This window comes from Chelon labrosus (genome assembly GCF_963514085.1).
Source record: "Chelon labrosus genome assembly, chromosome: 6".
NCBI classification, from domain to species: Eukaryota; Metazoa; Chordata; class Actinopteri; order Mugiliformes; family Mugilidae; genus Chelon; species Chelon labrosus.
The window spans coordinates 6,768,617-6,908,064 of NC_140342.1; the positions used below are offsets into that span (position 1 = coordinate 6,768,617).

The following is a 139,448-nucleotide window of genomic DNA, read 5'->3' on the forward strand; positions in this document are numbered from 1 at the left end:
ACGCAAGAGCCGCCTGGTGAGTAGGCACTCTTTAATGTCTCCCAGGACACATTGTGTGTTCACACTACCAAAGGAACGTGGACAAATGTGTCCCGGACCAACTCCAAATGTGGTCAGATATTGGATCGCTCAAATGCGTCCTTAATGTGTCCTGGACGTGTACACACCTGCATTTTAACCTGGCCACTTGCAGTTAGATACCCTGGGACAGATGTTAATGCAAGATCTGAACAGGGCCTTTAGCTCTTAAAAACTTTACCAACTAGCTACTAAATTTGTCCTCTGGTTGTTTTGTGGTTAGCATGGAGCATAGAGTTTGTCACTCAGAATATTGTCTGCTTCTACTGGACTGGACAATCAATGGTGAAGTGGAACCAAAACAATCACTAATTATATAAAGTAATCATAAAAGTAGATTTAAGGAATTTGAAAACTGAAAGACACCTGTAGTTTGTTGTGCCAAACACTGATAAAAAAGACGCTGCTGGTCTTGTTTGTGCAGTGACTAAAGACATGTAAGAATAGGCCTGTGTGGCTGAACTCAATGACTTATTTTTTCTCACCATCTTCCATTTCTGCTTTTCCCGTGTCTTCAATCCCCACCTACCTGCATGCAGCTGTAAGTAAATTCTAGTACAGGAGAATCAGGATGAAAAGATGGCAGCCATGCTGTTACCAACGGGTCCTGATGGCTTGCGGCGGTTCACTCGCGAATCCTTGGCTGCCCTGGAGCAGCGGATTGCGGAGGAGCAGGCCAAGAACGCCAAGGATTGCCACGAGACTTACAGGAACGCGGAGCCACCCAAACCCAGGATCGACCTGGAGGCAGGCAAGCAGCTGCCACGCATCTACGGCGAGGTCCCTCCCGAACTTATCGGAGTGCCACTGGAAGACATTGATCCGTTTTACTACAAGAACCAGAGGGTGAGTGTGAGAGTGAGAGGGCTTTCTGGGGTGGTAGTCAGAAGTAACTTGAGTTACTTGAAGTTACTCATCGTTATGAATGTAACTAACACATTAAATAACATTCAAATGCAGCGTGTCCTCACAGATAGGAGCTCCATCTGGAGAATACTGAGCTTGAAATATGGCTAGAAAAAAAATAATGCTTTCAAAGAGCAGGATTAAGAACATTATTAACACAGTTAATATGAGTATGATACTGGAATGATCTTTAATATATAAATCTTAACAAATATACTATTTTCTGTATTTTAATCAACCTGTGGTGTATTTAATTAAGATAATCACTGTAGAGACAGAAACTGAATGTTCATTATATGATAATATGATTGGGTCATGGACAAAATGGTCAAATGTAGATATTAATAACAAAGAAAACTGTAATTTATTGCAAAATAATGGATATATTTGACTTTTTTTTCGTTTGTTTTAAGATTATTATTCCATGCCCACATGAACATTGAAACAGATTTTACTCGCTGTCCACACTGGCCACTAAAAATCGTTACTTATACACTTATAGTGGAAGTGATGGGAGACAAATTCGAGTTGTTCTGAAGGCTTCACATGATTGAGCTAACATTTTATTAAGTGATCAGGGGAAGACGTAAAACAAAGTGAGACTTCGGTCCTAAAACGAGCAAAATATTAACTTAATCTGACTAACACAACCTGCAGAAGCCTCACAATAGTTTCAGATGAATGCTGGAGCACAAGGTGACACATTTCTTTACACAAAAGTTATATTAATGCGTTTAAATTACTGATTATTGACCAGAGGCGTGTTGACGTTCTGAATGAGGTCTGAGTGCGTATGTTTGAACCTGCCCTTCATTTTGATCTGAACTACACACAGGTTAGGTTTTGCACCTTTTTGACTGCATAGCTGTCCACAAACAGACAGATGTGTCTCTTTGACCACATTTTGCCATAGTCACACACGCAATATCTTCATCTGGGCTTGTGAATATGATATGATAGAGATCCTCAAAATCACCTGTTGTTTTTACTGAATTTACCAAGAGCAGCTAACGGAGACATGGCCAGTGTGTGTGTGTGTGTGTGTGTGTGTCTCTTTAGCTCTCTTGTGGATGCACGCAAATAGGATTAGCAAGTTTTGATTTGCAGAGTCGGTAGATCAGGCCGCTGCCCATTAATGGGCCGCTTATGGTGAGATGAAAAAAAAAGGACGTGGCAGCCATTCTCAGGGTCTCTTTGTTTTGGCATGTGATGCCCTGCTGGATGGGAGGATTATCCAAAGACGAAAAATATTTAAATAAATGCCACATCTGTTGGGGAAAGGTTCAGCCCGCTTTGGAGTGTGCTTATTGTGGAAGTTAACACAGATGGTAGACTAAAGAGGGACTAAACACAGCAGCTACATTGCCATGCTTGCTCAGTAAAGGATACAGCTGAACTGCTGCTCAGAGCTGCTGCTGAGTTTATTTGCAGAACTGAAACAAGCGTGGATGTACGTGACTGTATTGGCATTGTGGCAACTTTTTAGAATTCCTTTTATTACAGATTATGAAGAATGATATTTGAAAATGTGATTTTTCTGATCTATTTTTTTTTTTTGTTTTGCTTTGTTTTCTTTGCAGACTTTTATAGTACTTAACAAAGGGAAGGCCATCTTCAGATTCAGTGCCACATCTGCAGTTTACATATTTAGTCCATTTCACTTCATCAGAACAATCGCCATAAAGATTTTAGTCCATGCATATCCTTTTTGATTTCCCATGTGTCTGTGTCTCTTGGTGGAATTCATTAAATAGTAAAAATTCAAAGGCAATCCATCGCTGCTCACCTAAAAGTAAACGTATCAATATCAGGGTTACTCTGGTGTCCTGCTGTGAACAAACTACTGTGCACCATCATCATATTAATTTTGCACCAGATTCCACTCCTTGCGTGTCACCCTGGCAGATAAGCCAATTTCCAGTATTTACCGATTTCCCCCCCCCCGTAGCTTTGTATTGGATTTTTCCATAGTCCCATTTTTGAAACAGCTTTGTAATGGTCCTCTCTGGCATCGCAAACCAAATCCCCTCATATCCCTCTTTTAATCTCTGAAATGAAATAAGAGCAAGGAGATTTCATAACATGTGAAGGCTGCCTATTAGTTCTCAGACAGATGATTTGTAATTTGCATTCGGTGGTGGGGTGGGGTTCTCTGGATCTCTTCTGTGTCATCGACTAAAAAACATAAAACGATTAAAATATATATTAATTACTGTACCGTCCATCTTCTGGTATTTCCTCTCTAAGGCAGAATCATCACATCAAAAACTGTAACTGATGTTTTTATGCAGCGAACTGCAAGTTAAAGGAATTCTAATACCAATATGTTCTTTTTACATTCAAATGAAGAGGAAACGTCTGGATGTTTAATCCAACTGTCTAATCCTGAATTGCTTTAATATTTTTAAACATTTCATCTGTCAAACTTGATTTGCTACATCTTTTGTAATATTTTCATTCATTCATACGAGAGATGATATCACTCATAATCTGATTTAATGTTAAATGGAATTTACTTACATTTTCTATAATCTGCATTTACTGTAGTTGTAATGCTGTTGGTACACGCAGTGACAGTTTATCCTAATGGATATATTTCACAGGATTATATTAAATCGTGTCTGCTTTACTTTGTATACATTGTCTGCTCTTCAGAGAAACTTATTTCACTCTAACACGGCACATTACCATGTCAAAATACACTTTCCTTAACCCCTTCCTCACATTGTTTAGCTTATTCATCATGTTCACTATATTGACCAACTGCTGCTTCATGGCCATGTCTGATCCGGCGCCATGGACTAAATACTTGGAGTAAGTAAATCCCATATTTAAGCTGTTGTTTAATTCTAAACTGTGCTGCTTGTGTTCTAATGGGGAATTCTGCTGGGGTTTGTTGCTTTATCAGAGATAATTGAAGAATCGATTGCCATGTAAGTAAATGATGCATGTGAAATTCACAGCCGTCAGAACACCACGTTTGCATGCTGGAGAAAGCACCGCTGTGGAATGAGAGTGGCCATCGAAAAGCCCATAGGAACAACTGTGCCATGCTTGATGTGAAAGACGTGGCTATGCTGTTCATCGTCCATGGCATTTTTAGCATGCTACAGGCTGTCTTTCTATTTCCTTTGTTAATTTACTTTTTGCAACATCAGAAATTCATTTTCTAAAAGAAGTCAAAAGAGGATCAGAAGAGGACAAGAAGAAATAGGCCATTCTATGACTTAGCGTAGCTTAAAGACTGTAAACAAGAAAGCGACACAGCTGGGCTGTTTCCACTCTATATGCTTAACAATATTTCATATCCTAGATCTGAGCAGATCTTGAGTACACTGTGAAACAATTAAGCTGATTAATTCTTTTTTTTATTATTGCTGTTTTTCCGTACATAGGGCATATATTTATTAGTGTAGACCATAATGTCATATATGCTCAGCATGTTTTTATTTCTCCATAATTATGTTAATACAGATGCTGTTTTAATTATAAGTCTAATTTCTGTTCAGCATTCAGTGCTAACGTTGCATTTTCGTTCCTCCCCCATGAATATTTTCCAGGTATACATTCACTGGCATTTACACTTTCGAGTCAGCAATAAAGATATTAGCGAGAGGATTCTGCGTGGTGCCATTCACCTTCCTGAGAGACCCATGGAACTGGCTGGACTTCACTGTCATCATCATGGCGTAAGTTTTCCATATCAGTTCTGATAATCTGCCTCTTTATACATTCATGTCGAATGTGGCTACATTTTGCAGACGATATCAGTGCAACAACTAATTAAATTGTTCATTTGGTGTTTGCACAGATTTTGTTCTTTACAGTAAATCCAAAAATATACATTAAACATTCTTCTATGATTCTTCTTTAAATATTTTTAATCAATGTCAGTGCGGCTGTTCTCAATCGACACTGGGGATTTCAAACACCGTGAACGATAAGCCTATTGCAGAGGTCAGAGATCTATACGTGAAATGACTTTGCAGCCGCAACCCAGGTGACAGATTAGACAGTGACCTCTCGATGGTGCTGCATTGTTAGAGCCCAGTCATCCTGATAGGACATTAGCTTTGTTTGAAAACAGAGAGACAAAATCACCTTGACTGGATGTAGACACGCTCAAATCTGTCATTACCCTCAGGGATTAATTCGTTTTTTTTTTTTTTAATAATTATGGTTGAGGCGGGTAATTCAGGGGTCATTCTTTCTTGCACGCACCACATTTTTTATATTACCATGAATTACATGAGTGAGCTTTTGTGAAAGGCCTGATCTACCGACTCTGCAAATCAAAACTTGCTAATCCTATTTGAATGCATCCGCGAGAGATCCAAAGAGATGCACACACACACTAGTCATTTTTTTGGCTAGTTGCTCTAAAGCACATGGTAAATTAAGTAAAAACATCAGCTAATTTGGAGGATCTCTATCATATACTCTATCACTCTATCATTATAAATTAACACTGACATATATTTAATCATCATTTAATGAAATCAAGCTAATAAGTAAGCTTTACATACAAACATACTTATAATATTATTTGATTAAAGACATGATATCACACTGTTCCTCTAGGTATGCCTCAAACAGATTATTATTCTCTGTGATTGTACAGAAAAACTACTTGGTTTAATCTCCTTGCCCTTTACATGAAATTACAGATATGTGACAGAATTTATCGACCTGGGAAATGTCTCTGCGCTTAGAACCTTTAGAGTACTGCGAGCCCTGAAAACCATCTCAGTTATCCCAGGTAAGATCCACAGGCAAGCGCTCCATGTTTCCCCCCTTGTCTCTGACTTTGCAATGTTACCAGACAAACATGTTCTCCACCCCCATAAGGTCTAAAGACCATCGTCGGTGCCCTGATCCAGTCTGTGAGGAAGCTGGCGGACGTGATGATCCTGACCGTGTTCTGTCTCAGCGTTTTTGCCCTTATCGGCCTGCAGCTCTTCATGGGGCTCCTGCGTCAAAAGTGCATCCGCAGCCTCGGGCACTGCATCAACTCCTCCTATAGCGCCAACTCGTCCTTCTTCTGCAACAACAGAACCTGGAGCTCCATGGCGGACTTCCTCACCAATGAAGGTCAGCCAAAAATAAAAGAGAGATGTACAGTATCAGAATTTTGAAATAAAGTTCAGAGGAGAATATATTGTGCGTCTAACTTGTTGTTCTGCTTTCCGTAGATAATTTTTACAAGGTTGAAGGAGCAAAGGATGCCTTAATATGTGGATATGGAAATGATGCAGGGTAAGTGAGTGTTTCCTCTGCGTGCTGCTTGTTAATCATCTGCTCTTATGTGATATCAATATATTGCACGTCTAATGACTTTCATGTGTATAACTGGATACACAGTGCCCCTAAAAGTATTTGCGCGCCTCAGAATTTTCTACATTTCTGCTTAAGAATTACTCAAAACTTCTGTGGATTTTCACAAAAGTTCCAAAAGTAGACAAATAGATCCCAATCAAACATAGCTTTCTAGGAGCTCAGAAAAGAGTTGGCCTGAACAAAGATCACTCCAAAGGCAAGGCACATAATAGCCCGAGAGGTTATAGGTTATAAAGGAACTAAAGACCTCTCTCACAATGGCTAATGTTCATGAGTCCACCATCAGGAGAACTCTGACCAACCACGGTGTGCATGGTGGTAAGAACAGCGCCACTGCTTTCCAAAAAAGAACATTTCTGCACTTGCTTGGGCCTGTTTTGTTGCATCTGGATCAAGACGGCTTGCCACCATTGATGGACCAATGAATTCTGAGTTGTATCAACAACCACATCTGTCTGTGAGCTGAATCTTATGAGCAACCGGATCATGCAGCAAGACAACAAACACAACGAGTTGTTCTAGTAAAGAATGGTTTCACTTTTAATGTGAGGAAACCCACCGACATCTCTGAAGCTACTGCATACAAGGGTTCACTTACTTTTGCAGGTACTCTCACATATATATTAGTATATTTCAGTTTTGTGTGTTATATTGGGTTCTCTTTGTCTACTTTCAGGACTTGTGTCAAAATCCGCTGATGTTTTTAGTAACATTTAAGCAGAAATGTGAGGGGTACAAATACTTTTAAGCTGCACTGTGTTTGCTCGATCACCAAGCTCAGCACAGAAAAATACAACAATAGAGAACGTGCTTTGAGCACTGTATGTCCAGTCTGTGTCTAAGAGGTATAATGCATAGAGGAAGGATTCTATCTGAGGGAGGGTTGTAGCGTGAGAGAGGCTGTACATAAGACGACATGTGATGTAGATAATCACCTCGGCTCCACTGGAACCCTCTACTCAGAAACACGGAGCTGCCAGCTGGAGAGGCGGGGAGGGTCTTTGGAGATTTCATCTTCTCAAAAGCTCTATGACATGATTAGGTTAACTGGAGCAGACCGGGTCACTTCAGATTGATACGCTGTCATTGTTGTGACTAGTGCTGATGACTTCATGCGGTACCTCAAATGAACCTGTTTTGTCAAAGCGGAAATAACGAGTCAGATGGAATAAGAAACCAAATCAAGTCAAGTAAATACCAAGAGCTGTTTGCCAGCAGCCTCACATGAGGTGTCAGTTAATTTAGATGTACTGTAAATGCACAGATGATATTATCCCTGTGAAATGATGGACTTTGTTCCCAATCAAAGGCAGAGTGTGAAACCATCCAAATATTGCTACTCCGCCTACGTACGGAATAATCCTTTAAATCCGAATGCTTCTGAAACAAGCACAACAGCATGCCTCTACCCATGCCAGGCCCGGTTCAAGGGTTATAGTGAACTAAATACCCATATGGGTGAATCTGAAATCCTGCCTCTTCAACAAATGGCTTCCATTAGGTGCTCTTGTTAATAACACAAGATAATGGATGACAGCAAATAAAAAAATGGCGACAGCATTAAGCTTTCTCAGGGAAGTTCGGTGCAGTTTGGTTTTCCTGTTGACTTTTAAATCAGCTGTCTCCTACAGCGTGAGGATTCGCTGCTTGTTCGATATAGATTATATCATGAAAATGGCTTATGGTGTCGGTAAGAAGGGGTGGTAGCAGAAGGAGTGCAAGGTTTCTTTGATGATACAAGAAAACACTGAAAAACAAATAGCAGGAAAAGCTAGGCTAACCTGAACCCCATTAAAAGTGCAAAGGGTGCAGCTTGTCTTTTATTTTAACATTAAAATACACATGTACTTATTAGAATTGTGGGAGCTGTAGTGACTACTGGTTCCAAAAGTGCAGCCACCAGTTTTAAAGACTCAGGTCTTAATTTTAAATATCCATTACCCAACTTTTTATTCGTGACGAAGCTGGTCAAATGCACCTTGATCATAGCCATTGAACTGCCTAACCCAGAATTCAAAAGCGAACTCTCCCCAGTGCTTTTAGTTCTCTCAACACTTCTAGTCATTTTTGTCAGGTTCTCTTGGGAGAAAAATCCCAGCAACTTCTGATGAGTGTTGTCAACCTTCGGTCAACGGTGGCCACTTCATTCATTGTTGCCAATGGCTCCCATCTCCATTATAGCCTTTAGGTTTAGCATTCTGTTAGCAGCTCATGTGAAGAATTTTAAGCGCAATGATTTTTTTCTTACCAACGTGTACCTTAGGAATCGGAATTCTTCTTCTCCCTTGATATTTCATCCACTCTAGCCTGGCACCTTTGACTTTTTGTTAAAGAGACAATGCAAATTTAGGAAATACAAAGGCATAGAGTCACTGTTTGCAGATGATGAGTCAATATTTGAAGGTACATTTTTATTCTAGTTAATTGTTAGACACTGTATAAGCCAATAGATATAACATATATTTGAATTTATAAATGTATTTTAAAGCCACTTTATTGAACCGTTTTTTGGGACTTTTCTATTGAGATTAAACTCATCTTTATGTCAACGCAGAAATTGAATGGGTTAACAGAAAAAGTACAGACACGATGGACGTAGTCACGCATGTTTATCAACATCAGAATGTAGCCACCCTTTAGTTTTCTAATCTCACTTGCTACGCTCCCCTCCAAAGACACAGGGACTTAATCTCCCAAGAAGTAAAATCTCAGTAATTTGTGTTCAAGTCAGTGAAAACAGCATACATCTGAGGACATTCAGGGGGGAAATGATGTCATTCAACTCCTTTAAATAGTAGGTCAGTAAGATCAGACTAGTGACGATATGATCTACCCAGCTGTCCCACCTACGAGTCGTAGCAGTTGAACTTATTTAGATTTGTTGTCTGTTGTTTGTTTTTCTGCCATTTGGTGAGTTCTTACAGGGCGCTGTGCTTGACATCACTCAGCTGGAAGCTTTTTTTTTTTCTATGTTTAATGTACAATAATGCAGCCAGCCATTTTGTCTTGCTTTCATTTTAATGTCACAAAGAATATGGTGCTTATAAATGTTAATGTAGTGCACATATATTATTTCTTTGTGGTTGGACTGATGTCAGATGAAGAGTGGCGCAGATTTGTGACATAGTTGACAGGTTGTAGGTTAAAGCAAACAGGGCGAGTTATGTTTTTGTTGGCAAATGACGGTGATAGCCCTTCTGTGACATTTTAGATGGAAGTTTCTGAGGCTGGCTTTGGAGACGGGGCAAGATATTAAGCAGGTCAGGATGGAGGACGTAAAACATAGAGGATGCTTAATCTTTTGAGTGTATTCCAACAAGTAATCCCTGAGTAGATTTCCAAATTAAAGCTTTGGATACGTTATGATGACACACACGGACACACACGCACAAGAGCACACACAGACACAACTGGGCACACACGCACGCACATATTTGAATGATATTTTCAGACTAGATGGTTAACAAGTTTGTGATAAATGATTTGCTCAAAGGTCCAGGCTGTTTCTCATTGCGCCTACTGTAGGGTTCAGGGAAATGCTTATCCCTTTACATCTTAAAGCCACTGTGCATTAAGGATTATGACTGATTGTATAGACGTTTCAACTTTTGCCCTTGACTGGACCAATGTGTGCGTGTGCAGCCACCACCTTAGTCCCACCCAGGGCAGTCGCTGGACAGATGTTCCTTTGCGCCTCTGCTGCACAGACTGCAGGAAATCGATGCCACACTCTCTCAAAGATAATACTAATAAAAAATGTAAACATGTGGCAAAGAGATTTAATGGAGCTTTACATGCACAGACCGAGTTTCTTAGGTTATCTAAGGTGACTTGTGTACTTGTAAATTATTTCCGTATTCTACACATTTTGACTATTTTCAAATGTTTGCTGTCAGTATTGGATTTTTATTTTTTTGATTTCTTTTGTGTCATTCATTTTTATCCAGTAAGTGGAAATGCTGTGACAACTTTTTTAAATCAAATTGTCCTTAACCTACTTTAGAGGCAAATGTTACACAATGTTATGTATAAAACCACATTTCAAGAGTCTGCTTAATGCTTGTGCTGCGCGGAAACACCTTAGAAAGCAATGTTTGGTTGGTTTAGGTTGTAGCAAAAACACATCCAAACACTTTACAGATGGCGTGATGTAAAGAACATGTCATATGCATGTGTGTGCATCACAGCAGCTCTCCTTGAGGAGCACTAAGTCGGGATAAATCCATGCAAAGTCAGTCTCCAGGGAGGTTACTACAGCAACCTCTGGGACAATTTGCTCCACAGGTGCTTTGTTTTTACAGTAGCATCTAATTAGAAATCCCAGTTTCTCGGACCAGTTATTATTGAGTAAATTAACTTGACATACTGGAACAATGATTAATGATAGAAATCACTGCACTGTACAGCAGAAGTGGCTCATCAGAGTAATTGCTGTTTCCATGCATCCATTGTTTCCCATGTTGCAGAAGCTTAAGGATTATATAGGTTATTAGGAAACTTCCATTGCATCCATTAGTTATACCGCAGCATGACTGAAAATAGTGTTACAATAGTTCTTCAACCAATAGTCTTTCAACCAATACAGAGAAAAGAATATCCAAAAAACGTTTAAGAAAAGGAAACTGTCCAGTATACCATGGATGACTGAGAACCTTTACAGTCAGAGAAAAGAATACCTCTGCACACAGTTGGATAGTCCAACAAACAGTCAGAGCCTGCTCAAGTGATTTGATTGGCTTGGCCAGTCTTTGCTGCAGCATAATCAGTTCCCAATGGAGCCACTCCACACCAACTTTCCACCGCAATCATTTTTTGGGCTAGGGGAAGTCGGGCTGGCTTCCATGCTAGATGGGTAAGAAATGTATCAAGTTTAAGCCTGAGAAGTTATGTAAATGAAACCAGTGTTTACACATTAAAAAGGGTAAAGACAGCGACCCTATTTGAAACTAATTAATTGGTCTGAGTAATATTTTGAAAAAGCCTTCTAGAATTAAAGGCAGATGGTCACTGGGCAACACATTTAATGGACTAACCGAAATGTTCAAACCTTGGTGTATCTGTGTTCATATTGATTAAAAGAGGTGAACAGATTGGTGACAGGTTAAGCTGTGTAGCGGAGCCTGACAGGAAGATGTCGCTGCCCTCACGCAGCCTCCTCTGTCATTACCACTGGATATTTGCGAGAATTCCTGCCTAGCTGGCTGCTTGGTGAGACCTACAGATGTCCTCACAGCAGTGCTCTCCCGCCCAGCTGTTTGCCAGCCATTATGAAATTATTCCGCTCTCAGATTGACATGGCAGTCCAGCTTGTTCTCAGCTGCTGGACTTAAATATTTGCTGTAATGCCACTATGCTGACAATGAACATCAGAGATGAAGGCATCGAGCTGAAAATGTTTGCAATTTGAAATCCATCTGGCTTCGTGTAATCCCTTTTGCTCCGGTGCATTTTAGTGCTCCTGCCCGAAACATATTTCAAGTGTCCTCTTTAGTTGAAATAACGGTGATGATAGCAGTGTATGTACTTACCGACTCATCTGCTTCTCTCCACTGTGGAGTCAAAGGCCGCAGGGCTGCATGTAGATACTGGACATGTTTTTAACTCTGCTGAAGCAGCCTGCACGTTAGCACAGCTATATCTGTCCAAGCTGTTTTTGATTTAATTGTGCTCAGCCTTTGTTTATCAGTCTTGTACTTTTCCTAATCATCTGTCTTCTGCCCCTCGATTGTTTGTGTGTCGCAGGAAGTGTCCGGACGGATTTGACTGTCTGAAAGTAGGGAGGAATCCAAACTATGGCTACACCAGCTTCGATACCTTCGGCTGGGCTTTTCTAGCACTTTTCCGACTCATGACACAAGATTACTGGGAAAAACTGTTTCACCAGGTGCAGTACTTATTCAGCAATATTCAGTAATGACAACCTAAGTAGTAGTCCACATTTCTACTCATAAAGTTTGTTTGGTCCTCAAACATAATTTCAAATAAGTTAGAATCAAGAAATCTGTTCACAACTTGGGTAGGTATGAATTACAATAATACTTTTCTTACATGGCCACTTGGCCTCAAATAGCTTCACGATATTGGACATAAAGACAAATATCATGAACAGTTAGCCAGGACATATACAACTCTATTTTAACAATATCACTAAAGCTCTCATAATCTCACATATCAGTTCTTTCACCTTCACACTGCATTCACAAACTACATTTAATGTGAAGAGGTTCACGTTGAAGAACACACAGAGGCTCATATTTTAACTATGCAGCTCACCTCAGCAATACCAAGAATTTTTGTGTCTTTTGCAGCCTATTGTTTTTGAGTTTCAGAAATTTACAGTTAACTGATAAACTGATAAACTGACCAGGATCCTGCCTGATCGGCACCGAATGAGAGTCTGTGACTGGCTGTTTAACGTAGTGGAGACTTTAGCAGCTGTAGAGCCACATGGTTGAGACAAAGGCAGAGCTAAAAGGAGAGATTCAATATAAGATTTCATTTCATGACATGGCCACAAGCACGGTTGAAAATGAAAACTAATCTTGATCTAAATAAGCAACAGTGTGCTAACATGATTGCATTGTTTGCTTTACTCCTCTAAAGCAACTAAAGGGAGATAGGAGGACACAGTGTAATTGTACAGTTTACTTAGTAGTTAAACGGTGATCACAACTCTCTCTTAAACTGCAGTTGTAAATTACGTTTTACCCATGAATGAATGGAGTGGTTATTTCAGGTACCAATTTTTATATCAAATGAGGAATTAAGATAGACATGGTTGTACAGGGGACTGTTTCTTGTGAACACCTGGAAAAAACATACACAAAACTGGCAATGTCTGACTTTGCTATTACTTGCTTCATGTCATGATTCCCACAGACATTGCGCTCAGCTGGAAAGACCTACATGGTTTTCTTTGTGCTGGTAATCTTCTTGGGCTCCTTCTACCTGGTCAACCTGATCCTGGCTGTAGTGGCCATGGCTTATGAGGAGCAGAATCAGGCAACCATCGCCGAGGCCTGGCAGAAGGAGAGGGAGTTTCAGCTGGCTATGGAGCATCTCAGAAGAGAGCAAAGAGTAGGTCCACTGTCCACAGGGTTTCAGGTTTCTGTGCTTTCGATTTAAGACCAACAAAACTAAAATAACAATAAATCTGTTATGTCATTTTTTGGCAGTTGGCAGTAAAAAGACAAGCACAGGAGACGGACTCAGTCCTTTCCCCAGAGCTTTCTCCATTCTGTCTCAAAGCTGGAAGTATAAGACGAAACAGCAGCAGAAGAAGAAGATCTCACAGAACGTTGTCAGAGGAAACAGAGGAAGTTGCTGAAGACAAGTTGGAACCCCTGGATGAACCAATGGTACAGCACTCAACAAAGACTCCCTAGATAGTCTTTGATGTTCTAGGCTCTAAGATCTAATCTATCAATCCTCTGTGTCTCTTTGTAGCCTCCTCTGTCTCCCCTGCCAGCCCACCCTCTGCTGGCCACACTCTCTTCTCACCCCCTCAGCACCAGGAGGGGAAGCCAGAACAGCATCTTTAGCTCTTTCCGGGTTCGCAACAACTCAGAGGCTGACTTTGGGGACGATGAGTACAGCATTCACGGGGACGTCTTCAGGAGTCGCACCAGTTCAACAGCAACACACTGGAAGAGGAGGACGGGGAGTGTGAGGAGCCACTGCTCACAGGTCTTCACCCCCAGCCACAATGTCAACGGTCGGCTGAACATCTCCCTAGACCAGAATGGAGTCACGTCACTGGGTCTGCTCACCCCTACATCTATGCCAGCTTACAGCATGGAGAGAGTCAGGGAAGATGCAGTGAGTAATGGAAGCCTGTGTTGGCAGACTATCATGAAAAACTGAAATACATGTATTAGTAAGGATGTAGCTGCCTACAATATAAAAGAAACAATGAAGGCTGTTTAATTTGTTTTTAGGTCTTTTCTGTTCAGAGGCCCACAAGTGCAGAGGACACGGGTCCCAGAGCTCTTCAGCCTTCGCCGACAGTGACAGAGCCTCCTCCGGTACAAAGGAAAAGAGGCCTGAGCTCTGTCAGCTTCCTTAGTGATGCCATGGATGGTGCGTTCATTTGAATATTTAAGGAATATTGGCAAATGACATTACGTTTTAGGAACTGCACATTCTCAGCGAAATATAACTAGAACCAGCAGCCAGGTATCTTAGCTTAGTTTGAAGACTGAAAATCATGTCACATCTGAAAGTTGAGCCTACCTGTCTCCAAGGCTCTGAAATAATATGCTAAAACTCACATATTTAGTGGAAAAGTTTTGTTTCTGGTCTTGAAGCTAAGCTAAGCTAAGCTAAGCCAGTTTTTTGGGGGGTAGCTTAATTTTTAGCATAACCTGCAGTATAAGTCTTCTTATCTAACGCTCACTAAGAAAGCAAATAAGTATTAAAGCCAAATGTCAAACTAATCCTTTCACTTATGATTATACTTTGAAGCATACATCTCTTGAGTTGAAAGTAGTTTAGTTCCAAATGAATAGTTCACCCTGGTGTCTTTTTTTTTTTTTTTTGTGCAGAGCTGCAGGAGTCGAGGCAAAAGTGCCATCCCTGCTGGTACAAGTTCGCCAAGCGGTATCTGATATGGGACTGCTGTCCCTGGTGGCTGAAGCTGAAAGAGTGGGTCAAGTTCATGGTGATGGATCCCTTCCTGGATCTTTTTATCACCATATGCATAGTGCTGAACACTCTCTTCATGGCCCTGGAGCACTACCCCATGACTGATGAGTTCAACACCATGCTCTCTGTGGGCAATCTGGTGAGAAGGTTTTCTCTGATACCAGCGGGCAGGTTTCCAGCATTTAACACACTTTCTCTTAAGTGGTTTTAGGTGGCAGAAAGTAAAGAGGAAACAGGAATGGCAGTCATTTAGATAATATATTTCTATATCAGACAGGTGTTTTTTTTTTTATAGCACTTTATGCGGCACCGGACAGCAGGTCAAATGTGGCTATTTTGATCCTTCTCAATGGCTCTGCTTCTGTTTGCGATTATCCTTGATAAGACGTTGCAAGACTTTGGGCTGAATTTCTGTAATTGTATTTTGATATCTCCCTCTACTGGTGAATTAGAGACCCTTCAACCTTACCTGTGGCTTGTGGTTTTCGCGCGACACTTAAGTCTTAAGTGTGAATTCCACACGTTCATCTTTTTGCTTTCAGTAAGAACAAATATAGGAGAAACACAGAACAATATTCATGCATGAGGTTCAATAAGTGTCTGGTGTGAATCCACTATTTATCTGAAATGTCTATTGATACAAACTACTAGGATGATTTGTTACTTCAACTGGGAAATAGCAATATCCATTCTAATATTTCTTCATTTTTATTATATTTTCATTTTTTTCACCTCTGTGTTTGTTTTTCCAGGTGTTCACGGGTATCTTTACAGCAGAGATGGTTCTAAAGCTAATTGCCATGGACCCGTACTACTACTTCCAGCAGGGCTGGAACATCTTTGACGGCGTCATCGTTTGCCTCAGTCTGATGGAGTTGGGCCTCTCAAATGTAGAGGGACTGTCTGTCCTGCGATCTTTCAGACTGGTAACAGAGATCTTTAACTCTCACAGCGTAATTTAATATGTATAGTATGAAAACACTGCAATTGTACAGCAATTTTTAGCAGGCATGCTTCTGAAACTCCCTCACATATGGTTTAAAAACAGAAAACTAGAACAGCTTATAAAGTATGAGATATTAGCGCATAAAACCAAGCCTTCTTCGCGTTTCCCCCATCACCAGTTACGAGTCTTCAAGCTGGCGAAGTCCTGGCCCACTCTCAACACTCTCATCAAGATCATCGGCAACTCAGTGGGCGCCCTGGGAAACCTGACGCTGGTGTTGGCCATCATCGTCTTCATCTTCGCTGTGGTGGGCATGCAGCTGTTTGGCAAGAACTACCAGGACTGCGTGTGTAAGATCTCCATCGACTGTCAGCTGCCTCGCTGGCACATGAAGGACTTCTTCCACTCCTTCCTGATTGTGTTCAGGGTGTTGTGTGGCGAGTGGATAGAGACCATGTGGGACTGTATGGAAGTGGCTGGACAGCCCCTCTGCATCCTGATGTTCATGTTGGTCATGGTCATTGGGAACTTGGTGGTGAGTTTTTATGTATAATTTATTACATCTAATTGGTAAGTTAGGTGAAATTCTATATTTTTATACCAAAAAAAAGTCTTTCTTTTCTGTATAATCATTTCGTATTCATTTGTGCCAAGGGGCTCATCTAATGTTTAAAAACTCTTTAAAATCACAAGTCATAAATCTTCCAGTTAATAGATTATTGACCGTTTTTAAAGGGTACATATTTCAGAAAGTACTGAGTGATGTGTTACAGTATTTTGAAATATTGCTAAAGTTACCCTGTTACAGTACACGATAACTAAGGACAAAATCAGTCTCGCTTCAGTGCAACCAACTGCTATTAAATCCAAATAATGATGTCACAAGTAATCAGGGATTACGTTGTAGCAGTGAGGACTGATTGCATATGAGGATGGGACATCCTTGAAGTTAGTCATGATAATTTTTTCAAGCTCCGACGCTTTGGTTTTCATCACAGAAAACATGCTTCTGTCACAGAATCATGCTATATGTCTTCCAGATTGGCATTAGCAGCCTTCAAAACATCATGTCTGCACAACATATAAACCATCTGTTGTCCCTCCCGAGGGCATGTATGCATTACGTGCTCATGTTTCCAAACTGTAGTCACAAGGGTAAACTAAACTCAGCCTACCGCAGCCTCATGTCCAGGGTTGGATGTTTTATCCACTTCAGCTAAACCATATGGGTGAAATTGTGACCTAAGTACGGTACAAAGGTTCATCCCAGGCCAGTGTTCTCTCAGTTGTTCCGGCCTTTGTAGTGGGTATTGATTTCCACACAGCTTGCACATCATTTATGGCAGCTGTTTCTGAAAAATGTTTAATCTATCTGACAGTTCTATTTGTACACAACTGCTGGGCCATAGCAAGCATACATATATTTGTTAGTCCACCCATATGGTGATTTGTTGTCCAGCTGTTTCCTGTAAGCTAACGGTAATGAGAACAGAAAAAAACAAAAAACAACTGAACTCCCAGAGGCTCGAACAGCCAAAAGGATTAATTTCTAGTCTTATTGTTTTATTTTAAATGTGACATCTTTCCAGTGACATGTTTATCTGACCTCATTACTCTTTTTCTGTTTTCAGTAGCAAAAGCAAAAATTAGCGAGACATATGTGTCATGTAAGTCCAACCAAGACAAACATATGCACGGCCAGCTAGTGGTTTTAAGCACATATTTTACTGGACTTATGAGCACAATCAGAGTTGTTCTGTTGGCAAATTATTATATAACGCGGTCGGCCTTTTAAAAAAATGGAGCAAGACCATGAGCGTGTAGTTCCTGTTGGATTTGTTTCAAACACCTGCTCCCAGCATGCCCTCTGTTCCCCCTCCCATTAAATGTTAGTTGGTCCCACACTTAATCCTATACTCTGAAATATATCGGTCTCTCGGAAATGTTTTTAAATCCTTTTGATTAACGCTGAAACTCTTTGCCCGTGATGATGACTCACACTGTCTTTTCATGCAGACTAAAATACAAAGTAAAACATATATATTTACATATGCACCAACTAATCATCATACTTAAGCATCAAGAACCATAAAAATGTTATTGTTACACCTGAGAAAGCCCTTATTTACAGCATTAGGTGATCTAATTGGATTATGGAGCACCTTTCTGCTTAAAGTTTTATATTAATAATCAGTTTCCAAGGAGTTCAAATTAGTACCAGATATGTAGAGGGACAAATGTGGTGGTATGAAAGATGAATTAATAAAATAACTGGAGTAATTGGGAGGAAAAGGATTTTTGTTTTGTACATTACTATTGAAGAACAAAACTATCTGAATAGATATGGTGTTGCCCAGTTGCACACATTTGCATAATAATGAGTTAAAATTGCCATTTTGAGTATTTGGCATTGTTGATGACAATCTACTGGCACGACAACCATACAAGTTTTTTACTGTAAACACTATGGCAAGGAAATGTACTTTTTATATATATAGATAAATAATACTGTAATAGTGTACAAACAATGCTGCTCCTTCATTTAAATCATCAAGATGCTGACTTTTTGCCTAGGACATAGTTTTAGCCTCTTAGCTTTAAGACTTGTATTCTTCGCGTGTGCTCCTTATGAAATTCCATGGACAGAAACTCTCTGTGCACATGAATCGTGGGAAAGCTGTTTATCCACGGGATTATTCAGGATGCTTAGGGGCGAGAAGGTCGGAGGGCATTCATCACTAATCATCTGCTCATGCTCACCATCTCTGACTGGCTCAGTGGCTAAAGATGATCCTTACCAAGTGTGCACATCGCGCATGCACGCGGTGTGTGCAAACACACACGCATGAAAAAATGTGCCTGGGTCCGCTGCTCTCTAAGCTAGCAGACAGATTACTTGGGAGACGGATGCTTTGAACCTCGACTTCAGGGTAACTGAATCATCAGAAGCCATATGTGTCTGAGCATATCTTTGTAGAATATCCTCCTGAATTACAATGCAGGATTTGCCACTGTTGACAAAATAAATAAGGCATCATATCAGGCATTAGGTGACATGATCCCTTAGCTTACAAGATAAACTATGCAGTGCTTTGTACGAAAAAAGAAAGATACGTGTTGAAACAAGCATAATCTAGATCTGCTTTATTGTGGCCTAATGGTTGTAAAAAATGACACCAGGGTCTTGAGCATCTCTCCAGTTCTTAATGTAACATAATGTCTGTCTATCAACAGGTGCTGAATCTCTTCCTGGCCCTGCTCCTCAGCTCCTTCAGCTCTGACAATCTCTCTGCTCCAGAGGAAGACGGTGATTTGAATAACATTCAGATCGCCATCGCCCGCATAAATTCCGGCGTCTCCTGGCTAGTCTCGAACGTCGTCACCCTCTTCAATCGCAGCTTTAAGCGTCGGAAGCAGAAGGCCAAAGAAGCCAGTCAGGCCGTCAAGCTGGCGGGAAATCACGTGGAAAGCAACGGGGGAATTTGCGGACGTTATGGAGAGAAGTACACGATACCGGAGGAGGACAGCTACATGACTAACCCAAACCTGACCGTGATTGTTCCCATCGCACCTGGGGAGTCAGACGTGGAGTTTCTTGAGGAGGAGGAGATTTCAGAGTCATCAGAGGATGAAGACGAGAAAGTGAGTTTGAGACTAGGACTTCACTTCATACTTCCCTATTTAGATGCACCCATATCTTTTAGGAATGACTTTCTGCCAATATAGATGTTGATAAGAACCTAACCCTCACTCATTTCATTATAAATATAAATTCACCCTCATTCACAAGCTGTTCTGGTTACTTTTGACTGCTTATGGGAACTGTGTGCTATGACCTTACTGTGTTTGCTGATGCCTGATGACATGCTTTCACACACCACCACAACATGAAACACTTTTAAGATCGGCCACTGTAAAGAAAAAATAATAATAAAGACCAGAAAAGTTTTTTACAGTGGCCCTAATCCTCTTCTGTAGACTCTACTTAAATAGCTTTATCAACATGCAGCTTACAACTGTACTGTGAGAGTAGACACGTTAAAATAGGTAGCATGTTTAGATACAGGAAGTACTAGCACTCTCCTGTTTCAGGATGTGTCAAGTTATTAGAACTCTGCATGTTTTGACTCCTACTTTCCAGTGAGTTAACATCTGTCAGTCAGTTTTCTCCCAACGTGATTTGCTGCTGCCCATGTCATTCAGAAGTAAGCGCACAGTTGATGGGATGATGGGGAGGCGGCAATAGCGGCGGGGGCGGGCTGCGAAAGGGACACGGATGTGGAGGCTTTCCGGACACATAAGAGGTTAATCTGTCGAGCAGATGATGTGAACTCAGACGGAGACTAGTACCCTGGTGCGACGAATATAACTTGGTAATCCAGATGTTTTATTTCAGTTTGAACAAGTTACGTGTCACGTCATGCAGTGAACATCTGGCCAAAGCGAAAAAAAGAAAAAAAGAAAGATGAGATATACGAGGAAGGCATGATCTTCACAGGAAATGATCATTATCACATTATTACATCACGTGTTATCACTGATAAAATGCAGCTATTAGCCACTTTTCTGTATGCCACAATCGGTTCCTGCCTCACTCTCTCAGCCACTTACTGTAAATCCTAATCTCAGTCAGGACATGCAGATCAGAGGCTTTTTTTAAGCATTTGCACTTGACCTGTCAAAGGTTTCATAATAGGCCAGTTTCACAGAAGTCGTTTTTAGCATATTACAGAGGGGAAAGCACAGGTGTCGATAGCAAAATGACATATGAAGCATCTTAATTCCATTTAAATGCTTTGGTTTCAGGGCCCTGTTATTGTCCACTCTGACTCTGTCATGCTGCCATGGCTTACTGGAGCACAGAGCTCAGATGTGTTTTTCCGAACATTTAAAAAAAGGTCTGTAATTGTGGGCACTGTACCGCTGCTGCTCACATGGGTGCACCTGTTTTATTTGACCTCTAGTGGAGATGAAAGTGGGCACACGTGGTAAGTAAATATGTTAAAGGTACATTTTGTACTGACCTTACAGGAACAAAATGTATAAAATCAGTCATGTGTGCCAAATATTATTTGTACAGGATCAGATGGTTATGTTAAAGGCCACTATGCTGAAATATTTCCTGTCTTGTCACAAGAAGAGATAGATAACTCTTCACAATTGTCATGTCTCTATGGTATATATGAAATTAGCTTATTTTAGCAAAACGGTTAAAATGATAGCGCTCAGTTGAGGAAGGAAATGTAACTGGCCCACATCTGCAACTTTGCAGTTGTAATAAAGACATTACATCTTCTTTGTTTAATTGGAAAAAGAAGAATATTGGTTTTATGACTGAATGACTGTATATGCTGGGCTAATATCTTTGGCATGGGCGATAACCATTGCTGTTACTGTGAGGTGGCGCATCAGTTTCTTGTATAGACATCAGCTGTTGTCCTGCAGGTCGAGTGTTTGTCGAGGTGGAGGGTGTGTTGCTCTTGTCCTGTCTGGCAGACAGACAGGAGCGGGCCAGATGTGGAGCCAGGCCTCGGCGAGCAGATTAAACTGACACAGCTGAGCAGGGCCAGGCTGGGCTGAGCGGCCTGCAGTCTGGCGCTCTCTCTTCCTGTTTCCATCCCGTGCTCCTCTGCCGCACCACACTACAGATAGGCATCAGGGAAAATGGAAATGAAAAAAAATAAAAATAAAAAAATAAATAAAGACTCCTCCATCAGCTTAACTGGACACCAGCAGCTGCTCTGTGTTAAATCAAAATACATTTTATATGGGTAAAGCTTTAAACACACACACACACACAAAAACAAGAATGAAGAAACTGCTCTTCAGTTTAGCTGAAGTTCACTGTGTGCACACACTCTACATTAGCCATGTTTATATTTGGTAATAATTAAAGCTGATCATGCAGTTACATATAATGTTGACTCATCTAACTGATGTCACTGCACATTCTTTATGTCTTTAAAGAGTGAAGCCGGTAATGCTGGTAATCTTGTCTCCAGGTCCTGGGCATGCTCTTTAATACTGGATTAGATTTACAATCCATTTTATAGGATTGACGCTGCACCTTTGTATTACAAATCATGGGAAATATGTTGCTGTTGTAACAAACACAAATCCCATCACAACTGTTTTAAGGCTGAGACGACTGAAAGGCAAGGCGGTGTATCTAGGTGAGCTAGCTTTGATGGGATGAGTCCACACCAGCTCGTACCTATAAGCCTATAAGCAGGCTGCAAGTAGCAACACTCTCAGTTAGCAATTCCAAAGCCATCAAAAAGAACAACTGTTTTTTATTTAATGCAGGTCCATATGTTGTGCTGGTTGTGCTTGTGAAACATTTTTCTTGCACAGTTTCCATGTGCAGGAGACAGGTCCAGATATGAGGGGAGTTCATAAGGGATTTTAGATCTGATTACTCTAAGTGGGAAACAGATTATTAACAATGAGATATGACTCCGCAGGAGAAGGTCAGCCTGTCAGAGGGCAGCACGGTGGATCTGAGGAAGCCTGGAGAGGAGGAAGACAACTTTTCTGAGCTGGCTGAAGAGAGTATGGATCCAGATGAATGCTTCCCAGAATGTGCGTATAAAATTTCATCGTAACTCAGAGTTATAATCCAATTAAAATTATTAACATGCTGTATGTTTTAAGGAAAGGCTGGTTTCATTTTAAATGCCATATGCTTTTCCTTCCTTGTATGCCATGCGTGATGTTATCACATGGTCATCAGTCTGCACGAGGCACTGTCACTGCTGCGACATCGACACCAGCCGCGGTCTGGGCCAGTTCTGGTGGAGACTGAGGAAGACCTGTTACCAGATTGTGGAACACAGCTGGTTTGAGACATTCATCATCTTCATGATCCTGCTCAGCAGTGGAGCGCTGGTGAGTCTGCTGTGTGCAGAGAGATGACCTTCCACCAGCAGCAGCTTCATAAACCTCTGACAGTGAAAAGCGAGGGTGACATCAGTGGAATAGAATTACAAACTAATGCTGGATTACCTTCTGCACTGTTTCATGCAAATCCCTTATGTGCATGGGGACAGTTTGAACCCAGATTGTTTGTTAATGTCTCACCACGAAGAGTGTCAAAATGATTATTTTTAATTAGATTTTATAAAACTGTGGAGATTATTGTATTTACTTTGTCAAGTTCAGAGAAATGAAATGAAATAAAATAAACATTCCCTTAAAAGACTGATTGGTCTCAGACTACAAAAAAGTACTCTTAAAGGCATAATAATCTCTTTGGAGTGATTGTTCAGGTTAACGAGTCATGTTCAGAACATTTCAGACAGGTCTTTTTCACGGTGGCTCGATGCTGTGTTTTCTTTCACTGCAGGCATTTGAAGACATCTACATTGAAAAGAGAAAAGTCATAAAGGTAATGCTTGAGTATGCCGACAAAGTCTTCTCCTACATCTTCGTGCTGGAGATGTTCCTCAAGTGGATCGCGTATGGCTTCAAGACATATTTCACCAACTACTGGTGCTGGCTCGACTTTCTTATAGTGGATGTAAGTGAATATTTTCCCTCATGCGTTTTCATGGCGCTACATGACAGGATGCTGTTACTTAAACATAACATGCTGGGATTTCAGGCTGAAGTGTAATTCCTCTCATTGTATCTGAGTGTAGTTCGTATTTGTGGGATTTACAGCTTGGTAAGTGTCCTGTTACACGTAGGAAAGCACTCATACTTTGCTAAAACTGCCATGTGGTACGTGTTGTTACGTTGGCCAGCTTCGCAGTCGCAGGGTTTGGCCAGATAAATTAGTAGAAGTTCTCCACAGACAGGAGTTATGTCACAGTTTCTTCTCATCAAACATTGTTCGGGGGAAAATGGACGCAGCTCTGTAGTGTGTAGTCTTCCAAAATGCCCGAGTCGTGCTGCCCAAGGCCTGACTTGATTCCTATGATTTCACCTGCTGTTACACAGATTTCCACAGACCGCTCTATTGCTAGGGTAAGTTGTAGTTAGCAGGTCCCAGGTGAGTATGGCCTCTGAGTTTGGAAACGTGCATCTGCATCACAAATGCTTCTGTGTTTCTTCACTCCTAAGTGCTTTCTGTTGTGATATCAAAAGCCACCGTCTTGTTTTGAAAACCATTGTTTTTAATATGAATTTAGTACATGCTGAAAAAATATGAATCAGTTACTACAAGGCCTTGGCTTTTATATCCATAACAAATGCAGTGCCATGTGCTCTGAGGTTTATCTACAGAAGATCTAGTGTACTGTGTAAAGAGTTTTAACCCTTAAATGTGTTGCGGAACAGACATTTTAGTCTTATATTCACTTTAGAAATGCACCATGTGAATTCCTGTCTAATCTGTTGTGTCTAATTCAAATGATGACTGTTCTTTTGTTATGTCTGTTTGAAGATTACTGCAACGATCTATCATTTCTTTTCTCTTTATAAAAAAATACCACCTTCTCTTCTTTGACTTGGTTTTTGTATTTTATTTTTTTTATTTATTTTTTTTTGTCTGTCCTCTTGTGGAGCCAAAGACTTCTGTAGCCCTCAAAATTTATTTCAAGTATCTTCTTTAGATATATTGGACAAACACATCTATAAATAGACTTTTATAAAGAAATACAGACCATTGGGACCTTATTAGCCCTAAATTGTTTTAATGAACGTATTGGGCCAATTGGACACAAATTGGAAAACAAATTGGCAAAGACGGATGTTAAATTCTTTATAAAACTCACTCTATTTGATATATATACATATTTATATGCATATATAGCTGAGTATGCATGCATGGAAACTCTTTGTCCATATGTGCATACTTGTCTGTGTTTTGTCATCATCAGTCATGACATGACTTTCTTCTTTCTTTCATTGATATCACATCATTTTCATTCATAGCTGTCATCCAAGGGTCATTCAACAGCGGAATACCATTTTGTCTGTTTTGGATGTAGAATAGAGTGGATGTCTAAATTTGCCGAAAGATGATAAAAACTAAACTTCCAAAAATTAACACTTGTGTTCCTAACTGTGGAATGTCCCAAACTACACAAAAACTCTAAATATGGCTCTTTAAATGTTTTTCATTTGTCTTCTATAATTTCTTTATTAGTTATAATTACTATAATTACTAAGGAAATATTTTTAAATACTTGACTAAATTGGATATGATTTTGATTATGTATGTGTGGCTTTATTCTGTAATTTTCACAGTGGTTTTGTACTTCCTCCCAAAGGTTTAAATATGAGCAAGAACTCACGTTTGAATCTGAAATGATTTTCTGATCCTCACAGTTTGTATGTTTTTCTGCGCTCCATATAGGTGTCCTTGATAAGCCTGGTGGCAAATTCTCTAGGGTACTCTGACTTTGCTGCGATCAAGTCCCTGAGGACCCTCCGGGCTTTGAGGCCTCTCAGAGCTCTGTCCAGATTTGAGGGAATGAGGGTGAGGACTATGTTTTGTATACGCCTTCTCTCACTGTATCTTCTTTGCAACACTGATCCTGTCGACCACCAGTGTGTTGATTAAACACAGGGGTATTAACTCCATTGAAGAGGTTATGCTGTCTAGTTTTTTTATTTGCTGTCTGAAAACTGGATGATGCCCTAGTTATGAAAACATTCCCTTGACATTTGTTAAATTGTTCAGTTCATTTTCAGGCCAAAGGTGGGGTGTTTCTACTGTTTAATCATGAGAAATGTTGACAGTCAAACAACTGTTTGATTGATTGGCCCACCATTTTGGTCCAGCCCTATATGCTCAGGTTGATGTCTCTTGGCTTTATTTCAAGCTACTAGCGGGTCCAAGTCTTTACTTGATGGCTCGGTACTAAACGTCTCCAATACTACTGAATGGATTATCTTTTTTTTTTTCATTAGTTGGTCCAACCTTTGACATTAGGTCTAAATCCATTGCTTCAATAGCAACTGTTTGTCTTTGTTAGCATGTTAGCATGCTAAAGTTAGCATTTAGCTCAAGTACAGCATCACAGATTTGTCATCATGCCAGACTTCTTGTTTAATCCTAGTTATGAAACCTACAGTCAGCTCTCAAGATCACAGTCTACATAGCTGACATAGTACTATACACTGAATCAATAAAGAAAACCAGGATTGGATGATTTAGAAGAACTTTGACGTCTCTGAGAATGACCTGATTCTTGTTTGTTGCATCATCAGGTGGTAGTAAATGCTCTCATAGGAGCCATCCCCTCCATCATGAACGTGCTGCTCGTGTGTCTTATCTTCTGGCTCATATTCAGCATCATGGGAGTCAACCTGTTTGCGGGCAAGTTCGGGAAATGTGTGAACAGGACGGGCTTTATCCACAATGTCTCCATAGTCAACAACAAGTCTGATTGCCTATCCATGAATGACACCCAGTTCTACTGGACGAAAGTCAAGGTCAACTTTGACAACGTGGGACTTGGCTACCTTTCCCTTCTCCAAGTGGTGAGTTATTTCTGCTCCACTGATTTTATTCTTGAGTATCAAACATGAACATCCATTAGCCAGTTTGCTGTTGCCAGGAAACACTTCTTCCATCACAACAGCTTGATATCTTATGAGACGGCACACAAGAGATGATTGTGTTCCTCTCTTGACTTATGTATGTTCACAGCTTTTATTTGTATTCAAGGATGAAAATAATCTAGAAACTTTTATAGGTTTCTAGATACTCATAAAGGTTGGTCATTTAACTTGATGAAAGCAGTAAATATTGGCTGCATACTGTATTTCCTCAATAGAACCCCTACTGTCTGTCAAATGAGCAGAAAGAACTGATGTGATATTTGCGATTGTCAATTATTCACTTAATAAAGTGCGGTTCCCACACAGTAATGCCGCCTTACATTATGTTGTGTTATAGGCTACATTTAAAGGATGGATGGAAATAATGCACGCGGCTGTTGACTCAAGAGGAGTAAGTATTTCCTATCTACTTCCAGGGCCTGTTGTATGAATGTCCTTCAGTAACCAGCTGACAAATAAAACTGTCTGTTTTCAGGTGGAGGAACAGCCGGTCAGAGAAATCAACCTCTACATGTACCTCTACTTTGTCATCTTCATCATCTTTGGCTCCTTCTTCACCCTCAATCTCTTCATTGGTGTCATCATTGACAATTTCAATCAGCAGAAAAGAAAGATGAGTATTTAAAACACAGATATTTTAATAATCTAATAATATTTTTATATTTATGGGCGGCACAGTGGCGTGGTGGTTAGCACTGATGCCTCACGGCAAGAAGATTTCAAATCCGTCGGCCAACTGGGGCCTCTATGTGGAGTTTGCATGTTCTCCCTGTGTATGCGTGGGTTCTCTCCGGGTACTCCGGCTTCCTCCCACCATCCAAAGACATGCTCATTAGGGTAATTGGTGATTCTAAATTGGCTGTGAGTGTGAATGGTTGTCCGTCTCAGTGTTAGCCCTGTGATAGACTGGCGACCTGTCCAGGGTGTACCCTGCCTTTTGCCCAATGACAGCTGGGATAGGCTCCAGCCCTCCTGCGACCGTTCACAGGACAAACAGTTACAGAAAATGAATGACTGAATGAATGAATATTTATCTGAACCCGCGCAATACAGATATAGCACTAACCCAGGTTGAACTACAAAAAGCTCTGTCCCTTTTAAATATTTGACAAACCACATTTTTTGCTAGTAATAAGTGAGCTAACTAAAATAGAATAGAAAAAGGAAATAATGTGAAATGTTTTTTCTGCTATACTTAGGTGGACAGGATATCTTCATGACTGAAGAACAGAAGAAGTACTATAGTGCTATGAAGAAATTAGGATCTAAAAAACCTCAAAAGCCAATACCAAGGCCTGCGGTAATGTAACACAAGTCATAAATGGAATTCATTCTAAAGTAACAGATACATTCTCTTTACATACTGCAAATATTGTGTACACAGATTTAACATGCATAAAAAAGGTCAAACATTTACCCGTTGACTGAATTGCTGTTTGCATTTCCCAATCCCAGAACATTATCCAGGCCTTCTTCTTTGATCTGGTGTCCAAGCAAGCCTTCGACATTATGATCATGATGCTCATCATCATCAACATGGTGACCATGATGGTGGAAACCGATGAGCAGTCGGAGCGAATGGAGTACATCCTCAACAAGATCAACCTGGTCTTCATTGTTATCTTCACCACTGAATGCCTGATCAAGATCTTTGCTCTCCGTTGTTATTTCTTCACAGTTGCATGGAACATTTTTGATTTCGTGGTGGTAATTCTCTCTATTGTGGGTAAGAAAAAAGAGATAATAATAATAATACTTTGTTTATTTCGAAACCTTCCTTTAATTCAGGTTGCTGTATTCTACAGTGAATTTATGTAATATCAGGTCAATTTCTAAACTAAATCATATTACATAAGTATGAAATTTTAAAGCTGCATTTAAAACACAAGGTTGTTTTCGTATGGTGTTCCTTGTGGTCAAGGGAGCCATTTGCAAAATCCTAGTGAAGGCCATCATCTATATATATTTAAAAGCAGTCAGTTTCTCAGTTAGGTATCATTGCAATGCATGTAATCTTTCATTGTGATATATAAAATAATCACCAGTTCACCATGAGTCCTCCAACCTGGGGTCAGGGTTAGGGTCACTCCCAGCACCTGTCCCATTAAGTAGACATGCATCAAAATCCAAAATCCTGCATTTAAATATATTCAAAAAGGAGGGATTTGACTGGTACTCACTTGACCGGAGTAATCAAACAACAGGGAGATCATACCAGGACGACTTTCATAAAGAGACAGTAAGACGACACAATAGCACGGCATGCAAAATAAAACAGTCGGATGGGAGGGAGTGCAACAAGTCAACAAAGAGAGAGCAAATGAGGACATAACTTTGGTACAAATGAATCCTCATACCAGATATTTCTTTGGATCATTGTCAAGAGCGGACCCTGACATTAAATATGGACATTTGGTGATGAAAAGGAATAAATGAGTGTAGCTTTATGTACATCTAAGTGTATCTTTGCGCAATGAGACAACCTATTTTTTTTTCTGTCTGATTTCAGGGATCGTTCTCGCTGACATCATTGAGAAGTACTTTGTATCTCCAACCTTGTTTCGAGTCATCAGACTAGCAAGGATAGGACGTGTGCTTCGACTCATACGCGCAGCCAAAGGAATAAGGACTTTACTGTTTGCCTTAATGATGTCCATGCCGGCCCTATTCAATATTGGCCTCCTGCTTTTCCTCGTCATGTTCATCTACGCTATCTTCGGTATGGCAAACTTTGCCTATGTGAAAAAGCAAGATGGAATAGACGACATGTTTAACTTTGAAACCTTTGGGAATAGTATAATCTGCCTTTTTCAGATCAGCACCTCGGCAGGCTGGGACAACCTCCTGAGCCCAATAATGGCCAGTTCCCCAGATGAGTGTGACGCTCACTATGTCAATACTGGCACAAACACCAAGGGTAACTGTGGCAGCCCCTCAGTAGGCATAGCTTTCTTTGTCAGTTACATTATCATTTCTTTCCTCATTGTGGTAAATATGTATATAGCTATCATTCTGGAGAACTTCAGCGTTGCCACAGAGGAGAGCACAGAGCCACTGAGCGAGGATGACTTTGAAATGTTTTACGAGGTTTGGGAGAAGTTTGACTCGGAGGCCACACAGTTTATTGAGTTTTCCATGCTCTCAAGTTTTGCTGACACTCTGTCGGAGCCGCTGCGTATCGCAAAGCCCAATATGATCAAGTTGATCTCCATGGACCTCCCCATGGTGAGTGGAGACAGGATCCACTGCCTGGACATCTTGTTTGCCTTCACAAAGCGGGTCCTGGGAGAGTCAGGCGAAATGGACGCCCTTAAACAGCAAATGGAGGAGAAGTTCATGATGACCAACCCCTCTAAAGTTTCCCACGAGCCCATCACCTCCACGCTGCGCCGCAAACTGGAGGAGGTGTCCGCCATCATCATCCAGAGGTGTTATCGGAGGCACCTGATGCGCCGACAGATGAAGCAGGCGTCCTACCTCTACAGGCAAATAAACTACGAGACTGTAGTGGATGTGGAGAACGCTCCAGAAACAGAGGGGCTCATAGCCTCCATGATGCAGCACTATGGGCTGGTTGAGGTGGAGGTTGGCCAGACAAGAGAGGACACTCTAACGTCCTCACCACCATCATATGACAGTGTGACCAGGGCGGCCTGTCTGAGCCCCTCTGAAGTGGTCAGAACAATATCCAGAGAATCTGAACTTGGGGAGCCTGGTGAGAAATATGAGGAAACTTTTCTTTGAGACTTGATCGCGTGGAGAGTGATTGTATTGTTTGTCTGTTTTGTTTACAGGAGAGAATTTAGATCAAAACAACTCAAGAGATTTTATATGTACTTATAAATTTTAGCAGACACCGGGCAATATTTTTAAATAACTTGCAGCCACTGTGGAACAGGACGGAATGGAATAACCTTGATTTCAGTCATTATTCAAAACTGTGCACTCTATTTTAATGTGTATGTATACAGAACACTTTGTGTTGATTCATTCATTCAAATGCCACATCATTTGCAGTTTATAGCATATCAGACTAAACGTCAGCTTTACAACAAGAACCTTTTGCGAATGACCTATGATTAAAATCTATTGCGCAATATTAATGAATGATTTCTCCTCCAGTGCATATACATGTAAGTCTTCTTGGAAATGTGCTATTTTGTCCAAGTTCAGCCACACAAAATGTTGATTGTAGCTTGTAAGCTATGAAATGTGTTTCTAGAACAAAGTATACATCATAAATGAATAATTAGTTAACAAAGAGCTAATTAAGCTAAACGTGTGCGACAAGCATTTCATCAAAATAGGTCCAAACACATAAATTAATACCATGGGATATTAATGTACACTGCCGCATAAAGGTTTTTGCACCCCTCAAGACTTTCTACATTTCTGCTTGAAAATGATTGAAATCATCAGTGGATTTTCACACCTGATAGTCCTGATAGTAGACAAAGAAAAACTAACGAAGCAGAAATACATACTATAAACATTATTCTTGTGCATTTATTTATTCAAGAAAATGAATAATCCCTGCACATGTATCTCTGACTATGTGAACTCTGTTCTGTGCAGCAATAACAGCAACTAAATGTTTCCAGCTGATCAGTCCTCTACAGCAGCTTGGAGGAACTGCAGCCCATTCCTGAGTAGAGAATTGTTTCAGTTCTGAGATGTTGGTGAGCTTCCTCTCATGAACTGTTTGCTTCAGGTCAGGACTTTGACTCAGCCATTCCCAAACGTTCATTTTGTTCTTGTTTACCCACTCTTTTGTAGAACAACTTGTGTTCTTGGGGTTGTTGTCTGGCTTTGGTCTCATACATCCACCCGTTCAGTAGTCTTCTGGCTTGTCCACATGATGTCGATCAAACTGCAGACGGGATGCAGATGTTCTTTTTTGCAGAGCAGTGCCACTCTGCCATGCACACCATGGTTGCTCAGAGTTCTCCTGAGTTAATTTTCCTGAATCAACTGATGCACAAGTATAATATTTTTGTTTCATTTCTTTAATTGGGTTGAGCAGTCCGCCAATGTTTTGAATAATTTTTATTTCATTTCATTTTTAAACTTTTAATAATTCTGTAATATGAATATATTCATTTGTGCAAATGTCCAGATGTTTTGATGCTTATTATCGTTGCGAGCAGGCTATATATTGCTCGCTAATATTGAATGCGACAGGTGTGATGCTTTTATTTTGGTGTTGCTAATATGATTTAAACCAAAGCCAACCGATATTTGCTCATGAAATTTTCTAATTTAAATATGAAAATTTTAAGATAAACATACGGCCAATTGTAAGCCAATTATAGCTCATTTTAGTCATTTTAATGCACATTAAAGTCATTTTTATTTAATGGAATCCATGACAATATGCTTTCATATAGGCTTAGACTGAACAAGGCTCTTTAGTCTACATGAAGTGTATTTAATTCATACCAAAAATATGCACAATTTTGGTTAGGCTTTCTGCACATATTACTATTATTATGAAAAATATATTTTCTCATGATGAAATGTGATTTTCTGTTATTTTGTCACAGCAATTCTAACGTGTGTGTCAATTACAAAGTAGGACTGTGTGCACTAATAATCCCTGAATCATGTGCCTGATTTTGATTGTCGTCCGCACACCTCTCTGAATCTCTTTAGACCATTTAATTTGATCTGATGGATGTGGACTGGAAACGCATGAATGCGCTGCAAGCTCATTTTGTAATTAGGTGCGTAGAGAGCTTGGAGGCTGTATAATGTGTGTAGAGCTCATTTCTACCTATTTTTTTGTAATGTATTTATATCAAAAGACCTTTTCGGTGACTCTCATGATGGCCAACAAGATGTGATCAAATTATATGCTTATAATGTGTTCATTTTTATATAAAAGACTTCCCTTGAGAACCTGATTGTCTGTATTGCATTTAGGTTAACTATTTCATGGAATCTTTTTTCATTGAGTGGTAATAAAACCCTTTTTCATATTTGTGGGTTTTCCAGCTATAAGTGCACTTGAACTAAAAGGGAAAAAAAGTCTTGCTTGTATTTCAATTTAGAGATATTGTTTCCTACATACCGGGCTAAAAGCGAATCAAGACTAAATTCAAAACTGCGCAGTCCCCATGTTTCCATGAGGATCCAGTTAGCAGGTTTGACCTCATTACAAGTCAGTGCGCTGTTAAATCTCTCTCTCTGTCTCTCTCCCTCGCTCTGTCTCTCTGAGTTCATGTGCATAAAAAAAAAAACAGGCCAGATGTGCACAAACCTCTGCATTGCCATGGCAGCCTGTCCTTGTGAGTGTATTGCCCTTTAAAGCTTAAACGCCTCCACAAATGTAGTACAATCATATAAAACCCCTCCATGACATAGCCTAAATGATCTCTGCTGATTAATAATTTCTATTCATTGAGTTAGAGCCATGGAGGCTCACGCACAATAACACACACAGATCTCGCTACATGATTAACCACTGAAATAATCGACTGCAGTCACAGAATATTTGATAATATAATGTGCAGCCATAAAAATAACAAAATTAGACATTTTGCATTTGTGCATATTTACTACCTCTGTGACTCTTCATTCCTAAAGATGTCAGTGAGCTATACTACAGAAAATTATTTTTAGCTGTTAGTACCAGTATCAAGTTTGTGGCTGAGCACTCCCACAATTTCAGTTTTGAAAAAAAAAAAAAAAAAAAAAAAATCATCAAGGGTGCCAATTTGGATTTAGCCCCAAAGAGATTTCCTCTCTCTGGTTGCTGGGGTGGTCAAATCCAACTCTGACCAGCTGGGATAGAGGGATAATCTGTATGTAAAAAAAAAAAAAAATCACTTGTTTTAATTACACACTCACAGACACACAACTGCACGCACACTGTCTCTTACTCTCTCTCACACACACTCATACATACAGTACACATGTGCACATACATGCAATGACACATCTACCAAACACACACACCGCACTTTTGCCATCCACCCTCATAATAGACAGATGCTTACTTTGATTTTAATTTGTTTTTGTGCGCGAAGTGCCAGGAAAAATGTGACTTGACTGAATGTGACTTGGTAATTGATCTGATTTTTAAGCGTTTGGACATGTGGCAGAGATTAAAGCTTCATCAGAGAGAGAAAACATTTTTAAAAAGATTAAACAGGCACTATGTCTAATTACAAAATGCACCGGCACACTGTGCAACGCAGAAATGTCAACTTAATGCATTACAAATATCATATATATACATCATGAACATGCAAAACACTAATACTAAAGACATTTGATGAATTGCATGCTAAATGTGGGCCATACATTTAAAAGACATTATAGTAAATGAAGGTCATGAGTCACATGGTGTCTGGTCATCATCACAATATGAGGTCAGTGGCAATGCAATTGATTGTATGTTTTAATGTGTCCACTGCTGGAGTGAATGTATTCATAGGGAATAGGAGCGAACTGCAAAAAGTCAGCTTTAAAGGTTCAGACTAAGTTTGGTTTTACTGAAAATGTTAATACTTGAAGAAATGATCTGGACTTATGTTTGTGGGGAATCATACTTTTGCATTAATGTCTTATCATTTAAATTAAAATATGCTTTGCAGTTTATGGCCAGTTTGGTAAATAATTACCATATTAGAGGCTAAACGCTAAATGTGATGTTACAGTCACATGCAAACATATACAGTATCTATCTCTAAGTTTTGATCAGAAAATGATGACAGCACACTGAAAGGTTCCTTAAAGCTCCACAGAGTGGAAGAGCACTGTAGTGTTAAGAGAAAATGATCAGATCAATAACCCTTTTTTACATACACATGTAACCTTGTGGGGCGGAACAGTGGAGTGGTGGTTAGCACTGATGCCTCACAGCAACAAGATTCTGGGTTTGAATCCATGGGCTGACTGGGGCCTTTCTGTGTGGCCTTCACAGGACAAGCGGTTACAGAAGATGAATGAATGAATGAATGAATGTAAACTTGTGATTTGATTGGTAGTCAGGAGAAAACACTGGATGCAGACAATTTAAGCTAGAATTTTACTGATTTATTTATTAAATTTCTGGCGGAAAAGGGCTTTGAAATATTTGCTTTGGTAGTGTGTAATGTTCCAAAGCAACAAATTGTAGACTTTTTTCATCACCCATACGGTATATCCAAGATTTTATGAACACCAAGGTTATGAGACCAAGTGCAACACCTCCACAGGAAGAAAATCATTTTGACAAGTTAGCAAGACGAATTGTTGTTTTGAAATTTTATCATCATTATTTTATCTTAGTCTTACAAACTCTGAGGACTTTAAAATGTGCAAAACTGCAAACTCAATATTTTCAGTTAAAAAAATAGACCATGACATTATTCTGCATCTCTGTGCATCAACTTTCTTCTTATGTGACTCTTAAAGAAACTCAGTTAATTCAAAGTTACGGTCCAGTTGCTACTTTTACTGACACTGAAATTCAAAGTTCCAGACAGCCTACTGTATGCACTAGCAACAATTGTCATTGTCTTAAGCTGCTGGTCAGCTGTTGTTGATAATAATAAGTAAAACACCTAAAACCAAAAGGGCAGGGGGAAGGGGGAGAGAGAAAAAGAGTGAGAGAGAGAGAGAGAGAGAGAGAGAGAGAGAGAGAGAGAGAGAGAAGAGGAAATAGCCTTTTAGGTACATGGGCCCTTCTGTCAGTCAACATGCACTGAAGGGATTTACTTAGTCATGGTAGCTAACACTGCCCAGATGGCCTGATGAAGCACTATCTAATTACTTCACCCATGGATCCTCTGTTTCTGATAAATCCTGGGCCATCATTGTTTCAAATCCTTCACTGCCACCAACAGGAGGTAGATGAATCTACAGCTCGGTTGGAAGAATGAGTGAGTAGTTTTAGCTCATGGGAACCTGAGTTCTAGGTGGTTATTGGAAAGAGTGTGTGCTTGTTGTTTGACCTCCTATGCCCTCTGAATGGGCCAGAGAACATAGTGGATCCACATAAAGTTGGCCATGTATTGCCGATTACATGGCAAAATTTTATAGTTTTTTAAATCAAGGCTTTGTTAAGACTTTACTAATAGTTATTTAGTCCAGCAAAGAGAATTTTTGAAAGCACCGATGCCTCACAGAAAGCATGATCCGGGGTTCGAATCCAGGCCTACTGGAGCCTTTCTGTGTGGAGTTTGCATGTTCTACCTCTGTCTGTGTGGGTTCTCTCCGGGTACTCAGGCTTCCTCCTACTGTAAATTGGCCGTAGGTGTGAATGTGAGTGTGAATGGTTGTCTGTCTTTCTGTGTTAGCCCTGCGATAGACTGGAGACCTGTCCAGGGTGTACCCCGTCTCTCGCCCAATGACAGCTGGGATAGGCTCCAGCCCCCCCCCCCCCCCCCCCCCCCCACACACACACACACACTCTTCACAGGACAAGCGGTTACAGAAGACAAATGAATGAATGACAACTATTAATTATAGCAGTATTATTAGCATGGTATTATTATTATTGTAGTTCTGGATCATTGCCTATGTAACATTACAGTTGCATTAAAATATTAATCCTTTGTTGCACCTTATATCTCTGTTTTTGTCTTTTTGCACATTGTGGTTGTTTTACTTTTATGTGATAAAAAGTACTTAAACTAAGTCAGATTTGTCAAAATATCACAGCTGCGCTTGTTGCTGGGAGTGAACAGTTTTTACGACAGGGGGCGAGAAGTGAGGATGTCAACCTAAATATTAGAACGAAGAAGAAGAGACAGGAAGTGTTGCTCAGCTGTGGTTTGACAGCTACCAGAGAACGTCTGCAGCTACCAACCATATGACTACCAACAAGCAGCAAGCAAGTGTTGAAATGATATCTCGAGCTCACAGCTAGTCACAACAAAGGGGGCATATTTTTACCTAGGGAACATTTCTCAGTGTCCATTCAACTATCACTGTCCTTCGGGAGAATAAAATGGGTAACGTTTGACTTTTTGCTGGGGTTATCTCAGTTTGTTTTGATGCGGTTAGCTTACGTGCTAACGTTCACTTTCTCGCTAAATTCTTAAAAGACATGAAAATTCTTGCTTATATTATATAGCTGTAACGCTTGGAAAGAAAAGGCATTGCAGTTTGTATAATATTTGCAAAAACTATTTGAAATAATGCTCAGCAGAGTTAAGTTGTTCACGTATTTGGAATTGGTCAGCAACAGGTGTCATGCATGGCTAGTCCTAATAGTTTTAAAGATATCACATAAGAGGGAAAAACAAATGTCACACTCAAATGAAACACGAAAAGAATCAACTGAAATGACACTTTCTCATTTACAAATAGTATCGAAAGGAAAAATATTTCAACAGCCTAAGATAAACAACATAGCTATACATTTTTGTCCACTGTATGTATGTGTGTACACTTTAATATAGATGTGTCATCATCCTTGTGTTTAAAAATGGGGTGACTAAAACCGTATTTTGATCAACTGTTTGCAGAGGGTCCCCTGACCCTGACATCACTGAGGTTCCTAGTTCCACCTCTGCGGCTAATGTCAGCTGTGATGTGGAAGGTGGTCCATCTGAGGAAAACAAAGCATTATGGGAAAGTGGAGGAGTTTGTGTCCTTGGTAACTGAAGCAGTTCCTGACATCTTGACAGACAGACAGATGAGACTGCTCACGCTGGGCTTAAGACTAAAGGTAAGATGCACCATATATTAATGGATGGTAACTGATGGATGGATGGTTTGTTGCATCATGTTGACATTTTCTAATGAAGTTTTGTCTAGTAGCAGAATCAAGTTTGTGTTTATGTTTCTAATGCAGCTGTTAAAGTAGCAGCAAAACAAGAGCTAGCATATGTATTTTATTGTTTACATGTCTTCACTGTGGTGCTTGGAGGTAACACGAAGGGATTCTTTGGTTTGATTAACTGTCTGTGCTTAATGACTGTTCCAGATGACATTACAGATGTTAAATTCCGGTCATTCAGATCATCTCAGAGGTGTTACAACACAATTGGACAGCCTGCTGCAAGCTAGGTCAAAACAGGTGTGTGAAAATGAACTTTCAGGGGTACTATGTTTTGGCTGGTTTTCAAGTGATCTGCTGTTCACAGGTTCACCCAGAAACTGAGCCTCTTGAAGCCAACTTTGTCGGGTTTGTTCAAAGACTCCTGGAAGACTCCAAAGAGAGAGAACACTTCCTTAAGGTATGTTTCTGGGTATGTCTCACACTTACAAATGCATAGTTTGTTCAGTAATCAAACAAAACTGTAAAATAAGACTTTCCTTCTTGTTTCGATTTCTTTTTACCTGACAGAATGTGTTTCCTGTGGAGTACGGGCCTGACTTCGATGCAGCACTGGAAACACTACTTTGCGAGTTCTTCACCAAACTGGAAGAGCTGCTGCTTGTACCAGACTTTAAGCAGGTAGAGAGAGAGAGAGCACATTTTGTTCCATAAAAATAACTGTTTAGAAAGATTGGGGCTCTGGTTCTAGTCCATTAAAATAATTGTATTTGTTTGATAAAGGCTGCAGTGTGGATCAGTGATACACCCTCTGTGGTAGAAGAATGCATACAATGTGTAACCGAAGCAGATCACCTCAAATTGTTACTCAAAAGTAAGGTGTGCCATGATAAAATGGCCAAGATGGATTCCAGTGGTAAGTCTGTCTGTCCGGTTTTTATGTGTATGTTAATGCTGAAACAATCTGTTAGTTAAAGGGATTGTTTGATTTCTTTGAAGTGAGGTTGTGTGAGGTTCTTGTCTATAGTGTATTATCTGCAGTAGATGGTAGTCAGCATGCCCCAACTTTGGAGAACCAGCACCTCCATGTTCTGTGAAATTATAATATTCCAAATATAAAATTATTTATTATTATATTCTTGTAAATGCCTTGACTACCATGCTGGTTCTCCTCTGTACACTTCTCCAAACTGGGGGCGTGATCACCATCTACTGTAGGCAATACACTGACTATGGATACGTACTTAATACAACCCCTCTTCAAAGAAACTGAATTATCATTTTAAGTGGGTTATGTATAAAAAAAAAAAAAAAAAAACATTATTTGCTAAACGGTATGATGGAGATATTTAACAACCTATTTGAAAAGCAACACCCTCAAATAAACAAAATGCAAACTATACCTCACTTGTTAAATTTCTCTTTCCAAACAGTGCCATCTCCCTCAGAGCAGCGGCTCTTCTCATCATTATCACTCCTTTCTTCATTGAGAGATACCAGTGCCAAAGATGTGGAATCTACAACATTTGAAAACCAAAGAGAATATGTCGCAAGTGTTCTTCAAGAAGCTGAAGATTTTGATATGCAGGATACAACTTGGCCGTACGGGGGGTCAAACAGCAGCAATGCAGAACAAACAACAAGAGGCAAGTGCACTGACAGTGTCCTCAATGATGACCAAGAAACAGCCGCCTCCCAAGATCCCTCAACGTCTGCTGGCAATCCTGAAACGTCCAGCTCTAAGATCGGACCCCCAAAGCAGAGAGTTGCACACAAATGCACTCAGTGTGGAAAGTGCTACATTTACCGTTATGAACTCCTGGAGCATCAGCGGCTGCACACTGGAGAAAACCCTTATAAGTGCTCTCAGTGTGGAAAAGCCTTTAGGAGGACCTCTGATCTGTCGAGTCACAGGCGAACACAGTGCACAAAAGCTGCTTATATTTGCATCAAATGTGGGAAAAGCTTTCAGTCTATACAGGAAAAATTTCGACACCAGTGCCTTCATAGTGTCCAGACGTTTGATTGTTCTCAGTGTGGGAAAAGTTTCAAAAGAATGTACCTGCTGGGTAAGCATGAGCTGTCTCACAACCAGAACCGTGTTTTCACATGCAAACAGTGCAGGGAGGTGTTCTCCAGTATGAGTGACCTGAGGTCCCACCAAAAGATTCATCCTCCCGAGCTGTCCAATCAGTGCCAGCAGTGCGGGAAGTTTTTCAGCTCTAATGCGTGTTTGACAGCTCACGAGCTGCGCCACAGACAGCAGAGGACACAGATTTGTGTGCGCTGTAGTAAAGCTTTCAAGAGCAAGCACGACCTGAGCCTTCACATGCGCAGTCACACGGGGGAGAGGCCATTTCAGTGTACGTACTGTGGGAAACGCTTCTCTGTGTCAGGAAATTTGAACATACACGTAAGAACTCACACAGGAGAGAAACCATATCTGTGCTCCGACTGCGGCAAGGCTTTCATCTCAGCCGGCGAGCTGCAGATACACAGACGCACGCACACTGGTGAAAAGCCGTACAAGTGCACCGTGTGTGGCAGAGGATTCACCATGGCCAGCAAAGTGACGCTTCACATGCGCGTTCACACCGGAGAACGTCCATACGTGTGCTCTGAATGTGGGAAGGGTTTTTCACGTGGGAGTGAACTGAAAAAACACACCATGAACCATACTGGGGTTCGACCCTACGCTTGTCAGCTGTGTGCAAAGACTTACACATGTCTTAATCACCTGAAAAGACACTTAAAAACTCACAGTGAGGTCCAAACCCAGTCTCTCTGATTGATTGTTATATATTTACATTATATTTATGTTTTAAAATGAATATTGTCCTTATGCTATGAGCCTGCACCAGTTGTGGTGTTCAATTTATGCACTTTGTAAGAGGTTTCACACTCACCCTCTCCTGTTAGGTCTTTGTTGCTGACAGACAGACTACTTTTTACTTACTCAGTGTTCATCCTCCTCTGTCTGATCGGTTTTGATTGTAGATTCTAAAATATAAACTTTGAGTGCAGCCTTTGGGCCTGACATAACTGTGTTATTTTTGTTCTCTGAGTTCCTAAAATGTCTAACACAATCAAAGTCATTTCCTTCTGTATTATTTAGTGCCTATTTCTGTTTTCATTTAACAATTAATATCTTACTGATCTTAGTATTATTTACCAGTGTCAGTATATCAAATTCCAAAACTCTTAATAAATCCCAACAGTGCCAAAGTACAAAGGGAACGGTTCTCTTTGTGTGTTCCCAATGGGAACAAAATGTATACATTATAAAAGCACAATTGCAGTGCACACTATCAGTGTTCTATGTTTGAAATAAAAATGAATATTGACAGTGGAAATAAATACAGTGAACACTGAAGACTTTAATGGTTTTAAGACTGTTATTTTTAAATATATTTTTTGCAGATAAGCAATCATTTTAAACATTTTATCTCCCAATAAGCATCCAAAAATATTCTGGGTTTAAGAAAATAGTTGATGAAGTTTGAGCGTTGCTTTTAACATTTCTGTTGTCCGGATAGGCGGTGCATCTGATTCTGACAGTAGAATGAGTAGGAAGCGTATAATACGGGCTGCCCCGTCACACAAAACGAACCTCCGTTTCCAAACAGACACTGACTGGGCCAACGCTCTCCATAATGAACACCGTGTTTCAGGAAGAAGTTGGCGCCTAAAGCCCCGTATACTGTTAGCTAGCGCGCTAACCGAAAGTATGGAAGATATCGGATTGTATTGAGTTTTCTGTCTATCGCTATTAAAGGATACCAAAATGAACGACATGGGTATGTATTACCTTGTGTAGTGTGAGCACATTGTGTATTTTCGCTTGTTGTGCGGCTAGCCATATAGCTAAAGCGAAAGGATTACCCGAGGCTCAGCAGGCCTCGACTAATCCCTGGAACAAGAATTGTTTTGCCCACTAATGAGCCGGTTTTCACCAGGCAGCATCAGCGGCCTTGTAGCTAGTACGGTAGCGTTAGCTAGCCCTGTACACTGCCTACAAATATGTACAATACTGAGTATTTTCTGTGGTCAAATGGTTTTTATATTTTTATCAAACTCAATCCAATTTGGGTAATTTTACGGACGGTCAGGAGGAGCCACATTCACTTTAAATAAAATGACTAACGTTATGCTAGCAGTTAGCAACTTGCGTATGCAAACTATCACATCTCATCAGTAAATTTGCAGCTCAAATGTGTTTGCTTTAACATTTAAGGAGTATCCCAACTATGCCACCCACAGTAGAAACATTACACAAACGTGGTGCTTGAAGCCACATTTCTGCAGCTAGTGCATCATAGGGATGAATAGTGGAGAAAGTAAACAGATGACACTAACTCCAGTGTTCTGTCAAAATAGTGAAATGCTGTATTGTCAAGACGAAGCATTTCCAGTCTTCTATTACTACCGAAGTTCACACGGCTTCTTCACAGTATATTTATTAACGATCTTGCATTAAATCCAACCTTTCAAACATCTCTGAGGACCTTTCCAGTGTCAGTATGAAGTGTGTTTACTATTACAAGGGAACTCTGTGGCCACAGGAGTGTCTACAGTTCACATTCTGCTTTTAAGTTTGTTTGACCCGGTCTACTTTCTCTTGGAAGAGTTCAACGTTCCCCTGTCCTCACTGGCACTCCTGGTCCCACCACTGAGACTGATGTCGGCTGTGATGTGGGAAGTGGTTCGCCAGAGGAACATAAAGCACTATGGGAAACTGGAGGAGTTTGTGTCCATGGTAACAGATGCAGTTCCTGAACTGATGAGTAAAAGAGAAGGGAGACTGCTGTCATTGGGCCTGAGAGCAAGGGTAAGTGAAATGTGTATAAGGAGATCTACTTAAATAAGAGGCCCAAGGTGAGGGTGTCATTAAAGGAAAACATTAAAATCACAAATTACATTTCTTTTAGACAACTCTTGAGCTGTTGCGTTCTGAACACCCTGAAGACCTTAAGGCTGTCGAGACCCACCTTAACCGAATCCGATCTTCTTGCATTGAGGAGGTGAGTGATACAGTTAACATATTTTAATTGCCTTTTTTGGGGGGCAATTCAAATATATTGGGACCCTGTGTGGGTCTGGTTCAAACTTCTTAAATGTAAGATTTTGAATTTGTTTGTCTTAGGCGACAATAAATTAGCTTTTACTGTTTGTTAGGGGCATTTTTGCTATCTTCTTAAATTTTATTAAAAAAAATGCAATTAGCAGATTAATCCGTGATTAAAGTAACTATTAGTTGAAAACCTAAATGGCTGTTTAATATTTGATTGCCCTAAAGTCTGCTGAAGACTGGTGTCTTGTTTTGTAATCCAGACAAATGATCCTGTAATTGAAGCACCAGAGGCAAACTTCATGAAGCTGGTGCAAGGCCTTATTGAAGACACGGATGGCAGAGAACACTTTCTCAAGGTAAAAATAATATTAAACTTGATTTTATTTGGTGCAATTTAAGTGTGCGAAATGCATTTCTCTATCACGATTGATCTTCCAAAATGTGGAAATTACACTGCTCAAAAAATTAAAGGAACAGAGTTTAATCAGAGTAAAGCATCAAGTCACTTCAGTTTCTGGGATATTAATCTGGTCACTAGTTTTGCATTTGGCTAGGGTCAGTGTCACTAGTGGTAAAACCAGGCGATACCTGGACCCTACAGAGGTTGCACAGGCAGTCCAACTCCTCCAGGATGGCACATCAATATTTGGGCCATTGCCAGAAGGTTGTGTCTCCCAGCAAACTCGCAGAAGCATGGAGGAGATTTCAGGAGACAGGCAGTTACTCTAGGAGAGCTGGGCAACGCTGTAGAAGGTCCTCAACCCATCCCCAGGACTCATATCTGTGCCTTTGTACAAGGAGGAACAGGGTGATCACTGCCAGAGCCCTACAAAATGACCTCCAGTAGGAAACTGGTGTGAATGTCTCTGACCAAACAAGCAGAAACATACTTCATGAGGTTGGTTTTTGGGAGGGAGGTTTCGGTCCATCCAGTGCCGTCAGGTTACACCTCAGACTGTCCAGGAGCTCACTGATGCCCTGGTTCAGATCGTGGTGCTTGGAGATTCACCAGGACACCATCCGTCGTTTCATTTGGAGCATGCTCTGAAATTGCCAGCCATGCATACAAGCATGTGGGGGCCATACAAACTACTATTACCATTCTGAGTTCCTTTAATTTTTTTGAGTAGTGTATAATGGATAAGGATGACAACTGTTGTGTGCTGATGGTGTTGAGTTGTCCTTTCTTTGACCTGACAGAATGTGTTTCCTGTTGAGTACGGCCCTGACTTCGACACGGCTCTTGAGACTCTAGTTTGTGAATTCTTCACAAGACTGGAGGAGCTGCTGCCAATACCAGACTTTAAGCAGGTATTGAGAGGCTCAATAAAACATAATTAAACCAAGAAATTGAATGCTAACTCTTTGAACTTGAAATGTATTTATTTTTGTTTTGTGCACCTATTTCATAGACTGCATCCTGGATCAGTGCTGCCCCCTCTGTACTAGAGGAATACATGCAGTGTGTCTCAAATGGAGATGACCTGAAATTTCTTCTCCAGAGCAAACAGTGTCATGGCAAACTGGCAAAGAGCAGCGTTGGTATGTTTATAGTCTGTATTGTACAAGCATCATGCACAGTGTTTTCTTTTTTTGACCTGGAACACTGTATTAATACTTTTGTTTTCATTTTGCCCTTAGCCCCGTTTCAGTCAGATGATCTTCTGATTCCGTCTCTGTCTCTCCCTCCATCTCTGGAAGTGGCCATTGCTTCCCACCCAAGTGCTTGTGATGATGAAAACAATGACGTCCCTCAGATTGTCATGTTCGACGAAGAACTGTCCACAAACCCTTCCACCTCGACAGACTTTCCTGAATCACCAAAAAGAACTGACATCTCTTCATCTCCCCGCAGGAGGCAGCAGTCAGGAATCCATAAATGCCCCGAGTGTGACAAATGTTTCAGGCATCACTCTGTCCTCATCGAACATCAGAGAGTCCACAGCGGGCTGCAGCCCTACAACTGCTCTGAGTGTGGGAGGGCTTTCAGAACAGCCACTCTGCTGGCTGGTCACAGGTTACGGAAATGCAAAAATGCTGCATATTTGTGCATTAAATGTGGCAACAGTTTTCCAACCTCACTGGACAAATTTAGACACCGTTGTCCAAAACGAGGGCGAAACTATGACTGTGTGCACTGCGGAAAGAGTTTCCCAAAGTCTAGCAGCCTGAAGGAACACTTGCTAACTCACGTTCAAAGCCGCCTTTTCAAGTGCAGCCATTGCGGAGTAGGTTTTTCAGGAATCGGTGACCTGAAGTATCATCAGCAAGTAGATCATGATAAGCCTTATCAGTGTAAGCAGTGTGGAAAGAGTTTTATCTCTTCAAAGAGTCTGACCAAACATCAACAACGGCATGAAGAGGTGGGTGAAATGGAGACTGCCAAATTAATGAGTGGAGGAAAACATAGGAAAAGTAGCTCAGGACACCGGACTTCCTCATCTTCCTTGTCCTCCAGGAAAACATCTGTCAAATCAGTCTACCAACGAGGAAGAGTCACCCATAACTGTCCGCTGTGTGGAAGAAGCTTCAAGTATCGCTTTGAGTTTCTGGAGCACCAGAGGTTCCACACTGCCGTGAAGCCTTACAAGTGTTCCCAGTGTGGTAAGGCCTTCCGCACAGAGGCTCACCTGTCTGGACACAGGAAGAGAAAGTGTAAAAATGCTGCCCACATCTGCACGAAGTGTGGATGTCAGTTCAGGTCTCTGCACGAACGCGTCAGACACCAGTGTGTGCAGCTGCTAACAAAATATGAGTGTTCTCATTGTGGAAAGACCTTCAAGATGGCCCATCTGCTGAGGAACCATCAGCTGAGTGAGCATCAGCTTCCCTACAGCCCCAACCATCGCTTCAGGTGCAGGTACTGTGATGAGACCTTCCCTGGCATCAGTGAGCTCAAGTACCATCAGAGGGTTGACCATGAAAAGCCCTATCAGTGTCAGGAATGTGGCAAGTGTTTCCTGTCTGAGAAGTGTTTGGCCAACCACGAGCTGCGCCACAATGATGACAGACCGGAAAGCTGCCTGGTCTGTGGCCGTGGCTTCAGGAACCGCTACGACTTGAAGCAGCACATGCGCACTCATACAGGAGAGCGGCCTTACCAGTGCACTCACTGTTCACAGTGTTTCTCCACAGCAGGAGGCCTAAGGAGTCATACCAGGGTTCACACAGGCGAGAAGCCCCACATTTGCCCAGACTGTGGGAAGGCTTTCTCCCAGATGGGTGCAATGCGCACGCACAGGCTCACCCACACAGGAGAGAGACCATTCAAGTGCACGGTGTGCGGCAAAGGTTTTACAATGGCGCACAAAGTGACAGTTCATATGCGCGTGCATACGGGAGAGCGACCATATGTGTGCTCTCAGTGTGGGAAAGCCTTCTCAGACGGAAGTGTGCTGAAGCAGCACATGCTGAACCACTCAGGGGTGAGACCATACCACTGCCAGATCTGTCCCAAGACTTACACCTGTCTGAACCACCTGAGGAGGCACCTGAAGAGCCACTCCAACATGAACTGAATCGCACATGAAGGCAAACCGGAGCAGAAGCTAGTAACATGTAGGCATGTAGTGAAACTGCACTTGACTCAGTCGCTACTAAAATTTCAATGGACCAACTAAACCTAGCAATACCGAATGTTGTACGATGCTTCAGGGTTACTGTCGAAACTGAGGTGAAGAGATCCATTTCTTCTTCACTGAGAAGTTAATTTCATCACAGCAGCTATTCATTAAGGACAATGACAGCCAGCACAAACAAACAGCTTTCCTCCCTCAGTTCCCACCAGGCTTTGAGTGTTATTTTTCAGTTTCTTATGCATGAGCACATTTGGCTGTTAAAGTGGACATTATTATACAAAGCATCCTTTAAGTCACAGAGTGAAATATTCTTATAAAATACTTACTAAACATGGTTTATAAGTTTTGTATTACCTTGCAATATTTCCTGCTTTTCCTTAGCCCCATAATGAAAGGTTGAACTGTACTGTTACATATTAGAGCGCTGCTGATCACAGCCATTGAACCTCAACTGTAGTTGCTCACACGCATGTACCATCGGAGTTGGGTAACCAGAGGAGCTAGATTTAAACCGACTGTAGCTGAGACTATAATAATTGCAACGGCTGTGTTTTGTTTGTTTATATTCCACATGCACAAGTTGTGTGAGTTGTATTAAAGCTAGATTACAACTGAAGCACAGCAGATTAAAATTCAGTGTGGCTTACTGACTGTTTCTTGGTTAATGTTAGCAGGAGCCGTAGATTGCAGCTACGTGTAGCCATAGCAACATAGATTTGACAGTTGAAGCTCAGTTATCCATGTCAAGGCACAGCTTCAGCCTTCACAGCCAGGCAAACCACACAACAGGTTGTTGTATGGTGTAGAAGTCACGAGGAGTAATGCATCACTGTAAAGTGTTGCATCTTTTCACATTTTTGTATCACGAGATAAACTAGCAGTGTATTTAACTGAACCAAACCACCTGCTCTTCATTTGGACCAGGGAAATGCAAAAATATTTCAAGGGAATGGAAAAGTAGTTGAGAAAATAATTTTCCACTTTGACCTTTAGGGGGACTCTGTTTTATCTGAGTGACGCGTTTGTTCAGAAGCGGTAATATTGGTGAAAATATATTTTTGGAAAAGGCCTGAGAAAGAACCAGAAGTGAAAGCTGTGGCCCTTTGTAAATATGCTGGGTGACAAATACTGTGAGTGCTGATCCCATTTATTTCATCATGACATTACTCATTTCCTTTGGGGCTTTTATATCCCACCAGTGGTTCGTGAGTTTCAAATTAAACTACCTTGGTTACTCTTTGTGCACGTTGACTGTTTTCTTTTTTCTTTTTTTTTTTTTCCCCCTCAGTAACAGTGTTGGACTTTAAATCTGCTAAAAGAATAAAACAAAGGTATCACTAGATGGCAGTAAGTGACCATTAACCACTGTCCTGCTTCATCTCTGTGCTCTCAGGAGGATTTAAGTACTGCTTCTTTTCATCCATCTTTGAACGAAGTAATCAGACATTTGCTCTGCTGCAGAAGAGGGCCCTGGAGAGCATTTGAAGAAATCTGAGCAGACTAGAGATTGAGGAGTGTCTAATTTTTTTGAAGGTTCATCCGGCCCTTTTCCTGTCATTAACTTTCTTAGCGTGGCTTGGAGTCTTGATTAACTTGCCATTTCCTCATGTTTTGACTGGTTCGGAAGTGCTGCAACTATACGATAAAGAGCGTTCAGTGCATTTCTGTTTGTTCTTTGCGCGTTATCAACTGCCCAGTTAAGCAAATTACCAAAGGGTTTAGTTTTCCACGTCTTTTCCCAGCGGCCTCGCGTGTTCGCTTGGACGTGGCCAAATGAGATCGTGAATCATGTAGTAACAAGCACATTGTGGTTAATCTCTTCCATCTGTGCTGACTTTCATGTTTTCACTGCAGAAGAGAGGTTCTGTTTTTTCCCCCTCAGCTTCTCCCTTGTTCCATGTTTGTGTTTCATCTCATCCACAATCAATTATACATAGCAGCCTTTCAATCATTTCTCTTAAACTAACACATCTCTGCCTTTCTCAGGGCCGTGCCGCCGCCAAAGATGCATGTGGTGGTGCATTAAGTGTTGCAAGATGTTAGTGTCTAGTTGCACCCAGCAGATTCAGAGTTAGCAGTAGTAGAAATGCTACTAATCTGCAGTGAACATCAGGGTCCTGGGATCTCGGCAGTGACTGTACCCATGACATTATCCAGAGCCTCTCAGTATTAGAAACATGTCTCTTTACATTTATAGCTTAATCATGACCTTGTAATGACTTCCTAGTGTTATAATTCAACATCTTTACTCCCACCTGCCAGCTTCAGGACTGTAAAAGGACAAAAAAGGTGCTTTCCTTTAAACAAAATAGCCCAAGTAACTGAAAAGTGAAAACTAAACTGTGTTGCTGAAGCAGTCCTCGTGGAGTTTATTGAATAATGTATTCCTGATGAAGGCTGGTATTGAGACATTGCAAAATGCATGCATCACAATTCAAATGGAGCCCCGCAGCTGCCAGAAATCCAGCAGATTTACAGTGAGAGCTTGCTAATAAATACAGATCATTACCAGATGTCCCACTTCTCTCCTCCCCATCCCTCCTTTTCTCCCTCTCTTTCCTTTCCTCCCTGACACAGTGATCTCAGTGGAAAATCTGAGTCCAGGCCAGACCTTCCCCTGCAGTCCCACAGTTTGAGAGAGCGCGCGCGCACACACATGTCCAACAGTGACCATGCAACATCCACCCACATCAACACTTTGCCAAATGACCCCCCCCCCCCCCCCCCACACACACACACACCTACTCTTTTGCTTCGCTGCCACCCCCCCCCCCCAATAACTCTTTCCAAAGTCGTTTCCAAGATCAGCCCACAAGGAGCACTAGATGGCACTGTGTCTCTTCCAGCGTCCAAGGAAAGGGGAGTAAAATAACTTCCCATCAGCTCACCTCCTACTCCCTTTCCATCTCGCTTTTATGTTCAGGTCAGGTCTGGACGCAAAAGTGAACCAGATGTACTGAAACTCCACCCACCCCATCTTCCACAGAAATCAGAGACTTGTACTGAAAGAGAACGCAACAAATACTTCCAAGATGTGTCTCAGCTGCTTTTCATTAAGCCTGACAAAATTATTTCAATGTGCATCTACTCAGAGTTGCATTTCTGGATTTTCTGCATGCGAAAAAAGGGCTGCAGGAGTGAAAAGGAAGCAACAACCCTATGTCTAGTTTCTTTTTGTACATGTTGTGAAATCATTAAAACAAGCGCAGGTTTTACATGCAAACCCTTTCTTATAAATAAAAATATAAAATGATCAGAGTCAGCAGTTTATTGTTTATTTCTGGGTATACACGGCCCTGCGGATCCTTTTAAGGAAGCGTGCATCCAGGGTTTTGTGTAAACCTTTTTGGCCCGTGCGCGCTCTCGTGTGTCCCTGCTCATCATCCTCCTCGGAGAAACCATAGGGAGAAACCGTGTGAACTCCTCCTCCTTCTCCTTGTCCTCCTCCCTCGCCGTGCGCTCTGGTCCTCCTCTGCGCGCTCTGGGTCTCTCCTCGGACAAACTACGGCGGACTGCTGGATCGCCTAAAGTTCGCCCAATTGGTTTAGAAGTACCGGGATCGGGTCCGGAGAGGTTCGGTGGTTGTTGTTTTTTCTTTCCAGGGGATACTGGGGTCTCGTATCTTTGTTGGTTTTTAGTTTTTTTGCAGCTTAATCATGGAGACTCTCAGAGTTCTCCTTGCGCTGCTGTGCGTTTTCCTGGCTGGAGCACAAACGCAGATCCAAGGACCCAAGTTTGCGGGTAAGTTTGCTGAAAATATGCATTGTTTTCCAAGAAAATGATCTGTTTAATGATGTTTAATTCACCAGCATGTAAAGCTTGTGAAGGTCTTTCTGTGGTTGTGTGTGCTATAGTTTGCTGCAAGCGCAGAAATTCACTGCCCTTGGGGTTAAGTATTTAGTTCTCCGATCAACTTTACAAATCAGCAGCAGAGATGCAATGACAGCTCAAAGTAAGAGGATGACAGAATACTAGCCCACCTTGAGCAGGGCCTGGTGTGGACCTGTGATTTTCTTCGTGAGACTGTAGGTTCAGGGTGTGAAGTAGACTAACTTGTGTGATACCAAAGTTATAACTGTGGCCAAAACTCAAAGCAGATGAAAGCAGCCCAGGCCTGCACCCACTCATCAGAGCCATGCACCAGCTGTAGTACAGGTGTATCTGCAGTCAGCCATGTCAAAGGTGTGGTTCCACACCTGTCATACTGTAAGTCTACCAGTGTGACATCCAGATAGATGCTGCAGACTTGTTTTAAATGGATGCATAGTTCATCGTAAATGCTTGGATTTGCTGGTTCTTGTACCAATAGAGATCACACTGGGCGGATGATTGGGTGTGTGGGGTTATTGTTTGTTTCTGAATAATGACAATAATCACTGATTGCAATATTTATTTGTTTGCTTCGAGAGCAGAGTGCCCCGTTGACCTTTTCTTCGTACTGGATACATCTGAGAGTGTCGCCCTCAGACAGAAACCTCCAGACTTTTACATCGACCAGATCAAAGAATTCACCAAGCTCTTCATAGATGAACTCAAGGACATGTAAGACACAAACGCACACCCGCGTACATTTACACATCTACACGGATGGGAGAAGTATTCAGGTGTAAGATGCTCCATTACCAGTAATAGAGCATCTTACCTTGTTGATGTGCAGGTGTATTCTGGGACTCTGTGACATCACATTTGGGTGTGCTTACAAGTGTAACATGTTACACATCTGACCACACCCACCGCTGATTCTGGCTGTAGCCTGGTGAAATATAACAAAGGTGGAAGTACTCACTGTTTCGGAGATGTTTTATTATTACATTGGCAACGTAAGGTTTGTTTGAACAATTGTCAACAATTCCATATGCTACATCTCAACATGCAAAATAAATGTATATAAACTGCCTCTGAAATGTAGACGCATGAGTGGAAATTAACTGGGTACAATTTTGAGGTATTTCTACTTTACCTAAGCATTTTTTCATACTTCCACCCATTATAATTTGGAACGGAAATATTCTATTCAATTTCCCCATTGCGGGACTAATAAAGGTTTTCTTATTCTTATTCTTACTACATTTATTTGAGAGTTTTAGTTACAAGTTACTTTTAGAATGAAGGTTTTACACAATGGATGATATGACCTACTTTTCCAGATGTTAAAGAGTAATTCAGAGGTTTCCAGCTCTTTTGGCTTTTGGTATCTTTCAAACAGCAGTGTCTAGTCAGATAACAGCTCCATCAAATAGTGATCTTTCCCTAACAGCCACATATGTGTTACTTCATCTATGTTCAAATGATCCAACTTCTCACCAGAAATAAATAAATTAAAAAAAAAATGGTGTCAAAGTCCAAAAACTGCAATGAGATTTTTCCAAACTTCCACTCTCCTGTGAATCATCTCATGACCTCTCAAGTATCTACTGTCTCTGTCTATAAAACTGTATACAAAGTGGTTCAAATTAGCTCCACCTCCAGCAGCAATGACAGTAGCATGCTGCAAGCATACTGATGCTTTAGTGATAGTATCTTACCTAGTATTCTACTTTAATGCTAAAGCTAATGTATGTTTTTCATGCTGGAGTTTTACTTTCACTTAACCCTTTGTAGGGCACTCATTGAAATACTTATTGAGTGTTGGGGCATAAGAAGACTTTTTAACTTTTGTGACATTTTTCAAACTTTCTCATTTTTAATTTTTTGAGAAAATCAAGGTCAATGAAATAACCATATATGGTTCCTTACCCTTAAATGGTAAACAAATGTAAACATGTATTTAGACCATTACAACATAAGTGCTGATTCAGGCACTAGCTAACATTATCACATTAGACAACATTGGGCCACTTCTTCCTGGTACCTAATAAAGCAGTTATGCTCAGCGTTCATGCAGAGGTGGACCTTATAGACCACATTCGACCCTGTTGTGACCTGAGAATGTTGCCCTGATCTTCTCAGATTGGCTGGGTGAAAACCACGTTTGAGGTGGTTGCCTCTCTGAGAGGCACCACAATGCTAATTTAAAATTTGTGTTGAAGTTACAAAATATGGTTCATCGCCCATAAAGGGTCAAGGACAAATAATACTAAATACTAAATTCTTCTTCCTCCACTATTTAAAGCGCAATGAAAGACAAATAAGTGCTGCCTATCTGCAAGTTCTGTTATTTAAACACCTGTGGTTATCCAGGCGCCACCAGTGTGATCGCATCTTGACCTGGAACTCAGGAGCGCTGCACTACAGTGACGACGTCATCCTCGTGCGAGAGCTAAGTGACATGAACACTGAACGCCAGGAGCTGAAGAACGACATCGACGGCATCAAGTACATCGGCAAGGGCACCTACACCGACTGTGCCATCAAGAGGGGTCTCGCTGAGCTGCTCGTCGGGTAATGGCAACGCACACGTACACGCACTCCGAGCTGATTACAACAGCGGCGTCGTTTGTGACCGTGTGTTTGTGCGTCTGCAGGGGTTCCCACTACCATGAGAACAAGTACATTGTGGTAGTGACTGACGGCCATCCTATTACTGGTTACAAGGAGCCATGTGGAGGCGTGCAGGAGGCTGCTAATGAAGCCAGGCAGCATGGAGTCAAAGTGTTTGCTGTCGCCATCTCACCTGACCAGGAGGTACAAAGCACATTTACACATTTTTACCTATGTATTGATGAGGACCCACCCATCTTATAATATTGTTGAAGGGGTTGGCATTTAAAAATGTGTTTTTAAGCATTTTAAGATGTTCATTTTAATATTTTGTTTACACTTTTTTTGTGTACATACTGACTGGCAAGAAATTCTTTGTGTGTCTCAAGTTTAAAAACACTTTAGCCTTAGTTTAAGTTTACAGTACATAAGACGTCCTATTTATTATCTTTAAATAGTACCCACAATATCTCGGCAACTCAGTGTTCTAGTGCCACATTAGCTTCTGCTAAACTAAATGAATTTTAAGGACAAAACTTATCCCCATATATACACCCAACATTTAAACCAGTTGTTAGTAATGACCACTGTCTGCGTACAATTCTGCTGCAAATCCAAAACCTGTTCCTTTATGTACAAACACATCTGTACAGTGTGTGCACAGTCACACACAGATAGAAAGACAGAATATACAAGGCACTAAAACACATCAAAGAGTCATTTTCATAGTATTTCTGGCATGTACTGTCTGAACTAAGACAAAAAAGGACAAGTAATCTAAACGTTCTGCCATGCCAAGAGGTTGACTGTGAACTGAATACCTGCTGATGGATTTAACAAGTGTTTGGAAGATGCTACTTTGCATTCTACAACAACAGCAACAACAACAAAAAAAAGAAAGAAAATGCAATTTTCGATCATACTTCTTTGGTCAGGAAGGAACTTTCTTTCTTGGGTGCTCCCTTCAGGCTAGTATTAAACAATGTTTGTGCTGGATTGTCTCAACAGGACACCAGGCTGTTACTCCTGGCCACAGACCAGAATTACAGACAGAACTTCACTGCTGCACCTAATTCCAGACCCGAGAAGCTCAAGACCATTCGAAGCATCATCGATATAATCGTATGTATCCTTCTCTTCTCTTCTCTTCTCTTCTCTATAAACACAAGTAAACATTTGGATTTGAGACTAACCTGCATTTTCATCATATCTTTTCAGACCAACGAGACAAAGGATGTGGTATGTATTTTTCAAGATTCAAGTCTTCTAGTGATAGTGTGAGCATTACTGTATTACAGAGCAAGATTCGGTTCCCTCATATTTAGGACTGGGCAGTGTGGCTAAAAAATGTCATCACTGATTCTAAGCCTTTTTTTGGCAGTTTGTCTCTTGGCATTTCCAATTCACCCTGAAATGTTTTAACTGAGGGAACACTGTTTGTTTTAATGGAAACAACACATTTGTTCAAGATGAGCTTTGCTGATACAGCTTGAATGAAGACACACTGTTGTACAGCTGAATGTCACATCTTATAAATGTTTATAAACCACATTTATCTCCTTAACATTTAATTTGTGACTACCATAGATAGGTATTTGATTTTATAAATCAAAGTCAAATATACAGTCATTATGATTTTTGTAGCATCTGTTTTCTTTTCTTTTTTCTTTTTTTTAATTTGAGCTCCTTACCTTCCTCATGCTCTTTCTCAGATGCTGGCTTGGTCTTGTTACTGGTATCTCCCATTGATATGTAAACTCTGCTAAACTCTCACAAACTCAGGAAACAGGGAGGGGTCACTAAGAAGACTCACAAGAAGCTGATAAGCAAATTAAGATAGCTAGATAATGGATAATCACAGTCATGGCTGATATTGTTATTCCACCAAAGCAACATCTGACAGCCCCACTGTAATGTTGGAATCCAGAAATCACCACCTAAGACCATGTTGGTGTTGAACAAATATGTCCAAATGCATGTATAGACACTTTTCCTGCTTTATGATGTGTCTCGTCTTTTTTTCAGTGCTGCTCCTTCGACTGCAATGTAAGTATACTGTTTTTATCTCACAGCAAACACAAATTTTTCTGTCGTCTTTTTTTTTTTCTTTTTTTTCTTAAGCAATAACATTGTTTTGTCATATGGTCTACAGGCTCCTGGAGGGCCCAAAGGACCGGAGGGAGACGTTGGCGCTAAGGTGGGATATCTGGCAGGAAAATTACCAAAATGCAAAGATATGCAAAACTTGCATTAAATTCACCTGAACTCATTTATGCTTTTTTTTTTTTTTTTTTTTTTTCATCTCTACAGGGAGAAACAGGTCGACCAGGGATGCCAGGAGAGAAAGGAGATCAGGGTGCCACGGTATGAGCCTTCCACCTTCTATAGTGACACTCTGCTCACCCCGCTAACGTGCATGCAGTGGGATACACTTCTCCTTTGATTTGTCATTCGGGCGATCTAATATTTCTGTCTCTTTGTTACAGGGCAATGTTGGTGATCCTGGTCCCGTTGGTTACAGCGGAATGAAGGTAGAGCGACCTCCAGTCCTAACTAAACATCAGCAGTACTGATTAGAAAAGAGCCTAGAGTTGTATATGAATCAGTGGGTGCTAAAGAGAATTAGCCCGATAAACCTGAAGCCTACTGACATTAGTGGATCTTAAACAGCCCTATACCAAGTTCATCCACCTTTTTATAACTTTATTTTATCGATATTTTTAATCTAAATTATTTTGCTTGAGTAATGCAGTTGTGAATCTTTGGAGGTAATGCCTGCAACTGTTAATGTGCAAGAAGCCCAAGGTATTGCACAGTCCTGTACAGTGTAGAGTTATCATGTTGATGAAATCTAGATGAGTGTGCTGTCTGGTAAGTCTGAGTATATTTAAGTTGAGTCAGACCCCATCAGTGACCGCCATGCTGCTTGCTACTGTAATAATAATGATGTGTGTGTTTCTGTTACCAGGGAGACCGCGGCTCCAGAGGAGAGAAGGTACCATCAGATTCAAAAAGCAATATTTTTTTTAACTTGTTGTTCGCTGTGACACTCTGGACTGACCACTGATGTATGTGTGTGTTTTTTCTACAGGGTGAAAGAGGACACAAAGGCTTCAAGGTGAGCTGCTCTTCACTGTCTAATCTTCACGGGGATGCTGTCGCACTAGTGGCTGTTCCGAAATCGTATGGTTAATTTCTTCTCTTATTCTCTACTTCTTTCTATCCTTTCGTCTTTCTCAGGGCGACAAAGGCCAAAGGGGAAATGATGGAATCGACGGACGCAAGGTGAGCGTAGTACACTCGGCACAGCTCTGTCTTTCTGTCTTTAGCTGATTTGATGAATGCGTTTGAAGATACGTTTCTGTGGTTCTTCTCATTAGGGTGAAGCTGGTTTCGCTGGGCTTCCTGGCTGTAAAGGTTCTCCAGGACCTGACGTGAGTTGTGTATCTCTACTTCCGAATTATCCCACTGTTAGGGTTTTGCCTCTAGCGCCGCTCACACTGATTTTCACACATTGCAGACAGTTTCAATCACAACCAGATGAACACTTACCACTTGACGTTAACACACTGTGTCATTGACATCAGATTTAAATACAGTCAATCAGATGTGTCGATGTCAGGAGACACATATTTTCTGTTCTGGGGTCCTTAATTTCTCCCTTGGACACATAAACAAACCCAGACAAGCCACTTCCGTATCCGCCTTAGGCTCAGCTTCTTTGTTTACAGATTAGCCATTAACCACAGTTTCATGTTTAGGAATGTCGCTCTGGCTGCGGCCCTGACCAACATCACGCCCTGCTTCTGCGGGCCCCCTGGGGCAGCCAGACCGAGGCCTTTGGCTCTTTAATCACGTTATCGTTTACATTCTCTGCTGTCAGACTGTTTAAATGAAGCCATATAGTCATAGTGTAAACAAACACACACAGGCATACATGAGCTTACAAGTACAGCGGCCTCCAAGATTGAGTGTTACGGCCTCAGCTGCTTACAGTCATGTACTGAAACGATCTCTGCTGTATATCTCCAGGGCCTGCAGGGAGAGCCTGGACCAAAGGGAGACCCTGGTCCATTTGGACAGAAAGGAGCAAAAGTAAGCTATAAAGACTTTTATTCACAAAGATCTCAGGTTGCCTTTTGGTGGTCCGCATTAAGGTGCTGTGTGCCTATTCCAGGGAGACACTGGAAGAGATGGTGAACCAGGACGGCCTGGAAACTATGGACCTCTGGGACCTAAGGTAAGTCTGAGCAGAGAGAAACACAGAAGGATGACAAAAGACAGAGCAGGACACATGTTAATGTTTGTGCTGTGACAGGGTGATCGGGGCCCTCGCGGAGCCAATGGGGACAAAGGAGAGCGCGGTGATGACGTAAGAGATAAAGCTGCACCACAACATGTGAAATATCAAGTTCACGACTCTTACTGGACCTTCTAACTCCCTGCTCTTTGCGTTTCAGGGGCCACCTGGAGCAGATGGAACTCGCGGCGAGAGAGTAAACAGGATAAATATTGCCTTTAAGTCAACGTGTTGGTGTGTGAGGGCATTTTAACATTTTTAAATTCTCTTATAGGGACAAGTTGGAGAGAAGGGGGAGCAAGGTTCCCGTGGAAACAGAGGTCCAAGAGGAGACCTGGTGAGTGATAAAAAAAAAAAGATGAAGAGGAGGGATAAAAAACTAGACTCCCTCATGGTGTGTTGGATTTCAGAGTATATTCCTTAGAAATTCTTGAGAAATGTAGTTTGGCACACGCACTGAGTCAACTGCAACTGCTCTGACCTGAAAGAAACTCATTTTTGTAGCGTCATTCCCTGTATACCCATACAGATTAAACTTTAACTTGGCTGTCTTGACTGTTCTTGTCTATTGTTACTGTGCTGAATGCCTTTGGGTCATTTGGTACATTTGTTCTTTGCTTTTGTTAGGGGGAGCCAGGACCCCGTGGAGAGCAGGGAAGGGAGGGCTCAGCTGGACCCAACGGAGACCCTGTAAGTCAGTCACACACACACAAATCCAGTCACTTTCAAACAGGAGCTACGTGCACTGCTTGTGAGTCTGCTGTGATTATTATCCTATTTTTTTGTTTGTTTGTTTTCCCCGTAAAGTGGGAACTTCCTAATGTGCGTGCATGTGTGTGTGCTTGTGCATGTGCATCCTTAGATCTTGTTGACAGGAAGGCAGGAGCCTAAACGGAGGCAATCCTGGCGGTTGCGCCAGAGTGCTGCCCACTCCTCCCCGCTCCATCTCCCCTCACTCGTTTTCAGTTTTTACTCCTCCCGGGAACTTCAACACTCACTCTTTCCCCTCTGACTCAGTTCTTCTCTCCGTCAGCTCGTGCCAAAGCCTCAGTATGGTTTTTCTTAATAAGGCACCAGGCAGTGTAATAATAATAATACGTTACAAGCCTTAGCTGTGGTAACCTCCGTGATGTCAGAATTTCAATGGCTCTTTTGTGCCTTCTTTCTTCATCAGAGCTCCTTGAATACTGAGGAACTGAATAGTACAGAAAACATGGAATAACTGACACGCAAGGCCTACCTCATGCACTACTCATGCAAAAAAAAAAAATAACATCAGTTCATCATTTGCACTCATTAAACACTGTCAAGCTTTACTGTACATGGTCATGTACAAACTTCATTTTAATAAAGTGTTTTTTTTTTCTTTTTTCTCAGTGTTAACCTGAATCAAAAATTCGTTGCGATGTTTGGGACTTATCCAGAGTCACATGTGGATCCACAGATTCACTACAACTTTCCTTCTGACATAACTATCAACACATTAAAGTCCTTTGTTCCATATTAACAGTCTGTAAAGCGCATAACTTTACTGCCAGGACAGGACTGGGGTGATAAATGTAGCAGCTGCACCCAGCTGTTGTTTGTTCAGAAAAGGGCTTGTTCAAAAGCCAACGCATCTTGTGCTACAGCGTTTTGTTTTTTAATGCGTCTATAAGTGATCTGTCAAATGCACAGGAAGTGTAGTGTGGAAATCAGCATCATGGACTTGACACTTTGACCCTGGCATGAATGCACAGTGATGCACCAAAATGAAAGAAATCTTTCTGTGTTGTATGTTCAGAAGTTCATCTTGAAAGCCTGCTGGCTTCTTTAGCGATGCACGTTGTGTGGCTGTTTTGCTGTTTTGTTGGGTAAGTGTTTTAACAGTGTCTCATTAACGGTGTTGTTTTTTTACAGGGCGAGACTGGCAAGCCCGGATCTCCCGGCTACAGAGGAGATGAAGGCGCACCTGGACAAGAAGTGAGACCAACTGGGCACGCTCACAGCTTTCTGATCAGAGCACAAATGCTTAAAGGCCCTTTAAACATACTGTCTCAATCATCTTCTCACTGAGTGATAGGATCCTACTTGAGCACACTATTATCTAAAACTATTTTGCATGAATTTGTGTTTTAGTTTTTAAATAGGGGCGGCACAGTGGCGTGGTGGTTAGCACTGACGCCTCACAGTAAGAAGGTTCCGGGTTCGAGCCTTTCTGTGTGGAGTTTGCATGTTCTCCCTGTGTCTGTGTGGGTTCTCACCGGGTACTCCGGCTTCCTCCCACCGTCCAAAGACATACTGGTTAGGTTAACTGGTGATTCTAAATTGGCCGTAGGTATGCATGTGAGTGTGAATGGATGTCCCTGTGATAGACTGGCGACCTGTCCAAGTTGTACCCCGCCTCTCACCTAATGACAGACTGGGATAGGCTCCAGCCCCCCTGCGGCCCTTCACTGGACAAGTGGTTACAGAAGATGAAGTTTTTAAACAGAAGTGTGCAAACAAAGCCTAGCTCCAAAAACATGATGTCATAAACATTTCTTTGGAAATTTGTAAAAGATTTGCAGTTGTGCTTGAATCCTGAACGAATGCAACTTGGTACTAGATCCTGATTTAGATCCTTAATCCATACAATGGGTAATTAACTATATCAACTGCTATCAAAAAGCAGTTATCATTAACTATGTGTGTAGGAACTGTTACCATCCCTTCAAGCCATAAAGATACTGGACACTCATTATCACACAATCTAGGGAATCAGTCTGCCCCGACGTGTAATGGATTGCAGTCACTTATTGTTCATTGTACTTAACCATTTTCAGCCTTGAGGCCTCTGAAGCAGGACCAGGCCAAATCTGTTTAAACAAAACCAGACTCGGTGAAGAGGCCGCCAAGTACTAGTAGGATTAAAATAGTTGTACCATGTTGTGCATCCTTTGTGATGGAGTTGTACTTGAGAATTTTTAGAACATGTTCATAACATTAGCGCTCACTGACTCATAGTTATAAAGCTGTTATTCATGCAGCTGTAAACAGGTCAGTTTTCAGTTTACAGGTCTTTGTCCAGCCCGGTCAGGCAGACACAGACGTACTCTGTCTCAAAGTGTCTTTGGGGAGTTTGGAGTTGTTCATTTTGGCCTCACAGTTGCGGAGCTGTGACTGACTGTGGAAATCTTAAAATCTAATCTTGGGCTTAAGGGGTTAAAAATCTTCATTTCAGAGTTTGTCTTCACACACACACACACACACACACACACACACACACACACACACACACACACACAGGCACACAAGCACGCAGCCACACACAGCGCCTGTCGACAAAGGCTTTTAAAGAGCCTTTTTTTTTTTTTTTTTACATTTCATATGTTTCTAATCTTATCGTTCCCTTCGTCTCCCAGGGACCCAAAGGGCCGAGAGGAATCAAAGGAGCTCCAGGAGACAGGGGCCAGATGGGAGAGAGGGTGAGTGAGGGAGACGGGGGGCGGGGGGGGGGGACATGTGTGTGCCATCCATCATAAGCCCTGCCATGGGGTTTGGGAGTGTATGCGCATCTGTAAATGTCTCTCAACAATCTCTTAATTTCAGGGAGAGGATGGTGTCCCAGGAAATGGCACGGCAGGTTGTCATGGTTTCCAGGTATGGGTTCCGGTAATTAATACACGGCACAGCTCGCTCCATGTAAATGTGTATATCTAAACTTTTCTGTCTTTTAGGGTTACCCTGGCCTCCGTGGAGACACTGGTGAGCCGGTAGGTTATCTTTCTAGTTTAAATTTTAACTTGAGAATCGAACAGCAGTGGGACGTATCATTTTTACACATGTTGGGATCCAAGGAGCTGAAACTCTTTATGTAATAATGTTCTTAGTGAAGTTGTGCAGTGTGTTCTATGAAGAAGAACTGGTTGTCTTTGACTGAATTTGTTGGACTTCATTATTTTATGTCTTACTCCTAAACATCACCACTGTATGTGGATAACCTTGTTTGAAGTGCCAGCTGGGTTAAATCATTCGTCACGCTAATGTTCTGCTGCGACCCCTAACATTTGCTGTGTGACCTCCAGGGTGGCAAGGGAACTCCTGGACCCAAAGGAGATGACGGAGAGCCCGGAGACCCAGGCGCAGACGTGAGTCTTCTTTCCTTTTTGCTGTTGCTACTTTACTCTTGATCTCATTTTATCTTTCCTCAGTTCCTTCTTGGCAGAGAGTGCTGACAGGATGTGAGTCACATGGCTCGTATCATGGGCACATTTACATATTTCTTTTTTATGGGTGTCTTTCAACACATGTAATAATACTTTTCATCTATTCATTTCTGTCTTTTGTTTTGTTTTTCGGCTACTTTGGAAATAATTTACTACCCTTGTTGTTCTGTGTCCATCTTGCTCCCATGCTCTCCTCCTGTTCTGCAGCTGGAAATACTTTCTTAAGTACATTTGAATGCATTTTGTATGTGTGTGAGTGTGTGTCGTTGGGGAAGAGGGCTTTTGAGCTGGTGCAGCTGTGTATATGTCGTTGTCAAGGATACCAGGAAATGAGCAGATAGGATGAAGGGACTGCATTACTTCTTTTGGCGTGTGCGTGAGTGAATGTGCATGCGTGTGATCATCCACGTCTGTAGAGCGTGCCGGTTTTAACACTTTAACTCCCGGTTCAGCCCGGCCGTGTTTACATTAAAATGATTGCGTTCCCGAGGTTCGCTTTTTGGGAAATAAGCACATCTGCGCGTTTGTATGTTTCTTTCATCCATACATCCTTGCACCATGACCCCTTCTCAAAAACAATCCCATTTCTTAAGCTTGCGATTTATAATGCCAGATCAGTTTACGACTCTTCAAGACTCTGGGGTTCTGCAGCACAGGACAGGATTAGATGCAGCACACAGTCATTCACTCAGTTACACCAACTTTAGCTAATCCTTGAGAACAGCTTACAGGAAATATTTTGTAACATCTGTAACTGATTTTACATCTGTTTTTAAAGACAAAAAAAGAAAGCGTAATTGAATAAATTAAAATCAGCTCAAAACTCTGGAGGATAAAAAAAAAGCCACATTTATTTCCACATTGTCTTGTGTAGTTGAGCACATCTTCCTACAGTTTTATGCAGGTTTACTACACAAAGCAAACTAGTCAGTGAAGAAGAAACTCCAAATTCGTACATCCTGAAAGGTTAATTATCAACACCGTGCCTCGGTCAGTGTGTCAACTCGCAGTAAGCTTTGGAAAACGGTTGTAAATTGTAATTGTAAAGTAAATGATGTTTGTAGCAATTGGCTTAAACATACATTACGATCCTGTAAGGAGCTCCACGTCTACAGACCAGTGATTCCAAATCAAGGTAATCCCAGGGGGTAGTGTTGGGCTGTGAAAGTAGCTTTATATGAGTGACTTTTTTTATTTGATTTCAGTATAACAATATAGCTCAATTAACGGGTCTGAATGTGTGACACAGTAAAGGGAAAGCAAACAGAAGCAAAGATAAAACGCAAAGTACAAGAAACGGATGAATGGTTGAGTTAAACAGCTATTTATTAACAGCTGTAATGGCTGCTAAAAGTAATGGATAAAATGTGAAATAGTTGGCTCATGTATAACGTTTGGAACTGTTAGCTAAGTAATAGAGTCTAGGGTTGGCTCTACATACTGTATGTACTTATGGTGTAACCGCGCAACTTATGATTAGATTTTTAGTCAATTACTTCCTCAGTCACTCACTAATCACTTTTTTTTCTTGATGATTTGATTAATGTTCATCACTAATCAGCTATTTTCTAGTCAATTAACGCTTTGGTTAACATGCCTCTTAATCACCACCATATTTACCATCAACATAACAATCTATGAAGCTTTTACTCAATATTGTATACATATTCGAAATCCATGAATGAAGAAATCATTTCGAACTTTTTTATGTTCTATATAAAATGTATGATTTATGCAGTGCTTACCTAATTAGGAAGGATGTTTTTGCATGTTCTGCTTTTAATTAGGGTACGATTGAGTATGATTTAACTTGGAAATGCAGCTGTTATCAATTGGCGTAAGGCTGCACACGCAGACGTAGAGCGTAGCAGTCATGCATATCTACATCATTTAGCTTAATAGGTCTATATGTGCATAAACAAACTGTTTACAACTAGCATATGCACTTGCACGCTGTGTTGCCATACTAGGTTTTAACAGCTGTTCTCTCCGTTAAGCTCTTGTATGAAAAATGACAGCTAAGGACGCAATGACCCTATCTATCAACCAGGAATCAGGCAGAACTCACTTTAATATAGCCAAAATACTGACACTGCTGTCTCGGCAGGATGTTCTCTGTTCAGGTGCTTGTGCATAGCAGTTGCGCAGCTGTCTTTGGCCACCTTATTTTTACAAAATGTCACACAATCGGGGCTTTTTCAGATGTAGTCTCAATTTTGACATGCCTGGCAGCTGTGATAATATATATATATATATATATATATATAGATGTATTCCAGAAAACTTGGATTATTATAAATGAAGTCATCGACATACATTGATGCCTTGTTGTGGCCCTTGTGAAATGTAACATAAATATGTGTCTACCTTTGCTTTTCCATTTTCTTGCAGTCAGTTAGATGACAAGATTTATACCGATGTTAAAGTAAATATGTGACCACAGCCAATAACCAGTTAGCTTAACTTATAGCATAAACAGTGGAACAGAGAGTAAACAAAATGACACCTGCTAACCAGTACCCCCAAAGATCAATAATTATTATGTCTTATTGAACCAATAATTCAGTTCTTAGAAATAATCGATATACCTTTTAGTTGACCAGGCTGACTGTGGGGCCGGGCTAGCCTATTACTGCCTGTAGCCTTGTATTTGACAAACATGACAGTGGTGTTAATGCTCTCATCTAGTTCGTTACCAAGAAACCAGCTATCTTTCCCAAAATGACTAACAGTTTCCTTAAACAACAAATGCTAATCTATCAACTGCTACTGCTCCACTGGTCAGTCCATGACTAAGCCCTTTATGAAAAACACATAATTATATGCCATTTTGGATATCTCAGTGGAAACAAGAAATGAACTTCATTACATTCCACTCATCTTCAGAGACATTCATTCCTTTCTTTTTTTCCCTTTGTATCTTTCTATCTAGACAGTCACTTTTTTGTTTCCACAAATGCTCGCCTTTTCTCTGAATTGGACCCTGAGATGAAGAAACATTCACTAGACTGAGCTGAAGTCATGAGACAACATATTAGCTAAAAAGCATTTTCAAAGATTACTCTGACCTCAGTGTGACTTGGGCCGCTGCAATTTAAATTGTTAAAATATTTTCACATTGTACAGGCACGTAGTCCCTCTGGCCAGAGGGGACACAGGAGGTTACAGACAAGGGTCTTTAAGAAAAGATAAAGGTCTAGACAGACCTTTTGACTTTCTCACCTATCGAAGAGTAAATGGAATGATAATATAAACATATTCAACGAGGTACAACAAACAGCCAGATGTGGCTATGAGTCATCTAATATGACGCCATAAAATCGAGGTCAAGATGTGTGTATAACTGTGAACGATACAGCCCGTGCTCTTTACATCACTGTTTGAAGTTGAGGATCTGCAGTAATTGAAACCGCATGTGTTATGTGTGTAATTATTTATATGTGAGTGTGTGTGTGTTAAAAACCAGGTGGTTGGCATTACCTTTTCTGGTCCGCCTCCCTCCCTCTCCTCCATATCCGTCCACTGTAGGTGGACGTTTGTGCTGTTCAGATCTGACGGTCTGAGCCGGTTTCAACTCAGATCAAAGAGTAGCGAAGACTTATTGGGAGGATTTGTGACTTTACAGTGACAGCTTGACCCTTTGCCCTCGCTGCGTCTCATGTCTGTCATGTTCATAATCAAGTTGACAATTATGTCACTGCCAATCAGAATTTATTTCAAACACAACTGATTTAAGACTGTCCAAACACACTAAGAGAGGAACTACAGATCAGAGTTATTGCACACAAGTAAAAGCCTACTTTAAAAGAGCTGCGACTTAGAATCTGCACATGTGTTTGCGAGCCATTTCTGGGTTGTATCGTCATTTAGTCTGCTCTCAATTTGCAATTTTGCATTAATGTGAAATCCGCTGCAGCTGCTTGCTTTCTTTCTCAAACAAAGATGGCCACTCTTTGAAGTGTTGAAAAGTGTCTGTGGGAACTTGGAATTTAAAGATGGGATGATTTTTCTAAATTGATTTACAGTGTGAAGCTCCTTATTCTCCACATTTGTGCAGTCTGGACTCACAGCGATCACCAGTTGGTCCAACTGCAGCAGCTGTGGGGGCTTTGGCTTCTCTTTTCCCCTGCAGCTGCACAGGAGTGACGGATAGCTGGTCAGAGAGGACCAGATGTGGCCTCAGTTCAGATTTGAAATGAAGTTACTGGCTTCAGAATGACATGACACATTGAAAAAGTTTTGATGTGTTACACTTCTAAAAGAAAATATCTTTATGGAGCAGAGTGCAGTGGCATATACTGTAGCAGCATATACTGTAGAGCTTTCATGTGGAAGAAAGGACCTTTCTCAACCAGTTAAAAAAATAAAATAAAAATGTGGTCCAGTTATGCAAAGAAAATGGTACAGCAATCATAAAGGTGTAGCTAATTCTACTGTTAGGATCACTCAAAGTGTCGCTGATGATACACAGCCCATTAAAACCCTTTTTTCAATGTCGCATTCTTTCCTTTGAGAGCACCACAAAGCTCCATATTAGGACCGGTACCGTTCATGCGCCCATATTTGGTAACATCCTATAAACAATTTAATGTAAATTTATGCTGATGAGACGCTAACACGTATAATGCACACACGTAACTCTGACATGTAGAGGTATAGCACCTACAAACTCAGAACTCAAAGATTATTGGTATTTATGTTCTTGTTCCCTCCTGGCATGCCCAATCTCTATGAGATAAACTACACTTATTTATAGACAAAACTTTATTTAGTTTTTTTATTATTATTTATTACAGTTGTCAAGTTGGCCTTGAGAATAAACACACACTCTAGTCAAGCAGTACTCCAGTCTAAAAATGCCTTTTACTCTATTTGATGTCAGTGAAAACATTTCAGTTGATCCCTGCATGTAACATGTGAAATTTAGATGTACAAGAGACAAGAAGAGAGGCAGCATGTGTGTGTGCTATGCACGGATCAGCCACAACTTTAAAACAAACCACCGACAGGAGAAGTAAATAACATTGACCATCTTGTGACAGTTCAGTGTTCTGCTGGACCTGGCATTGATGTGGATGTTACTTAGACATGTACCACCCACCTAGATCAGACCAGGCACCCCCACCCCATAGCAAAGACAGTCCTTGATGGCAGCAGCCATCCCCAACAGGATGCAGCCTGACACAGACACACACACACACACACACACACACCATCACACACACACACACACACACACACACACACACACACACTCACACACAAACAGTTTAGGAACAACTAAAAAAAACATGAAGAACAGCACAAGGTGTTGACCTGGCCTCCAAATTCACTAGATCCCAAACTGATCAAGTATCTGTGGGATGATCCACAGAGGCCCCTCCACGGAGGCAGGTGGTCATAATAATATGCCTGATATAAACTGTGTGTGCTGTTTAGCGGTTCATAGCAGTGCTGCAGACTATTCCATCTGAGTAATGTTTGTCAACATATAAAACATCCTGTTGCATGTGATTTATAGACATTACTAAAAGAAACAGGTGTGGACCTTGCTTTTTATCTTGACTCATTTTCTCCTTTCACAGAACAACGAACCAGGGCCTCCAGGACCTAAAGGGGCCAAAGGTCACAGAGGACCTGAGGGCAAACCGGTAAGAATGCCATGGTGTATGAGCATGAAGCTGATTTAATGCTGTGTGTTGTAGGTTTGTCCGCATGTGTATGCAAGTTGAGGTATTGGAGAGACTGCTGTCCACGCATGCGAGGTGGACCCCATCCTCAAAACTAGAACAGGCTCTCACATGTTATTGGTTGATTTATTTTAGTGGACTTGGTGTGAAGTTCTTAACTATAATTACATTTTAATTCAAGTACATATAATTGTGCATAAACATTTGGAACTCTTAATGCTGAAATGCATGTGATGTTGTGCATTTTTGGTTATTTTTGTAATGTAATGTAATGAAACCCCTAAAATCAGCAATGTTTTCGACCAGTCTGCCAAACCCATTTGTAGTCAATTTGTGCTGCCTCCACAGACATCCGGAGTTACAGACAGATAATCGCACCACTCAACATAACACAAAGCCACATGTTAAGATATAAAAAATGGGGCATCTCTGAGTTTGGCTCTTTATGTTGGAAGCTCTATCCATACTTGGATGACCTAAAAAAAGAAAACAAAGCAACGCTTTATCTAAATATAATGCTCCATATGAAGGAATGTTCTCTAGGAAAAACCTTCAGTGCGACCTCTACCCTTTCATACTTTACAGACTTTATATCTCTGCTCCTCCTTTTCCTCTCCGCTTCTGTCTGCTTCCACTTTGGCTTGTGTCTGTCCTGCATATTTTTGGAAGATGATTTTGCGTCATGTGTTCTTAGGAGTTTCTCTTCTCTAGAATTAACGGCTGTTTCTCTTTCTCACTCTCACTGTCTGTCTGTGTGTGTGTGTTTGCTCGTGTTCGCACATGCAATCTACGCTGGCGTCTTTGTCTCCAAAAAGAATTCTCTTAAACTGAGTTTAATGTCTGTTAAAACAAAACAGATGGTTTTCGTGCAGCCACGCAAAAAAACAAAATGCTGCGGCAGTGAACTTGTGGTGCGATTTAAAATGTTGTTGCAGAAAGACACCAGTGCGCGCAAATTTGCGGGCGCCGATGTGGGTTCAGTTATTGTGGGAATCGGGTTTTCACTCAAAGGAGTAAAGGTTTTCAGACAAATCCCCCATTTTATAATTCCAATACAAATACAAAGGCAGACCCGGACCAGCTCTGTCATCTTGAAGTCAGACCAGACAAACATAGACATCTATCATAGGATGAATCACTCGGTCTCCCTGTCTTCTTTTCTTGCGTTCATACTCTCTTTCTCTTCAGGGACCTGATGGGCCTCCTGGACCACCAGGAAGTGATGTGAGTATTAAGAATTAAATGGAAGGAGTCCATTTCACCTGAACCCTCGTCCTCATTTTAGCCCCAGGACGAGCCTGTAAAGCATCACATATTTGATTCCCCCTTGGGGCTGCACTAGTTTAGAATCTGTAACTGATATTGTATGTTCAGTCCAAAGCCGCTCATCCAATTTCCTGAACACAAAAACCCATAGCCGTCCACTGACTACTAAGTAAAATATCATTATCGTCATGTTTTCTTTTTCTTTTGGAGCGGCTTGAACACTTTGTTGTTGTGGGCTGGGTTTGAATGTTATGTAAGGTGATGTAACTGTTAACGTACACTCCACCTCTCTCTTCAGGAATGTGAAATTCTGGATATCATTATGAAGCTCTGCTGTAAGTTAAACCCTCCAAATTTACTTTTACTTACACACACCCTTGCAGTAATCAAGCCACATGTTCTCAGCCCTATACGCTTTGCCCTTTTCAACTCAGTGTGTGGTTAACCGCATATGCAATACACACAGGTTATGCTGCATTACATTTTTGTGAATTAACTTTGATTTATGTTTTATGTTGGTTTTTTTTCCCTCATCACTTCCCAGCTTGCTGCGGTAAGTTTGTGGTCATTATCTCAGCTATTCTGCACACTCTGTGGTTACTGTCCTTTCTAAATGTGTTTACGGGTGTTTTCTTCAGAGTGTAAATGTGCACCTTTGGACCTGGCCTTCATTGTGGACAGCTCAGAGAGTATCGGTGCCTCAAACTTTGCTCTCGCCAAGGACTTTATCATCACAGTCATTGACAGACTGATTAAAGACCAGCAAGTCAAGGTAACGTCCACCTCTGCCCATACTCTGTGGGAAGACATGTGTTTGACCTTTGCGGCTTGTGTTGTTTGTTTAAAACCATACCGAGAGCGGTGCTTAAACTGTTCTTCAGAAATCTTGCGAAACACTCGCCTTGAGAATGGACCTCAAAATAGAAACTGTGAATGAAAGATTTTGTTTTGGGGTTTGGAGCGTCCTTTAATGTCTCTCCAATGATCCTCCTCTTCCAGTTTGGATGTAATTAGTCAGGATGGGTGGGACGCAGGAATGCTGACAGAAGAAAACATATGCCCGTAGACATGACACACACAGACCAAAACACACAGTCACCATGCAGCGTTTTTCTTTCCAGTTTGCAAGGAACGAGTCCACCCTGAGTGTTGTCCAGTACAGTGGATCGCGAGCGCAAGAGAGCATCAAGCTCACCACTGACCTCACCAGTTTCAAGCAGTGAGTTCACACACATGCTACAAGAAGGTTTCCTGACTCATTTCCTGACCTGAATTTGTATAGTCCTATGTAGTACTTTGTATAGTATGTGGATATGAGAATAAGCAGTGCAAATTACTGTAACAATTAATGTATTATTGACTTTTTTTGTTCAGCTTTTTGTTTCTAGTTTTTGTCTTACTGGGTGTGAGGGGATAAATTAGGACATACAGACAAGACATGTTCTTCCTAGCTTAGCACAAAGACGGTGATTGCATTCCACAATACTTCAAGTCACATCATATTTGTCAACTGAAAATGAGACGAGATAGTTTCTGAACGTGGGTATCCTAAATGCATCAAGCAGAGTCTAAACAGGCTGTCTGCTTCCCCATTTGCTATGGGTGCAGGTCTAAAATGTGTGACTGCTATGAGCACACATAGAACCAAACATCTGTCAAACACAGCTAAATATTTTCACTGGTTCTTTTGACATTTGGCAGGTCTGTCTCTATGCGGATTGTGTTGTTTGTAGCACAATTTCTTTTCCATTCATTCTCCTGAATGTGTGTGATGAAAGTTCAGGCCACACCCTGCATACCTCCCCAAGCAAAATTGCAACCTTAGAGTGTGCCAGTAATTCGAAATGAAGAGATAAATTGATGCATAATCCAGACCCAATATCTTTGATGAAGATCGAGCCAGAGCCTGAATCTGAGCCTAACACATATAAAAATCCCCAAAATATATGCCTTGTCATATCTAAAAAACAAGCTAAATTGGACTTGTAGAGTTTCTTATTTTCATCCAAGTAGCTTCTTCAGTTGTTAATGACTAGTGAGGCCTTAAATAGGAACATATGTGGGTGTTGCCCATCAGAAACTCAGACGACTAGGATCTGTTAATGACCGGATATTTACCTATAATTGGAGGAATAGGAGTTAACTTCTTGTGCACAGATGTTAAGACTGTGTTATAAATTGAAGGCACGTTATATTTCAGTCCACCTTCCCTGACCAGAGATTATTCTACAAGCCCAGTAACCTTTGTTTCCCTCAATATCTGGTGTTTCTTTTATTTTTTCTAAAAATGGGATTTTGATCATGCAATTTCTGTGTGTACACAGGGCTGTGAGAGACTTGAGCTGGTTGGCTGAGGCCACATACACAGGCGAGGCCCTTGAGTTTGCTCTGAATACCACCATCAGTGATATGAGGCAAAAGAGCAAAGTCGTGCTGGTTCTCACTGATGGTCGCTCAGATACTTCTAGGGATGGGGTTCCCCTCACCACACTCTGTGGCAAAGGCCTCCAGGTGAGGGCGATTCAGCTAGATAGCCCCTGTAAATGTTCATACCATCCCGCTAACCTTAAAATATCTTGCATCATCTCCAGGTGGGTGGTTTGGGAGTGAAGGACTACTCAGGACGTGAGCCCAACCAGGAGCAGCTTCAAGAAGTGGTGTGTAGTACTGACCCCAAACCAGGCTTTTCCTTCGTCTTAGAGAACTTTGCTGAGCTTCTAGATGACAACTTCCTACAGAACCTCACAGCCAAAATCTGTCAAGGTACCACCCAGCGCCACATATGCAGACATAGAGTATACTGAGTGACACCACTTTGGTTATTCTGTCAACTCAATGTTTTACATAATCTCTTAATAAACTCATTCCCTGTTCTTTTCTCATCCAGAGAAGAAATGTCCAGACTACAAATGTCCCAGTAAGTCATTACTTTGTTCAATATATTGTTCTGTTGACATAGACTATAAAGAGGTAGTGAATTCTTGATTGATGATTACATGTAAACCTTGCTCTAAAATGTCCGAGTGAATGAACAAACTCTTCTCCAGCAGTGTTGGACCCCGCTGTCTGTCTAGTCTAGTCTGAGCATTTGATCAGATCTTTTGTGTTGCAGTGTCTTTCTCTGAAAACACCGACATTCTGGTGATGATGGACAGCTCAGCTAGTGTGGGCCAGAAGAACTTCGAGACCAGTAAGACCTTTGTCAAGCGCTTGGCTGAGCGTTTCTTGACAGCAGAGAAGAAGAACCGTGCCACTGTCAGAGTGGGTCTGGGTCAGTATAGCCGGAATGCCCGCATGGAGCAAGTGCTGACTGAAGACTTGACCTCGCTGTCGAAACAAATCGATGAAGCAAGCTTCCAAAACGATGGCACCAACGTGTTAGAGGCCATGGAACTTGCCATTGCTAATTTACCCAGCCGTGGGGACGCATCGGGAGGCAAGAGGAAGCTGGTGCTGTTCTCTGACGGCAGGTCTCAGGGTGTCACAGCGGCCGTCCTGCAGAAACGTGTTCGTCAGTTGGCGGATGCCAGGATTGAGCTCTTCGTCATCTCGGCCGGCAACCAGGTCAATGAGGCAAACCTGCGCACGCTGGTGAGCAAGGGGCGGGATGACAGCATGTTCTATGACCAGCGTCACCTGTTCCGTGCCCCAGACTACCCCTCTCTGCTCAGCGGGGTCTTCTACCAAACCGTCTCCCGCAGGGTGTCCTTGCCCTAAATGTAGGGCTCTGAACAACAGGACCAACACGCTTTAGATTTTTAGTCCCATTATGAATATTCAGTCTCACTCATTTACCATACACTGTTCTTTTTAAAAAGAAAGATGAAATGTCACAAACGACAAATGATTGTGTGGCAGGCAAATGTAAATATCTTCACATAATACTCTTTTACCCTGAGCTGAGCCTCCAAGGCCTACCATCTCAAGCTGTGTACAAAGTCCAACCCCTTTCCTGGAACATGAAGGTGCTGACCAAAAACATCAAGTTTTAGATCTTGTGTAATGTGCACCATAAGGATGAATTGTTGCCTTGGAGGCAAAGGTCAGAGTAAAACAATCCAAAGTCATATTGGTTCACTTTGGTCCTGGAGAGCTTTCAGTAATGGCCATATCAAAACTATTCTAGCTTTCATGTGCATTGGGCTGGTTTGTACTCAGGTATGCTGCACCCCTGACCATCTTAAGGCTCCCGTCTATTGTCTCTCCAGGACTGGAGTTCCCGCTGTTTGAAGGATTCTCTCTGGACTCATTTTTGTAGCTTGTACCACTCTTTCAAGTGGTTTCTGAGGTGCTGTGTCACAGTAATAAGAATGCACGTGAAGAACCAAAGCTGTGAACTGAAAACACATTCATTGGTGATTTCATGCTGCAACAAAATTGCGTTTAACCTGGAAGACTGGTCCCTAAGTGTTCTTTAACTTTTTTAACATTTGTCCCCATTAAATATATTGAAAAAGTTCATTGGAAAAGTGATAACATATTCCGAACTTGAAGAAACACTTACCCAACCTCACTTGAACTCTCTGATAGATCACCTAAACGACAGGAAAAACAGGATTTTCAAACAGAAACCCATCAGTACTTCACCAGGTACTAATGGGGACACAACAGCTGGACTCAACATGTGTGCTTCACTGTGTGTGTGTATGTGTGTCTGTATGGGTGAGACCCTCTGTGTGTACATCATTTACAAGTACATCTGCCTGGATTTATAAGTAGCCTTGGGCGATTGTTCCATAAACAGTTGGGGTCACTGGTTCAAATTACAGAATAACAAGTGACAGAAACCTGTTCTTTATTGTCTGTGCAGCAGAGAAGCCTCAGTCAAACACACACACACATGTACACACACACATTTTTGCACCTCGTCAGTGAGGTAGGAAAACATCTGTCATGGTTGAAGGCTGGAAAAAAAAACCTAATGGGACTCGTGCGCCCCTGACACCCACAGAAAAAACACACACACACACACCTTTTAGATCCCTACAACTGTAAGTTCCACACTTTTTGTTGTCAATGAAGTGTCATTATTACCTGTGGTGCTATTAGTCTCAGTGTAACAGCCTCTACCCATGATGTAAAGAAGATATTTTTACCTGAGGACACAGCCTCAGTAGTGCTGTAAGAGCTCCTACAATAAAGGTTGCTACACCAAAGTGTCTCAGCTCACTTTTGTCCATGTGTACACAGACTTCTGTATCTCGAAGGCCAGTTTATAAAGATGCATTCAGCAGTATAGTTATGTGGACATGTATGATTTAAGACTGACATTTAAACACTAGAACAGACTGAGTACTAAAGACATGAACATAGCCACAACAAGCCTCTCAAACTTCTGCGATGGTCAGTCTTCTCATTCGCGACCATTATCCTACAGTGTGGGTCTAGGAATAGCGATGTCATCGTAAGATTCGGCTCAGTACAGCCCCAAAGAGCTGCTAGTGTGGATGTAGCTGTCGTCTTGGACAAATATGGTTGCAAGAGTAGTAGTATTTGTAGTGAATAAAATATTGGAATAATAACAAATGTCAACTTCAGGTAGGCACTATTTATGTACCTAATGAATCCCCACCAGTCTTTTAGAACTGAAGAACCTGCCTGGATGAGTGACAATATGTCTTCAGGAAACGTCTACAAGTCCAGTTTCCTTGGTTTCAGCTTTGTTTTTGGGATACGTTATGACCTGGATGACTGAGAACCTTCACAGTTATAATAACCACAAGTAAAAAACGCTGAAAATATCACTGGAATAGAATAGAAGGTCTTAATTGTCATTGCATTGAGAGCATTCATTCATTCATTCATCTTCTGTAACCGCTTATTCCTGTGAAGGGTCGTGGGGTCTGCTGGAGCCTATCCCAGCTGTCATCGGGCGAGAGGCAGGGTACACCCTGGATAGGTCGCCAGTCTATCGCAGGGCTAACACAGGGCTAACAACCATTCACACTCACACTCACACCTACGGCCAATTTAGAATCACCAGTGAATCTAACAAGCATGGTGGGAGGAAGACGGAGTACCCAGAGAGAACCCATGCAGACACAGGGAGAACATGCAAACAGAAAGGCCCAGTCGAACCCGGGACCTTCTCACTGTGAGGCATCAGTGCTAACCACTGTTCCACCCACATTGAGAACAATAACATTGAGAGCAATACAAGGAAATTTAAAACAGCTCTCCTAGAGATACTTTCACTCGCACACATATCCTCACACATGCACAGAAAAAGTTAATTTGGTACAGAAATATAAAAACCTAATTTCATTTTATTGCTATTTAATTGTGTATTCATAGATTGTTTTCAGCCGGCCATGACAACTTCCATGGACAATTCCTGGCTGCTGCCCCCCTTCCAAGTCGGAACTATCAATTTTGTCTGTTGTGTCTGAGTTGTGTACACATTCTGACTTGAAGGCACACGAACACAACAACACTGGAAAAAACAAGTTTCTAACTAAAGGTATCAGCCAAGCAACAAGTCCCACTCCATGACCCAGGTTGTAAAATTAAAACTATATAAAAATGTAAAAACCTGTTTAATGAATTATCATTAAACACATTTTATGTACAATTATCTACAATTTTTACAGCAGCAGGCTAACAGTGTACACCCAAGTCAAACCCACAATTGTTTCTCCACCAACAAACCAGGTGCCAGTTTAGGGTGGTGGACATTGTTAAACTTGTTTTCCTTTTCCGTGGACTGGGAAACCACGATGGAGCCACCTTATCATATGAAGTGAAGTGTCTCCAGTTCTCTAGTAATATTCTGAACTTCTGTCAAGGACCACAGTGCTAGAGACAGTTTGTTTCTCCTATGCACCACTGCTGCTTCAATGTCCCATCCATACTTAATGGTTGTTGGTAACAGACAGGCTGGTCTGAATAACCACCTGTATTGTTAGCAGAGAATGGCCTGAAAAAGTTAAAATACCAACTGAGTTCTGGATCATTAAACTGGGTGAAAATGCCCTGCTGATGCCTGAAGTCAGGGGACAATGACTGGACTGAGAAGAGCATCTCTGAATGCACAACATGAGGACGATTGGCTACAGCAGCGTTAATGGTTCAGGCTGGTGGTGGTGTAATGATGTGGGGGATGTGTTTTTGGAACACTCTGGGTCCCTTAGTACCAACTGAGTATTGTTTAAAAGCAGCAGTCTGCCTGAGTATTGTTGGTGACCATGTCCATCTCTTTATGACCACAGTGGGCCCATCTAATTCCTGCAGTATAATTTCCCATCTTACAAAGTTTAAATCATCTCAAGCTGGTTTCTTGAACATGACAATCAGTTCACTGTGCTCAGATGATGTCCACAGTCATTAGATCTCAGTTCAGTAGATCGCCTTTGGGATGTGGTGGAACTGGACATTTGTATCATGGATGTGCAGCTGACAAATCTGCAGCAACTATGTGATGCTATCACGTAAATATGGATCAGACTCTGAAATAAATGTTTCTAATACGTTACTAAATCTATGTCGCAAAGAATTAAGGCAGTTCTGAAGACAAAAAGGGGTCAAACTCTAGCGGGTGTAACTGATAAGTGAGTGTATGTCTGCAAGTATCTGCCCGTCAAGATGCCCTTGAGCAACACACTGAAACTGTACCAGCTCCAGGGCTACTGTGCATGCAGCACAGCCTGACCTCTGACCTTTTGTAATAGGATAAGAAAAGAAAGAATTCTCCATACAAAGATGAACGCTGCAGCGGTTGAATTTTTAAAAAAATTGCTTTTCTCTTCACCACACAATGTGCAGAAAATATACATGCAAATGTTAATTTATTTTAAATTCTATTGCTCAACAAGAGAAACATGTTTAAGAGTGAATCTTCACTCTTAAACATGTGTCTGCAGCTGAATTTCTGACTCACTCTCAGTAACTGTCCAGCTTTTTTTCCCTGTGATCCAGATTTTTAAGCCACTGTTTTGATCTTGACTCTGTGCATTTCTGTGTGTTTCTGTGTGTGTCCATGCATGCATGCGCTCTGTGTGTCTGCACTGTGTGACACATCTCTTCCTGTGTTAAAGTCGGTCCTGAAGGTCTGGAGCCAAAACAACATTTATCAGATCATTCCACAGAGGCTCTGCATGTGTGTTTGTGTGTGCCCATACGTCTACATGGGTGTGGCCACTTGCATGCTTGCATATATTTACGTGCATAGTATACAGCCTGCATTAATGTGTATCTGTGATTTTTTTGTGAGTGGCTGCGTGTTTGTGTGCGGGTAGGGACTGATCGTTAGAAATTTGTCTTGGCTGTACTGCAGCTCTGCAATTCCCCCCCCCCCCACACACACACACTTTTTTTGGAGCTGTATCAGCAGGACCTCTCTCTGCCATTTTACTCTCTGACCTAAACAATATTTCCAGCTAATTTCACCGAAATTAACATGGGTTTTTCTCATGAAATTCACTGTAAATTTGCATGAGGTTTTCACAATCTGGTGTGTGTGTGTGTGTGTGTGTGTGTGTGTGTGTGTAGTGCACTGAGGTAAGGACTCCAAGCTGCCTGTCTGAACAGAAAACACATCTGGAGAAAAGAAGGAGAAGGGTTTTAAAAAACTTTGGTAAAAACATGTCCCACTAAGAAAAGTGCTAATTCTGCTGGAAATTAATAACATTTTCATGAATAAAAAGAATCAAGGTTATAACCAGAGGGTCCTTTGTACAAACGTAAGGTAATTAAATTGTAATAATTGAATTGTTTTTCTTTACCACATGAAAGAAAACATTGTAATGTGGGTTAAAAACTACAAACAGTGAGTTTTGAACAATATTTACTGTTATTTTATGGCTGTGCAAAATGTGTCCCATGTATTCGTCACCACCGTCAGATAATTATAAAAAGTAATAAAATCGGGCAACTTAAAGGTCAACTACATTCCTGAGGACCGCATTTTCGAACCTTCAGCTCTACTGCATGCTTCAAGATCCCTCAAGCTCCTGTATTTTCTCTTAAACTTGTTCATATTTGTGGACACTGCTACTGTCGCAAAAATAACATGTCACCGTCTCTCTTGTATAAAAAATATTAGATTAGATTATGACATAAATGCATACTTTTTAAGAAGAGGTCTGAAATAGCTTGCAACAGAGGGGAAACAAGATGGCTAATGTGAACAACTCTTGCATATCATGTGAAAGTACAGTGCTGACAAAACCTCCAAATGGTCCTCAATGGAGGCTAGAATATAATTGCTGATCACAACAGTGGACAGTGGCTTCCTCCCACTGTCCAAAGACATGCTGATTTGGTTGGCCATAGGTGTGAATGTGAGTGGGTTGTCTGTCTCCCTGTGTTAGCCCTGTGATAGACTGGAGACCTGTCCAGGGTGTACCCCGCCTCTCGCCCGATGACCCTTCACAGGAACAGGAACAAGCGGTTACAGAAGAATGTAATGAATGAAAATGTACCAATATGACCTGTAATATTTCATTAGCCTCTTTTATATTTTTATTTATGTAATTCCCCCTATATTTCTTCCATATCGTCCAATGAGGCGTGCCTTCCCTCTCTCTCAATTCACTTTTATGCCATGTTCATTTGACTTACGTCATTTGGGATGTGCACCTACTACATACCTACAGAGCACATAGTATACAATATCCTTTGTAGGCTATGTATCTCCAATGACTACAGCCAAATGAAAATGGCATGACAACATTAAACCAAACCTAACATTCACTGTAATTCCCCCCAGTTTCATAGTCATCACACTCAAGTTTGACTTTTTAGGAAGTTATGGCTAGGCAGCAGCTATCTGTGGAGGAGAGTGCCACAATGCTCACAACTGTTATTTGTTATCTGTTCTTTGTCAAATATACAGTTTGCAGAAGAATATTATGTATATTATTATGTATAACGTATTATTTTATGAGTAGGAGGCACTAGATGACAGTTTAAGATGGTGTCAGTGATGCGTTGTACATTATTCCTACTGGTAAAATGGGGAGATTGCACCGGTACATTGCTGAACCGCCAAGACCTTGGTCTATAATAATATACTTTCAGAATTTGTAATTCAACTAACTTTTTATTTTTTTAAATTAAAACCTGTTTTATCCTGATTCCCAAGAATCAGTACACATTGCATTTATCAAAACTTTTCAAACTGAGGGGGAAAGTATTTTGAAGAAGTATGTCACTTTTATGCATACTTAGACAATCACAGAGATTAGGGAAGAGTGATAAATAACCTGCTGTGCTTTCACTTTGTGTGTCTGCGCCAGCTACACACGGCTTGAAAGTGGATCTTGTGTTCGACTCTGTGGATGAATGCATTCATATTTTTACTTTGAATATTTTGCTCTGTGGCGGCACAGTGGCGTGGTGGTTAGCACCGATGCCTCACAGTAAGAATGTTCTGGGTTCGGATCCAATCAGACTGGGGCCTTTCTGTGTGGAGTTTGCATGTTCTCCCCGTGTCTGCGTGGGTTCTCTCCGGGTACTCCAGCTTCCTCCCACCGTCCAAAAACATGCTCCTTAGGTTAACTGGTGATTCTAAAGTGGCCGTAGGTGTGCATGTGAGTGTGAATGGTTGTCTGTCTGACTTTTTTTGCTTTGTTTTGCTTTTCTGTTGTTCCTCTCTTGTGTTTTTTTGCACATGTGCGTATTTTGTGAAAGATCGAGAAAGAAGCTGCTGCAGAGTAGATCTGTTTATAATTCTGGCACTCGTTATGTAGAAATCCCCCCGGACTGAAATGCTCCTTTTGTTCGTGTGAAAGAAATAAGGAAAAAAATAAAATAAAATGTGTGTGTGTGTGTGAGAAAGAGGGAAACATGCACAGAAAGGGAGCAAAGAAAGACAGGGAGAGAGAGAGAGAGAGAGAGAGAGAGAGAGAGAGAGAGAGAGAGACTAGTTTACTCTATTTGGGAGGAAGATCATTCCTATTCTATGAGTCACAATTTTAAGAGAGAGAACAGCCCTCCGTCTCCCTCCACCTCCACATCTCTCCATCACACACACATACACACACACACGCACGCACACACACACTCCTCCACTCCCCTCTTCTTCTCTTTTTAAGGGAAAAACCCTTCCCTGGCCAAGACAGAAAGAAGAGCTTCACAGTAATAACTCTGGTCAGCAGCTGGCCTACTCCTCCTCCTCCTCCTCCTCCTCCTCCTCATCCTCTTTTCTATCTCAGCACTTCTATTCGCGTACGCAAAATTTTGACTGCTATATCACCTTCAACCCCCTCTAAAATGGTCATAGCCTGCAAATGCAAGCGCGCTGATTTTCCATAAGTGCAACAGTGTTGGACAACAAGGTGTTTTTCTGGGAAACATCCCAGGCTTACAAACAGCTCTCTGGTTATTTTATGGTTATTCACATCAGCATCTTCACACTCATTTATTCCAAATGTCTTCCTTAAGTCTCCAGAGTGGAGACCAGCGGCTGATGTGAACATGGTTGTAGAAGCCTTTTTCCTGACATGCCTCCTGTGTTCTGGGCTGGAAAACATATTAGTGGTATTGTTACTGGTTACTGCATATGGCAGCCATGGCCGGTTCTATACGCCACATCTAACATGGCGTAATCAGCGATGATGAAATGAAATAAAACATGCTTTACATCCACATGTGTTTGCGCAGATGTGTGCATTCATGGGAAATCCTCTAAAAGCTGAGACCTCCCACTTTGCACTTGTAACTTTTACACATGTAAATAGGCAAAGGGTTAAGTGAAGCACCTACATACGTATAAACATGGTGAGCAGACTCAATGGACAGCCTGCCAGTGTTTACACCTGGTATAAACTCCTCTTGCTGGCCCTACTAATTGCAAACAGACCACCAGACACAAGCAAGGGGAGGTTGTGAGTGTGTGTGTTTATGGGTATGGGCGTGTGGGGGGGTTAAGTCTGCTCTTTATCCTGTTCTATTTCACTCTGGAACACCACATGTGTGAGATTAACAGTGAAAACCTTCTGAATGCTCTATCTCCGGGACATAAAAAGATCAGTGCATCCCCAGGGCAATGCCATGTGTTCGACAGAGGGCCACCTCCATGAGACGGTCACATCTCTCCATACTAAACTGACATCTGTGGCAGATAGAGTCCAGCTACCCCTGGACCTCTCTTTTGCATTGTAGTATGCTAGTGGTGCAACAGGCTAAGGGCACACGCACGCGCGCACTCACGTGTTCCAGCGGAGCCACGGCGCCCCCAAGCGGACGGCTGTATGCGCTGAGGTTGCGCCGTGCGTTTAGAGGAGGAGGGATCACTGCTTGTGGCTGGGGCTGGACCGGGACAGGAGTGCGGACGGACGGCTCTTCTGCGCGAAGGAAACGCGCATCCAGGACTTTATTTCCCATTTTCTTCTCCCACATCCCCCCTTTCTGTCTCGGGTTTCCCTCCAGATGAGATGAGGACATAATCAACAGGGGATCAGCTACTTAAGAAGTTTTGAAGTTGCAAAGAGTTCGGGTAAGATGTACTTTTACGCACAAGCAATGTGCCAACAACTTTATGTCTGTCTCCACTTTTTCCCTTGTGCATCTGTCCCTCTTCTTAGCTGTTGCTCTTCTGTCTTAAAAGTCTTACTGAAATTATTTGTTTTCTTATCTAAACCAAACTGTTGTGCGAACCAACTTGGATAGGCTACAAAGTTACTTTGAAACTCCACAAACTGTTTGCAAAAACAAACAAAAGAAGTTGGGCTCTGCCTGTCGTGCTGATATTTCCGTGTGTTCCCCGTGATACTTACCTTTGCACTGATGAAATGCTATGAGGATTTCCACCAACTCTGGTGGACCGGACTGTGGGAGAGAAGTGGTCTTATCTGCAGGAGCGACTGCTCCGCAGCTCGCAGCCGTCTGTCCGCTAGAGGGAGCCACAGCAAAGCGTGTGCCTGCCAAAGTGTTGGGTGGCGTTCAAATTTTAAACTGTCCATCAAAAAAGGAAGCCTAAAATCAAGCGCCTGAAAACGTCCTTAGTGGTAAAGCTGAAGAAAAAGACGATGCTGTTTGGGTTGTGCCTCCATTAAGCTGTCACGTGTTTTGTTGTGCAGCTGTGTGTTCGGCTGGTTGAAAATGATTTGATCGTGTGATTTCATATGGAAATTCTATTAAAGTAATGCAACGGTATGTTGCAGTGTTCAACAGTTAGTTGGCAGTGGATGACCTTTGGTAGATGGCAGTTGCTCAGGCTGGTGTAGAGTGGTGGATACCATGGACAGAGGACCATCTTGGGGCTTTTTTTGTTCATATTATGTGTCCCAGAGAATCAACCCCCCGACAGTTGTGCGTCAACTGGTTTGTGTGTCATTTGATTGACTGTAAATGTATATTGCAATGTACACACCTGAAATGATAAGGAGGCTGGAAGATGGGCCATGGACATCTGTGTTAAAAGGTACTGCGTGGTTTTGGTTAGTGTGTCAAGGTCCCCCTGATGAGTCAATGTGTCCGTGAAGATTCTCAGTCATCCAGGTGATGGTGCATCTAAGACAAACCATCTCAATCTGGCCATGAAAGCCCGTAAGCCCAGGTTTGATGTGAGGGCGGGGAAATCCTCTTGAGAGCAGAATGGCTGGAGTCTTGTGAAACAAAAATATTTAATGAATCCCTGCTCCCCAGATGCCTCTGGAGTAATTTTCATGTCATCACCAGAATAAACAATTTTTTTATTTATTTTTTTTTCAATTACATCACATGACAGAATAACATGTGATGTTATAATAAGTTAACCAATTCCCATTTCCTAGACTTGGACTCATCTAGTCAAACTGGGAATGTGTCAGACTCAGGCCTGCATAAGTTTAGTGACTTTCTCTGAATATCCTCAGTTGTTTTGGTCAGTAACATATAAAGCTTTGTGTCCAGTTTTATGTAACAATTGTCAACGATGTGACAAATGTTAGTTAATGTTCGGTCACTTACTCTAGTTTTAGCTGTTTCCTTTAATGTCTTCAGAAAAACCATGAACCATGTCCAACTCATGTGACGCTTTCAAATTTATTGCATAACTGTGCGGCAGCCATTTTGTTTCCTGGGCAACAGTCCGATTTGTTTGTGGGCCCGTTAAACTGATACCAGAGGCAGAACAGACATGAAGAAAATTGGTAATTTTGAGAATTTATTTGACAAAGAAATAGCTCTGCTCGACAGCAATAATACACCAGGTGAAATACTATATATTTGACTGTATTGTTTTAAAAGGTCCGGTTTCTTTTACCACTCTCCTAGGCTCTTTGTTTGCGTTCTTTAAAATCTTTGAATAAGCCCATGTGTGTTTATATTATCTGGATTTCCTTTTCTTTTCTTAATGTGCTAGATTTTTTTGTCATCAGTCACTTGTTTAATTAATTTTCAGAGGAAATCAAACATGTTTTTTTTTTTTTTGGTTTGTTTTTTTTTTACTCAGGAGTGTGGTGTCTTTCTGTGTCAGACAGGAGAAGAGGAAGATGATGGGGTTAGAGGTCATCGTGCTCTGTCTTCTTTTTGGAGCCCTGGCTCTTGGCCAGACACCAGGGTGCAACGATGGTGGGTTCCATGAAACTCAAGTCTTCAGAGCCACAATAACACCTGACACAACATGGCACATTTTTTTATGTAAATACAAATTAACGTTCCATCGAGGTATAAGTATGCTTTGTATGTGTGTTTTCTTCAGGTCCGAAACCGTGCCCTATAGACGTGTACTTCACCATCGACACATCTGAGACCATTGCCCTGCAGGAGTCACCTCCTGGATCACTGGTGTCAAGTGTCAAGGTCCCTCAGTTTTTAGTATTCTGTTACTTAAGTCTTAGAAACATAAATCAGTTTATCTCGACAGTGTTACCATTTCTAAACAGCACACTGCATGTGTCTCGTTGCTATAGGAATTCACTAAAGAGTTTGTAGACCGTTTGGTGGATGAGGAAATCAGGGGGGTGGTGCAGATCAGCTGGAACATAGGTGGACTGCACTACTCCCAGACACAAGACTTTTTCTGCGAAATCACCACATCCAGGACTGAATTCAAAAATGTGAGTGACACACACACACACACTTTAAAAATGTTAAAAAGTTTAGATAAATGTTTAGTTTTAACTGCTTACCTCTGTCCGTGAAATATGAAGCAATAGTGTTTTAGCTTAGCTTGGCATAATGACTGTAAACTAGGGGAAACTCTTGGGTCACTTCTGTTTAGCAGAAACTTTATCCACCTAGGAGCACCTCTAAAGCTGGTTGGTTAAGTTGCACGCAACAACTAAGTGTAAAATTAACAACTAACTGCTTAACTGCTAAATATTACCTGTTGGCTGGCAGTGGTAACCTTATGGCAACTTCACAAGTTGACAACTACTCCCCACCAAGAAAACCAGAGGTGGATTGTTGCTTCTGCACTACAATATTTTGTGCAAATATGTGAGCTTTAGAGGTGCCATAAATCTGATTTTGGTTCCTTTTGGATTAGGTATGACAGAGGTATCTGCTCTTCTGACTCCTCATCACTATGATACAAAAGTAATATGTCATATACCAAGTCTTCATGTCAACATGTCCATGCTTCCAGAATCTGGCGGCAATCCGATATCTGGGAAAGGGCACCTATACTGATTGCGCCATCAAAGCCATGACGGAGAAGATGCTGCGCTCACCCACAAAGCCCCCAGTCCACAGATTTGCTGTGGTCATCACTGATGGCCATGTGACTGGAAACCCATGTGGGGGCATCAAGGTGGCAGCAGAGGAGGCTCGTGAGAATGGCATCAGGGTGTTTGTCGTGGCAGCAGCATCAAAGAATATTGAGGAGACAGCCTTGAGGGAGATTGCTAACAGTCCAGCGGCGGTCTATAGGAGGGAATTCATGGCGGTGGATCTGAGCCAGGGCAGAGCCATCATAGACATGGCCACTGTTGACCGTATTATCAAGACAATGGTAACACACAATTATACAAACATTCCCATTTAAAACATGGCTGTTAACTCTTCTACTTACATTCTGTTTCTTTTGTCTTCACAGAAATATGTGGCGTATGCAGAGGTGAGACATAACTAGTGATCAAACATATCACATAAAAGTGAAAGGAACCTCAGGATCTGGCATCCAGCCGCTCTCCTGTATCATCACTGACTGTTTCTCTTCATGTCTTATTTAACACAGTGTTACAATGTGTCCTGTCTGGAGACTGAAGGACCTCCTGGTCCAAAAGGGCACAGAGGGCAGAAAGTGAGCTTTAAACACGCACACACTCTTACAGCGATTACATACAAGTCATTTTCATTCTCATATATCATTTTCCTCTTCACACTCTTTGACTGTAGGGAGCTAAAGGAGACAATGGCGACCCAGGACTAAAAGGAGAAAGAGGTCGCCCAGGAGACCCCGGTATTGAGGGTCCCATTGGTCAGCCCGGTATTAAAGTAAGAAGCACACATTCACCCCTAATTCACTTCACTATAACCAACACTGTTTAAGACTGTATTATGACGTTCCTTTTCTCTTCTCCTTAGGGTGAACCAGGTCTCAATGGCGAAAAAGTGAGTCATCGGTTTCCATTTCAATGAATCCAAATATCTCCTTTCACTCAATTTTTACAAAAACAATATTCAGTAGTAGTAAAGTCTGGCAAAAGGTGATGATAACCTGTTAATGCATTATACATCTTTTGTCTGATCACAGGGAGAGATTGGTACTCAGGGGAAAAAGGTATGTGTATTTTTTTCTATTTAAAATCCCTTAACTCTGTATCAGTATCATTAATACTAGAAAGTGATTCATCCTTCTCATATTACCCTTCCCTTTTTGTCTATAGGGTGTGGCTGGCGTTGGAGGACGCAATGGGACGGATGGGCAGAAGGTAGACTTTTGAAAGAATGACCATTCTTTGTGATATTTAGGGAACATCTAATTTGAAATTTTCTCAAAACTGAGAAATTCTGATTATTTTGTAATGCAGTTATTTTCCGTTATCCTCTTGATTTTAGGGTAAAATTGGACGGATTGGCGCTCCGGGCTGCAAAGGAGATCCTGGCGACAGGGTACAACATTGGATACAATTTAAAACGACTTGTACATCCATATGCTGTTGTGTTATGATCTATTTATGGTCTGTGTTTGATTATTTGCAGGGTCCCGACGGTCACTCAGGAGACGTTGGCGAACGTGGTTTTGGAGGAACCGATGGAGAGAAGGTACACTGTTTCACTTCCTTGTAGTGTAAGAACACAATTCACTGTCCTTCCATCCAGTGATTAAACTCTGCTCAATTGTCTGCAGGGAGATCCTGGACGCCCTGGAAGACCTGGTCCCCCTGGCTCATCTGGAGACCCTGGACCAAAGGTAAACCAGAACACAGGGGCAGGGATCGCTGCCTTTCGCTGGTACAGAGAGGTAGGTCAGAGGTCATCATAAAAGGCTAAACTCTGGTGTATCATCTGCAGGGAGAGAGGGGAAGTCCAGGATCACCTGGTGTTCCTGGAACGAAAGGACCAGACGTAAGATGCATCTCTACAGATAAACACATTCAAGATATACAAAATTCTGTTGCATCAAGTGGCTCATCTGTGTGTTTTGTTTTCTAGGGAGAACCTGGAAAGCAGGGAAGCAAAGGCGAGCCAGTAAGATCACTTAATTCACTTGCAGTCAATCGCCTCTTAGTCTGTGTGATGTCTCGTGGCTCTAACGGCTCTTGTTTTCCAGGGGAGAAGAGGAGACTATGGGCAGAAGGGTGCACAAGGGCCAGATGGCACTAAGGGAGAAAAGGTATGAACTATTTTCACAGTGGCACAAGTATGTAACATTTCTATCTTGTAAACGTTTTGCATAAGGGTTCCACTTACTTATCTTCAGATGTGCTACAGTTTGCACCACTAGGTGACTGAAGGCTAATTTGACTGTTTCAGGGTGAAATGGGGCCAGAGGGCCCGAGAGGACTTGGAGGTGAATCAGGAAACAAAGGATCGAAGGTAGTAGGAACTAAAGCTCTATATGTTCATAAGTACACCATACGCCTTTGTTGCACCTGCTGCCAACTTTTTCTTCTCCAAACAGGGAGACAGTGGCTTGCCAGGACCCAGAGGACCAGCAGGCCCGCCAGGAGAGTCAGGGAGAAACGTAGGTCACATATGGGAATTGTATCAAAAAATGGCTTTAAGGGTACATAACCTCAGTCAGTTTGCTTTAAAGCTGTTCGTATTGTAGGGTACCAGAGGTGATGCTGGTGATGCTGGACCAAGAGGAGACCCTGGCCCGCCTGGACCGAAGGTTAGTGGTTTGTGTGAATGTCTCTACCGTAGCTTCATCCATGATCTTTTATCAGGTGTGTAGCTGCTGTACTTTGTCTTCACTGTTTGTTTTGTTTCTATTCAGGGAGACACTGGAAGGCCTGGCTTTAGCTATCCTGGATCAAGGGGAAAAACTGTAATACTTAAATTCATTAACTCGGCTTCCATTTTCCAGCTTGAAGGTTACTGACTGTAGCTGACACAAATGTTACCTGCTGATCTGCAGGGTGAGAGAGGAGATAAGGGCAATCGTGGACCTCGTGGCAGCAGAGGAGACTGTGGACAAAAGGGCGAGCCGGGAAATAAAGGAACTCCAGGAGAACCAGTAAGTAACTCTTTGTTGCTGGTTGTGTCCTCCCACTTGAGGAAAATTTGTATGTATAGTTATATATTTTTGATTTCGTTGCTTACAACAGGGTGACCCAGGGTCCCAGGGTGAACCTGGACCAAGAGGACCAAGAGGAGATCCTGGACGTGACGTAAGTGTGCCAAAACTGCATATATAGGTGGTGTCCGACATTCTGACACATTGTAGATGAATCAAAAATATCAATATCAATATCAATACACAAAGTGGGAAAAGCAGGGTGTGATTTTATATGATGTCTTGCTCTACAGGGGGATCCTGGCCCCGAGGGAGATCCAGGTCTCACTGTAAGAACATTCATCTCATCACAGTTTTATCACATCAACAGAACTTCACAGAGTTAATGATGAATATAATGATGCTTTTTTTGCTTCCTGCAGGAATGTGATGTCATGACCTACATCAGAGAGACATGTGGTTGCTGTGGTGAGTTTAGTTACTGCTATATAACCATACATGATCTAAAACAATCTGTTAAGTCTGTCAGATCCTTACAGTTTGTGTTTTTATCTCCAGACTGTGAGAAACGCTGCGGAGCCCTGGACATCGTGTTTGTTATTGACAGCTCAGAGTCAGTGGGTCTCACTAACTTCACGCTGGAGAAAAACTTTGTCATCAACACCATCAACAGACTGGGATCCTTTGCCAAAGACCCTAGTTCAGATACAGGTAGACGTGCTTGTCAGAATTATAATGTACAATGACAAACCTTTACAAGATGGCTGCCCTGTCAAGTAAACCATGTAATAACACTGTCGCTTTCATTCCCAGGCACAAGGGTAGGAGTTGTCCAGTACAGTCACAGTGGAACCTTCCAGGCCATCAAGCTCAACGACTCCAAGATCGACTCATTGTCTGCTTTCAAGGTCTCATTAACACACAGACAGACACAAACACGTGTAGACAGCTTCAAATGTATTGTCATGGTGTAGCATAGGCGGTCCTTCATCTTCGTCGTGTTTTGTCCAGATGTTTCTTAATTAATCAAGGCTGATCGGATGCAGTCTCCATCAAAACACATAAGGCAGACTGAAGCCATCATAGTTGCATATGTGTACATGTCCCATGTGTCAGTGCATAGAAACTGGTGCGCAGAACATGATAGACCCACCTTAACCCCTTCATGCCTAGTGTCGCGAATTTGCGATGCACTGTTTCGGCTTAGACTGCAGCCAAAATAACGCATGTAATATTCTAATGTCGGTTTGTGCACATTCAAAAAATTCCTAGGAACCATTTGCAAGCACTAGTTTCTCGTAGGACCGGTCGGAGTGGTAAGCAAAAACAAATAATTAATTTCTTTATATAATTGAAAAATCAATTCAGGCGTTAAGGGGTTAAAGTATTTGTGCTACCATAGTCTATATTTTTCTCCTCATCCAAAAACCACATGAAAGTATACTGTAGTAACCAACAACAATCCAGCAGCCAGAAACACTAACTATAACACCAAATGTTTTAGTGCACAGCTACAAATACTCCCCAACATACATGCGTTCAAAGGACCCCGTTAGCCCTTTTTGGGGGAAATTAAACTATATATTTATGCCTGTTTGTACTGATTTACATGTTCAGTAAGAATCACTGAACTCTGTCAACAGGACAGCACAGTTGCACCAATAGACCACCTAACTTATTGTTAGTTTTGGTCATTTTATTTGAAACTCTTCCTGAAGAGCAGTTCTGAAGCTCAGTGTGGTGCATCCAGCAGGCACCATCTTGGTGGTACCTGACTCTGCCTTTTTGACTAATCCAAAAATAGGCAAAGAGTTGGATTGTCAGTGGAGTTGAGTGACTTGTGATGGCACCCACCTGTCACTCACAGTGGCAATGTCCTTAATTATGCCTAAATGTAAATGTTAATATAATTTAAATTAGTGAGCTAAAAAATGACCCCTGTATAGTTGTCATAGCTGGAAAATAGCTTTAGAGTTAATAAAGAGACATAACAGTTTGTTAGGCTGATTTATTTCTCCTATAAAGTTGGGCATTTTAACATGGAGATCTATGATGACCCACTTGCTTTTGAAGCCAGTGCAGTTTTTGTCTATTCCTTTTGGATACATTTATCAGCCTAAGAGTCTTTTGCTTGGTTTTATCCTTTTCATTAGAATTGTTGACAATGAGAAAAAGGAACAAGAGGATTATTCCATACAGCAAGTTAGTTTACCCTGATAGCTGAATGTAAAACTTACAGTTTTTCACATCGTATTAACCACGCCGTGTATACCACAGCACATTCACACCATCACCCACACCCTGTGTCCTCCACTGTTCAGGATGCAGTGAAGCGCTTAGAGTGGATTGCTGGAGGAACGTGGACTCCATCCGCTCTGAAGTATGCCTACGACAACCTGATCAGGGACAGCCGCAGAGCCAAAGCTAACGTCACCGTTGTTGTCATCACTGACGGACGCTTTGACCCCAGAGATGACGACAAGCTGCTCACCTACCTCTGCAGGTGCCACTGGAGCTGTGTTTTGAGATTCAGACATGTCGGTTAAAAAGAAGAGAAAAAAAGAGAAAGATCTCATTGCTTGTGTTTGTGTGTCTTGGTGCATGTGAGCAGTGATCCCAGTGTTGATGTGAGTGCCATTGGTATCGGAGACATGTTTGAGCAAATTGAGGAGAATGAGAGTTTGCAGAGCATCGCCTGCCAGAGGAGCGGAAGGGTGATGGGCATGAGGCGCTTCGCAGACCTTGTGGCTGAGGAGTTCATTGACAAGATTGAGCATGTGCTCTGCCCAGGTAATCTCACACACTTGAAACAAGTATCATGTTGAACATGTCCAAAGTGGCATATGAGAAGCAATCTTGCTCTTAGTTGTCTTTCTTTGACACTGTCTCTATCTTTGCTTTAGAACCAACCATCGTATGCCCTGATCTGCCCTGCAAATCAGGTAAGACTTTGAAATACATTGTACATTTTTGTCCTTGTGTCCTTTTCTGAGATTTTGCTCGCTGTCTCAGCATCTAGGCCTTGGCATCCAACTTTATCAAGGGTCAATATGCTTCAGATGGAGTGCTTGTCAAACAACGTGTCAGACTTCAAGTGGATTTCAGGCATTTCAACCCACATTTGAGGGTGGCCATTCACTCCTTTTGATCTCTGTCTGACAAACTTTGTGCTGACTAGTTTGTTTGAAGCATAATGACGCCATTAGAATATGTCATCTATATTGTTGAGCCTCATTTATTCTGGTGCAGTTAAATCATGAGGCGGTCAAACTTTAGAGCAGCTCGGTGAACCTCCGTCAACTTAATTGGCTGTGTTGATGCGTCGTATAAGTGGGACCCCGCCCACAGTGTTATTCCGCCCACTTGTTACAGGAGGGGGCATCGCTGTGGGCCAGGCCCCACCCCCCTGGAGGCCACTGGCCGAGGAAGGCAGCCCCTCACAGGTCCCCACCTCTTTGGAGGCGGTGGCCGGCCTGCTGAGCGGCCTGAGTGAGCAGCAGTACGGGGTTGGCGTGGCAACCATGGCGTACACAGCCCAGAGAGCCAAACTCGCCCAAGGAGTGGACAGGCAGCAGTGGACCCAACTGTTCATCGACTCCTTCAAATATGTCTATGGGGACATTATGGGAGACCCAGAGAAAGCCATGGGACTTTGCTAATGCTAATGTGCTAACCTTGCTACCTCGCCATTATGGATGCCAGTGACTAATAAGCTTACTGCTGGACATAGAATAGATTTTATTAAAATGGTTGGCATTGTACACCTGGGCTGATGCAAAAGAGTCGCATGATATGACGCTGGTCCTGTCATATGCTTTCAGAGCAGCCTTTATGTATAGTGACTGATGGGCCAAAAGTTTAAATTTGGGTTCAGGATGCTCTCTTTCCTTATAGAATATTTCTGAATTGGTGTCTCTCAGAGAAGCATAGTCTGTTAGTAATATATACATATCACTTATTCCATCTTAGTAGAGGAACATTTTCCATTCAAATGGAAAAGGGATTTCATTCATTTGTTGGAGGCAGAGTCTTCTGTAGAGCCATTCATGTTACTCTTGTACGTTGTACAGTGGCTCTCTGATGAAGCCTCATTTCCACTGTGAATCACAAGCTCTCGGAATCACCCTGTGCCATTTTGTTTTTGCTGTTTTGCACAAATCCATGGTTACGAACTTCACTCTTTTCCATGTGAATGATTCATGTTGGTGAACGGGTGTGACATGTGGAAAATATCTGGTTTCATACATACCACAGTATACTGTATATGAGTCAGACGTTGGTGTATGTTAGGTTAATGGACTTGGCACTGACAATGAAGGAACCATTGTATGTCTCGCCATTGATTGGTGCATGTTTTTTTCCGCATGTAGCTCGGCTTGTAAAGTAGGATGACTTGAGGAAAATTCCCACAGAGTGGCTTCAACCAAATGTTATTGTGTCAGCTCCGTGACTGCAACTTGCTAATGTGAACAATGTTGTTTTAAATAAAATGGTATGTATTCATGTTTTTATGCTGCATCAAGGGAATAAAATGATAGCAAACTAAAACAGTGTTTTCTTGATGAGGCCAATCCTGGTCTGCGAAAGTTTAGAAGAAATCAAACAGCTGGACTGCAGCTAGCATGTATGGAATAGCAGCATGTTACAGTGTATTTTTGCTGGCTTTGACTTCAGAGCATCTGTTCTCCAGCTGTAGCTCACTGAACACCACATTATGTATGTATGTGTGTCTGTTCCAGAGCCTGCTGTGGCTAGCTGTGTCCAGCGGCCGGTGGATGTGGTGTTCATGTTGGATGGTTCTGAGAGAATGGGAGTGGAGAACCACCGAAGGGCGAAAGAGTTCATCGACAATGTGGCCCGCCGCCTCATCCTGGCCAATGGGGAGAAAGACGAGAGGAATGCCCGCTTGGCTCTGCTGCAGTACGGCAACCCCACAGAACAGAGGGTGGAGTTCACTCTCACACACGATCTCACAGTGATCTCTGACTCACTGGCACGTGTGACCTACATGGATTCCTCTTCTGCTTTGGGCAGTGCCATCATCCATGCTGTCAACAATGTGGTGTTTAAGGTATGTCAAATGTACACACTTTACTGATTTACTGTTTTTTTAAAACCTGCATTATAAGTGGATAAGCTGTGACAGAGTCATGTTTTTGGGTTTAGTTTTTTTTTTTTTAAATTTATCTTTCATATTGAAAATATTGATACTACACTCTAACTATAAGTCTATACTGTTAACAAAAAGCTAGCAACAGCAACAAGTAGTTACCATATATCCTAAAAACTCGAGCCCAAGGGATTAGCTTACGGAATTTATTCCCCAGCCTATCTTAACTCATTTTAAATGTAAAATCACATTTATTTTATTCAAACTGACTGTAAAAACAACAACTTGTGGTTTTCATTGCTTGCATGTTTCCTTCTGTTGGCACACAGAACCCAGCTAAGCTCCTGTCTATACTGATATTGGAGCAGTATTGATCTTTTCATCTCACAGTACTCACTCTTTTGCACTGTTCCCCTCTTTAAACTAAGCGAAGCTACTTGCCTAAAAGTATCTCCTGTCTTTGATGTTGTGTTTGTAGGCTGGTGGCTCTCGAGCGGAGCGCTTTACACGCCGCAACGCTGAGGTGTCCTTTGTATTCATCACCGATGGCATCACAGCCAGCGATCAGCTGGATGAGGGTGTGAGTGCCATGAAGAGAGCAGGGGGCGTTCCCACCGTAATCGCCATGGGAACCGACCTTGACGAAGAGGTGCTGCAGAAGGTGTCACTAGGGGATTCGTCGGCCGTCTTTAGAGGAGACGACTACTCCATGCTGAACAAACCTGCATTCTTTGAGCGCTTCATCCGTTGGATATGCTAGTGAGGAACTGTAACACTCTACACCGCTGAGTTAGAACCCATAGGGTGAAAGAAGGATCCGCTCCTTCAGTGTAACGTAAACACACAGAAGTCGTCATTACCATTACTGGATGCAAGGCACTGAAATGGCAACATATCACCTTTTTATGGGTGAAGATTCATTTAGCTACAAAAACCTGAACAATCATGCAGGGCTGACACGTACATACACAAAATATACAATCATCATTTGTAACTTTGGTTAGTCTTTTGTCTGTGGTAAGCACTCAGCTAAGACGGCCATAACTATCCCAGAGAAGAGGTGTATGATTATTGAATGTGTACCAAACAAATTGTAGGCTTTATTTCGTTTTTGTTTTTTACTTTGTATGGATTCACATTTTGCAGAAACAGTCAACCCCCCCCCCGCCCCCCCGTCTCTCTCTCTCTCTTTCGCTCTGAGTGTGTGTTTCTCAGTCTCTCCTCACAAAGTCAGTATTTACATTTAAAGGTGCTAAAATAGAATAAAAGGACAAAGCCATTTGACTGGTTCTGAAAACTTTTTTTATGTCATGTTTTTTGTGTAATTACTGTAGTTTGTTCAGAGCATAAGCACATGTAGACCTGTCTTATCCAGGGGGGGGAGAAAGATCACAAAGATCTCCCACATCCCCACAAATCACATATCATGTAGTTAAATACACATACACACAAACATGGAAGTACCAAAACTGTAAACAAGAAGAAGAAGAAGTCCTAATAAAACCCAGTGTTGTGACCCCAACAGTCTTTTGTGTTTGCAATAAATATGTGTGCTGTGATTATTTGTTTCTGCAATTAAATCCATGCAACATGTGCATAACTGCCTTTAAGTGAGTTTAAAAAAAAAAAAAAAAAGGACAGGCATGTGTTTGTATCATTTACTGCGATAATATGTGTTGCACAGCAAACAGCTGAAGACTTTGTTCCAGCATAAACATGTGGCCCCAATTTATTAAAAAAAAGAGAAGCTCCTCTGATTCATGGCAACAGTTGCATTAATGGCAGTCAGTAAGTCTCCCTCTGCTGGACGGAGTAATTCATACCAATAAAACCAGATGTCAATGAACTGTGATGATCATTCAGTTCACTTGGGAATTTTTGGAGCCCATAACAACCTGCAACTATGCAAATGATTTCCCATCTGTCACTGCAGCTGAGACATATAAAATTTTGCAAACCACTGGGATGTTTTTCCTTATAATTTTATTTACCACCTAATTTACAACATTGAGCGTTATAAAAGACAGTTAAAAATAATAACACGACATTGATGGGAGGGTACATAACTACAGACACTATAAAGTCTGTAACCGCTTTTCCTGTGAAGGGTCATGGGGGGACTGGAGCTCTCCAGTCTATCGCAGGGCTAACACAGAGAGACAGACAACCATTCATACTCACAAGTTAACCTGATGAGCATGTCTTTGGACACTATAAAGTAATACAAAAATATATTAAAATCTCTTCAGATTCTTTTTTTTTTTCTTCATTCTATTGGTTAAACTCAACAAGCATTGAGGATCATTTACGCATATTCATACTGAGATGTCTACATGTTTGTGTACTGTCAATTGTCTTGGTTGGGTGTTTCTATTGTGTTTCTTAACCTCTTAAATCTTGGCCTGAAAAATACCCCCAATATATTTTATATAATAAATAAATAAATAAAAACTAAAATTAATTGAAACTAAGCTAAGAAAGACGAGAAAGGAAAAGGAGTAACCTGAAACTAAACTGAATCAAAAAGGGGGGGAAAAATAAATAAGTTAAAAAATATCCCAGTTTCCCAGTTGAGTTCTGCAGGTGGATCACAGGCCACATTCCTCTTCTTATTAAAGGACCATTTTTTCACAGTCTGCAGTTCCAGATGAACAGAGGAATGAAGGACGGCTTGGAACAAACCTTTCTAAACTCACAGTTGCAAATGAAAAGACGATTTATAAACCACCACACCTAACAAAAATGAGAAACTAACTTTATATTTTCTCAGGAAATAATAAAAAAATATATAGCCACTTAATTCTGACCAACTACAGCCCTTCATATTTAATAAATCTCTATCAAATGTGTAACTTTGGTGGCTGGATAGATAAAGCTAAATAATAAAACAGTAGAATAAGGTTGGAAATTAATCTAACAACATACATTTCGATAAGTTTTTTATTTAATTTAATTTTATTTTTTTATTGTTTTATTTTGTGGAGCCACTTGTTTGACTGTCTGTTACATTTCAGGTTTAAAATGGGTTTATATTTATTTAACACCCTCCGCACCGCTCCGTGCACACGATGTTTGACCGCTCGGTGACACCGTAGCAATGTGATCGCAACCTCGGCTCACAGCCACAGCTCGCGATTTCCGTGAGAACCCTCTAACTGAGAAACTGCTTCCGAAAGGTAAAGCCAAGTGTACGCCTCTCTTTTCTTATGCTTTTTGCGGTTCGATGCATTTCACTCCGCGTGCATTTAATCCTAGTGTTTGCAGAAACAATATAGCTACAGTTAAATGTGTTGTGCAACTTTCTTGCGGAAAAAAAATATAATGTTGTCGGGTGGGCAAAAAAGTTTAGTTATAAAATTGCGTTCTTCATACTGTCTGATGGATAAGCCATCTTGTGGGATCCTGCTCAGAAAAAAATAACATGTTGGTGTTTAGTTTTAAGGTTCAAAGGTCACATAACCTGAACACACACACAAAAAAAAATACAAAAAAAAAGTACTGGGATGAGTGCTGATTTGTGTATGTATGACATACAATTATATGGGCTGGTGGAGTCTCACTGTTGGACTTGTGAGCCAGTCATGCACAAAAATTTAATTGCAGGGAAAAATGTGTGTGGGTTCTCGTACAGCTATCTTTCTGAGGACTTGTTAGACTTTTACACCATGGAAGTGAGGATATTTGTGCAAAGTCAGCACATTTTGGCTGGTCCTCACTTCTTTAAAAGGCTATTTGAGGATTAAGATGCGATTTTACTGTTAAGATTACAATTATTTTATGGGATTACAATTATTTTATGGTTAGGGTTAGGCACTTAGTTGAAATGGTTAGGTTTAGGGGCTAGGGAATGCATTACGTCAATGAATGTCCTCACAGAGATAGCCATACAAATATGTTTGTGTATGTGTGTACATAGGCTCCAGGGCTTCCAGCATGGAGGGACAACCAATCACAGCCCTGTGTACGCCTGCCCTGGTGGTGGATGTGGACAAAGTGAAAAGAAATGCCCAGAGGATGATCGAACGCTGCCAGAAACTTGGAGTCCAGCTTCGCCCGCACATGAAGACCCACAAAACCCTGTATGGACACACACTCTCACACACAGATACAGTACATGCATGCATACATACTGCACCTAATGAATACACTTACATGGTCTGATGTGCCTGTGTATGTGTCTAGTGAGTGTGCTGATATAATGACGGGCGGATCACGGAGGTGCATCGTGGTTTCCACGCTGGCAGAGGCCTGTTTCTATGCCGATCATGGATTTGATGACATCCTCTATGCATACTCTGTCCCCTTTGATAAGGTTCATGTTTAAGCACAAAATCTGTCATGCAATGCTTAGAATATATTACAAACTTTACATTACGAGAAGACATTTTATTGTCATAGCATAATTGTAAATGTTATGTTAGGAATTAATTCAATAAATTCATGACAGCTCTGTCAGAGAATACCACAGAGCAACCTGTGCTTTACTACTACGTGTAAAATGGCATTGCGCTACTTTAACATAATTCTGTATAATTTTTATAAGTACTCCGAATTACTATTGAATTTCTGTGTGTGTCTGTTTAGGTGGAGCGTTGTGCAGCCCTGTCGGAGAGATTAGATCTCTTCCAAGTCTTGCTGGATCATCCTGATGCTCTGGAGCAGCTCAAGAAGAGGCCTCTGAGAGACGGTCGGCAGTGGCATGTCTGGCTGAAACTCGACTGTGGCAATGGGAGAGGTAAATACACCGGGAAGCCACGACCCAGCTAAGCACAAGTATTCTGTCCTCAGTGTGTGTGTCTGTGTACACATCGACAGATAGCGAACAAGCTTCAAGATAAACTCAGAGGCTGGAGTAAAGTTGAATGGTCTTTACTGATGTCTTCGTTCTCATGAAACAATTTTGTAAAACTGAAATGATACAAAAATATAGCACTAATTACTGACTGGTTCCTTAAATAATATAATATATTCACAGATACGATAATGCAGTTAACTGTAGTTATAGTCTACTGTCAAAGCAACATTTACATGTAAATAAACTAAACATTACACTTACTACACGAATATCTGTGTAACAACAGAATTCTCTAAAAATGTGAACACAACTTACAAGCGATAATTTTCCTTGGCACGAACAGCGGGAGGAAAGGAGATGATAGCTGGAGCTACAGGCCAACCGCATGGCACGTAAAGCTAATGCTTTCTGATCAGACTCTCTGCATAGTGTCATGTGACTAAATCTACCTATCAGAACAAAGGCTGGAACTAAATAAGTAAATAATGAGTTACTCTTAAACACCAGTAGGGGGAGCAAAGGCATTACAAATACAGACAAGTTCACATAAAACATGACACTCCCCGCCTGGTATTATACAAATACCACTATCTGAATAAATTGAACATGTCTAAATGACAGAGAAAACTAAATTCACTCTGTGTCTTCCGCACTCTTGAGAAGAATCGTCTCAGAGATGGGTCTCAAGAAAGTCTTAGCTGACCCAGATCTTGTGACCTTGAGTTCAATCTTCCTGACCTTTCCATCTTGGTCAGGGAATGTTTTCGTAACCAGAGCCATCGGCCACTCATTCCTCTTTACCTGGTTATCTTTAAGCAGGACCAAGTCACCTTTCTTCAGATTAGGACGTACTTCCTGCCATTTGCTGCGGCTTTGAAGCGTTGGTAAGTATTCGCGTCTCCATCTGTTCCAAAAGGTGTTGGCCAGATGCTGAACCTGTCTCCACTGCTGGCGGTAGAGATCTTTGCTGTCGAAAGTTCCCGGAGGAGGAGGGTAAGTACACACTTTCTGTGTCAGGAGTGAAGCAGGGGTCAAAAGAAAAGGTGAGTCTGGGTCTGAAGAGATTGGCACAAGTGGCCTGGCATTAATAATCGCCGTGACCTCTGCCATAAAAGTTGACAACACCTCATGAGTGAGGCGTGAAGGGCTGGTTTGCATGAGCATGGAGTTCAGTATCCGCCTGGAGATGCCAATCATTCGTTCCCAAACTCCTCCCATGTGGGAGGAATGGGGAGGATTGAAAACCCAGGTGCAGCCTTCTTCACTCAAGTACTTCCTAACACTGGGCTCTTCAGGATCAGTGAGGAGTACATGCAGTTCCTTGCAGGCACCTGTAAAGTTGGTTCCGCAGTCGGAACGAATTTGTTTAGCGGGTCCTCGCAGAGCAAAGAACCGACGCAAGGCGTTAATGAAACTAGATGTGTCCATTGCTTCGATTAACTCTATGTGCACGGCGCGCGTGCTCATGCACGTGAAAAGCACTGCCCACCTTTTGCTGTTGGCTTGACCTCCTCGAGTTCGTCTTGTGGTAATAATCCAAGGGCCGAACACATCAAGTCCCACGTAGGTGAAGGGTGGCTCTGTGCTCAGGCGATCGGGGGGCAGATCTGCCATCTTCTGCTCAGCAGTTCTTCCACGAAGCTTGTTACATATAACGCATTTGCGAAGGATACCGTTGATACATTTCCTGGCACCAGCGATCCAGAACCCTGCTGTGCGGACAGACCCTTCAGTAAATATACGTCCTTGGTGTTTGACCTTTTCGTGGTAATACCTCACGAGTAGCGTTGCAATATGACTGCGGCCTGGGATGATGAGAGGCATTTTTTCTCCTGTGTCGAGCGCAGACTGGTTAAGCCTGCCTCCTATTCTTAGAAGGCCATCTTTGTCTACATGGGGGTCGAGTTTTCTCAGAGGACTGTCTTTTGAGATGTTCTTCCTGGCAGCCAGACAAGAGAACTCTTTGCTATAGGTCTGTCTTTGCACACACTTGATGATGAGAGTTTCTGCTTTGAGCAGCTCTTCTGCTGTGTGAGGCCTTTTGCATTGATGCCAGCCATTACAGTCCTTATGCTTGGCCATTGCGGAACTCCTTTGAGACTGAATGATATGCGTCAGAAATGCTATGGCTCGCACCAAAGACTTCCAAGATGAGAACCGTTCAAAACGATGACATCCCAGGTTAGCTGGAGGAACTGAGAGCGTGGTAGCATGAGAACGCACCTCGGTGTCGAAATCTGGAGCAACCAGCTCGTATGACTCCTCTTCTGAAGTGGGCACTTCTTCAGGCAGGGACAGGAAAGGAGGCCCAGTGAGCCAAGTCGTGTTAGCAAGCTCAACTGCAGATACAGATCGACTGGCGTGATCTGCCGGATTCTGAGTGGTGCAGACATAGTGCCACTGCTCAGGTTTAGTGGACTTCCTGATTCGCTGTACTCTGTTGGAAACGTACACATAAAAACGTCTGGTCTGATTATATATGTATCCTAAGACAACTTTGCTGTCTGTGTAGAACTGCACTGTGTCTACACTGATGTCTAACTCACTCTCCACTAACTCTGCCATTTCTACTGCTAATACAGCTGCGCCCAGCTCCAGCCTTGGGATAGTGTGAGCAGCTGTAGGAGCTAGTTTTGCTTTCCCTAGGACAAACCCTACGTGGCACTTTCCATCACTGTCGATCACCTTCAGGTAGGCTACAGCAGCGATGGCTTTCACCGAGGCATCTGAGAAGATGTGGAGTTCTTTCCTGCAGGCTGTGGTAAGGGTAGTAGGAGTGTAAGCTCTTGGAATCCTGAAGTCACTCAGACTTTGTAAGGAGTTTTTCCATATTCTCCATTCTGCTTCCTTTTCATCTGGAAGAGGACTATCCCAGTCGAGGGCCTCGCCGCTGGTGAGTTTGCGCAGTAGGAACTTCCCTTGAATGGTGATCGGAGCGACGAGTCCGAGAGGGTCGAAAAGACTGTTCACAGTGGCTAGAACACCTCTACGGGTAAAGGGTTTCTCTGTAGTTGCCACTCTAAAAGTAAAGAGGTCATGTTTGAGATCCCAGCTGAGCCCTAAGCTACGTTGGATGAGGTCTGAGCTGTCATCGAAATCCAGATTCTGAAGACCCTTCGCATGGTCTTCTGGAAGGAACGCATCCAAGACTTCAGAGTCGTTTGACGCTATCTTATGGAGCCGCAAGTTTGAGGCAGCAAGCATCTCTTGTGTTCTTTTGAGTAGGTCGATGGCCTTGGCTGCTGATGAGAAGGACTTGAGGCCGTCGTCGACATAGAAGTCTCGCTCTACAAAGTGTTTGGCATCCGTGCCGTATTCACTTGCTCCATGTTGTGCCGCACGATGAAGACCGTAGATGGCTACCGCCGGTGACGGGCTATTGCCGAATACATGGACTTTCATCCTGTACTCAACAATCTCATTGCTGGGTTTGTTGTCCTTGAACCAGAGGAACCGAAGAAAGTCTCGATGATCTTCTCTGACGACGAAGCTATGAAACATCTGCTCAATGTCCGCTATCACGGCCACTGGCTCTCTTCGGAAACGCAGCAAGATTCCGAGTAAGCTGTTGTTCAAATCCGGGCCAGTAAGCAGCACGTCATTCAATGAGACGCCACGGTGCTGGGCACTGGAGTCAAAGACAACTCTGATTTGAGTTGGCTTACGAGGGTGGTATACACCAAAGATGGGTAGATACCATCGCTCTTCTCCCTCTGACAATGACGGAGCTAACTCTGCCTGGTCGTGATCAAAGATCTTTTGCATGAAGCTCAGAAAGTGAGTTTTCATCTCAGGCTTTCTTTCTAGAGTGCGTCGAAGAGAAGTAAGGCGACTGAGAGCCTGCTCTCGGTTGTTTGGGAGCTGTTGCCGAGGGGACCGAAATGGAAGGGGTGCCACCCAGCTATTGGTGTTGTCCATGCACATCTCTTTATCCATAAGCTCCAGGAAGAGCTTGTCTTCGATAGAGAGACCCACTTTATCATCATCCTTGGTTCTTTCAAAGATTGAGCTGCCGAGGCTGCAGTCATCAAAGACTGTGTTGCTAAACTTTTCCTTCACTTTAAGGTGCTTGGGGCATGGAGTGAGAAGAGACGGACGTCCATTTTCAAGCACGTTGGTCCGGAAGGTAGTGACAGCCTCTGGTTTGTGGGCCGAGCCTAAGCAGACATTACCAACGACAACCCAGCCAAGGTCTAGTCTCTGTGCGTAGGGGGCGTTGGGAGGACCATTGCGATGCTCTCTGACCTTATGAACCTGCAGGATGTCGCGTCCTAGAAGGAGTAATATCTGAGCTTCCGGATCTAGATGTGGAATCTTATAGGCTATGGACTTCAGGTGAGCATGGTGTTGCGCAGCTGCAGGTGTCGGGATCTCCGACCGATCATCTGGCATGTGATTACACTCGATGAGCGTGGGAAGCATCATCCTTGTTGTTCCATCCAACGACTCCACCATAAACCCTGTAGCTCTTCTTCCAGATGTTTCTGTAGTTCCTGCACACGTACGCAGTGTATATGGAGAGTCTAATCCTGTAATTTGGAAGAGGTTGAAGAATTCGGACCTAGCTAATGACTTGTTACTTTGTTCGTCCAAAATAGCATAAACCTTAATGGCTTTGTCTTGGTGTGCCTTGGGATAGACTCTCACTAAGCAGATCTTAGAACAAGATCTAGATTCCTTGCCACTATCGCAAACTTCTGTGCACCTGGATGTGACTGCTGACTGAGGAGCTTCTCCTTCGCCCTCCCCGCCATGCTCTAAGGAGGGGTCTCTAATGTCCCATGGAGCAGGTCCAGGGTGTAGTGCAGCAATGTGGCCATCACTCTCACATTCTTTGCACTTCAAGGCCATTTCACAATTCTTTGCAAAGTGAGCAGTAGAAGAGCAACACTTAAAGCAGATGCCGTTCTCTTTAAGATAAGCCTTGCGCTCTTCGAGTGGCTTGCTTCGAAAACCTCTACACTTTTTTAGAGGATGGGGTTTTTTATGGATGGGGCATTGTTTATCAATGTCACCCAACTTGCTGCTTGCACTGTCTGACTGAGAAGCTGAGTGTTGTGATGCCACTTCAGTTTTGTGAGCAGACACATGACCTTTGATGTATCCTGACCTCCTTTCCATTTGATCTGTGGAGAATCTGTGGGAAGTATTCGATGGAACCGAAGGGAGGGTCGAGAGTGTGAAGCTGGGGTCGTTTCTTCTGCGTGCTTCATTACATATGAAGTCTGTGAAGAAAGCAAATGGAGGAAAAGATACATTGTACTGCTCCTTGTACTGAGAACCGTGAGCTAACCACTTCTCTTGCAGACTGTATGGCAACTTCCCAACGATAGGGTTGACTCCCCTGGCGGTATCCAGGTATGAGAGACCAGGTAAGTAGCCTTCAGACTTGGCAGACTCTAACTCCCTTAGCAGGTCTCCCAGTTCCCTGAGCTTTAAAGCATCTTTGGGACTGATTCTAGGAAAGTTCTCTATCCTTTCAAAAAGAGCTCTCTCAATTACTTCGGGGGAACCATAACACTCCTCTAAGCGACCCCAGGCCATCCTTAAGCCTATGGCAGGGTTAGCGACATGCACAGAACGAATCCTCCTGACATGCTCTGAAGACTGATTTCCTAACCACTTTGTTAAGAGGTCGAGTTCTTCACTTGCGCTTAATTTAAGTCCTCCTATGGCATTGTAAAATGAGGACTTCCACGCCCAGTAGCTTTCTGGGCGATCATTGAACTTGATTAGGCCAGAGTTTACGAGCTCACGACGCACTAAGTACCTTGTGATATCACTCATACCAGTCCTATCATCAGGATGCGGCTGTAATGAGATCCTGTTGAAAGAGGAAGTGTCTTGCGGTACGAAGGGAGGGTTAGCAGAGGGCTGGTGATGAACTGCTGGCGTTAGCCCTTTGGGTTGCTGTGCCTTGTGGTCGCTGTTGTCCGTCGTGGTGCGTTGGCGAACCACCGGCGTTGCCCACTCTGGCTGCTTTGCTGCAGAAACATCACTTTTAGGTAAGGCATGAGGAGTGCCATTGTTATCTCCAGGGGTGCGCTCACTTTTTTCTGTTTGGACGTCAGGTTTGACAGGTGGCAACAAGGATGGTGTATATGGTTTAAGTTCTGGAGGCTCTGCATCACTAAGATGTAGCTTGGAGTGCTGTTCGACATAGTCGCGGGTGCGTTGCATGGCGATGCGAACTGAATCGTGGTGGCTCCTGCTGCCCTCTCTGTCTTCTGTCTCTGCTGCTGCTTCAAGGACTTCAGCTTCTGCCAAGGCTACAGCTACCTCTTTCTCGTGTCTTAACGTTGATAATTCAGCCATTATGCGTGCCTCTTTTACTTTCACGTCTGCAGTTAGACGGGCCTCTTCCACCCTCAACTCAGCAGATAAACGAGCCTCTGCTAATTTTAATTCAGCTTCCCGCTGAACGAAAGGTGCGCTTGCACGTACAGCTTCGGCTCTAGCACGGGCCCTGGCTGCTGCCCTGCTAGCTGAGGAAGAATTAGATGATGAGACAGAGCACTGCGATTTTGCCTTGGGTGCGGCATCCTTTTCTGTAACATCATGACCTTTGTCAGATGATCGTTCCTGTCTAGCTTCACTAGCATGTGACATCATAGACTGAGCTCCTCTAACAAGGTATGAGAAGAGTTGGGTGTAGAGACCTTGAGTGTGTGGCGTTGAGCTAGCACAGTACCTCACTTTCCTTGATGCTGTAGTGCCTGCCGTGAAGACGCTTTTTTACTATTCTGTCCTCAGTGTGTGTGTCTGTGTACACATCGACAGATAGCGAACAAGCTTCAAGATAAACTCAGAGGCTGGAGTAAAGTTGAATGGTCTTTACTGATGTCTTCGTTCTCATGAAACAATTTTGTAAAACTGAAATGATACAAAAATATAGCACTAATTACTGACTGGTTCCTTAAATAATATAATATATTCACAGATACGATAATGCAGTTAACTGTAGTTATAGTCTACTGTCAAAGCAACATTTACATGTAAATAAACTAAACATTACACTTACTACACGAATATCTGTGTAACAACAGAATTCTCTAAAAATGTGAACACAACTTACAAGCGATAATTTTCCTTGGCACGAACAGCGGGAGGAAAGGAGATGATAGCTGGAGCTACAGGCCAACCGCATGGCACGTAAAGCTAATGCTTTCTGATCAGACTCTCTGCATAGTGTCATGTGACTAAATCTACCTATCAGAACAAAGGCTGGAACTAAATAAGTAAATAATGAGTTACTCTTAAACACCAGTAGGGGGAGCAAAGGCATTACAAATACAGACAAGTTCACATAAAACATGACAACAAGCCTTTGCACCTGCTGATTATGCGTTTGCACTCTGTCGTAGCTGGCGTCCTGCATTCAGAGCCTGAGGCGCTCACACTAGCGGAAGCCATCGCTAAGGCGGAGGGTGTGGAGCTAACAGGAGTGTATGCCCACTGTGGGAATACCTACAACTGCAGAGGAGTGGAGCAAATACAGGCTGTTGCCCAGGAAACCACCAAATTGACTCTGGAGTTCATGGGAAAGTAAGACAACGGTCAAAAAATAGTGCATGTAGAGGATAATCATATCCATATCATATGAAACCTGTCCAATATATGCAACACATGTACTGTACTGTAGTAATCTGTGCTTTTTTGTTTCATTTGTATTTAAGGACTGCACTTTTTTTATTTTTTATTTATGAGAGGTGGTTAGTACTGATGCCTCACAGCGACAAGGTCCCGGGTTCGAATCCATGGGCCAACTGGGCCTTTAGGTGTGGAGTTTGTATGTTCTCCCTGTGTCTGCGTGGGTTCTCTCCGGGTACTCCGGCTTCCTCCCATCGTCCAAAGACATGCTGGTTAGGTTAATTGGTGATTCTAAATTGGCCGTATGTGTGCGTGTCAGTGTGAATGGTTGTCTGTCTCTCTGTGTTAGTCCTGTGATAGACTGGTGACCTGTCCAGGGTGTACCCCGCCTCTTGCCCGATGACAGCTGGGATAGGCTCCAGCAGACCCCGCAACCCTTAACAGGAATAAGTGGTTACAGAAGATGAATGAATGAATGAATGATTCTCTCAATTTCCCTGCATTTAATCCATCTATTTGTTAACGCAGCAGTGTGTACTCTCAGAGCAATGGCAGTGGGCTTTGGATGGATTTGTGGATTGGGCACTGCATCCTTCACCATAGGAAAAGCTGCAACATGCAACTTTTGTAACCACTACACCACAGCTCTCTCTTGTTTGATAGTTGACAATGGCAGAAGGAAAGTAACAAGGAGTATACACACAGAAAGAGACTAGCAGCAATGTGGTTACAAGAGGCCATAAAATTCAGTTGTAGTGATGACAGGGAAAAATAATCTTTGGTGACATGAAGTGGGCAGGTGCCAAGTTAAACTAACCTTGATAAGATAAGATAAAATAATCCTTTAATTTATCCCACAGTGAGAGGCGACAACCAGGCGGAGCAGCTGACACTCACCAGTTTGCCCCAGCTCAGCAGTGTATAAAGCATCTTCAAGGTCCCTGTTTTGGTTTCACAGGCCACAACTTTACGGTTTTAATCCACTTTTGATACTCATCATTTCCAGTAGCATCAAGCAGCTGTTTCGAAAGGCAGGTTGGATAAGCCTCCCAGCACCTAGCTGAATATATATATGAAATATTTAGCAGCTCATAAGTGTTTGCCCCAACAACTTTCTAACTTTCTTTGCTGTTCTTAAGTGAATGCAGGCTTAAGTTGAATTACCTTATACCTTCACTTTTACTACAGTTTTCACATCATGAGTTTATTTTTTCCTCTCCAGGTACGACTCAAGGGGGATTTGTTCTGTTTATGTCTTCTTATAATTCACTGCCTTGAAATGAACATGCCCACAGATGACATATGTTAATGTTTAATGAATTCAATTAATAATAATGACCCAGACATATTTACATGGAAATAAATTGTTAAATGCTTATTAAATGCAGTCTTGACAAAATTAATATATGTCAATTTTTTTGTGTTTTTTTTTTTTCCCGTCAGACTGAAAGCTGTCGGCATCACCTGTAAGTCAAGCATTGGCTCCACCCCTTCCTGTAGTCATCCAGTCACAGACATGGCACAGCTCAGCGAGGTGCATCCAGGAAACTATGTCTTCTATGGTGTGTGAATGGAGATATTTCCGTGTGTTCATGCTGCTGTACGATTAAAAACTGCAGTAACGTATATTTGGTGGCTTCAGATGTGCAGCAGTCTGTGATTGGCTCATGCTGTCTGGAGGATGTGGCTGTGAGGGTTTTGACCAGAGTCATTGGACACTGTCCACACAGGAACCAGCTCCTGATCGACTGTGGATGGAGTGGAATCAGGTACCATCATAAATATTGTTTTGTAATGGCAGAATTGATAGGGAAACTGTTTAGCATTTTATATGACAACAATTAACTAATGTAGCTCAGTAATATTTATGGCAACTGAAGCTAATACCCACTTTTTTACTCACAGACTCTGGAAAAGAGTGTGACTGTTAAACTTGGCATGTGATCATAAAACACTTAAACAGGGATTCAAGTGCCATTCAAGATGATTTTTCTTTTTTTTTTTTTTTTTTTTATAATTGTTTTTTTTTTTTATTTACTTTTCAGAGATTACATTGGAGTCCCAATGATGATTTTTCTGTCCAAAGAATATACGTTTATGTTTTGAATACTGCCATACATACCACGAGCAGGGAAAATAATGAAAGTGCATAAGATGGCTTACATTTCAGCCCCATTACTGACAATTATCTCTGTATTGTTAGAAATATGCAATTCAATCTTGGCCCTGACTTAAACTTTCTCCTACTGTTGCTCACTGCTCTTAGTTTGGATGGAGCTGGAAAACTTCCAACTGGATATGCTGTGATTGAAGGGCATCCAAACCTCAAGTAAAGTGACTGCTCTTCTCTCAATTCAATTCAATTCAATTTTATTTATATAGCGTCAATAACAATACAAATCGTCTCAAGACGCTTTACAAAAACCCGGCCTGAAACCCCCAGAGCAAGCCTGAAGGCAACGGTGGCAAGGAAAAACTCCCTTTTAACAGGAAGAAACCTCGAGCAGAACCCAGCTCATATGGAGGGACCCATCTGCCTAAGGCCAGCCGGGTACAGACAGAAGAAAGAGAGAAGAGAACAGCAAAGAGAGAAGAGAAGAGAACAGCAAGATAAACATACATCTGTCATAGATACACATATCTGACTAAAGCATACATGTGGAATCTTATGATACAAACTGATGATGTTACATGACAGTTTGAAAATGTAAGAGGAATCATAGGCAGGTTGGAGAATTGTTCATTCAGGTAGGAGTGGATAACTGCAGGATTCCATGAAGACTAGGCAGGCTGATGAGACCACGACAACAGATGTAGTATAGAGCTCCACGGGAAACACACCACTCCAGGCCAGAGATACTCACAAGAAGAGGGGGGAAGAGGGGGGGAAAGGGGGTGGGACACACACAGCAGTAAACATTCTACATAGTAATAGCACAGAATTGTATGACTAGTAGTATATAGGAAATTAGAGGGCAAGAGCTCTGTGCCAGAGAAAAGAAAGTGGAGGATGCGAGAGAGGAGAGAGAAGAAAGAAGGAGGACATGTGTTTGGTGCATCGTCCCCCAGCAGCCTAGGCCTATAGCAGCATAACTAAGGGATGGTTTAGTCCAGCCCTAACTATAAGCCTGATCAAAAAGGAAAGTCTTAAGCCTGACCTTAAAAATAGAGAGAGTGTCTGCCTCCCGAACCCAAACTGGGAGCTGGTTCCACAGGAGAGGAGCCTGATAGCTGAAAGCTCTACCTCCCATTCTACTTTTTGAAATTCTAGGAACCACAAGTAGGCCTGCACTTTCAGACCGAAGTGATCTGCTGGGATGATATGGTACAATAAGGTCTTTAAGATACGATGGAGCTAGGCCTTTAAGGGCCTTGTATGTAAGGAGGAGGATTTTAAATTCTATTCTAGACTTTAAAGGGAGCCAGTGAAGAGAAGCTAAAACTGGAGTAATATGATCTCTCTTGCTAATTCCTGTCAATGCTCTTGCTGCGGCATTTTGAATCAACTGGAGGCTTTTTAAAGAGCTATTTGGACAGCCAGACAGTAATGAATTACAATAATCCAGTCTGGACGACACAAATGCATGAACTAGTTTTTCAGCATCACTCTGAGACAGGATGTTCCTAATTTTGACGATATTACGCAGGTGAAAGAAGGCAGTCCTGGTCACTTGCTTTATGTGACATTTAAAGGACATATCCTCATCAAATATAACACCAAGGTTTTTTACAGTAATACTGGAGGCCAAGGTAATGCCATCCAAAGACACCATGTGATTAGATAATGAATCTCTGAGATGCTTAGGACCGAATACAATAACTTCTGTTTTGTCTGAGTTTAAGAGTAGGAAATTACAGGTCATCCAAGCCTTTATGTCTTTAAGGCATGCTTGGAGTTTAACCAACTGATTAGTTTCATCTGGTTTCATAGATAAATATAGCTGGGTGTCGTCTGCATAGCAATGAAAGTTTATGCCATGTTTTCTAATAATCTTGCCTAATGGCAACATGTATAACGTGAAGAGTATTGGTCCTAGCACAGAACCCTGAGGAACTCCATAACTTACTTTTGTATAAGTAGAGGAATCATTATTGACATGAACAAACTGGAATCTGTCAGATAGATAGGATTCAAACCAGTCTAATGCAGTTCCTTTAATCTTGACCTCACTTTCAAGTCTCTGTAGTAAAATATTATGATCAATAGTGTCAAATGCAGCACTAAGATCTAGCAGAACAAGTATAGAGACAAGTCCACTGTCTGAAGCCATGAGGAGATCATTGGTAACTTTAACCAAAGCTGTTTCTGTACTATGATGAACTCTAAAACCTGACTGAAACTCTTCAAACAGACCATTCCTGTTTAAGTGGTCACACAACTGATTAGCAACAACTTTTTCTAGAATTTTGGAAATAAAAGGAAGGTTGGAGATTGGTCTATAGTTGGCTAAAACATCTGGAGTGGCTTTCTTGAGTAAGGGCTTAATTACAGCAATCTTAAAAGACTGAGGCACATATCCTGTTAATAAAGATAAATTTATCTGGTTCAATATGGAGATGTTAATTAATGGAAAAACTTCTTTGAGCAATTTAGTTGGGATTGGATCTAGAAGACAGGTTGATGGTTTAGATGCTGTAATTGTTGAAGAGAGCTCAAGAAGATCTACTGGGGAGAAGGATTCCAGATATTGATAAGGTCTTACAAAAGTTTCTAATGTCGCTGTACTTGCATCTTTAACAGCTGTTGGAAGGATGCCTTGAATATTTTCTCTAATGCCGACAATTTTATTAGTAAAGAAGCTCATGAAGTCATTACTACTGAGGGCTAAAGGAATAGATGGCTCAACAGAGCTGTGGCTCTTTGTCAGCCTGGCTACAGTACTGAAAAGAAATCTGGGGTTGTTCTTGTTTTCTTCTATTAATGATGAATAATATGCTGTTCTAATACTACTGAGAGCTTTTTTATAAGTTGTTAAACTATCTTTCCAGGCTATGCGAGCTTCTTCAGAATTAGTGGAATGCCAAATTCTTTTTCAGAGGAGCAACTAAGTTTAAAGTTGAAACTTAATACGGAAAGCACATATAACGGAAGTTCTGATGAGAAGTGTTTCCTTCCAGATTGTTGTCTATGACCCAAGAGCATGGAAGAGTGGAGCCGATCTCAGGACCACTGGACTACAGCAAATACCCCCTGGGATCTCTGCTCACGCTGATCCCCTACCATGTTAGTACTGTATTATGTGGAGTTGAGCTCACTACGTTTTATTCCATTATTGCCTTCTTGTCTGACTCTCTTTCATGATTTCCCTAGTCATGTGCAACAGCAGTGATGCATCCTGTGTACCATGTGCACCGTGAGGGTCGTCTGCTGGGGAAGTGGACACCAACTCGCGGATGGTGAACAACTGTGTGGTCACATTTGTTGTACTTGTACCTCTTCCGGCACAAAATATCATTCTAAACTGATAAAATTCTTTAAGTAAAACTTATTAAATAAACCAGAATGTACTAACCTTGACCCTTTTACCTGAACTATTAACTTTAGAAAATGAAAACACAGGAAAGTCTCTCACCGTTTAAATAAATTCAAGGTTTGGCACTGTGTTGTCTCCTCTTCATTTCACTTTTAACATTGTGCAGAGTTTTTTAATATGTCAGTGTGTGAATTTCAACTGTATATTATTCCATCTGTTTTTTATTATGGGATTGAGCTACTGGACAACGAATTTCCCATCTATCTATCTATCTATCTATCTATCTATCTATCTATCTATCTATCTATCTATCTATCTTCTTAGACATATGTGTAATAACAACGTCTCATTTATTAATTCCTATACAGGAAATGTGCTATTGTTCACTTAATAATTTCACGCTATTTGTTTACTTCTTGAAACTACGTTTATTTTTTTCATGTATAATAAATCCTCTGAAACGGTGTGCAGTGCATCTTGGGAAATGTGGTTTTAACCGGGGCAGCGTTCTAATTGGCTGCAGTCCGACCTTTCACTCGTCACGTGGTTTAAAAACTTCGGCAGGATGGCGCGGAAACTTGTCACACTGTCGCAGCGCTGAGCTCTCAGTTTATCAACGTTTTGCTTACCTTTTCCTCGGGCAGTGCTGACATTGTCAAGTAAGTCAAGTTTACACACATTTTGTTCTTGTTCCACTTTTCGTTTCGACGTTTCTTTTCCGCACTGTGTTGCTTTTCAGTGTCTAAGAAAAGACTACGTTCACCATACTACACTTTCTGCTAACGTTATTAGATTAATTGAGCGACTGATGGATCCAAAGTGAACACAAGCATTCGCTACCAGTTGAGCTCACACTCTGAAAGGTTAAGTGTGTTGTTTTGTATCTTTTAACTAGCTCTTAACACACTGTGTTGTAATAATCTTGAAGCATGAGCGTGTTGGAGGTGAGGTTCATCGGGGATGGAGATGTCGTGGAGCACATCGTGGACAAACAGGAGGGTAGGTACACTTCTGCTGAGATCTCTCAGTTTATAAGCTTGTGTCTGGACTCAGCTCCTTAATGTTTGTGTTATCAGGTGTGCAGAGCAGCGCAGGCTCTGTTCAGAAGATGGTGAAGTTTAAGAGCCCCGCTGGACGACGGGGGGCCAAAGAGGATTCAGATCATAGTGGAGATGAAAATGCATTCCTCGATGAGCAGAATTATATCCAGGCTTTAGGAACAGACAACGCAGAAGGTGAGGGGTGAAGGCATTAGTCATCATAAGACTCTTAGACAGTGAGGACTTTTGAAATCCAGTTGTGTGTAGTAAACTTTGCTCATCAGCCAGCTGCTTGTGTTTGTATGGAACAGTCAGAGATGTAGTCTGCTCATCACTAATGCAAAACAACTTCCATTTATTATGCACTTAATAAGTAAACCTGAACTGATGCAGTCTAATATAATTGCCTGATAAGATGATGCCTGATGGTTGAAATGCTTTACTGAAGCTATTTTAGAAGTATGTGGATTCAACTGTACAATTATATTGGGGCCTGTTGTTTTTGGTACAGCAGAAATTCGCTGAGATTTTGTGTGACCTATTTAAATCAATGAAAGACACTTGAGTATATGCAGTATTATTATACTGTATATGCTATGAAACGTATACCGTTATTACATCGGGTCATGGTTCCTACTATTACAGTCTCGATTAGAACAAGGCAATTTTGTTTAGCGCTGGAAATGATATGGATCAATCAGTAACACCTTCTCATGTTCATACGATACCGTAAACTTGAATACCTGCTTAATATAAATCTGATAATGTATTTTCCCTCTTATGTAACTAAGCTGTTGGTAATACATTTGTCCAGATGCACTCATTTCCGTGATGCGCCATTTGGCCCCTTTATTTTATTCTTCCTTGTACTGAGAGTACATGTTCTAGCTTTCGCTTGCATGACACATGTCACAGTTATCTCTTTATGGATTGCATTTACTTGATAGTTGAGGTTATCGGTTCATACGTATTATAATTTGTTTTCATCCATTATTCGGTCCAGTCGTTTTGGCCGGTATTGGTCTGATACAGATTATCCCTAGTTCATCATATAAAAATTATCATAGCATGAAATCGTTTACATCCCAGTCAAATCATTTTTGCTGGCTTCACAGAAGACGAAGATGGTTTGTCAAGAGTGGCTGGATCCTCCATTTTCACTTTTCAGAAGGTCAAACGCAGCCACAGTATGGCCCAGACTGGTGAGAGCCTCCAGTTTCTAACCTCATAAATACACAAACTGTCTTGGATTGCATGTGTCCAGCTAGATTTAGGCGCTGATTATTTGTTTAGCGTGATGCACTTTGTTTTTTGTGCGTTTCTGTACACAGCGAGTGAGTTGGCTCGGACACCTGGGAGAAGTGTGAGCTTTAGTGTGACCCCAAACACGGAACCCGCCACTCCCACCCGAACAGGACGCAGTGAGTACAACAAAACAGCTCTTAGTTTTTGTAGACATTCTGTTTTGTGTCTGTTTTCATTTATTTTCAATTATTTTTCTCTTTCTAGACAACAGAGGTGAATGCAGGACACCACAGAGGGTGAGACTACAAAATCTCTGACGACACCATTGTCGTTATTTTGTGAAACCATGCTTAGGTGGCTTTGATTAATTTGATTGATTCAGTCTTACTTGCTTCTTTTTAAATTTTCTTCTTTTTTTTTACAACAAGAGCAAAAAGGTCCAGTTTGTCTCCACAACACCACACAGGCTCAGGAAGAGGATGACAAGTGAGTACGATGTGTAATAATCACAGCTGCGTCACAGCGGGTAAAACGTGTGTATCGGACATTCACTATAATCTAAACATGTCTGATATTTTCAGCTCCCAGCCTCCGGTCAGACAGTGACAGTGAGCTGTCGCCCTCTGACTCTGGGGAAGACGAGGAGAATGAAGATGGGCCAGAGGAAGAGCAAAAAGTAAAGAAAGAAGACAAGGAGAACTTGAAGAACCCAAGAACTCCTAGTAAAGGTTTATCTGCAGCTCTTTACAAGACTCCCGCCAAGAAGAGCAAGAACACCCCTGAACCTCTGAACCAGCCCACTATGATAGAGGAGTATTTCGAGGCTCATGGCAGCTCAAAAGTCTTGACATCTGACCGCACCCTGGAGCGTATGCACACCCCTAAACTTGACAGGGTCCGTTCATAAACAACCAATATTGAATATGATGAATAAGTTGCTTCTGCTGAAAGGTCAAGTTGAATTTATCCTTATTTTGTTTTTGCAGGAGACGTTGGTCCAGCTTTTAGAAGGAAAACCATCCTGCTACACAAAGGATATCCAGCAGCTGCACAACAAACACAAAAAGCACTTTAGCAAATGGATGTTACAATTACAGTAAGTGTAGTTGCACTTAACTGCGTCCATTTTCCACATGTTTAAATAGTGGTATAAAACAGAGTGTCTGTGGTTGTTTTTTGTGTAGGTTGGGGTTCAGCGTGCTGGTCTACGGTTTGGGCAGTAAGAAAGCTCTGCTGGAGGACTTTCGTGTATCTTATTTGTCTCAAGAATTCCACCTCGTGGTCAATGGATTTTTCCCTTCTATCACTCTTAAATCGGTAAGTATTCAAAAAACTAAGTTGCTATTTACAGGTACAGCTTATATGACAACAAGATAGAAGTTTCTATTACATTTGTGTGTGCCACTGTGTGCTTTTTCTTGTGTATGTTGTACATTTTCTCGTGTGTTGCTGCTATAGTTTTTATCTTAATGCTGCTATAGCTTTTTATTTATATCACTGCTGAACCAGAGAGCTGCTACTGTATTTTGTTTTTTTGACCAAACAATGGCAATAAAACTTCTATCAGAAATACAACTGTGACTAAAATGGTAAAAATGTGAATGGAGTGCAAAATGGCTGTCCTTCACCAACTGCTAGGATACACAAGGACTACATTACAACTTTTTTTTTTATTCTTTTATCCTTTTGTGTACTTTTCAATGCAGATATTAAATGCTCTGACATGTGAGGTTCTGGAGCACCAGGGAAGTTTCCGAACGCCCTCAGATCAGATCCAGTTCATCGCTCAGACCCTCAAAGACAGTGAGTGCATCAGTGAATTCTCTGTCTTGAGCTTGTGCTGTTATCCTGCATGTTTTACATTCATGCCTTGTCCTCATAGGCCCAGATCTCCACGTGTACTTGCTCATCCACAATATTGATGGACCGATGCTGCGAGGAGAGAAGACCCAGAGTGCACTGGGACATCTGGCATCCCTGCCTAACCTGCACTTGGTGGCTTCTTTAGACCACATTAATGCTCCATTGGGTGGGTGTTTGTAAGCATTTGTGTTATAGTGTCAATGACACTTAAATGTCCTTGTAGCTGAATTGTTCCTGTGTGTTCCTAGTGTGGGACCAGTTTAAGCAGAGTCAGTTTAACTGGCTGTGGTGGGAGTGTGTGACGTTCCAGCACTACTCAGAGGAGACATCGTATGAAAACTCTCTTCTTGTGCAGCAGACGGGAGCTCTCGCTCTGTCCTCCCTCACGCATGTGCTCCGCAGCTTGACTCCCAACGCAAGGTAGCCCCAACACCGTGATATAATTAGCAGTCTGTCTGAGCCGGTGACTTCTTAACAACTCTGAGTCCTGTCTTTTTGCAGAGGAATCTTCAAACTGCTGGTAAAATTCCAGCTGGAAAACAAAGACAATCCTTCATACACAGGTGTGGACACACACACAACTTGAAACTGCTTAATGCATTTGTTTGTCACTGTATTCCTATAATCACTGTGTGTGCTTTGCGCAGGATTGTCATTCCAAGATTTCTACCAGCGTTGTCGAGAGGCGTTCTTGGTGAACTCTGACCTCACACTGAGGACTCAGCTGACAGAGTTCAGAGACCACAAACTGATTCGGACACGCAAGGTGGGCTCAAGTGTTGTTTTAGAATTCTAAACTCTCATTCAGTAACATAACTTTCTATAAAATTTAGTACTTATCATTTTATCACTATTCACATGATGCTCCAGGGTGCAGATGGAGTGGAGTGCCTGATCGTTGCCGTTGATGCAAGCACGTTGATGGATTTCCTGGAGAATGAGGAGGGCGACTGAGAAGATTTTAGACTTACTCCACTCATAATTTATGAACTGACTTTTCCAGCAAATATTTCAGTTGAATCAGCAGTTGCTATACAGACCTAGTTGATTAAATTAGGTTGTGAGTCCAGCTTGCACGGTTTAATTCAAATGCCTGCGAAATATCTTGTCTTATTCTCAATGCCCCACTGTAGCACTGTGACACTGCGTGTAATTAAAAGCAACACTTGAAGTTAAGGTATTGCTGTTTATTCTCTTTTTAATTACAGAAATAGAGTTAAATTTTGCAAAACTTACAATCTTCTCTTCTTACAAGGCAGGTAGGCATGCAGCTTAAAAAAAAGTAGCGAGACGAAACGATTGAGTGCTTAAGAGGTGGACCACATGATGAAAGAGGAGCAGTGAAATTAAATCGCATAACATGACTATTGAAGGCAGAGGTTACCAGGTGAACATGGGTGTCTTATGTGATCCTGAGCTTTGAGTTAGACAAGGAAAGGGGAGTGACATGTTGGCCCTGAGTGCATGCTATGAAACATATTAATGCTGGATATCTGTGGTTTTCTGCATCGTCTGTGAATCTCTGAGTGTGTCTGAGTCTAGTGTGTATGTCTGGAGTCTCTTTTGCGTAGCTGTGTGTACAACGCGAAGCTCCTCTTCATCCAAATCCCTCAGCAGCAGCAGAACCGCATCAAGAATGTGTGTCTGAAAATATAGTTAGATCGTTAACTGGCAGATATGAATAAAAATATACCTAGTTAGATTATTAATCGGCGTTGAGAGGCTACCTTTTTCATTGATAGTTTGCTTTCTCTGGTTGATGGAGAAGAAAGAGAGGAGAACTTGTCTCTGGAAAGGGGCTTCATTCCCAACTCCTCTCTGATTTTGCTGGAAACAAATGGGAAGAGAGAAATTAACATGCACGAGTATTGCAGATCATTTTTACTCGGTGTAGTTGCAAGACCTACTTGGTCTCCTCCATGCTGTAGTTAAGCGGGTCATTTTCTGTCTCTGCATCTGGAAGTCCGTTGGTGGGGACCTGGCTCTGGATACTACCTGGAGGTGTGGTGACCTCTTCGCCTTCCATGAGAGCCAGTGCAAACTCATCTTCTGTCACTACTGCAAAAACAAAACATTGTACGTATACATGCATGGACTCTTAAGTCTAAAACTGTTTTCACAAGGTCGTAGATGACTTAGAAACGCAACTTTTGAGACTGGTGACTCTGAGACAGAAGTAGATCATTTTTATGGCAACTTTAGTGGTCAAACTGCCGATGAAGGTATGATTGAAAGTTGACAATCTGAGGTAGCATACAGGTATGCAAAAAGATGGTACACTCACCTTGGTTATCAAGTTTCTGCAGGCGAGGCAGGCAGCGCAGCACAGTGAGGCGATACTGGCTGGTGTCAGATCTGCAACAGGGGTTCTCGGCCAACCACAGCACTCTGAGACGAGTCAACGGACGCAAGTGAGTCAGCTCAGAGAGTGAAGAAATCATGTTCCTCCTCAGGTACAGCTCACTCAAAGACAGGCAGCCAGCCAGAGGAGAGAGAGACGAGATGCTGTTGACGCTGTGGAGAGAGGAGGATCATGGCCAGGAATCATGGAACATTCCAAATGACTGCGCAGGTTTAACAGCATCATGTCAGTGTTAACACAGACATGTATGTATGTGTGCCAGAGACAGAGACGGTAAACAGTTAATTAAACCAACCTCAGTGTCAGCACCTCAATGTTGGGCATCTGAGAGAATATAGAAATCTGGAAAGATACACAGATGCACATAACTTATAAAAATAGAGAAGAAGAATGACAAAGACCATTTGAGCATAGTCAGTGAATTCAGTGTCAAATACGACATCCTTTAAGTATTTGACTACTCACGTCAGTCAGGTTGCATCCCCTGCAAAAAATACAATCACAAACTAACGTCACCGGATGCGAGACACACAACATGCTGTACTTCTGCAGTAACGTAAAATAAAATGCAACAAAAATATTGTTAGCTAAAAATGTAAGCACTTACCAGCAGTTCAATTTCTTGACGCTTTCCAAGTCGGAGGCCTTAGCCTTGGCGAGGACCAGTTTCCGTGTTAGCTTCATAGCATATCACCGAAAGTACTTGTAAAGAAATAATATTTTCAATTAACTATATATTCACAAACAACCAGTGTCGCATTCTGACATGCTATGTGGACAAACATTTCAACTCAGTAGCAGTGATGTCGTCCCACCACATGATTTCACGCATGCGCGTATCTGCTGAAGCGTCCTTAGTTACGAGTTAATTCGTTTCATCTATATATTTTTTCCATACATTATTTTGATAACTTTGCTCAGACAGATACAGCGGCAGATGTGTTTTCACTTTAACGATTAGTTTTTTAAGTGTAGTTTAGTTATCTTGTATCGTGAGCTTAATTTTGTGAAAACTACAACTCCCACAATGCAGCTCCTTCGAGCTGAGTAAATCGCGCCTGCGCGTTAGGCAATCCCTCTTTGGACCTGCGTCTCCACTGAAACATGGTGAGCTGACCCTGTTCCGTACGAAATCCGTGTCAATCTATCAATTTCTGTGTTGTAAATAGTATAATCACATATTCGGAAGCTTTGTGGGGACATTGTTTTGTCAGACTCGTGCTTTATTTTTATTAGTCTGGTGATTTAATAAACAGAAAAAGCGATGTTTTCATATCCAATTGAAACAGAAATGGCTGCCACCATTGCTCAAATACCGGGCGGGCTAGAAACATTAACCTACAGTCGGCCTCTAATTCCAACATTGCGTACTTCTTCAGGAGAGTCGCCGTTGAAATATACGATTTATTATATTCTTACTTAATTTGTCGTCTGCTAGACCTGAAATAAAATCGTTGCTTTAGTTTACGTTAGCATGGTGGCTAGCTTGGAGAGAGGAAGCTTGCCTTGGCTAGCTGGTTTACCTGATTATGACGGCAGCCCATATATGTTTGATGGTTTTGCTGCTTAGTGGCACATGTTTCGAGTGCTTCCAGCTATTTAACAGGACACGCATATTGCCAATATTGGTACTAACAGCATTGACAGAGCCGGTATAGTTAATGTAGTAATAGCGGCAACCTAATGCATCTAATGGTTGTTCTAATCTAATGGTTCTTATGTACATACAATCATAGATAGGATAGGTTTTTATTTGTCACATGCACAATTATACATAGTACAGTGAGTGTTGACAACGTTTCTCATTTGTGTTTTCATGGTGTCCACAGGCCAAGCGCACCAAGAAGGTGGGGATCGTTGGTAAATATGGCACGCGTTACGGCGCGTCGCTGAGGAAGATGGTGAAGAAAATTGAAATCTCCCAGCATGCTAAATACACCTGCTCATTCTGTGGCAAGGTAAGAACAATGATAGGTTCACCAAAAGACTGAACTGTAACAAACTCTGGGTTGTTTGCTTAAAGCATTGCCTGCAGCAGATGGGCCCTTAGTTTAACATCTTAATTCACATTAATGTTATGATGTGTTAATGCAAGTTGACATTTGTAACATTTTTAACTTCCTTGTGCACTAAATTTGCATTTTACAGACCAAGATGAAGAGGAGGGCTGTAGGTATCTGGCACTGTGGGTCCTGCAGGAAGACCGTGGCTGGAGGCGCATGGACTTACAAGTATGTTGCTGAAGCCTTTACTGTTATGAAAAGTCATTTTGGTTTGAGGGCTGTAAATTTGGCTCTTTTTAGGTAGTGTTTTTGGCAACTACTGTGCATAGATACTTGCTACATTGACATTCTTTGGTTTATTGTGTCGTTGGATTGTGATTAGCGAAGGCTGAGCTGGCTTGGTTCACACTGAGCAAGCAGAGGCACCTAGTTGCAATAACCTAACTGGTTATTATTTAGTGTCAAATGATGCTTCAAATGCTAACCGGTGATATCTAGATTTGATCGTTCATATCTTGCTGGGTTGTAGTAAATGACACAAAAACAAGCTCACAGTTGGAACTAGATGGTATGGTGGAAATGAATCCTGGCAGATACTGTGCTTTTTTTTCCCCCGCCCAATCACAACCTGTTAGACTGACAAACCAGAGCCTGTGAATGCTGAGAATTTTGTCTTTTGATATAACTGTCAAAAGACAAAATCCACAGATTTTGTTAGATCGTCCAGAGAATTATGTTCATATTCTCTAGCTTGTAAACTTGTTGGATGTTATCATAGATGTTTAACTTTTACTGAACAGCCACATTTATTTTTCTTACAGCACTTGGTTTTAATGCAAATTACACTTTTAAAAAAATATATATGTATCATGGTCACAAATCTGTGACGGTGTTAACTATTTCTCAAAACACATTTTCCATTTTTAAAGAGACACGTCTATCTTAGTAACTCATGTGAATCTTGTGGAACCTGCAGATTTTACCACAACTCATGTCTTTCTTTACATTTTCTCTCTTTTAGCACAACATCCGCTGTCACAGTCAAGTCTGCGATCAGGAGACTGAAGGAGTTGAAGGACCAGTAAACCAGTGCGCCATGATCACTGGTGGATTTGGGACTTGTAAAATAAAATTGGTCTGGAGCGGAGTTCTTTGTTTGTGTCTTTATATGTCTGTTTTATAATGTAGTCCTAAAATTGGGGGCCATAACCAAGAAGATGCCTCACCAACTCTTTGAGAAATACTCACTGGAGCTTAAATGATCAGAAAAGTTGAACAATGTAGCTTAGAAAAGCTGACAGATTTAGGAGCTGTTACATGAGGACCATACAACGTATATAGGCGTAATTGTTGTTAATCGATAAATTGATGCATTGTCTGCAGTCACTAGCCAGCATGTCTGACACAAAAGTGATGATATACGTTAGTATAAAATATCCTAGACATGAGAGGCACTAAACACTGTTAAGATGGTTATCAATGCTGACATTCCTCTGAAATTGAAGCGGAAACCTGGCAGGAAATTATTCGTGGTTGCATATTACATTTGACAGCTGTCTAAATCTGTCTGAGCTATGGGTTAAGATGGCTTTTTTCTGGTAAACAGCATGTCCAAACCTGGTTGAAATTTGCCAAAATGCAGTCTCCCAGTACTGTGTTGTGGTCTGATTAGTTCAAAATTGTAAACGATATGTTTGGCACATTGGCAAAAGTACACGGTAGCAAATCATTATGGCCACAGTGTTGTGTTTTAGGGCTGTAATACTGTAATAAAATACAGTTCATACTTTCTTCAGCTGGGGCTGGGGATTTAGTGAAGATGGAAAAAATAATGAAAAGCTCCAAGTACCCGTCTATTTTGCCACTCAGTTCTTGTGTTGTCCAGAAGCTCAAGTGTTAGTATTTTGCATAATGTAGTCCTGGATAATTTGTAACACACTGTTAAATCCCATGAAAAAAAATAAATGACCAAAACATCACAAGTAGCAAAACCTTAAAATAGCACACAGTATTTAGTGCATTCACAAGGATGCACTAATATATGAATATGAATACATACACTGATTGAGCATAACATTATGACCACCTTCCTGTCTGGCAACAGAATGTTGTTAGTGGGGGCCTTTGGGTCCTATGAGTTGAGGGAAGGGGCCTCTGTGGATCACCCCACGGATACTCATTTTGGGATCTAGTGAATCTGGAGGCCAGGTCAACACCTTGTGCTGTTCTTCATGTCTTTTGAGTTGTTCCTAAACCGTTTTTGTGTGTGTGTCTGTGTCAGGCTGCATCCTGCTGGGGATGGCTGCTGCCATCAAGGAGTGTCATTGCTATGGGGTGGGGGTGTATGGTCTGGTCTAGGTGGGTGGTAAATGTCTAAGTAACATCCACATGAATGCCAGGTCCAAAAGTTTCCCAGCAGAGCATTGTATTGTCACAAGACGGTCAATGTTATTCACTTCACCCGTCAGTGGTCATAATGTTGTGGGTGATCGGTGTGTCATTTATGTATTCATTGAGAGACATAAGAAAAAACAACTCAGCAATTCCTAAAGATGGCAGTGATGCAACAACAGAGTCACATAGCTGCTCTGCTGGCTTTAAAAACAGCTTCAACAGCTTATCGTGATATCACTGAAGGGTTTTTGTTGTATTTCAAATAGTAAGAGCTTGTGAAGCTTTGCTGGGTTCCTGGACATGCCGGGATTGAGGGAAATGAAACTGCAGATTCAACAACAAAGTCAACGCTTCAAAAAAGAAAAAAGGAAAATGGATTGGAGAGTAGAACTTGTTGAAAGGGAGTGACAAGTATTGTGGAGAAAAGGACTGCAAGGAAAGGTGTTTTTTTCTGTTCTGCCTCAGGTTAAATGGTAATTTATTACTTGGCAACTAGAGGGATTATGGATTTAATCAGTACTTGTACATTGCTGGAAAACATCTTGCTGTACTGCTATGTCAGTATGGATGACCTGAAGCAGTGAAGCTTTTTTTCTGGAATGTAGCAAGTATAACACAGAAAGAAAACACCTTGTATAGGAGACTCTCAGATCTAGATGTTTTGTCTTTTATTGTTAAAACGTTTTGGACATACTGAGAACCAATGCAGTTTTACTGTTTCTATGATGCAAGTGTATATGCAAATCTTTGAGGGCGGTCGTAGTATATAATTTTATCCTGCAGAGGGCAGTGTTACAACCAGTAGGTGCAAAACTGCCAATACCACATGAAGTAGAAGAACAGCGTCGCGGTCACGCCCCTGCAGAAACATATCCACGAGAGGGCGCTACTGGTCGCTGCGCCTCCAGCTCAGCCATAGGCCATACACTGTTTGAGCTCAGCGCACTCAAGAAAGAAGAATGGCGGCTTCAAGTGTGTTCAGACCTGGTTTGTTCAATAATAAAGTTGCAATAGTGACGGGTGGAGGGACCGGGATCGGTAAAGCTATCTCTGCAGAGCTGCTGGAGCTGGGTGAGTGAAGTCATGTCAGAGTTCCAAGGGACGATTTTTCTTACAGCACAGTGAGCAGCAACTGACTGATACAGGCAGCCAGTGAACTTCGACACATTTATTGTGATTGTGCAGACCAGACTGTTCAGTAAAGACCTTGAATTTTGTGACATTATTAACACTTAGATCCGCAATTTTTATTTACTATGATCAAAATCCCAAAATGTGCGGTGATGTAAGTGAATGTTGCTTCACCATAAAAGTCTTAATCATTTTAAACCGAATTTATGGAGAGTCATTGAATGGATCACAGTCAGCTTCCAGGGGTTTAACATCTGCCTTACAGTTCATAACGAGATCATTAATTGCTAATCAGCTGTTTCTCTTTTGTTCTCAAAATTGCATTGTGTGTCAGTGGCTGGTTATTTTGTCTTCAGGCTGCAACGTGGTGATCTCCAGCAGGAAAGCTGAAAAGTTGCAAGCAGCTGCTGAGGAGATGAGACAAAAAATCCCTCCTTCCAGTCCTGCAAGTGTCACTTCGCTGCCATGTAACATCCGCAACGAGGCTGAGGTGAGAACACTTTCAGCCTTCGAATCTGCTGCGTGTCGATGCGGTCGCCTGACTTCCTCTCGTTCCGATTCCCTGCAGGTCAAAGCTCTAGTGTCATCGGTGCTAAAGCAGTACGGTCGGATAGACTATCTGGTGAACAACGGAGGGGGTCAGTTCACTAGCCCTGTAGAGAACATGACCTCCAAAGGCTGGAAGGCTGTGGTGGACACCAACCTGAACGGAACCTTCCACTGCTGCAAGGAGGGTAAGCCCTGCACAGCTAACACTGGTTCAGGCTGGACCTTTAAGCTCTCAGTGTGACTGATGCTGTTCTCTCCACACAGTCTACTCTGCATGGATGAAGCAGCATGGTGGTGTGATCATCAACATCATTGCTGACATGTGGAAAGGCTTCCCAGGCATGGCGTAAGAATCCATCCTAAATAACACAGAACTCCCACAACTTCACACAGTGCTTTCTTTTTTTGTTGCAACCCTGTGTCTCTTCTCTGTGATAGTCACACAGGAGCAGCAAGGGCAGCAGTGGATAACTTGACAAAGAGTCTTGCCATTGAGTGGGCAACCTCAGGAGTGCGAGTCAACGCTGTTGCACCTGTATGTCCATGTCAAAGGTTATTGAGTTTTAGATATTTTGGTTATGTATTGAGTATACATTTGTGTATTTGCTCGGTTGCAGGGTACAATCTTTTCTAAAACTGCGATGGAGAACTATAAGGAGCTTGGACCACAGCTTTTCAAGCGGTCTCTTCCATTTAGCCCGGCAAAGAGACTAGGACTCCCAGAAGAGGTAACTGCTTAGTATCACCCACAGACCTACACATGAAACAGTTGCAGCTTTACTGTGTTGTTAATTGCACTGCAGTATATAAATAACAATACACGCAATATAACAACGTTAAATCGGCAGTGATTTTCACAAAACTATGGAAATTGTTGTCATGTAATAAAATATAGAACATAGAAAAGTATCAATCCAAGCTGAGAAGTCAAGGCCTTTTAAATCTAAAACAGTAGTACAGAGGATGTGTTGTGTGTTTGTGGCTTTATTGCAGTTTTACAGACATTAGTGACTTTAATTGCATTTCCTTGTTCAGATCTCTTCAGCAGTGTGCTTCCTTCTCTCCCCTGCTGCCTCCTACATCTCTGGAGCCACACTGAGGGTCGATGCAGGGCAAAGTCTGTACCACTCCACGTGGGAAATACCTGGTGCGTACATCTTGCTGACACAGCTATACTTTGGTCTTTACAATATGAGCTAGGTACTACACAAAGTGATTTACATTGTAATAAATTCTTGCTTGTGTTTGTCTTCAGACCACAGTGCATGGCCAGAGGCACCAGATGGGGAGAACATGGATGCTTTGAGGGAACTGTTGAACCCACAAAGCAAACTGTAACTCATTTCTCAGAGATAAAAAAAAACAAACGCACAAAAGCAATTCACCAGCAATCACTGTGAACACTGAGCTGTACAGACAGAGCAAACTCTCTCACAGAAACAAGACACCCTGGTGGCCTGGATATAAGTGTATATATTCCCTATATATACACTGTGTGTGTGATTTATTAACAAAACTAGTGTACATAATTGTATGTAATTAATAACAATATTGGTGTATTATCTCCTGGATAATAATTTGTAACACATGTTGAAATAAACACAAATTATCTTTCTCTTCTTCCTTCCTTTGTCAGTCAGTTCATATGTAAGGATCTGGCTTTTAACATAACATACATTTGTCAACAAAACAACAAAAACATAGGCACAAATAAACAAATATAGATCATTTCAGAGAAATGGCAGTGTATTTTCTTGTCATAGTTTTTTTAGGTGTGTCTAGCTGTTTCACAGTCAGGGAAAACTATTTAAAAAGAAGTTAGATGTTTATGGCACTATGGTTGTCAAGAAATTAAAGAAAGGGGGTTATAAAATACAAAATATTTTTTGTCAATAAATGTGAACGTGAGGAGGCAAATCAATCTTAAATATACTTTTCAAGAAGGTTGGTAGTCAAATATTTAGAGTAGATGTCAATAACAATACTTTTAAACCTGTAATTTAAAGGAACAGATAATGCCTTAAGTTGCATAATTTAATAAAAAATGCTGTTACACTAATAAATAAACTTATAGATGTATTTGTATAGTTTTTTGTTTGTCGTACGCTTAATGGAAAGTGTTCAAACCTCCTGTCCTGAACATAGACAACGCTGTGGTATTTTGTCCCTGACGCTGCGCCGTAACATTGCCGTAAGTCAACATTAACTGTCGCGATATTTAGTCCAGAAGCAGAGGTCACAACAAACCGCTAAGGTATAGTACGTTTTCTTAATAATATCTTAGATTATTCTCCCGTATTTTGTTATACTATTGCGACGGGTGATAAAATAATCTTTCCACAAGGCAAGGCGATTGTTAAAACGAATCAACGAAGGAAATTCTACAGTTTTAGCTAACATTATAAGGCCGTTAGCTAATGTAATGCTAGCTTAGAAAACGCAGTGTGTCTGGTTCAATGTGTCAAGTCTGCACTTATTCATTAAGCGATGGGTTGTTTACTTCAAGTATACACGTAATGTACTTATCCATGCGGATGTTGATTGGATTAATGTAGTCAGTAGTTGATTACTAAATCACCATATAAGTCACACGAGTGTTAGCCCCAACACAAAACTAGGGATATTTACCCAAGATAACATTATAATGATAGGAATAGTATTTAATGTGTTGTAGGTCTCTCATTTGTACCTCTAACACCATCAGCATTTTAATATAAAAGCCTCCATATTTGGCACTAACATTACCTGTCGTAAGCAAAAATAGTTCCTTTGCTGAAGAGTCATTAAATCCATTGTCCCAATTTTTAGTTTTGCAATTTTGATAGTAAACGTCGCAGTTATTTGCTGATAGTAGTATTTGTTGTAGTTCAGTTATGAAAAGGAAGATGATTAGCATATACACATGATAAAGTTGTGGGGTTTTTTTCTCTTCCGTTTGTAAAACGCACAGTTTGCAAGTAAGAATAATATTTATCACTAAGTTGAACGTTATTAAACATGAAAACCACTGTTATGTGTACATATGTTCAGAATGGGAGGTGACCACGGCCACGGCAAGATGTCCATGCCAGACTGGCGACAGTGGACGCCGAAGGGAACACCACTGGAGTTCACACAGGAGAGGCTGGCACGCAGGGGCCTCAAGGACCCATGGGCACGGTCAGTAACTGTACCAACAAGAGATATATCGGACATCTCTTTGTATCCACGATGATTCCTGACGCTGCTGCCCGTCTTTCTCTCCTGTCCCTTTAATTTTCTTTCTGCAGCAATGAGGCCTGGAGATATGCAGGCGGCTTCTCTCGTGCTGTGACTCTGTCAGACGTTCTGCTGAAAGGATTCAAATGGGGCTTTGCTGCCTTTGCTGTTGCATTGGCTGTGGAGTACACCATGTTCCCTCCAAAGAAGGGAGGCCACTAATGCTCATTGCTGACCTGCAACGCAAGGTTATACCTAGTAGAGTCTAATGATATTCTGTATTACCTGTTTATTAAATGTGTTTTTGATCGCCACATGACTTAACTTGTTCTTGTTCTTCTTTCTTTCTTTTTTTTAACAATGTCTTTATTTATTTTCATTCCATCTTCAATATTCTTGTAATGTTACACTCTACATATATACTCTTTTGCCATCTCTCTTACTTTCAGAGCTCAAATCAATATAGAAATAGTAAAAAAATAAAAATGAAACCTCTGCAATCACATCCCACTACACATCTCTTTTCCCTCTTGGCGTTCACCCCTTTACTTTTCAGTTAGATTTTTAGTTAACCTGGCCTGCTGGTTTCCAGATTTCCTCGTGTTGCCCTAGTTTTTATGTATTGTATATGTTATCCTCTCCATTAACATACATTGTTCTATATTCTTGATCCACTAATTTTTAGTGCCTTGTTTTTGTTTTTTTTTGTTCTAGGAAATACATTTTCCCCTGTAGCATAGCTAAGTTCATGAATTCATGTTCTTGGGGTTTTACAATGAGATCTGTTTGATACAAGTTTAGCAATATCATCCTGGAGTCCAGTGGAATGATCACAGATAGAATGACCATGATTTGATGAATCACTTCCCTTGACAGTTTCTTTATTTTTTGGCACTCATGCACAACACTGCACACTTTACACCAGGTTTGTATTGATATGGATTTTTAAAAAAATCTTTAACATTCCTTAATATTGTCTTTATTCCTGCTTCCTTTTCCTGCTCACTTTCCTGAAGCATAGTTTCATACATTTAACTGTCACTATTACAAAAACCAGCAATATAGTAGCTAATAATGCTATTATATCCAGGCAGAAGTACTGAAACCAGTTGAGATCATGGACAGCAGCTCGGAGATGTTTTGCCCCCTTGTGTCGCATCACAAATTCTGTCCAGTACACTGAGAGGTCCAGCGGGGCAATTGGCCGGTCTTTATGTAGAGCTGACAGCTTCTGTATATTCTCTCTATAACTGTGCACACAGATGGGAAGGTAAATTGTATTAAAGACAGATTCTGAAGTAAAAGCAAAGATAAATCCACGTTGTGAGCAACTCTCTGACCCCTCACCTGCTGTCGTTGATGACCTTGCTGAGTCCCTGAAGAAGGCTTTCTGTAGTTACAGAAAATATATCCAACACGACTCCTGCTCCTCTGCTCGCCATCCTTTGCGCGTTGTCAGGCTGGTCCCCGTTAAGTGGCACCATCAACATGGGAACAGCGTGACACAGTCCCTCAAACAGGCCGTGTGAGCCAGCGTGAGTGATGAAAGCACGAGCTCCAGGATGCGCTAAGACACAACACATGCAGAGACATCTGATGTTAAGGTAGGGAAGTCGTCAGTTATGAGTGATGGGTTTTGACACATCAGGATGTGTTGCGGTGGGCTCTCTCACCCAGAAGATCGTTCTGAGGCACCCATTTCATCATCTTCACATTTTCTGGGACATTGTCAGGAATCTTCCCAGTGTATCTCCAAAACACCTGTTTATAAGTGATAAGTTTTGATTGTATTCATTTACGGTGTAAGGTATATTTTCATATGTTGATAAATGTTTCTGTACTTTTTGTGGAATCTGTCTGAAGGCCTCTAAGAAGACAGAGGTGATTTCTTCTGGTATATCTGACACCATAGAGCCCAGAGTGAACACAACAAACCCGTGCTCTCCTGACACCCAGGGCTCCAACTTCTGCAAAAAGACGCACATTACACATATTAGGGCTTTTGCATACACTTTCTGTATTCATCTGTCAGACATCCTGCATTACAAACAGCATTGCTAAGTTACAAGGAAGTAAAGGGCAATATAAATGCTGAATAATTCTAAGTATTAATTGTGATCTAAAAATACAGAGACCTTACCTTTGGCAGAGGATTTTTCACATCGCAGTTGATTCCACCAACTAGCACTAAGTTAGGCATGAGAGGACGTGGAAACTCCAGTGTGAAGTCAAGCCTGTTTAAACAAAAGATCACATGAGATTTGATTTTTTTTCCACAAGTGTGATTTAGTTGACACAGCTATAGGAAAATCAGGTAAACTATTGGTGCATTGTATGTGACTGTGTGTTCTTTTCTCAAATATCAGTGAATAACCTTTGAACATGTTACCTCATCAGCCAGATAGCAGAGTCTGACAGCACTTCGGCTATGCCCACTTTCTCTCCTAGGAACTCATAGGCTATTTCATCAAAATGCCAGTACAGCAGTCGGCAAAACAACGGCTCCAGTAGAGCCACCTGTAGGTCAGAGGCAACAATAAAATTCCAGTTTTAATCTGAGACACTGTAGCAGTAATGCAATGCAGGTTTAACTGGGTCACAGTACAGTAAATGAGGGAGAATGACATTTGAGGGATTGTGATTGGTCAAACTGAATGGGAGTTACAATGAGTTTGTCATGCCAAGGTGAATGCAAGTGTCTGAATATGTCAGAACATTGCGTGCGACAGACAAATGGTCACAGAAAGGGAAAATATGAATGATCTGAGTGGATAAAACATCAGGGCTTATTTGGAATTATAAAACCTGATCATTTTTATGCAGGTGCTTGCCCATATATATCCAGCTTTAAGCGTTCACCAGAGTGTTGATGACTCTCTCCTTGAAGTTCATTTTGTCTGTGAATCCGGTGAAAAAGCGAGGCACGTATGAGGACGGGGAGGGGCAGCCTGCAGACTTTATATCCAAAGAGCATGGGATACCCCTCAGCAAATTAATGGTTGGGAGGCCTGCAAGTCATTCAACAATGACTGGTGAGAAAAGGTACAGCACGAGGACACAGATAGATCAAGTGTCAGGGGACCCACCTAATTTGCGAGCTATCAAAGAGCCTGTCGGCACCATAGGGTCTGTCAGGACGGCATCAAAGCCCTGTGAAGAGATAGTGTGAAGGGGTACAAAGGGAAAATAGGAGTTTGTCTCAGCAGTCTTCAAGAACGTTTACTTTTCCATCAACTTCCACTCATACATGGCACATAGAGAAGAATAGAGGTATTTAAATGGAAGAAAACTATTTTTCTTTGTCCCAACTCAGTGATGGAGAGACAGTGCATTTACTTAAGAACTATGGATATTTACAGTTTTGTGCTACTCTCCAGTGCTACTTTCCATATTTCAGAATTGACTGTTGCAATATTATCTGTATGAGCCACGGTTCCTTTGCAGTTTACAGTAGCAAAGTTCAGTTTTAAAATATTTCACAAATCTTCAGTGACTCTACAACTAAATCTATAGAAGCAGCTAAACCTAGCTCCACAATGGCTCTCCTCTACAGCAGTAGAGTGATACAGCAGTATTAACAATATGATAATGCTCTGTAATATGACGATTTCACAATGTTACCTGTTGATGTTTTCTGATTTTTTTTTTCGGTACATTTCACTGAAAATACTTTCATACTTTTACCTTTGTAAGAGTTTTAATGCGGGACTTTTTACTTGCAATTGTACTGATACCTTTACCAGTAAGGGTTGTCCTGCTTCAACAACTACAGTCCCAACTAAATGCAATAGATGCATTATATTAGAACACTTTACAGAGTAATACAATCCAACAACTTAACTATAATACTGGCAACATAACTTCCAACACTTGAGTTGCAGAATTGAACTGCATTAGAATTTGAAGCATTGTGACTTCATATCGACATTTACCTGCTGCGCCAGATGTGAGATGAGGCTGTCATTGAACAGCAGGCTCTTTGCAGTGGTGTGAATAAAGCCTGTAATGCTCTGTATCTGCGAGAACCGTTTCTTTATCTTGTCCAGAAAATGCTGTGCAGATTTTTGCATGATTTCCTTGTGTGTGGACATCACAGAGTCGATATAAGCCTTGTCATAAGGAACAGGATGGGTCACAGTGTCGTAGTATTTCCCCGGGCCCATCCGCATGTTGACCTCAGGTATTACCACGGTGACTTGGTGTCCACGCCGACCCATTTCTTGGGCGATTGCTTTAATACCCACCCAGTGACTCCCGTCCATGGGTATCACCAGCAGTTTCCCTGAAAAAGCCGAATAACCACTGTCACTTGCAGGAACAGTGTTGGTCGCTTTAACCTCTTTAGTCTTCACCTTCTCCTTTGGCCTAGCAGATCCCCTGATCTTATCTGCAGCGCCATTCCCCTCCACAGTCATGTTCAGCAGCAAAAACACAAACACTGCTGCTTTCCTCATTGTTCTTTCTTCGTTTGTATCTGCAGCTCACTGAATGCGACACAGAAAAAAGTGGGGCAAAGCAGAGCATGAACACACCCCTTGTGTTCTGAAATTCTCTGCAAATCATTCACTCCCCTCGGATTCTCCTGCCTGGGTTGTTGACATTCTTCTGTGAATTAGCAGAGTTACAGGTGTGCAAAGTCCTCAGTGAAACAGGAGAGACAATCTCAGTCCTCAGTGCAGCTAGCAATCAGGCTATTGACATGAGATTGTTCTCTAGCCATTGTTGAATTTAATTTATTGTCACCGATAGTTAAAAGAAAATGGTTAGTCACAGCTAGTATTCCACGTGAGGAACTGGGGAATGGGTGAGTCGAGGAACCTGAGTACGTATGAGTTTACATAAGGCCTTGCATTAACATTAACATGATCGTACCTTGTCTGCTGTGAAGTCTCTCTCACTCACTGAAAGCACACACATGATTATTTATTTATGTTGTTTATGATGTTAGTTATCTTAGATAAGCTGGAAGCTTCCATACACAGAGTAACTTCACTGCTACGCTGTTGGCAGCAATGACAGAAATATCTCCAGTAGGAAAGGTAAATAAAGACATCGTTGGGGCATTGGGTTGATAATTCACAGATAATTAACCACCCGTATTCTTTCATTTGTTATTTCTTGCTTTACCTTTTTCTAGTTTTATTTTTTAGTGCTTCTGTGTGTGTTTTTTCCTGAATGAATGAGGCAGAACTTGCTTCACACCTAACAAAGGAATGCGGTCAAATGCGTCCCAGACCACCTCCAAATGTGGTCTGAGATCAGGTCACTCAAGTTAAAGTGGACCAATGAGCTGTGTGATTCAAAGAAAACCTTTAGGTTAGTTAGCATCAACAACATTTGTCACAGTGAAATAAGAATTTGATTTCGGCAAATACAATGGCAGAAAACAAACATCTAAAATACAATAATATAAAATAAAATTGAATCATAGAAGATCTCATTGGGTTACACCGACTCCTTCATAAGACAACATGCTATCCAAAGCATTTATATTTTTTTCGAGGCAGATTCTATTCAGGCGGTAGTTGGTGGCATTACTGCAAAACTTTTTTTTTGTCAAAAAAAGGAAAACGAAGATTAGAAAAGATGAAATTGGGGAAAATGAAACAGCAGCGACTCGACAGCAAAGTCAACATTAAAGAGAGGACATCAGACATCAGTGTATGCCTTCGAAGGGTGTTGTGGAAATTCTTTGCTGTTAGCTGCTGGTGAATAATGAAATAGAGACTTTTGCCGACTGACGAGTATTATTTCCTTGCAAGAAAAGGTCAGTCCCCACCCGAGTGGTTGCACGTGATTAAAGACAAGCATCTTGGAGAGAGAATGGGAGGTGGGGCATCTCAAATGATTGAATTTTCCTTTACAAAGTGTCAAACTAAGAATAAAAATCAAAGAGGCTGTCAAAAGGGAATGGCAGACATGTGGGGAAAAGAAAGCAGAGGAAGGCACTATTTTTCTGATCAGTCTCGCATAAAACGTTGCAGGTTAAGGGCCAAGAAGATCCTGGAACAGCCCAGTCACCCCGGACACTCTGTCTTCTCCCTACTGTCATCAGGCCGGCATTTCCGCTGCCTGAGGACGAAGACTGAGAGGCTGAAGAAGAGTTTCTATCCGCATGCCATCCATCTGCTCAACTCTGAGCCTTAAACTGGACCTAAATACCACTGCCTCACTGCACTTTAATCACATAGCTGTTTTCAATACTGTAAATGTATGTATATACTGAGTTTACATTTCAAGTTTACAGCCTATATTTCATATTTTATATTACAGTAGTACAGTAGTACAGTACAGTATATTTTATTTTATTTTTCTCAGTTACCTTGTGTGTTATGTGCAATTACCACTGTTTTACTGTAGTACTTTTTTTTTACTACTGGCTGCAAGTACAAAAATACATTTCACTATGCATTGTACTGTGTATAACTGTGCATGTGACAAATAAAACCTATCTTACCTATCTTATCTTATCTTAAAAAGACTGACTATATAGGTTTAAAGCAAACTGAGGCCTTGATACTTTCAATAACCGTTTGTTAGCCGGTTATTGATTTGTTAAAACCATCCAGCTCAAATTGTTTTGTATTGTTCTTTTTTTAATTTTTTTATTACTGTCATGTTGTAAACTTTACGCAGGATGAAGGGATTTACACTCATTTGTCAGTTCATTAAGCACACCACTGGAAAAAAGCATTGTAAACTAACAGTCTTACACTGTATCCTGGCTTCGTGAAGGTAATATTTCTCTGCATTGGTTTTAAATAACTGAGAGACCTGTTGATTCAACTGTGTTTTCATTTTGGAAGCTGTAGTTTAATCCACAGACTGTGTAAATAAAATATACATGTATAAATCTTTATACTATGGTTTAATCTCTTGCTTCACACTCTAGTCCAGTTGGTGGCGGTAATGCACCTTTAAGCTGGTTTGCCATCCGCCATTAAAAACAAAAAGAAAGAAGGAACGAAAGAAGAAGAAGAAGCAGAAGCAGAAGAAGAATCAGAAGAGTTGTCCATCCTAGTATATTCAGTCAGTTCCTGCAGCCATGGGAACGGAGAGCCCTGTTCCGCCCTCCTCGCGCTTCTTGTAGTAAGTTTCCTCGAGCCCGCGAGCTTTAACAAGTTAGCGCGGTGCCCGTTTACAGTTGTGAAAACAATGAAAACAGTTACGAACATGTTAAAGTATGAAGGAGCGGGGACGGAGTAAGTTTTCAACTCATAGCACAGCTGTGATTCTGAGTGATCTCGGCGCCGGTGTCCACAGCCCTTTAGTGTGTAATCTTGTTTAGCTAAATTTATCCGGAATGCTAAATTTATCCGGTATGCTAAAATTAGCTTAAAAACAGCAGTGTTTGGTCAGTTTGGAGTAGAGCGTGCTAAACCCTGCGTTACTAGGGCCTTGGATCAAAACGAGCGTTGAGAGATCACGTTTGTATATTACGTACGTTGCGATCACGATTATTTACAATTAATCAATTGCAAGCTGGGTTGATTACAGACGCAACACAAATTCCAAACAGTTCGAACAGACGGTCCTCCATCGCCATCTATCGTTGAGGTGCTGCCTTGTACAGGGGTCCTGTGTCAAGGGCCCCTGTACATCATGTTGTTGTTACAGTGATTCTTATTCTCTCTACACAAAATATTCATATTTACGAAGTGGAGGTTAGCTGCAGACTTACTTTCATCTTGTAAGCTCTGTCCTCTGTATTTACTTGCCAAATATGAAACGCTTGTGGGTTGTTGAAGTTTATTATAATTTATTTATTTAATTATATTACACAAGTTATAAATGACAGAAGCACAGATAACATAAAATGCAATGCAGAGAAATACCTCCCAGTGATGATAAAAAATGTTCACAATGTTATAAAGAACACAAAATTAACTCAACTTGTTATTTGTCATGTTGATTTGTTTTCTTCAATTTTTACAGGTCTGTTACTGACAGCAGATATGAAGGAGACATCTGGGATTCATCCATTCATTCTTTGTCCTTAAAAGTAGAATATTACAGGTAAGACCAAGAGAATAGGTTTTCAGCTCGTGACCCCAGTTCAACTGGGAAATAAAAAATTCTGTGCCTTAATGGTCGTATGCCAACATCGTATTTACAACATGTCGTCACCGTTGCTCTCTATGTCACAGCTCACTACAGTATTGTCTGAAGTGGAAAAGATCCATGTATCAGAAACGCTCATCCAGGCGCTTGTCCAAACTGCAGAAGGCTCCTAAGAAGAGCCCAGAGAAGAGTTCACCCCCAGATGAAGAAGTGGTCATCCAGCGTCGACTGAGAAGTCAGAGACGGAGGACAGGGGAGAGGAAGGACAAAGCTGCTGATGATGTAGTTGATAAAGATGAGGGGACGGTGCGAGACATCGTCGACATCATCGATGGCAGCTGCGATGTAGAGCAGGTTGCAGAGGAGGATGAAGGAAAGGCCGTAGAGATATCCGATAAAGGACTGGATGAGTCGGATGAGGACCGCGTCTCTGTGTGCAGCGTAGCGTCTGGTCCCGACTTCTCGTATTGTGCCACGCCCAAGAAACCGAGGCTTAATCAGAGTCTGTGCTCAGCCTGTCGGAAGCTCTATCAGAAGGCAAAGCGATTAAAAGCACCGATCAAAAACAAACTCCTCGACAATGGTGAGTGCATTGATTCCTTGTATATGCTACACAAAATATCTGTGTGGGGGGACTGGGTCATAGCTAGGGATGTCCCATTCAGTACCGGGACATCCCTAGCTATGACCCAGTTTGACGCCCTTGTAAGATTGTGCACCTTTGTATACCTCAGTGATTGGAACATTGAACTGGAACGTGTTGCTGGCTTTCTATCCTTAGCCTATTTCCACCACGATCCAACCTCAGGATGGATTGATAGATTGATGAAATATTTCTAGCTTCTTCTACAGTGAGGCCTGTATTGCTTGTATTAGCAGTATGAGTTCTGACTTTCTGAAGTTATTTTTGTGTGCCCGATTAAGCTGCTGCGCATACTGTATGTAACACTAGCAATGATAGTTGAATGTAGAGAAAGATGAAATATTAGCAGTAGCTGTAATGTTTTTATTTGCAGCAACTGTATCTAGAGGTACGCAGAGACAATGTTAACATTTAAAGGTTTGTTGTAAGTAAACCTTTCAAAGCCAGACTCATTTCTAATCAGAATATGAGTTCATATTCTTAGTAGAATAGGAGTCTGGTAACATCCGTTTAGGTTTCATTATGGGCCGTGTTTCTGCTGATACAGAGAAAAATTGCCTCTGCATGTAATTGGATAGTCCTACAACCAATCACACATTCAACTCCACAGCGCTCAGATGACGTGTTTGACTACAACACTGTTACTCACCTGTCCATCAACTCATAAAATAAACTCAACATTTTAAAGGGTTTTCAAAGCAATGTCTCTGTTTCTGCTTGGTTCCTCAGATCCTAAGTCCCTGACATGTGACCAGTGGGTCCTGATCAAGAAGTGGACACCCAAAAGGCTGCCTAAGTCAAGAGGGTAAGATCACTTGTGTATCTAGTGTGTGTGTGTGTATGGTTGCTGGCTTTAAGATGGAACGTCATTCTCTGAATTTACTTGCTCTCAAAGCTGATCATAACTGCTCTTCTTTGTTTTGACAGGAAGTTGTTGGACAAGGAGCTTTGCAAGCGATGGGTGGGAAAGGGATCATCGTCTTCATCCTGCTCAAGGCCACACACTTTCCTTCAGAGGTAGTACATTTGTATTTCTGATCAGTACGCCTGCTTAAACAAAAAAAATTTACAAGTGGTGCGTAATATTTTCAGGAACCTCAGACGCTGTGTTAACGTGCCGGCGAAAAAGGTGAAGAAGAGCCACAGAAGGAAGAGAACGAGAGGCGATTCACAGGGTTCTCGTGTTGCTAAGCAGCGGCGTCGCGAGAGCAACAGTCACTGCCACCAGCACATCAGTATAAGTCACATGTACGACAGCCCAAACTCCTCTCCTGCACAGGAGCCCGACAGTGAAGCGGACAATGATCAGAGCGTTGAGTTGATTCCATCATCACTAACCCTGGAAAGAGTAAAACCAAAAGGGGCCTCGCCCAAGCAGAAAGCACAGAAGAACTGCGGATTCAAAAACCTGCTTGATCAGTTGCGGGGTAACAGCAGTATGATCATCAAAGAAACACGTTAGCAAGGTGACACAGACAATTTCTTCAACTGCTACAACTGAATGATTCAGTTGCTGATGTTGTTTTTACTCGTGATGTTTTGCAGACCTTCAGTGTTGTTAAGGCTGGCATTCCTTCGCAGGTGCCGTTGCTGTTCATTATTTTTCTCTTAATTTCAAAAATGGGATTTATTTAAATATTTAAATTCATACAGGTCAGCTGTGAATAAATCAGTTTGTGTTTTCTCTTTAATTATTTCACTGCATTCCTTTAAAAGTGGCATTTAACATTTGCACGAATAGCCACACTGCAGTAAGGTTGTCCCTCTATAGCTGTACCAGTTCTTAGCAGGCCATGAGAATCACACAGTGCTAACATTGTGAAAAAATCTTTTGGTCAACATAGCTAGGGACATAGGAAGAAAGAAGAAGCTGCAGGATTGAAGAAACAACAGTGAAGAATGTAGAAAAATGTATGGAATGTTTAGTGAAGTTAAAAGTGTGTCACCACATTTGCCTCAAGTATAGTTGCTGGGGCAGAGCTTTGTGACTCAGTATTGTATAGTTTGTACTGTTGTTTTCTTGCGCGATAACTACAACCAACAGAAACATCTGCCAAAATCACATGAGTATTGTACAGAACGTCTACTGAGTTTACTGAATGTGTATCTGCTGGTGACATATTGTGGACAAAACATAAAAACACTGGTAAACTGTTCTTTTGCCTTGGCTGTCCCTCTTAATTTGTACCTTTTTTTACAGGCTGAATGTTTTTGTAAAAGGCCACATGGTGGCGCCACGTCTTTTCATAATCAAAATAAATGTTACATTCAAGTTGGGTTCGGCATTTGAAGAATTGGCAGAAGTTCTCATTGGCCGAGAACCGATGTGCAGCAAACGCACACAAAACACATGCAGGGTTCCACGTGGTCATGAAGATGGGTGATAAATGCTTTACATTAGGTAGAGCCTAATGTGCACAAGTCTCAATGACAGAGTGAGGGCTGTGTTACACCGCTGCTGTAATTACCATCATCATCATATCATTAAGTCTCCCAGAGTGTAACAATCCGCTTTCATTTGATGTAATTATTTAATCACTTTCCTGTTGTGAGATGTAAAAATGCCAGCTATCAGTTGCCTGCTCCAACAAGCTGATATCTGTCCTGATGTGAATGTTGAGGAAGGGTGGGGAAAGTCTGACACAGATAAGGAGCCGGGTGTCCAGTCTTCACAGTTTAACATTTTTTTTGTTTTGTTTTTTTAACTTAGTTTGTTTTGGAGTATGTGTTTACTCAGAGGGTTAGTGTGGTGGGAGAGGATGGGATTTACAGTTAGAGCCACCACGGCCGTGGCAGGAAATGTGTCTGCAGACAGAAGTCCCACATGAGAGAAATGGAGACAGTCCATTTGTAAACTGACTTTAAGAATTTGTTACAACTTAAAACAACTTGAAACTCAAGGCCAGTGAACAGTTCCATATTCATCATTTCCTCCTACTACTAATGAAATATTAATTATACCAGGAACATTATATTAACTTAACATTAAGCCTTATTATTCAGTTATGATTATTTTTTATTTTGCAGTTTTTTAGCATCCTTTAGGTTATGAGTGTACTACTGACATTGAGTTTATAATCTATTTTAATAATTAAACTGAGTCTGTAATGACTCTGTTGGCACGCTCCGTGCTCCGTGTAAGGCTCACATCAGCGTTGAAAGAAGACAAACCTTCATTTTGCTCAAAGAACTGTGGCACACTGATATCACAAGTACATGCTTACGCTTCACTGATTGTGAAAGATCAGAGAGTCTTGCAACACAGTGTTTGCCAGAAGTGAGCAGCCGAGGGCTGATAATCATCATCTCACATTCATATACGCACACCTCGCTCCTTATCCTCCCCATGCATATGTTCATGCATAAAGACAGTGACGCCAACAGGGCAAGTGTGTCCACACTCCGGTGAGAGCCAATACTCAATGCTGCTTGTCCTTATTTATCAGACCATGGTGTTTGGGGCAATACTGTTACACGCACACACAAGCACACAATTATTACTTATTGTCTGATTCTTTTGTGTTGCCAATGTGACAGACCAGAGGTCTGGGGGGGCTAAAACAATTCAAGCAACACATAACAACGCAGTATCCTGTGATAGATCCACTATCAGCACCTGACACCTCGAAAAACAGGAAAAACGTTTCAGCAGGAACACAGATGTGTTGGAGTGTTTTGGGGGAGGAGCATGAACAGATATATAACTCTGGTAGACAGAAATCTCAGCTTCACTCCGCTAACAAGGGGGAGAGGCTGACTTCATCATGTCGTACTATGAGGTAAGGGAGGTGTTGTCAAGAATAGGAAAGTTCATGTAATTTCACAGATCCATGATCTTTTCCCTCATCATCATCTTTCATCTGTCTCCAGCACATCTTTGTGGACTACGACTACAATGATACAGGGTCTGGTTCCGGTTCTGGGGACCTGGGAGCGGATCTGGAGGAGCCCTGTGATGTGGAGAACGTGATCACTGATGAGCTTCAGAGGATCTTCTTGCCTGTGGTCTATGCTCTCATCTTCACCCTGGGCATCACCGGAAATGGCTTGGTCGTTGTAGTCCTGGGCTGCCAACGCAGGTGAGGGGATGGGTGGAGGACTGATGGTTGAAGCTTCGGCTCCAGGGAAATGTTGGCCATGTGAAATGAGAAGAAAGAAATGAATTTGAAAATGACTGGATTGTCTCTTTGCCTGCAGATCAAAGTGCAGCCTCACAGACCGGTATCGCCTCCACCTCTCAGCTGCTGATCTCCTCTTTGTTCTGGCGTTGCCGTTCTGGGCGGTGGACGCAGCCCTGTCTGACTGGCGCTTTGGAGAAGCCGTCTGCATTGGCGTGCAGGTGATCTACACCGTCAACCTGTACGGCAGCGTGCTCATCCTGGCATTCATCAGCCTGGACCGTTACCTGGCCGTGGTCCGAGCCACAGACACCAACACTGGTGGGCTGAGGCAGCTGCTGGCACATAGACTGGTGTATGTGGGTGAGTATCTGAACACTGTTGTTCCTTTCTCTGCACGCTACTCCACTCTACTTTTCTCTAACTATTTTTGTCTTCTTCCTCTGCAGGTGCTTGGTTTCCTGCGGCCCTGCTGGCAGTACCAGACTTGATATTTGCCCGGACTCAGGAGGGAGGAGAGGGGTCCACTCTGTGCCAGCGGTTTTACCCAGCAGACAATGCTCCTCTCTGGGTTGCAATCTTCCACCTCCAGCTAGTCCTGGTGGGACTCGTTGTCCCAGGCCTGGTTCTCCTAGTATGTTACTGCGTTATCGTCACCAGGCTGACCCGCGGCCCGCTGGGTGGGCAGAGACAGAAAAGGCGGGCTGTCAGGACCACCATCGCCCTGGTGCTCTGCTTCTTTGTGTGCTGGCTCCCCTACGGAGCGGGGATCTCCGTGGACGCTCTGGTGCGCCTGGAGGTCATCCCTCGGAGCTGCAGGCTGGAGGCTTTTTTGGGCGTGTGGCTGGCGGTGACTGAGCCCATGGCATTCGCACACTGCTGCCTGAACCCACTGCTGTACGCCTTCCTGGGGGCTGGGTTTAAGAGTTCGGCCCGCAGAGCCCTCACTCTGAGTCGAGCCTCCAGTTTGAAGATCTTACCTCGAAGACGCCAAGGGGCCTCCACAACCACTGAGTCTGAATCCTCCAGTTTACATTCCAGCTAGTGTTTGCTTGTATTGTCGGTATCAATGTCTTGTATATACTGTACATATATACATATATATATTTGTGTGTGTGAGGAAGTTTACACAAAGTATAAGGAGCAGTCTGCTGGCCCATGACTTGTCTTCTCCCTCATTGTGGGTTTCTCCTGTAAATAGGGTTGTCGTACTGCTGTTCTTCGATTCTGTTGTGGACATTTATAATAAAATATGCAAAAAAAAAAAAAAGAAAAAATCACAAGTTTGGGTTTCTTTATCTTAACTGTCTATATATATTTTTCTTGCATCCTGTGTGAAACTGTGTGAATTCCTGACATGTACTAAAATCACTCAGCCGCAGCTAAAGCCACCCATTCTCAAAGGGTGAGATAGATATCATTAAAACAGCAAATACACAAATAATGTTTCCTAGAAGTCTAATGAGATGATGGGATTTCAGTTTTATCACAGAAAATACGTTGCAAAGGGGCAGGAAGGGAGGAATAGGAAGATCAACAAGTCAGAATCAAATGCACTTGGCCTTAATTGCCTGTTGTTTGCTGCCACCAAGGCTTAAAATCCTGATTGTTCCCGTTGTTTTGTGTGCTTAAGGGCAGAATTGGTAACTCACAGTTGCAGATATTAAGGAAATAAAC

The 139,448-nt window shown here is 41.8% G+C and overlaps 14 protein-coding genes across 18 annotated transcripts; 12 read left to right on the forward strand and 2 right to left on the reverse strand.

Annotated features, from left to right (window-relative positions):
- Positions 1-622: 622 nt before the first annotated feature.
- On the forward strand, positions 623-31,320 carry LOC311488971 (sodium channel protein type 2 subunit alpha-like). The gene is made up of 27 exons (XM_084545847.1): positions 623-924; positions 2,565-2,695; positions 3,718-3,798; positions 4,545-4,673; positions 5,652-5,743; positions 5,833-6,075; positions 6,177-6,240; positions 12,064-12,205; positions 13,201-13,398; positions 13,497-13,679; positions 13,768-14,139; positions 14,268-14,400; positions 14,865-15,103; positions 15,717-15,890; positions 16,089-16,445; positions 19,145-19,552; positions 22,375-22,492; positions 22,644-22,798; positions 23,256-23,429; positions 23,852-23,878; positions 25,212-25,334; positions 26,069-26,341; positions 26,760-26,813; positions 26,898-27,039; positions 27,622-27,722; positions 27,878-28,148; positions 28,932-31,320. Exons 1-27 carry the CDS (start codon positions 658-660, stop codon positions 30,164-30,166), a joined length of 5,886 nt encoding a protein of 1,961 aa, XP_084401973.1. The 5' UTR covers positions 623-657; the 3' UTR covers positions 30,167-31,320.
- A 4,638-nt stretch (positions 31,321-35,958) lies between these two features.
- On the forward strand, positions 35,959-40,496 carry LOC311489433 (uncharacterized protein). The gene is made up of 7 exons (XM_084546506.1): positions 35,959-36,363; positions 36,880-37,082; positions 37,341-37,433; positions 37,501-37,593; positions 37,704-37,814; positions 37,917-38,049; positions 38,567-40,496. Exons 1-7 carry the CDS (start codon positions 36,360-36,362, stop codon positions 39,919-39,921), a joined length of 1,992 nt encoding a protein of 663 aa, XP_084402632.1. The 5' UTR covers positions 35,959-36,359; the 3' UTR covers positions 39,922-40,496.
- Positions 40,497-40,515: 19 nt separating this feature from the next.
- LOC311489432 (uncharacterized protein) lies at positions 40,516-47,017 on the forward strand. The gene is made up of 7 exons (XM_084546505.1): positions 40,516-40,930; positions 41,759-41,961; positions 42,062-42,154; positions 42,465-42,560; positions 43,405-43,515; positions 43,617-43,746; positions 43,846-47,017. Exons 1-7 carry the CDS (start codon positions 40,918-40,920, stop codon positions 45,720-45,722), a joined length of 2,523 nt encoding a protein of 840 aa, XP_084402631.1. The 5' UTR covers positions 40,516-40,917; the 3' UTR covers positions 45,723-47,017.
- Positions 47,018-49,272: 2,255 nt separating this feature from the next.
- On the forward strand, positions 49,273-72,801 carry col6a1 (collagen, type VI, alpha 1). The gene is made up of 35 exons (XM_084546861.1): positions 49,273-49,523; positions 50,195-50,324; positions 51,963-52,163; positions 52,247-52,406; positions 53,211-53,324; positions 53,421-53,441; positions 54,228-54,248; positions 54,355-54,399; positions 54,513-54,566; positions 54,689-54,733; positions 55,171-55,197; positions 55,294-55,320; positions 55,443-55,487; positions 55,583-55,636; positions 56,235-56,297; positions 56,380-56,442; positions 56,521-56,574; positions 56,663-56,698; positions 56,777-56,839; positions 57,130-57,192; positions 58,402-58,464; positions 59,886-59,948; positions 60,073-60,123; positions 60,201-60,236; positions 60,549-60,611; positions 66,275-66,340; positions 67,568-67,603; positions 67,944-67,980; positions 68,190-68,198; positions 68,284-68,417; positions 68,767-68,864; positions 69,970-70,156; positions 70,237-70,408; positions 70,533-70,562; positions 70,758-72,801. The coding sequence occupies exons 1-35, from the start codon at positions 49,439-49,441 to the stop codon at positions 71,360-71,362; spliced, it is 3,021 nt and encodes a 1,006-aa protein (XP_084402987.1). The 5' UTR covers positions 49,273-49,438; the 3' UTR covers positions 71,363-72,801.
- A 7,055-nt stretch (positions 72,802-79,856) lies between these two features.
- On the forward strand, positions 79,857-92,850 carry col6a2 (collagen, type VI, alpha 2). 2 transcript variants are annotated; one of them, XM_084546150.1, is made up of 32 exons: positions 79,857-80,081; positions 82,020-82,138; positions 82,269-82,369; positions 82,480-82,626; positions 83,157-83,522; positions 83,607-83,627; positions 83,748-83,813; positions 83,909-84,007; positions 84,098-84,124; positions 84,267-84,293; positions 84,400-84,444; positions 84,572-84,625; positions 84,716-84,778; positions 84,864-84,926; positions 85,028-85,081; positions 85,169-85,204; positions 85,287-85,349; positions 85,490-85,552; positions 85,638-85,700; positions 85,788-85,850; positions 85,956-86,006; positions 86,097-86,195; positions 86,287-86,349; positions 86,489-86,524; positions 86,618-86,663; positions 86,754-86,906; positions 87,009-87,103; positions 88,517-88,698; positions 88,807-88,985; positions 89,099-89,137; positions 90,935-91,266; positions 91,784-92,850. In XM_084546150.1, exons 2-32 carry the CDS (start codon positions 82,060-82,062, stop codon positions 92,063-92,065), a joined length of 3,057 nt encoding a protein of 1,018 aa, XP_084402276.1. In that variant the 5' UTR covers positions 79,857-80,081; positions 82,020-82,059; the 3' UTR covers positions 92,066-92,850. The 2 variants fall into 2 exon arrangements, with proteins under 2 accessions (XP_084402276.1, XP_084402275.1); XM_084546149.1 differs by having other exon boundaries at positions 82,044-82,138.
- A 1,592-nt stretch (positions 92,851-94,442) lies between these two features.
- Positions 94,443-109,445, forward strand: LOC311489245 (D-serine dehydratase). Of its 2 annotated transcripts, XM_084546229.1 has the most exons (10): positions 94,443-94,481; positions 95,222-95,384; positions 95,488-95,617; positions 95,890-96,040; positions 103,465-103,645; positions 105,134-105,252; positions 105,333-105,459; positions 105,957-106,019; positions 108,809-108,914; positions 109,002-109,445. In XM_084546229.1, the coding sequence occupies exons 2-10, from the start codon at positions 95,239-95,241 to the stop codon at positions 109,089-109,091; spliced, it is 1,113 nt and encodes a 370-aa protein (XP_084402355.1). In that variant the 5' UTR covers positions 94,443-94,481; positions 95,222-95,238; the 3' UTR covers positions 109,092-109,445. The 2 variants fall into 2 exon arrangements, with proteins under 2 accessions (XP_084402355.1, XP_084402356.1); XM_084546230.1 differs by lacking the exons at positions 94,443-94,481; positions 105,957-106,019 and having other exon boundaries at positions 95,109-95,384.
- Positions 109,446-109,739: 294 nt separating this feature from the next.
- orc2 (origin recognition complex, subunit 2) lies at positions 109,740-114,318 on the forward strand. The gene is made up of 16 exons (XM_084546358.1): positions 109,740-109,823; positions 110,093-110,163; positions 110,241-110,399; positions 111,320-111,406; positions 111,536-111,625; positions 111,714-111,745; positions 111,878-111,935; positions 112,031-112,344; positions 112,436-112,545; positions 112,634-112,766; positions 113,156-113,252; positions 113,332-113,478; positions 113,561-113,732; positions 113,814-113,875; positions 113,960-114,078; positions 114,183-114,318. The coding sequence occupies exons 2-16, from the start codon at positions 110,094-110,096 to the stop codon at positions 114,264-114,266; spliced, it is 1,734 nt and encodes a 577-aa protein (XP_084402484.1). The 5' UTR covers positions 109,740-109,823; position 110,093; the 3' UTR covers positions 114,267-114,318.
- Positions 114,319-114,791: 473 nt separating this feature from the next.
- On the reverse strand, positions 114,792-116,513 carry cfap410 (cilia and flagella associated protein 410; the record flags this gene model as incomplete). 2 transcript variants are annotated; one of them, XM_084546359.1, is made up of 7 exons in its annotated part: positions 116,282-116,513; positions 116,140-116,158; positions 115,970-116,016; positions 115,597-115,826; positions 115,220-115,370; positions 115,040-115,139; positions 114,792-114,956 (listed from the first exon to the last, which is right to left on the reverse strand). In XM_084546359.1, exons 1-7 carry the CDS (start codon positions 116,356-116,358, stop codon positions 114,792-114,794), a joined length of 789 nt encoding a protein of 262 aa, XP_084402485.1. In that variant the 5' UTR covers positions 116,359-116,513. The 2 variants fall into 2 exon arrangements, with proteins under 2 accessions (XP_084402485.1, XP_084402486.1); XM_084546360.1 differs by lacking the exon at positions 116,140-116,158 and having other exon boundaries at positions 115,970-115,998; positions 116,282-116,346.
- Positions 116,514-116,744: 231 nt separating this feature from the next.
- Positions 116,745-118,824, forward strand: rpl37a (ribosomal protein L37a). The gene is made up of 4 exons (XM_084545705.1): positions 116,745-116,781; positions 117,504-117,632; positions 117,823-117,905; positions 118,699-118,824. Exons 1-4 carry the CDS (start codon positions 116,779-116,781, stop codon positions 118,760-118,762), a joined length of 279 nt encoding a protein of 92 aa, XP_084401831.1. The 5' UTR covers positions 116,745-116,778; the 3' UTR covers positions 118,763-118,824.
- Positions 118,825-120,901: 2,077 nt separating this feature from the next.
- On the forward strand, positions 120,902-123,603 carry pecr (peroxisomal trans-2-enoyl-CoA reductase). The gene is made up of 8 exons (XM_084546074.1): positions 120,902-121,142; positions 121,559-121,692; positions 121,771-121,936; positions 122,016-122,097; positions 122,190-122,286; positions 122,369-122,479; positions 122,787-122,898; positions 123,007-123,603. The coding sequence occupies exons 1-8, from the start codon at positions 121,031-121,033 to the stop codon at positions 123,087-123,089; spliced, it is 897 nt and encodes a 298-aa protein (XP_084402200.1). The 5' UTR covers positions 120,902-121,030; the 3' UTR covers positions 123,090-123,603.
- Positions 123,604-123,927: 324 nt separating this feature from the next.
- On the forward strand, positions 123,928-125,268 carry ndufb3 (NADH:ubiquinone oxidoreductase subunit B3). Its single transcript, XM_084546096.1, has 3 exons — positions 123,928-124,005; positions 124,782-124,910; positions 125,021-125,268. Exons 2-3 carry the CDS (start codon positions 124,783-124,785, stop codon positions 125,169-125,171), a joined length of 279 nt encoding a protein of 92 aa, XP_084402222.1. The 5' UTR covers positions 123,928-124,005; position 124,782; the 3' UTR covers positions 125,172-125,268.
- A 660-nt stretch (positions 125,269-125,928) lies between these two features.
- On the reverse strand, positions 125,929-129,403 carry LOC311489166 (UDP-glucuronosyltransferase 1A1-like; the record flags this gene model as incomplete). The annotated part of the gene is made up of 9 exons (XM_084546114.1): positions 125,929-126,199; positions 126,297-126,516; positions 126,623-126,710; positions 126,791-126,916; positions 127,090-127,183; positions 127,339-127,466; positions 127,809-127,957; positions 128,036-128,099; positions 128,882-129,403. The coding sequence occupies 9 exons, from the start codon at positions 129,401-129,403 to the stop codon at positions 125,929-125,931; spliced, it is 1,662 nt and encodes a 553-aa protein (XP_084402240.1).
- A 2,539-nt stretch (positions 129,404-131,942) lies between these two features.
- Positions 131,943-135,809, forward strand: LOC311489080 (uncharacterized protein). 2 transcript variants are annotated; one of them, XR_014699099.1, is made up of 7 exons: positions 131,943-132,038; positions 132,885-132,965; positions 133,097-133,593; positions 134,383-134,458; positions 134,581-134,670; positions 134,746-135,239; positions 135,307-135,809. XR_014699099.1 is itself a non-coding variant. In XM_084545980.1 (6 exons), exons 3-6 carry the CDS (start codon positions 133,131-133,133, stop codon positions 135,113-135,115), a joined length of 999 nt encoding a protein of 332 aa, XP_084402106.1. In that variant the 5' UTR covers positions 131,943-132,038; positions 132,885-132,965; positions 133,097-133,130; the 3' UTR covers positions 135,116-135,809. The 2 variants fall into 2 exon arrangements, 1 of the variants encoding a protein (XP_084402106.1); XM_084545980.1 differs by having other exon boundaries at positions 134,746-135,809.
- A 1,594-nt stretch (positions 135,810-137,403) lies between these two features.
- On the forward strand, positions 137,404-138,849 carry LOC311490024 (C-X-C chemokine receptor type 4-like). The gene is made up of 4 exons (XM_084547359.1): positions 137,404-137,432; positions 137,524-137,732; positions 137,851-138,134; positions 138,221-138,849. The coding sequence occupies exons 1-4, from the start codon at positions 137,418-137,420 to the stop codon at positions 138,814-138,816; spliced, it is 1,104 nt and encodes a 367-aa protein (XP_084403485.1). The 5' UTR covers positions 137,404-137,417; the 3' UTR covers positions 138,817-138,849.
- The last annotated feature ends 599 nt before the right edge of the window (positions 138,850-139,448 follow it).

Coding starts and splice junctions, on each gene's coding strand:
- LOC311488971 (XM_084545847.1), top strand. CDS start 658: ATGGCAGCCATGCTGTTACCAACGGGTCCTGATGGCTTGCGGCGGTTC. Junction 13,680..13,767: donor AACCCCTGGATGAACCAATG/GTACAGCACTCA, acceptor GTCTCTTTGTAG/CCTCCTCTGTCTCCCCTGCC. Junction 14,140..14,267: donor AGAGAGTCAGGGAAGATGCA/GTGAGTAATGGA, acceptor TAGGTCTTTTCT/GTTCAGAGGCCCACAAGTGC.
- LOC311489433 (XM_084546506.1), top strand. Junction 37,083..37,340: donor CGCTGGGCTTAAGACTAAAG/GTAAGATGCACC, acceptor TGACTGTTCCAG/ATGACATTACAGATGTTAAA. Junction 37,815..37,916: donor TTGTACCAGACTTTAAGCAG/GTAGAGAGAGAG, acceptor TGTTTGATAAAG/GCTGCAGTGTGGATCAGTGA.
- LOC311489432 (XM_084546505.1), top strand. Junction 42,561..43,404: donor GCAGAGAACACTTTCTCAAG/GTAAAAATAATA, acceptor TTGACCTGACAG/AATGTGTTTCCTGTTGAGTA. Junction 43,747..43,845: donor ACTGGCAAAGAGCAGCGTTG/GTATGTTTATAG, acceptor TTTTGCCCTTAG/CCCCGTTTCAGTCAGATGAT.
- col6a1 (XM_084546861.1), top strand. CDS start 49,439: ATGGAGACTCTCAGAGTTCTCCTTGCGCTGCTGTGCGTTTTCCTGGCT. Junction 56,575..56,662: donor AAGGAGAGCGCGGTGATGAC/GTAAGAGATAAA, acceptor TTTGCGTTTCAG/GGGCCACCTGGAGCAGATGG. Junction 58,465..59,885: donor AAGGCGCACCTGGACAAGAA/GTGAGACCAACT, acceptor TTCGTCTCCCAG/GGACCCAAAGGGCCGAGAGG.
- col6a2 (XM_084546150.1), top strand. CDS start 82,060: ATGATGGGGTTAGAGGTCATCGTGCTCTGTCTTCTTTTTGGAGCCCTG. Junction 83,628..83,747: donor AATATGTGGCGTATGCAGAG/GTGAGACATAAC, acceptor TATTTAACACAG/TGTTACAATGTGTCCTGTCT. Junction 85,701..85,787: donor CAGGAGAGTCAGGGAGAAAC/GTAGGTCACATA, acceptor TTCGTATTGTAG/GGTACCAGAGGTGATGCTGG.
- LOC311489245 (XM_084546229.1), top strand. CDS start 95,239: ATGGAGGGACAACCAATCACAGCCCTGTGTACGCCTGCCCTGGTGGTG. Junction 96,041..103,464: donor CGACTGTGGCAATGGGAGAG/GTAAATACACCG, acceptor ACTCTGTCGTAG/CTGGCGTCCTGCATTCAGAG. Junction 105,253..105,332: donor AGGAAACTATGTCTTCTATG/GTGTGTGAATGG, acceptor TGGTGGCTTCAG/ATGTGCAGCAGTCTGTGATT.
- orc2 (XM_084546358.1), top strand. CDS start 110,094: ATGAGCGTGTTGGAGGTGAGGTTCATCGGGGATGGAGATGTCGTGGAG. Junction 111,407..111,535: donor CCACAGTATGGCCCAGACTG/GTGAGAGCCTCC, acceptor TTCTGTACACAG/CGAGTGAGTTGGCTCGGACA. Junction 111,746..111,877: donor AATGCAGGACACCACAGAGG/GTGAGACTACAA, acceptor TTTTACAACAAG/AGCAAAAAGGTCCAGTTTGT.
- rpl37a (XM_084545705.1), top strand. Junction 117,633..117,822: donor CCTGCTCATTCTGTGGCAAG/GTAAGAACAATG, acceptor TGCATTTTACAG/ACCAAGATGAAGAGGAGGGC. Junction 117,906..118,698: donor GGAGGCGCATGGACTTACAA/GTATGTTGCTGA, acceptor TCTCTCTTTTAG/CACAACATCCGCTGTCACAG.
- pecr (XM_084546074.1), top strand. CDS start 121,031: ATGGCGGCTTCAAGTGTGTTCAGACCTGGTTTGTTCAATAATAAAGTT. Junction 122,098..122,189: donor AAAGGCTTCCCAGGCATGGC/GTAAGAATCCAT, acceptor TCTCTGTGATAG/TCACACAGGAGCAGCAAGGG. Junction 122,480..122,786: donor GACTAGGACTCCCAGAAGAG/GTAACTGCTTAG, acceptor TTCCTTGTTCAG/ATCTCTTCAGCAGTGTGCTT.
- ndufb3 (XM_084546096.1), top strand. CDS start 124,783: ATGGGAGGTGACCACGGCCACGGCAAGATGTCCATGCCAGACTGGCGA. Junction 124,911..125,020: donor CTCAAGGACCCATGGGCACG/GTCAGTAACTGT, acceptor TTCTTTCTGCAG/CAATGAGGCCTGGAGATATG.
- LOC311489080 (XM_084545980.1), top strand. CDS start 133,131: ATGTATCAGAAACGCTCATCCAGGCGCTTGTCCAAACTGCAGAAGGCT. Junction 133,594..134,382: donor AAACAAACTCCTCGACAATG/GTGAGTGCATTG, acceptor TTGGTTCCTCAG/ATCCTAAGTCCCTGACATGT. Junction 134,459..134,580: donor AGGCTGCCTAAGTCAAGAGG/GTAAGATCACTT, acceptor TTGTTTTGACAG/GAAGTTGTTGGACAAGGAGC.
- LOC311490024 (XM_084547359.1), top strand. Junction 137,733..137,850: donor GTCCTGGGCTGCCAACGCAG/GTGAGGGGATGG, acceptor CTTTGCCTGCAG/ATCAAAGTGCAGCCTCACAG. Junction 138,135..138,220: donor ACATAGACTGGTGTATGTGG/GTGAGTATCTGA, acceptor CTTCCTCTGCAG/GTGCTTGGTTTCCTGCGGCC.